Raw genomic sequence first — 106,991 nt, forward strand, 5'->3', positions numbered from 1 at the left:
ATGTACACAGTTTGCCTTTGGGCAAAACAGATCAGGTTCCTTATTAACAATGGCTTGTTCATAAAGTTTGAAGGTCCTCAATGTGAGGTCATACTTCACATGCAGACTTTATTTCTACCTCACAGACACAGCTTATTTGGATGGATTAGGAGTTCAGAGGGAGCTGGGTCATTGCTCTAAGGAGCCAGCTGCTCAGGGTCTAGCAGGCAACCACCAGTTCTTATATTTTCATATAAAGAGCTATAGACATGTTTCTCTGTCAAAATAGTGAAACTGGCTTGCATCCAAGGTAAGAGTTCAGCCCTTAGGCCATTCTCCAACTTTAAAGAAACCTTCGCAGTGATGTTATGTTCTGTTGCCAACTCTTTAAACTTTATGAAATGCTTTTAATTGAACTATATTGTGTAATATGGAGATAAGTTTCTGCTTCATAATGTGTAAAACTACTGACCTTAAATATATTGTCAGTCATGGTCCTTGGTCTTTAATCCAAAACCTTTCTTTGGAGAGAACCCTGTCTCCTGAATCGCAGTTTAGATTTGGGAGACAGACATCCTCTCTACTTTTAATATCAGCTTAAAACTTTTCTTTTTGATAGAGTAGTTAGGGTTGGATCAGGTGACCCTGAACCCTCCTTTAGTTATGCTACAATAGGCCTAGGCTGCTGGGGGCCTATCATGATGCATGATGCATTAATACACCACTCTGTATTGCCACAGTCATTGCACCTCCCTGGTTCTGCCAAAGGTTTGTTCCTGTTAAAAGGAGAGTTTTTCCTTCCCACTGCCAAGCAGTTGCCCATAGTGGGTCATTTGATTGTTAGAGCTCTCTCGACAATATATAGCACATTGAGGTAACGTATGGCATTGTAAACATAAAATTGAATTGTACATACCTCATTTACCTCACTCATTAAGTGTGCCAGGAACCTCATGTTGATGTCTTCTGAGTCCTGCAGTGCCCATTTTCTCAAAACCTTCCCTGAAAAGGACTCTTACACTCCACATGATTACTTGTCTGCCTGCTCTCTACGGCTTCAGTGAGCTGGTGTTCACTCGGTTTATTTACAATTATAAAATATATCAACAGAGAAGTATATTCTGACCTGGCACTAAACTTAAAACTTATAGTAAGGGAGGGTCTGTGGAAAGGGTGAGGCATAGTTTATGTGGAGCTGTGAAGCTGAAACTAATTATTGTGGGTTGTGAGTTTAGAAGCATTGCTTGAGATCTGGGGAGGTATTTCCTAAGTAGGGTTTGTAAGAGGACAGGCAGGAAGCCAAGACAGACAGACGGCAGAGAAGGAGAGAAGGGTGTTCTACAAACCACGAGAGGTGGGTTTCACATTTGAGTGAACAGAATACTTTAGCAGGGAGAGAAAGATACATGAAAGGGAAATTACGATGCACACCAAACCGCACATTAGACAAACTATTTATGAGCCGTTTTTTTCAGTTCAATTCAATTGAATTTTATATAGCACCAAATGACAACAATAGTTGCCTGAAGGTGGTTTTTTTTATATTACAAGGTCAAGACCCTACAATAATACACAGTAAACAGAGAAAACCCCACTAATCATATGAACCCCTATGAGCAAGCAGAACCAGGCTCAGGGAGGAGCGGCCATCTGCTGCGACCAGTTGGGCTGCTAACATCTCACTCGGTGCTGAGAGATGCTGTGCTATTTCATGGGCATCCTGCCTGGTGTGGCAGACCCCAACCTCTACTAAACTTCCAGTTATAGATATAATAAGTAGCTGATCACATGGGGCCATCATCTTGGATATCCTGATGGGTCTTTACATCATGGATAGTAGCTCCAACAGCTCACTTTTTACTTTCTCTTTCACATGAGGGGTAAACTCTGTTTCTAGCTTGTGAAAAGAGAGGACTCAAGTTAGATGGATCAGGTTTGTGCAGGTTTTAAACATCACCCTGGGTCAACACACCTGAATCAAATGATTAGTTCATTACCAGCCTCTGGAGAACTTCAAGACATGTTGAGGAGGTCATTTAGCCATTTAAATCAGCTGTGTTGGATCAAGGACACATCTAAAACCTGCAGGACACCGGCCCTTTAGGCCTGGAGTTCCCACACCCCTGTCTTAAGGAGAAACGTGCAGACAGTTCACTCATTAAGTTACATAATGGTATTTTATTCACATGAGCCACACATTTGGCCAGTGTGCTAACTTATCCACACTGTGGTTAAATTTAGCTCTCGCCTTATTTAGTACCCCTATTATAACAAATAATAACACAAACAGGAAATATAATGCCAGTTTCGTAGTAGTTTATACAATCTGAGCCTGTCACCTTTCTGTCTGTCCTGCACCTTTCCCTTCTCTTTTTCTTTCTCTCTGATTGTAAAATAAAAGTATGAACATGTATTTATAACCTAAATCCTGCAATTTATCAATTGAGCAGGCGTCTCAAACTCACAGTCCGAGAAGCCACCTGTAGCCCACGTCACCCCTACTTGCAGCCCGTATATTGACGTGAAGAAATATGATGTAATTTAGCCTTTGAAGTTCCTTTTTTTGTTAGGGAGGGTTTGTTTGTTGTTGAGTGAAATGTTAAATTAAGGTCTTTAAAAACAATTTTCACTATCAGTCAAAAACTGTGTACACTTATGTCAGCGTTTTTATTTTGTTAAATACAAACAAAATTATAGCAGAAGTGCCGCCATGTGTCTGGCCAGAAAGAGAGTATCAGTGTCACGGTTTGCCAGTGCAAGCCGTAGGGATGTGGGGAAGGTGGACCCAAAATGCAGGACTCTGTGCACAACAATGTGTCTATTTACAGTGAGGTAAAGAATAATCCAACAATAAATCCCTGCGCGCTCCCCTGGCTCCCGTGCCATGTCTTCTGCTTGGGCTGCTGCCCCCACGACCCGGCCCTGGATTGAGGACATCAACCCTGTCCTCATAATTCAAACTGTCCAGAAAGTGCTGCGTGTGTCCTTACCAAATGTAAAAAACCCCAAGAAGAATCACTGGCGCACACACACAACCAATTAGAGAGGCCAAGATCAGTGGCATACCAACTGTTCACACACACACACACACACACACACACACACACACACACACACACACACACACACACACACACACACACACACACACACACACTTCAGGTCTTTGAATTTTCATGAATAATTTTACTATTAACGACAACAACAGCGAGACCTGGAGGGGCGTGATTGGGAGGAATGGCCTCCAGGATCTGAACCCGAGCGGTGTTTTGTTATTGGACTTCATTGCAAACCACAGTTTGGCCATAACGAACACCATAATTGAACATAAGAGTGTCCATAAGTGCACGTGGCACCAGGATGCTCTAGGCCGCAGGTCGATGATCGATTTTTGGGCTGCTGCACTGAGCTGCACTGAGCTGCACTGAGCTGCACTGAGCTGCGGCCGCAAGGTAGTTGGTGCCTGCCATGGTGGTAACCCCCGAACCAAATGATGGACACCAGAGGTGAGGGGAGCCATCAAGCTGAAGAAGGAGTCCTTTTGGGTTTGGTTAGCCTGTGGGACTTTGGAGGCAGCTGATAGGTACCGACAGGCCGAGCAGCACGCAGCAGTGGCTGAAGCAAAACTCGGGTGTGGGAGGAGTTCGGAGAGACCATGGAAAAAGACTTCCGGACTGCCTCGAAGAGATTCTGGCAAACTGTCAGAAGTAGGGTGAGAAGTTCCGCCATCCAGGAGGGGCTCAGAGTGGAGCCGCTGCTCCTCCACAACGAAAGGAGCCAGTTGAGGCGGTTCGGGCATCTGACAAGGACGCCTCCTGGGCGCCTCCTAGGTGAGGTGTTCCGAGCATGTCCCACCAGGAGGAGGCCCTGGAGCAGACCCAGGACACGCTGGAGAGATTATATCTCTCGGCTGGCCTGAGAACGCCTTGGTGTCAAGCTGGAGGAGGTGGCTAAGGAGAAGGACGGCTGCTGCCTCAGCGACCCAGCCCCGGATAAGCGGAAGAAGATGGATGTATGGAATTTTACTATTAACAATAACACAGCAGAAATAAGCATATAAATGGAAATCAATCAACTATAACAAAATAATAAAGTAAAGTGAGAAGAACAGATTGACAGACATTGACTGATGTTGATATCCATGTGTTTTTACTGGAACTATGCAAATGAAGGCGTTAGTGTGACACTGCAATGTACACAGTTTGCCTTTGGGCAAAACAGATCAGGTTCCTTATTAACAATGGCTTGTTCATGAAGTTTGAATTCCTCAATGTGAGGTCATACTTCACATGCAGACTTTATTTCTACCTCACAGACACAGCTTATTTGGATGGATTAGGAGTTCAGAGGGAGCTGGGTCATTGCTCTAAGGAGCCAGCTGCTCAGGGTCTAGCAGGCAACCACCAGTTCTTATATTTTCATATAAAGCTATAGACATGTTTCTCTGTCAAAATAGTGAAACTGGCTTGCATCCAAGGTAAGAGTTCAGCCCTTAGGCCATTCTCCAACTTTAAAGAAACCTTCGCAGTGATGTTATGTACCTCACCTCTGGCGTCGTTGCCCACCTCTCAATTTTAAATACACGTAGACATTGAGGGCTAACAGGAGGGACCATGCGCTTACCTGCTGCTCTCTGGCAGGTAGCTCCAAGCCCTCCTGGGTTTTAAATGCACCTTAGAACACACATGCATCAACACTACAATGAGCGGGTGGGGGGAGGTTTGGAGTCTTCTCTCACCCCCATTCTCTGCGGCCTGCTGGAGCCGGGGGGCTAGGAGGAGGAGTTGGCCGTCCGACTGCGGTCTGGAGTGTGGGGCCTCCCTGCTGCTGCGGAGTCGGGGCGGTCTGCCTCCCCCCACCGCAGGGAAAAGGGTAACACCACCTGGGTCTGGGTGCAGTTCTCCCCTCCAGGGGCAAGGGTACCTAGACCCGGTTCGTAGAGTACGCTTGGGGAGTGTGATCGTGTGTACAGCGTGTCTTTATGTCTGTCTCCACGTTGGTTGAGTGTGGAGTAGGTTCAAGGTTCAAGGTTCTTTATTTGTCACATGCATAGTTATACAAGTATAACACACAGTGAAATGTAGCCTGACACGCTCCTCGACATGTGCAAAAAAATTGGGGGGGGGGGGTGTAGAGGAAGAACATATATATATATATAGATATATCGTATTTCCCGGACTACAAAGCGCACCTGAATATTAGCCGCACAAGCTAAAATCAGGGGAAAATCCTGTTTTGTACATACATTAGCCGCACCTGACCAAAAGCCGCAGGTGTTTCAATGTTGACTCATCATATGTAAGAGAATATGCACAAAGGGAATTGTCAGGAAAGAGATGGCTGTTTGGAGACACACCCCTTTTATTAATATTTTGAAAAACAAGTTATGGGTACATATTTGCATAACTTTTTAGGTATATGTACAAGTAGCGGTAATTACAAGTACGAAACATGTACTGTGCTTCATAAATGAGTAACAAATGTAGTACATAACAATAACCTACAGCACACCAGAAAAATAGATTCGGACTACCTTTTAGGCTCAGGTGCAGTGACACGGCTTTAACAAGAAGAAAAGTCAGTCATTCACCACCATCTTCCTCTTCTTCCTGCACACTAAAAACCACCAAAGTCCTCTTCTCCAGTGTCGGATACGAACAGGCTCAGGATGGCTTCGTCATCCACTCTCCGCTTCTCTCCTTCGTTGTCACTTACAAAACCAAAGAAATCCTCGTTGTCAGTGTCAGAGTCAAACACCCTCAGAAGGGCCGTGGCGGTGTCCTCCTCTCCATCATGCAGCAGTCCAGCCCTTCGAAATCCGTTGGTGATCGTGGATGTTTTCACACTTTTCCACGCTGTCAGATTCCACCGGTGGAGTTGAGCATAACTTGCTTTTCGCAAGTTTATCGCCGCTCGTCATCCACGACTCCCGCTGAACGCGTAGCGTTAATTTGAAGTTTGTTTTTCGCGCTACTTGTACGGCACTATGTTGCCTGGCGGATGGATACGTGACCAACATACCACTCTTGAACCCAGATACTGTGTGTCTGATCACATGCCCTTCCGCCAGGCAACGTAGTGCCGTACAACAGCGGAACAAACAAAACAAATCGTCTTACGATATAACAAAAATCACGGACAATCCATAGAAAAGCTGCACCTGACTAAAAGCCGCAGGGTTCAAAGCTTGTGCAAAAAGTAGCGGCTTATAGCAACAATACGTATATATAGGGGTCGATATTCTTCTATTGCCGTTCATACAGGCTGGTTGACGATAATCCTCAAATTTGTAATTTATTGTTTCAGCTCTGCTCGATGCGCTGTGAGAGCGCAGTGCATGCGCTCGACTACACGCATCGTCAGAAGGAAGAGCGCAGGGCAAGCTAGCGAGACAAGAAGTTAAGCTCTCCTTGCAACATGGACCTCCCCCACCTCATTCAGATCTGGCGTTTGGAATTATTTTGGTTTCATGTGACGTATGACCCTGAAGGTAAGCGAGTCGTGGACAAAGTAAAACAGTATGTTGGATGTGCCATGCAATGCTCAATTACATTGGTGTGAACTAGTGTGTTAGCGCAGTTAGCTCGTTAACGTGTTGGCCGTCTAGCCCCATGCACGGGGCGATCGGCGGTAGCTCATTAACGGAGATTTGCCGTGTTGTGGCTTTAAGGTCATTTCAACGAGATTAACCTGAAAGCACTAGTGGGAACACAACGAATATGACTGCACATTTACGCCGACATCATCTTAGTGCAAAGACAAGTGGAAACAGAAAAAAAACAAGCAAGCATGCTACTAACTTTAGCCGAGTCATTTAGACAGCTGTTAGCACATGATTCTCCTTATGGGGACCTGATATGTTTAATATGCTGCTGAGAATATAGCCCAGAAGAAGCGTATAGTATAGCTTTTATTTTGGAAAGAGCCATTTCTCTGTAATAAACTCTCTTTTCCAAAGATGAGTGATTCCTCAATCAGATACAGGGCTCGCAATATCGCTAGCCCGACGTCCCGGGGCTAGCGATTTTTTCAGTCGGGCTACCAAAATCTATCTCTGCCCTGCCCGTCAGGCTATTGTAGGAAGGAAAAATATATGTCAATGCTTTTGCATTCTTTCAGAAATGTAGCTGGGTAGTTATGTCATTGGCATCGGTGAGCCACTGTCAATATGTGACATAGGGCTGGGCGATATGACCCAAAATTCATATCTCGATATTTTTTAGCTGGATGGCGATATAAGATATATATCTCGATATTTTTTTTTAAGCCATAAAGTAAGAACAAAAAGAGAGTTCTTAGTCAAAGCTGTGTCCCAGATGTCACACAGGCACTTTTATTAACATACAGCACAGATGTACATGAAAAATTACTCAAAATTAAATTATGAGCATTCATTAAATAATAATGCTCCATAAATAAAAGAAAACAAGGTTGTTTTTGTGCTAAACAAAGAGCTCACAATTGTGCAGTCAAAATGTAAACTAAAAGACGCTGAGCGTAATAACAAAGACAGACAGATTTCACAGCAGCTCTATTTCCAAGTTTTACTGCGTGACTGACAGCCTGGAGTTTGAAATCCGCTTCATAACCACGTCTCTTACAGGTGCCATTTATGGTCCTTATACACACACACAATATGGTAATATTACGTTGATGCACAGTACGTATCACTCCGCGAAGCTCCTCGGTAGCCGTAATGCGCCGACAATCTATCAAGCGGTGCAGCTCCGTAAGCTTCCCAAAGTCGTACTCAAACATTTTTGACAGATTGCTGAGTGCCGTGTACCACATAAAATCGGTTCGCGGCCATCAAGCACAACCAGAATTCATACATAAGGCGCGCTATCAACTTTTGAGAGAATGAAAGGATTTTAGGGTTAGCGCGGTTAGCTCGTTAGCGCGGTTAGCTCGTTAGCATGTTTAGCTCGTTAACACGTTGACGCCATCCAGCCCCACGCATGGGGCGATGCGCAGTAACTCGTTAACGGAGATTTGCCGTGTCCGTCTTGTCGCTGCCTGCACGTGAAGCGATGGGGGAGGAGGGGGAGTTGTCTTCAGTGAAGGCGAGGCGGAGTAACGTTGTGTAGAGACAAAAGTGGACGAAAGAGAGGCAAACTTGCGGCTCCACAACTATAATTATAACGTAACATAGACTATATCGATATAAAGGATATTGTCACATCTTATATCTCGTATAAAAATATATCGATATGTTTTAAAAACTCGATATATCGCCCAGCTCTAATGTGACATATTGAAATCGCGTTTGAATTTGCGCTTGTTTTTTGCTTTCACTTTGCAATCGCGCGAACTGTGTATAGAGAGCGACAGCACTGATCTGTGAGTGATGATAATTTGTGCACCAATTCCTCTGACATCGTCTTATTAATCGTTAGCTTACTATGCAAACATTACAAGTGAAATCTCCCGCAGCAAGCTTAAACATGTGAGAGGTTGATCGCGCAGAGAATCGCTGAGCTTATGTGAGTGCGTGTGTAAAAGCAGCAGGATATATATTTCAGTTCTGCTGAGCCAAATAAGACAGGTCAGGGTGAAGAAGTGACAGCCAAAGAAAAGCTTACCACAAAACGGAGAAGTTATGACAAATCAGACTATAAGGCAAAAAGAAAGTGCAGCTTTATGGTTTCATGGACAAAAGAATTTCTGTGGCTGCAATATGACGAGCTATATAACCAGGGCTGCACATAAGTGGTCCGCAGGTGCGCATTCGCTGTCAAAATAAAAAACACGCACAAGGGTTAGGGTTAAATTTAAAAACTGTACTTTTGAGTTAAAATATATATTTATAATTTTAATAAATGACAAATTAAAAAGGCATGAACATTTTTTTTGTATCGAAAAAATATCGAACCGTGACACCAAAGTATCGAACCGAACCGAACCGTGAATTTTGTGTATCGTTGCACATACTATATACTATATATATATATATAGTATATACATTGGGTGAATGTGCAGTAGTAGCAGCAAGCAGGTGAATTTTGTACATTAATATGAATAGACATCTGACTATTTTACAGGATAGACAATATAAACATATTTAAAATTAAAGGAATTGAAATGTACATTGTGCCTTGGTTTAGTGTCTGGAAGAGTCCTGTCTCAGTCAATTATAGATGATGTGAGAGGGCGGGTGTGTGTGTTTAGGGCACGGATGGCTTGGGGATAGAAGCTCCTCTTGAGTCTCTCTGTCCTTGCCCGGAAGATGCAGAACCTTCTACCAGATTGCAGAAGTTGGAACAGTTTGTTGCCAGGATGGGACGGGTCCTTCAGTATCTGCGCTGCTCTAGTCCGGCATCTCCTGGTGTAGGTGTCCTGAAGCGGGGGGAGAGCAATCCTGCAGCAGCGTTCTGCTGTACGGATCACTCTCTGGAGAGCTTTTTGGTCCTTCACACAGCTGTTCCCAAACCACGATGTCATGTTCTGTGTGAGGATGCTCTCCACAGCGCCTGTATAGAAAATCCTGAGGATCTTTGGAGAGACCCTGAACTTCCTCAGTTGTCGTAGGTGATACAGGCGCTGCCTAGCCTTTTTGGTCTGGACCTGAATGTGGGCAGCCCATGTCAGGTCTGAGGAGATGTGGACACCAAGATACTTGAAGGACTGCACCCTCTCCACTGGAGCTCCATTGATGATAATGGGCTTGTAGTCTCTGTGCTGACTCCTTCTGAAGTCCACCACCAGCTCCTTGGTCTTGCTGACGTTCAGCTGGAGGTGATTGTCCTGGCACCACGATGCCAGATTCTTCACTTCGTCCATGTAGGCTGCCTCATCGTTGTTGGAGATGGCACCCAACACCACTGTGTCGTCAGCAAACTTCACAATGGTGTTGGAGCCATGGGTGGCCACACAGTCTGAAGTGTAGAGGGAGTAGAGCAGTGGCGAGAGGACACATCCCTGAGGTGCTCCTGTGTTGATGGTGATGCTGTTGGAGAAGCACCTGCCCACCCTCACCACCTGAGTTCTGCCAGTGAGGAAGTCCAACACCCATGCACACAGACGGCTGTTAAGTCCCAGATCCCTCAGCTTTGTGAACAGTCTGCAGGGCACTATTGTGTTAAACGCTGAACTGTAATCAACAAACAGCATTCGCACATAGTTACCCTGTTTCTTGTCCACATGGCTGAGAGTGGTGTGTAGGACGTGGGCGATGGCATCCTCTGTGGATCTATTGGATCTGTAGGCGAACTGCAGCGGATCTGTGGTGTCTGGGATGGAGGAGGAGATGATGTTCTTCAGCAGCCTCTCAAACACCTTCATTACTACCGAGGTCAGTGCAACTGGCCGTTAATCGTTCAGGGATGAGGGTTTGCTGTTCTTGGGCACAGGGATGATGGTGGATCTTTTGAAGCATGTGGGGACCACAGACTTCGCCAGGGACTCGTTGAAGATGTAAGTGAACACACCTGCTAGCTGGTCAGCACAGCAGCGCAGCAGACGGCCGGTGATGCCGTCTGGCCCCGCCGCTTTCCTTGTGTTCACTCTCCTCAGTGCCGCTCGGACGTCATGCTCCGCGATGCTGGTCACCGGTCTCTCGCTGATGACGTCACTGTCCTCGGTAGCCAGGCGGTAGATAGCATTAGCCGCCTGGCTAACCTCGAAACGGGCGTAGAACTGATTCAGCTCGTTGGTGAATGCAGAGTCAGCGTTGATCAGCGCAGTGTCCCTGGCTTTGTAGTCCGTAATGGTGCGTAGTCCGTGCCACAAACTCCGTGTGTCGCCCTGGTGGAAGTGGGACTCCACACGTTCCCGGTACCGGCGTTTGGCATCTCTCACCGCGCGCTGCACGCCGTATGAGGCCGCTTTGTAGGCGCTCATATTGCCAGTGCCCCCCCCCCCCAACACCCTCTAGCAGATCATTACATGAAGGAACCTTTTTAAAAAAAAAACAAGCGCGTCCATGCTCACAGGTGTACACACGGGTGATCACACCCACAAACTACACCCTTTTTGGCTCCTACCTCAAAGCACACTGTGTTCTGTTGATCTTATGTGCTGCACAATAATGTTTAATATTTAGTATTTACTGTCATATTCCCATATATCATTGTGATGTTGTTTATTCTATTACTCTTGTTCTCTTCTGCTTGTTTTCTTTTTTCTTTCAGCAGGTGATCCAGGTGATTGATATATGCATTTTTTTTCTTTTCTTTTTTTTCTTTTTTTTTTTTGCTCATTCTGTTGGTGTTTGTTTTTTGCCCTTCCCCCCCGTCCCTCTTCTCAGCTGTTTCTCTTTCCCTCTTTCTTTCTCCCCTTCTTTACCCCAGTCAAGTCTGTCCCGTATTCAGTAAGTGAAAATAAAATAAACAATAAAAAAAAAGAAAAAAAAAAAGAAACCTTCGCAGTGATGTTATGTTCTGTTGCCAACTCTTTAAACTTTATGAAATGCTTTTAATTGAACTATATTGTGTAATATGGAGATAAGTTTCTGCTTCATAATGTGTAAAACTATTGACCTTAAATATATTGACAGTCATGGTCCTTGGTCTTTAATCCAGAGTTTTGAGTTTTCTGTCTTTTTGGTTTCTTTTGGACTTCAAGTGCTATTACATTCTAGTTCCCGTTTGGTTTTGGTCTTTAGTTTATTTTATTTCCCACTGCTTTTGAGTTTTGTTTCCTTTGCTTCTAGTTCTTACTTCTTTTTCAGACGATCTCACTCACCTTTCGTGTCTTTCCATCCTAGTTTCATCTCAGTGTTTTGTCCTCGTGTGTCAACTCTGTCTTGTTTACCTTTCTGTTACGACTGTGATCGTAATCATGTGTAAATTTGAGTGTCCAGGTGCTCCTCCGGGATTGGTGCATCCAAGGTGGATGGCTCACACCGATTGGCTGAGGACTGGGAGGCAGCGGATAAGAAGAGACCACCAGGGACTGCCAATTCATTCATCCACGGCCCAACCCAACCGGCAGACCGTTCACTGTGTCAAAAATATTATGTTAATGTAAGAGCATGTAGGGGTGGACCGCCTTTTTGGTTGATCAGTTTTCTCCTGTTTTTGTTAGGCAGGGAGGAAAGTGATTGTCGTTTGGTTTAGTTCTTTTGAGTAGGTAAGTTGTGTTTATTCCTAAGATAGGTTACTTTCTGTTTGTTGTTTTGGCCTTGGGTTCACCCTGAAGTTATGATATGCTCCCTTCCTTTGTTTAACTGCACTTATTGTAAATAAATCACTGTCACAAAATATTAAGTGTGTGACGTGCTGCTTGGGGTTGGACGGGGATGGATCACCCTTTATGTTGTGGTCTGGCCGCGCCTAGACGGGCCATAACATTTCTGAATTTGTGTCAAGTTTGCATGTTTGATTCTATGTTTCAGGGTTACTTCTGGTTTTTTAAAAACTATTTGTTATTTTGGATGTTTGAGCTGATAAATGGTAGGTCTGAGATCTCTAGATTATTGCAGAGTGCTTGTTCTACATCTAGCCAAGGTTCATCTAAGAGGGTGTGTTTTAGCCATCCTGAGATAAACTGAAGCCTGTTGGCTAAGAAGTAGTGCTGAAAGTTAGGCAGTTCTAGTCCTCCTTTATCCTTGGTCTTTTGTAGTGTTTTTAAGCTTATACGTGGGGGTTTATTTTTCCAAAGGAATTTGGACATACATGAATCTAGAGATCTGAACCAATCTTGTGGCGGTTTAGTTGGGATCATTGAGAATAAATAATTTATTTTTGCCTTAACTGGGGGCCAGGAAGGGAGAATGAAAGGTAGGGAAAGAAAACCAGAGGTAGAGAGGCACAGTGAGAGAAGACACACAAATCAGCTGGATGACCTGTTAGAAGAAAAAATAGAGAAAACAAGCAAAAGGAGAGCAACACAAGAAACACATCACTGCAGCAATAACTTAGATAATTATAAGTAACAGTAAATACTAAATATTGAATGTCATTCTGCAGCACACAATGTGCTTTGAGGTTGGAGCCAAAAAAAATATAGTGTGCACACCTGTGTGTGTTCTCCATGTAACGATCTGCTAGAGGGTGTGGGAACCATAGCCCCGTCCTCCAGGGCATGAAGCAGGCATGGAAGAGATCCAGGCCCCAGACATCATAGATTTGGCCATATGAATATGGAAAAGGGTTGCTCTAAAGAGAAATCAAAAATAATAGCCAAAATAATGAGATGATCTCCAAAATGTAATTTGGCGGACCAAGAATCTGAGGAATACTCACAGTTGGATCAGGACAAAATATGAGAATAAAGCGAGAGGTGCATTTGTTAGATCTAAGAAGAAAGTGCATAAAATATTTATTTAATTTAGAAAAAAGGAACTTTTAAGCCACGGTACACCTATGATTATGCCTGTATTACTGACCCTTGTATTCCAAGAGCACAAACACTGCGAGTGGCCAGCAGTGCTAGTTTCAGTCATTATGCAAATGTACTATTTGTTATGTTGGGGAAACCTGCATTAAGCTAAGACTGAAGACGTCACTTCGGTGAGTGATGAAGCGTTTCGTCCAGATGAACAGAAACTTTTGGGGGCAAACCATTTGTCTTTTTTCAAATTTACACTATCCATACCTAAATGAACAAAAATAAATAAACATTTTTAGTTTCCTGCCTCTTCCTGTACCACTTTTTCCTCAAACTGCTCATAAGCTTCCTCAAACAACCATTAATTAAATTAAAATTTATTAATATAACATCAAATCACAACAACAGTTGCCTCAAAGCTCTTTATCTTGTAAGGTAAAGACCCTACAATAACACAGAAAAAAAAACACAACAATCATATGACCCCCTGTCTGCAATGGGAAGGAAAAAGTCCCCTTTAACAGGAAGAAATCAGGCAGTATGTACAAACACTTTATGGTGTCTGTACATACTGCTGGTTCAGGGTAGAGCAGTTCATCTACTAACTGGAAGGTTGATGACTTGATCCCTGACTATTGCGGTCTGCATGCCAAATATCCTTTGTCAAATGAGATTTATTTCTTCTCGAAAACCACATAATATCTTAAATCACATATACCACATAGGTCAAAAACAAAAAATAAACATGTAGGTCACAAAAGCTACAGCAGAAGCACAACACTTAAATTCATTTGTTTGTAGCTGCAGATTATTGCCATTAAACAAACATGGGTTTGTGTTAATGAACAACTTGTGTAATGTACAAAATGTGGATATGCTACATAATGATTACCAAAAAAAGTATTCCTTGGTTCATAGAGAAAAGAGTTGTGCTTCAGTGAATCTGCAATATTAAACTCTCATCAAACTCTGCTAGCAGAGAAGCGTCTTTAAGTTTCTTTACAGCTTGAGTGTTCCTGATCCCTAAAGTGCAGCTAAAACTCTAAAGAAACTATAATCAAAGAGGTTTTAATATTACTCCAAGAAAGCAACTGAGGGATTAGTAGAATTTTATTGTACATTTAAGACAAACATAAAAAATAAAATCCAGAGACAGAAGAAAATCTTCCAGTAAAATTGGGGACAAAGATTTAAGCTCATAACTAAAATCCGTGGACGAGGGTTCACTGTCATCTGTCATTGTTCAGTTTGTGTGAAAGACTCCCCCCTTCAGTCAGCTTTCAAGGCATAAAAGATGTCATCCTGGCTGACGTTGAGTCGGATGTGCTGCAGGACTCCCAGGTGACTCGGTTCCAGCAGCAGCAGCCTGCAGGCTCCCAGACGCTGACAAACAGCCAGACCCTCCGAGACACCGATGGGCCGAAGACCTTCAATCCGACAGAGAGCTTGGTGCTGCACGAACACCTGGCATACAAAACACAAGGGGGCCTGATGTTGCATTTCAAGTTGAGACACAGCACTCCAATTCCACAGTGCAATGTGAAAGTGGACTGTGTTAAAATGACACAATCAGCTACAATTGTTATCTTTATGTGTAGCCTTTTAAGCTTATAACTGTAGAAAATTTGGGCTGCAATTATTGTAGTAACCGAGTTAACTATTGATGTTTGTTGTGTTATCTGTCAATCATCACACATTTTGTTTGAGGGAAAAAAGGTTTATAAGTTGAAACATTCATGGAATTGGCAAACAGGCAAAGAGAGCTAAAGCTGCCTATTACAAGTTTTAAATCCCCATTTTAAAAAAGGTCCTACTTTTAACGATTTCTGTGCTAATATAACCCTAATTAAGAGGATATCAGGTTAGTTCAGTAGCTGAGAGGATTAATTCATTTCAGCAGGTTTAAATTAAATTAACAAGTGCACTAGAAGGGTAACAATGAGAAACCCCAACACAGGGATGGTTTTGCAGGAAGCGGAAACTGAAATTTTTCCCTCCTCATCTTTTCTGACCAGCGTACTACTGGTTGCATGACACCCTCTAGTGGTCCCTATGCTCACTGCCATGGAGCAAGACTGGCCTTTGCCATAGAGAACCAGAACTGGCAGGTACATTGATGCTTTTTACAGAATACAGCAGGCTCATTCTAAACACATGTGACAAACATAAAAAGACTGGAGAATCTGTACAGAAAATTATGCTGCCTGTTACATCGTTCAGCATGACTGATGGGTCATGCTGAGGTGGACCAGTGATGGTCTGGTAAAACACAGGCATGGAGGGATGCACAGACCGCTACAGGATAGGCAACAGCCCTGAGGGCCACTAGGATTTGGGATAAAATCATTGGACCCATTGTCAGACTCTAAAATGAGGCAGTACCAAGGCTTATTTAGAGAGAATATTCAGGAAGTTCCTGGATGATGAAGGAAGTTATTCCAATGCAACATCCTCTGGATATTATGCAAGCATCACTGCCATTGTCACTGAAATCGACACGCATTTCATTCTTTAGGACACTGAAGAGATCTCTCTCATTCACCTCCAGTTAACGACGACTGGAGCTGGGTAAACTGAAAGCCCAGTGATTTATCATCATAACAGATGAGTTTTGTACATGTGTGATGTACTGTGATAGACTGCACAGAGATAGACAGTACAGACTGTAATCTAAATAAAGATGTAGGCCTGTGTTTCTGAGCTCATCTAATTCCTCACAGAACATCCAGCCAAACATGATTTCTAGATTATGAATGAATATCTGTATTCATGTTAGATTTAAGGTCTGTGTTTTATTCTTTAAATGTGTATTTATTGAAGCCTTTAAAAAAGTAAATCAACTTATGGATTCGTTTCATATACAGTCTATAGAGGCTTGTTGGTTTTGTTTTAGTAACTTTAGTTGTTTTATATTTCTCACCTGTTGGAAAGTCGCCTCTTCCAATCCCAGCCGCCTAAACTCTGCAATAGCAGCTCTGAGGAAGAGCTGCTCCTGTGTTGACGCACACCTGAAAAAAAACAAACCACATCAGTCACTTCTCCTCACAGCTGCCAATGCACATCTCTACAGCGTGCATTACTAAAGTGACCAAAGGTTTGGTCTCACCTGATGGCAGTGATGTAGGCAGAGGAAAACATCTCATTCAGTGCTTCCATCACGTGACTCATTCCCACCAATCCTGTGGAGGAAGGGTCAGCAGCTGAGTGCTCACAGATCTCCGTTGCCCGCCGACAGATGTCCAAACATCGGCGAGCATCACCGGACAGAGCGGCCACCTGCCAGATATGAGGGACACGGACGTGACTTGACGGTGGGCAGGTGAGTACACAACAGAGCGGGTGAGACTGCATTAAAGACAATCTGGTTGCCAACCTTCCTGGACACCAACTGCAGAGCGTCCTCCTCAAAGGCCTTCAACTTGTTCAGCCTGGACATGATGATCTCCTGCAACTGCTTGAAGCTGTACGGCTGGAATGACATCCTGGTCAAACCCTGGAAGCAGCAATGCAAATGATCAGTGGCTTTTAGTTTATGTTTTTTTCTTACAAGTCATCTGAATGAGATATTTAGTTGTTGTATTAATATTCAGATATTCAAAGGGCTGAAAAGCAAAATAAGTAGGAGAAGAAATGATCTCGAAAAGACAGGAAGTAAAGTGATGTCAAATTGTTTAACACAGTCTTGAATGAGAATTACACAAGTGCATTTCTGTTGCTACTACTTTGTCACAGCTTCAGCTTGTGTCCATGTGAGGGCAGGAACATAAATCAGCCGGTAAATTGCGGCTTTGGCTTCATGCTCAAATCTTTTTACCACACAGCAGTGACCTTTAAACCATCATTCATAGTATTGCTGTCAGGGAATGTAAAGAATAGCAGTGTTTAATCAGTCTCACCAGTCTACTGGCCACTCTGTTGATCATGATTCTCTCGGGCAGATCCATTGTGTTGGCGATGGTCAGCACCACCAGGCGAGCATGACGCCGTGTGGGCCAATCGAACAGGTTGTACATCACGTTCTGCTTCCTCGTCCACAGCAGGTCTAACTAAAGCGGGCCGAAACAAAAAATATAGTACAGGATGGTTATTCTGCTATCACAATTCTTAGTTAAAAGTGACAGACAAGCACACAGGCTCTATACATGGTGTGAGCAGGCACCATTTCCTGAGAAACCTGGGGTTCTGCAACATGTTTAGCAAAAATTATCCATCCATCCTCTTCCCGCTCATCCTTACAGGGGAAAGGGTTACGGGTGGGAGGGGGCTGAAGCCTATCCCAGCTATCATAGGGTGAGAGGCGGGGAACACCCTGGATAGGTCACCAACCTAACACAGGGCTAACACAGAGACAGAACAAACGGTTATCCAGTATGATTTATATTACTAATTAGAGTAATATCGGCCTCTGTGATGAACATATCCCAACCAGACATGAACTTGTTAAAACTAAATAGACTATATTTCCAAATATGGGTCAGACATTGTGGTTGGACGACAAAGTCCGGTTTATAGACTCGGGTCTGTTTTATCCCAAAGATGTTCTATATAGCTGAGTGGAGACTCTGTGTAGGCCAGTCCAGTTCTACCGCACCAAACCTGCTCATGCAGGTCTTTATAGATCTTGCTTTGTGCAGTGGTGTGCAGGAAAGAGCCACCCCCAAACTGTTCCAACGTAGTTGGGAGCATGAAATCGTTCAAAATGTCTCGTTCTGCTGAAGCATTAAGAGTTCCTTTCTCTGGAACTACAAACATGCATGATTTGTTCCTCCAGGAAACACGTCTTCTCTGCTCTACAGTCCAGTGCTGACATGCTTTACACCTCTGCGTTCATTGCTTTGCAGTGTGCTTCATGATTTAACGATTGTATGCAGCTGCATGGGTTTCAATGGAAAGCTGTCTACACACAGTTCTCGAGCTAATCTGAGTTTAGAGGTCTATAGCGACTGACTCTACAGAGCGTTGCTGACCTCTGGACACCACGCAACTCAGCCTTCGCTGACCCTACTTAGTGATTTTATGTGGCTTTCCACTTTGTGCCTGAGTTGTCATAACACCACAAACAGCTGATTGTGGAATATTTAATATCAAGGAAACTTCACGACTGTACTTGATGTGCAGATGGCATCGTATCACAGTATGAAATTCATAGCTCCTGAGAGCAACCTACATTTCTTGGACTATTAGGCAGAATACCAGTTACCTTGTGATAAATGGTGAACAAGGGAATGTGAAGTCAGGGGCTTTGCTCACAGAATATAATTTAAGAATGCTGAACTTGTTCTCACGCCGCACGGTGGCATGGTGGTTAGCACTGTTAGCACCTCACAGGGAGAAGGTCCTGAGTCGACTTTCTGTGTGGAGTTTGCATGTTCCTCATGTGTCTCTGTGGGTTCTCTCCGGGTACTCCGGCTTCCTCCACAGTCCACAGACATGCGGTTACTAGGGTTGGGTTAATTGGTGACTCTAAATTGCCCATATTTGTCAATGTACGTGCACATAGTTATCTCTGTGTTAGCACTGTGGCACACTGTTGATATACTGAGGGTGTCCCCTGCCTTTTGCTCTATTGTAGCTGGGATAAGCTCCGGGCCCCCATGACTATGATAAGGATAAGCGGAAAAAATTTCCTCTTTAAAAGAAAAAAAAATAAAAAAATTGTTCTTACTTCATCCACGAGCATCACAATAGTCTCCTTCCTGGGCGCTAGGTTGCTGAATCTCTTTTCCAGCAGAACTGCTGCATGGTCAGGTGTGGCTTTCTGACCAGTCAGTTTCTGCAGGGATAAGATAAATAAATGAGACGTTACTACGGCAGGTCAGCAGATAGCCCATGTGTCATTGGCCAGCACAATGAACCCCGAGCTGCCCCCATGCATTAATCACAAGTCTGTGAATGTTGGATAAAAGCACATAGGGATAGATAGCACTGTACACACACACACACACACACACACACACACACACACACACACACACACACACACACACACACACACTGAAGAGTAAGTTGGTGAAGTGATAAAGCAAAATGATTATTACTTGACTAAAGCCTGCAGCGGCTGTGAAAAAGCTTCATTCCCACCTGTAGGATTTGGACGTAGGCCTGGTGTGGGTCTGTCATTTTCATCCCATTGATCTCGATGAAGTGGAATGAAGGGATTTCGTCCATGTCAGCTGCGTGCTGCAGACAGCGAATCACCTCATGAACTGTCGCTGTCTTTCCAGTTCCTGGCACACCAGAGATGTACATGCACCTGTAATAAAACAAAATCCCACAGTTTTTCAAAAAAAGACAAAACAAACAAACAAAAAAAAAAAACAACAGCCTCGAGACACGTAGACCCTGAAGTGTGCAGATGCGACTCCAGTAAGACTGCTAAAAGCTTTCTCTCACCCTCCTGTGTTGTCAATGATCTTGCTTTCCACAAAGCTGTAGATGTCCTGAAACTCCTGCTCCCTGCAGGGCAGAGACTCTGGCACCGATGACACATGCAGCCTGATAAAAGAGGAAGAACTCATTATAATACAACAGTTTCAATTTCAGTCGATCCGCAAGGAAACGTTTACTGCACCAACTCTCCATCTTCTACTTCGTGACTGCAACGTGCTTTACTACAGCCCTCTTTCACACATATGTGACTAAAAGGTCAGCTGCAGACACAATAACACAGTTGTTCCTGTTTGACTTTCAAGGACACTCAAAGTCCACCTGACGGGTGCATGCATTGTTGCTGCACTGTGGTTGCGGTTCAAAGAAAAGAAGAAAAGAAAAAAGGTCCACAGCTGTATCTTTATCATACAACATGGATACGCATGAAGCGTCATGCTCACCATCCGATGTGTCTGCACCGCAACAAAGAAAGTTTAGTTTTCTGAGTCCTTTCACTTGTGTCTACCGTGAGCTCACCTGGCTCTGGCTTCCTCCAGGATGTTAGCCGGCTGTTGGGTCTGCAGGGACCTGATGGGGATGCTGGGCGTGGCGTGACGGGGGGTTTTGGGCGTTCCCGGCGAGATCTGTAGAAATAGGAGAGAGACGGTGAGAAAGTGGTGATCTCATGTCTGAATATCAGTGTGCGTCTGGTCTTCATCACCTTCTTTGCGGGAGTTCTTCGTTGTGTTCTCGCTGAGGAGTAAGATTTCCTTTTTGAACGAGAATTGCCAGAACCCGTTGCAACATATCGGAACTTCTTCGCTGACACTTGATCATCAATATTCGGCCCATCCTCATCTTGACCCTCCTCTTCGCTGCTGCTCAGCAAGTCATTCTTAGATGGAACAAACTCATCCTCTTCCTCTCCGGATGAGTTTAGGTCCTGATCGTTTTCCAGAAGATTCCTGATGGAACACATAAAAGACACCCTTAAGATTTACGAGTCCTTTTTCACTTTGTTAATGTTTGATTCTGGTGGTGCTACGAAGCCAAAACACAGACTACATAAGACTGACACAAGTTAAAAAAATAAAACAACAGAAAGGGTGTGAACGATAAAATGATCATTTGAAACAAATCGTGTTAATTCAAGCTTCAAGCAGCAGTAATGGTGCCCTCACACCTTTAATCCAGGTATTTCTTATTGCTTGAAATGTTTTAAGGCCTGGAAGCTTACTGGCCCTTATAAATAAATTATGCACACTGTGTGGTTTCAAACAACGCTCACTAATTATACTTAATTTTGCTCCACATATTCATGCGTGACTTTATGATGTAGCAATCACTGGACAAGAGGTGGGGTACACCCTGCACAGGTCGGCAGCCTGATGCACAAAGACAATCCTTCACTTTCACATTCACATTTATGCATAATTTAGATGTAATTAACTTCAGAGGAAGCCGGTGTACCTGGAGAGAACATGCAAACTCCACACAGAAAGGCCTCGACTAGTTGGTTGAGTCAAACTCAGAACGTTCAACTTTCCATTCAATTCAGGTTGATTTATACGCATGATCTGATATCGTCGTGTTGGTGTTGTTCCCAGATCAACATAGCAAGTGACCAATCAGAACGTTGTGACGTCATACTTTTGCGACTTCGGGAAAAACCGCCGTAAAACAAAAAACTGTACTGCGAGAAACCGCCTCTGTCCGCCGATCAACGGATCCTGACCCTGACCCTTTAATAAACGCTAAGCAGAATTGATATTGTCCTTGGAACATTGGAATTTCTTAAATGCACGAATGGCTTGGCGCGCCGAAGAATAACGCCACAACAATGTGATTGGTCACTTGCAATGTTGTTCCAGGAACAACACCCACACGACGATATCAGATCATCCTTATTTATACAGCCTAATGCTCTTCTACCTTTAAATATCCTAGGAACCCCAAGTAAGCCTGAAGTCCAAGAGAGAAGTGCTCTAATGGGCTGATATGGTACTTTAAGGTCATTAAGATAAGATGGGGCCTGACTATTCAAGGCCTTGCATGTGAGGAGAAACAGTGCTAACCATCACGCTGCACACACACGGACACAAACAAATTCGCCATCAGAAAGTCAATGGCAAACTATAAGCCAGTTGCACAAGTTGCCATTAAGTGTGGGATTTACCAGTGAGATGCTCTGTCATTGCTGCCGTTTCGCAAAGACCTGAACCGCCTCAGCCGAATCAAGACTAGCTAAGGATACCGACTACGAAATGGAGCAATCGTCAGCACCTCCGCCACATGGATGACACTGAGCTGTATGCCAAGAGTGAATGACACATCAGTTAACCGATCCACACCAGTGGATACTACACCAACAACACTGGAGTGTAGTCACATGGTAACAAGGATAGGGAAGGCAGTCAGAACTACCAGAAGGCAACATTGCAGACAGCTAAAAGTACCTTGGAATACCACAGGCAAATGGGAAGCACAAAAGGGCCGCTAGGAAAGCTGCAACCAAGAACAAGATCCGGGCAATTAACATCTATGCCCTGCCAGTCACAAGATATCCTGCTGAGATAATAAGCTGGCAAAAGAAGGAGACAGAAGCCACTGACAACAAGACAAGAAAGCTCCTTGTCATCCATGGAGGGTTTCACCCAAACTCCAGCATCCTGAGAATGTGTGCTAAGTGAAAGGAACGAGGGTGAGTACTAGTGGGTGTCAGAACCAACAACCAGGATGAAACAAACATCCGTGATCATCAAGAAGATGATGTGTGCATTATGAATACCTCAGGCAGCAGAAACTTGAGAAAGAACAGGACCCTGCACGGTATGTACCACTGGCAAATAGAGGAGGTGGCTGACATCCAGAAATCCTACCAGTGGCTGGACAAAGCTGGACTGAAAGACAGCACAGAGGCACTAATCATGGCAGCACAAGAACAAGCTCTGAGCACAAGATCCATAGAGGCTGGGGTCTATCACACCAGGCAAGACCCCAGGTGCAGGCTGTGTAAAGATGCCCCAGAGACAATCCAGCACATAACAGCAGGGTGCAAGATGCTAGCAGGCAAGGCATACATGGAACGCCATAACAAGTCGCCGGCATAGCGTACAGAAACATCTGTGCCGTGCAGAGTGTGGCCTGGAATATATGCCCCTAGGGTGGCTGAGAATGACCGAGCTAAGATCCTGTGGGTCTTGTAGACACAGATGGACAAACTGGTGATGGCTAACCAACCGATCATACTAGTGCTGAATAAGTAGAGGAAGAAGGCTGTGGTGATAGATCCAACTGTGCCAAGCAACATCAGAAAGAAGGAACAGGAGAAGCTGGAGAAATACCTAGAGCTAACAGGGGAGCTAAAGAAGATATGGAAGAAAGCAACTATGGTCCCCGTGGTAAGTGGTGCACTTGGGACAATGAAGCTTCCCCCAAACCAGCCAAGTGGCTCCAGCAGATTCCAGGAATGACATCCAAGATCTTTGTCCAGAAGAGCGTGATCCTAGGAATAGCAAAGGTTTTGCACAGGATCTCAAGCTCTTAGGCCTCTGGCAGAGGACAATAATAATAATAATAATAATAATAATAATAATAATAATAATAATAATAATGGATTGCATTTATATAGCGCTTTTCGAGACCCTCAAAGCACTTTACAATGCCACTATTCATTCACTCTCACATTCATACACTGGTGGAGGCAGCTACAGTTGTAGCCACAGCTGCCCTGGGGCGCACTGACAGAAGCGAGGCTGCCATATCGCGCCATTGGCCCCTCTGGCCACCACCAGTAGGCGGTAGGTGAAGTGTCTTGCCCAAGGACACAACGACCGAGACTGTCCGAGCCGGGGCTCGAACCGGCAACCTTCCGATTACAAGACGAACTGCCAACTCTTGAGCCACGATCCAAGTTTCAAGACTGCCTGCAGGGTCGTTTTGCATAACTGCACATACAAACAGGCACATGCATGCACTCTTTCACACCACTGTATGTAAAAATAAGAGAGATCCCATGGATCCACTTTTGCACTCACAGCTGTTTCTTGATGCGTGATGACACCACCATGGCCGACTTCCTCTTAGAGCTCCTCGGTGTTTCAGTGACCATTGGAGACTTTTCATTCTCCACCTCCGCTCTACACACACAACACATGGACGGGTATAAGAGGAACAGCCTGTAGTTTTTGGTTTAGTCTACATAAGGAAAACCACATCTTAAATTCAACGCATATATCAAATGCACAGTGTGTGTGACTTGTATGTGAATATGAATGTTAGTCAGGTGAACCTGGTTGATACTTCTCAGAGGAAAGTAGAACTGGATACAAACTGTAGCAAACCAAACATGTTGAAACAACAAGGATAAACAGGTCATGTTAGCATCACGCGGTGCTGTCTGTGTGCAGAGTGAAAGATTATGAAGGGTAAATGTATGGATGAGTGTACTCACAGAACACTGAGGACTGGCTCTTTAATGGTTTTCAGCTCTTTCTTTTGTGACACAGTTGTAGCTCTGTTTGAAAACACACAGGACTTGTTACAACATTTGAAAATCTCTCTAGACACTGAAAGGCTAATCACTTTAATATAGCTATCCAAACCTACATGGCTAATAACTGGTTGGGCCCCCCTTAGCAGCAACAACTGCAATTAAGCATTTGTGATAACTGGTAGTGAAGCACTGTGGAGGATTCTGACCCACTCATCTTTGCAAAATTGTTATAATTCAGCCACATTGGAGGGTTTTCCAGCATGAAACACCCTTTTAAGGTCATGCCATTCAAAGGTGGACTTTGGATCATTGTCCTGCTGCAGACCTGAGGTGTGCTTCAGCTTGAGGTCACAAACAGATGGCTGGACTTTGTCCTTCAGGGTGTTTTGGCAGACAGCAGCATTCATGGTTCATTTACCACAGCAAGTCTTCCAGGTCCTGACCTGCCCCAGACCATCACACTACCACCATCACATCCAGCTGTTAGTATGATCTTCCTTTTCTGAAATGCTGTTACTATCATGAGATGTAATGTGAAACACACCTTCCAAAAAGTTCAACTTTTGTCTCTTCATCCACACAATATTTCGCACCAACTTTTAGGATATTCTTGCCATGCCGGCCATTTCTTGCCTAGTCTCTTTCTTATGGTAGAGTCACCATAAGAAGGGGAGGGGGTCACTTTTCCCCACACAGGGCTATGTAGGTTTGGATCCCCCCCTTTTAATAATAAACACCTTTATTTAGTAAGTGCATGTTTGTTGTCTTTGTCAAATGTTTCAGAGCATCAAACAACAACAAATACTAAAGTGTGACAAACATAAAAAAGAGGATATCAGTAAGTAGGGATGGGGATCGTTTAGGTTTTATCTGATACCGGTGCCAAATCGGTACTTTTGAAACGGTGCTCGAACCGGTGCTTAAAGAATGGAGAACACAAAATTGGTCCAAAAACCTCTCATATTCAGCTGGTTTTTTGTAAAAAGATAACAATGTTAGCCTTTTCTGCAGCTATAGGGCATATATGGTATCACTCTTGGCTGGAAGCAGTGCTTAAACAATGGAAAAAACACAAACTTTGTCCTAAACCTCTCATGTTTAACTGTTTTCCCTCTTTTTCTTTGGTCATTTTAGCCTTTTTGGCCAGGGTGAAGGGAGTATCTGCCATCAAACAAGAAGACAGCCGCATGTAGCTATGATGATGTTTGCTAGTTCACCTTACATGCATTAATGTAATAACGTGGTTAGCCTACTCAACGTAAATTACACACGAACAACATTAAGCTACTCACGCAGAGAAGAACGGCTGCTGCTGCCATCAAATACGGCGCATTTCCTCGGCTTTTAAAAAAAAAAACGCTATGCGTCGCCAGGTGTTTCATCAGATTCTTGGTGTTACCTCCTTTGACAGTATCAGCTTAAAGCACTTGTTGCAGGCTGCTGAGTTTGCATATTTTGCTGTGAAGTACAGCCAGACTTTTGACCGCTTCGCCTTGGACATTTTTAATCTGTAGCTCTGCTCTAACAGAACGTACGTACCTGGCCCCGCCTACTATCCTCGGAAACATAAAATGATTGGCTAGAAGTGTATCACAGCTCAGGAAAAAAAAGCACCGAAATAAAGCACCGAAATGTGCGCTGCTTTTCGGTCTGGTTACTACCGTTTATGTCAGAACCGGTGCCATCATGGCACCGGACACCGGTACCCATCCCTATCAGTAAGGGGGCAAACGCTTTTTCACACCACTGTATACTCTCCTTGGAGTGGCATCGCTTATCCTCTGTGTCCTAACCAAGATCTTTGTTGAACCAGTCACCATTTCATCTCCTCCCAAGGACTGAAAGTGGCACCAGTGTGCTTGGTTTTATACCAGTTATCTCAGGTTTTAAACCAATAACCTAATTATGCTCACATTCCTTTGAACTGTTGTACCTGTTTTGACCTGTATAAAAATCAGGCTCCACCTCCTGAGCTACAACAACCCCTTCCACTACAAGTGTGTATGTTTACATCGAGTTTAAGTCATTTAAAAAAACTAAATATAGAAGCTTTCTTGTTTCAGCCGGTTTATCTTTGCGTTTGAAAAGTTTAAAACAAGCAAAATCTAAACGGACCTTAAGCTGAAAGTAGGAAGCTGTGAGTGTCAATGAAAATCTCTTAATTTTTCAATCTTAACTTGAAAATCCCTAAACCTAACTTAGAGTTTCTACTGCATATTGTAAACTGTGTGACGGTTGAATTTACATAATTAAATGACTGGCTTTCAGTGTGTTGTGTGCGAGACGGCGCTGACCTTGTGGAGTCATCCTTGGCTGGTGACAGAGGGCTATCCGAATCAGAGAGTTTGTTGAGGAAGACAGATGAGGGGACACCACACCGAGCACCGGTGGGTCTGTGGGCCTTCCTCAGGGGTGTGAGGCTGTGGGTGACGGGCAGAGGATGAGCGGCAGAGGGAGGAAGCCTGCGAGTCAGTGTCACCTTTGATTCCAACTCTTCATTTAGCAGCTGACTCAGGACTTCTTCACCTGTCACTGACTTGTCTGGACCTGACAGGACAAAGATGGACAACAGAGTTTTATTCACTTAATGCAGTTTTATTTATATAGTGCCAAATCACAACAGCCGCTTCAAGGCGCTTCATATTGTAAGGTATTGGCCCCAAAACTTGGGATTCTGTTTACAATGTCAATAAATAAGAAAATGCAATGAATTGCAAATCTCTAACCCATATTTTATTCACAATTGAACAAATCAAAGGGCTAAAAAAGTGCTTTTAAATACATCTAAAATGAACATCGGCTGCAGCAGGATTGGATTAAAAAGCTCAGAGACGTAAAGATGGGCATTGTCACTAAATCTGCAAATACGTCTACAAATTGTGGAAGAAATTCAGAAAAATGTTTCTCAACATAAAAGCCAAGACTTTGAATATCTTATCATCAAGGACACGGCCGAAAATCAGTCTTGGATTCCTGTAATCTGTGGGCTTTCAAACTTCACAGGACTCAGATCTGTCATGGAAATCATTGCGTGGGCTAGGAAGCTTCTAGAAAGCTTCTTCGTGAACATGATCCAGAAACACTTCGTCTTCTTTGGGTCGTAGGTGATTTAAAATGGACTGAGACAAAGTTGAAAACTGTTGCTTGGTCAAATAAATTGAAACTAGAAATTTGGGAGACAAGAATGCTGCATCGTCGGGACAAAAAGGAAGAGGGGCCATCAGTGAGTCTAAATCTCTGATAATATGGAGGTACATTAGTATTTATGGAACTGACTTGCACACCTGGAAAGGCACCGAAAATGCTGAAAGGCATCTACGGGGTTTAGAGAAATTTGCTCCTGTCAAACACATATTGGTTTTGTAGAAGGGTCCAGGGGCTGAACTGGCCTGGTCCAGGCCATTGGCCAATTGAAAACATTTACTGGATCATGAAACTATAAATATGACAATGATCCAGTTCTGCTGAGGAGCTAGAATCCTATATAAGATAAGAAGCGAGAAAATTCCTTTCTGGAAAAAGAAAAGAAGAAAAGAAGAAGAAGGTGGTATGCTACACAGTGACAAATATGGTCCAGGTGCTGGTGCCATCCAGAAATAACCTTTCTTCTTAATTTGACTTTTTTTGTTCTTAAAATCGTACATTTTCTCAGGTATTCTATGCTCGATTGTGAATAACAAATGGATTTATGCAGACTTGCAAATTCTTGCATTCTGGTTTTAATCAAACTTCACGACTTTTGGTATTAGAGATATATAAAAAGCCCTGTTGTTCTCTGGTACGACAAAGTGGTTGCATTTTAAAATCCTTGTGCGAACACTCACTGCTAAGCTCCAGTCTCTTTCGGACACCAGGCGTCCTGGCCGTGGCATTCCTCCTCTTGGCACTGAGGCATTTTGACGCTGACAGTTTAGTGGCCGAGTGAAGTGACTCAGCCTCGACATTGGCAGGTGTACCTACACTGCTGCAGCCAACTTCCCCTAATGACGCCTTCTGCATTATGGCGTGGTCCGGTGTGGGTAGGACACGCCGAGAGGGTCCTCTGGGGGTGGCTGCAGACTGGGAGCAAGAAGGTGATATCGGGAGGGAGGGTTTAAGACAGGAAGGAGGTGAAGAAGCAGGTGCTGGCTCAGCGGGAGACTCCATCACGGTCGAGTTCACCACCCCGAAGACCTTGGAGTCCCAGGACAACTTCACGTACAGGGTATCTTTGTCAGAGGAGTCAGGGAACGGGTCATTGCTGTCGAGGTGCTTCACCTTGGAGATAAAGGAAGGAAATTAAACATTTTCGCATTTGACTTTAAAGCATTTGTGATTTAAATGAAGCTCACCTTCACAGGCCTGAGGATGGACTCGACGTTGACCTCATTATCACAATTACGACATTCATAGTAGAAGATCTCCTGCGGATGAGGCTCTCTGCCAAGCAATTTCAGTTTGTTGACAGGCAATTCAGACACACGCATGAACCACTGAACTACTGCCTTCATCTGTTGCCCATTCTCTGGAAGAGACAGGCACAAGACAAAGAAAGTCAGTGTCTCAAAGTGGAACAGAGTAAATATCAAGTTAGGCCATTTGAGATTAGTCTCGAGTTGTTTTAGTCCAACTGAAGTCCAAGAAAGTCAAGTCGCGTTCTAAATTATTCTAAATCCATTACTATTTGAAACAAGACCATTTCAAGTGTCCACTAATATGATCTCAGACTTAAGATAGCCAAGAGACATTCAATGATTGATAGTGTTGGAGTTGATTGCTCAGGGCTCGCAAAATTGCTAGCCCGACGTCCCGGAGCTAGCGATATCTCCGGTCGGACGACCAAAATCTATCTCAGCCCCGCCCGTCGGGTTATCATGTAGCATGTAGCCCGATGGGCGGGCTACATAATCAGCAAGATCACATTCAGGCACAAAGACATTTAAAAACACATAAAACTATAAAACAGTACTTAAACAATTTACAGAGCTTTTTATTAATAACAATTTTACAAAATAGCAGAAACATATTTTCCTTACCTAATCATTATCAATAAAGTATTCAACAAATACACAGCCATGTGACAGCAGCAAAGTAAACCGAGGAAAATAGGTTTCACTCATACAAATTAACTGAAAAAATGTACAAATATCTCAGCCCCGCTATCATATAGCCCGACGGGCGGGGCTGAGATAGATTTTGGTCGTCCGACCGGAGATATCACTAGCTCCGGGATGTCGGGCTAGTGATTTTGCGAGCCCTGATTGCTCCTTGGGTTATTCAAGTCTAAAATAATGTATCATCGTTTAAGGCAAGTCCAGCTCAGGACTCAAGTTGCCAAAGTCGATGTCAATTCATAAAAACAATTAATTTTAAAAAGCTGTTTGTCAAACTTGAGACACGTCCATGTCAGCTTGAGGGTCAGAACCAAATCTGTCTTGAGTTAAGTCCCAAATCAGAGCCTAAGTTATTTGTCATCAGTTGAGAAAAGTACACGTCAGGTCCTTGGTTAGCTGAGCCAGCTCCAAGCTTGTGTGAATACGACTCACCATCACCATACAGCCTGGTAACTTTGGCCACATATGGGTTGTCTTCATCATACCCCTCTATGAGGATGTGTTGGCCTGTGTTGATGATGATTTTTGAGAGACCCTCCACACTGATCGCAAAAGAGCTGAAACAAACGGGAGAAAAGAAACAATCAAAAACTACCGATTATGGGAGCAAGAACTGGAATCTCAAAATACAGCCAGATTGATCAATGGTGTCAAAACGCCTTTGTCATCTAGCAGATATTTGATTTCTGGTTTAGGGTTAAAATTTCAAAACGGGTCATTTCAAACGTCTTGATGCATTCTCAGTCATCCAGGAAAGTAAATCTCCAAAAGTTGATTCTGTTCATCTGGACGTAGCGTTTTGTTGGAGAAACGTTTCGTCACTCATCCAAGTGACTTCTTCCGTCTCAGCTGACTGCAGGTTTCCCCAATCTTATAAAGATTGCGCCAAAAATTGGTCCACCCCAAGGATCGGGTCCCCGACACAAACAGAGTAACATAGTGTACGCTGTTAAGTGCCAGGAGGATTGCCAGGATTTATACATCAGGGAAACCAAACAACCTCTGGCGAAGTGGATGGCACAACACAGAAGAGCTACCTCGTCAGGCCAGGACTCTGCAGTCTATTTACACCTACAGGCTAGTGGACACTCTTTCAATGATGAGGATGTACACATCCTGGACAGGGAGGAACACTGGTGTGAGCAGGGAGTCAAGGAGGCCATTTACGTGAAAAGGGAAAGACCATCTCTGAATCGAGGAGGGGGCCTAAGGTTACATCTTTCACCATCTTACAATGCTGTGATCGCAGCCATTCCCCAACTCTCTGTGAATGGTACTCATAGCCATTGATCAGTGGTCTTTGACCAGTGGGTTTTGGTCAGTGGTTGTTGATCAATGGTAATGAGAATTTGCATAATTATGATTAAGGAACTGACCTCCCAATCCATTGTTCCTTCAATGGGCTGGTTTCAGTCATTATGCAAATGTACTGTTTATAAGATTGGGGAAACCTGCAGTCAGCTGAGACGGAAGAAGTCACTTGGATGAGTGACGAAACGTTTCTCCAACAAAACGCTACGTCCAGATGAACAGAATCAACTTTTGGAGGGTCATTTCAAAGCACCAAAACATAACTAACAAACTTCTGAAAATACACTTTAACAGTTCTTCTAGATTTCTATGGAAAGAAGGGTAGAGTACTTCCATCTGGTCACAACACCGGTGTGGATTTAAAGTCCACAAACAGTAAAAAACACACAGTACCGTAAAGCCAATGTGGCACACATTCCACGAGGCGTCATCAACCCATCACTAAAACTGTGCCCCCCTCCAGGCAAACAGTAACATGGTAGACTGCATTAAAACTGACTCCACCCATGAGCCCAGATTAGAGCTGTGATGTCCACAACACAGTTACCATCTTTGTACCTGGGAGAGTTCAATGCTGTGGACAAACTGCTAGCAACAAGTCAATAAAACAAACTATGGCAGTAAATTATATGTTAACTTTGTATGAGTGTCGACTTTGGTAACTTTTTGTAACCACATCAAAGGCAAAGGCCGACAACATAAAGTGAAGAATAAGATCAAGGAGCGCTAGACTTTCCCTTCTTTAAAATAAACAGACAATTGTTGCCCCCAGCCCCAGGGATCGAGGGCTAGGGACAACAAAAGAGCACAATCACGCGGCCCACCACTGCCTTAAATGATTATCACATAGTTGTTGCTTGATAGTTTGTCATTCTACTTAATTCATCCGCAGGACTCTTATCTCCCTTAATTATTCTAACAGAAACATTTTTAACCATCACACTGAAAAGACGGAGCATAAAAAGCCATTTTTTAAGGTGGAAAAATAATTACTCACTCATAGTCGTGGGTTTTTAGCCTCCTGTTGAAGCTTCGTGCCCTTCCACTCCACTCATATACTCGTCTGATTTTCATTCGAGTGAAATATTTCATCCTGTTTCGTCTCTTTCAGCTCACACAGAGGACAAAATCACAACAACAAAAAACAAAGTAACCTTCTCCCCACCGCGAAGCCGATCTGCCCGATTCTCTGATTTAATCTACTGAAAATACAATACAGGACAGCAACGAGATTTCGCGCGAAAAATGCGTAGTTTCCGGTTTTCTTTTTCGTGTCTTGAGGATCCAACACTGGCGTCATGCTGCCCCCTGCTGATTACTCCAGCCCTTCGGGGTTGCGTCAGGACACCAGGCATGAACTTTCTGTAACTTTCTGCTTTGCTCTTCATTTGCTCTTCAAATGTCCTGGTAAATTCATGCCTGAACATTTTCTGGGTTTTTTTGTTTTGTTTTTTTACGGAAGTTCACTAAATGGCAAAACGGACAATTGTGTAGATTTGCAGTATACTTTGTCCTAAATGAACACTTTACAGTATAAAGTGACTTAAGACAAGATTTGTTGACTGTTAAGTAGTGCCATATGAATAAAACTGAACAGATCTAAAGAAGGTGTTTATTAGAACAGGACAGATGGGTGACTGCAGTCCTCTGAGCACAAGGCTGACAGGACTTCCCCCCATATAATGAATAAATAAAACATAAAAATAAAAATGTAATTAAGACAGATTACTATACCAAACCTACAGATAAAAATGTGTTTACTGGGTTTGTTTTGTCAGCTCTAGCTTTTCAAAGACAATGAGGACCAAAGTACAATTAGAAGTGCTTGTTCTGATGAACACTTCATGGTTCAGAATCATCTTCAATGCACAACTTTTTCTATGCTGTGCTCAAGGTGCTCTCAGCTGTTTAACCCGACATATTTATAATTTAATCACATTAGGTCAACAGTGTCACAAAACAAGCCGCATACTTGAAATAACCTGGTCCGCATTACATAAATCACATTTTCAACAAAAGTTAGAAACGTTTAGTTAATATTTTGAGACAGACGCTTCACTCTATGTGCTATAACATAGACATAATAGTAAATGTGTGAGTCTTTACATTGTAGATTCTCACTGAAGGTATTAAAACCGTGAATGAATACGTATCGAATTATGTAGTAAACAAAAAGTGTGAAATAACTCAAAACATGTTTTATATTTTATATTTGTTATATTTAGATTCTTCAAAATAGCTACCCTTTGCTTTGATTACTGCTTTACACACTCTTGGAATTGTCTGGATGAGCTTCATGAGGTAGTCACCTGAAATTTTTTTCCAACAGTCTTGGAGGAGTTCACAGAGATGCTGAGCACTTGTTGGCCCCTTTCCCTTCACTCTGCCATCTCATACCAAAACATCTCGATTGGGTTTAGGTCAGGTGACTGAGGAGGTCAGGCCATCTGGCGCAGCACTCCATCACTTTAATTCTTGGTCTAATAGCCCTTACACAGCGTGGAGGTGTGTTTGGGGTCATTGTCCTGTTGAAAAATAAATAATGGTCCAACTAAACGCAAACCGGATGGGATGGCATGTCGCTGCAGGATGCTGCGTTAGCTCTGGTTCAGTGTCTTTTCAGTTTTGAATAAATCCTCAACAGTGTTGCTAGCACCCCCCGCGACCCTGAAAAGGACAAGCGGAAGCGAATGGATGGATGAAATTGAGTGTCGTTTTTTCTTTGTGTGTGTGTCATTTTTGTCCACACGCCATACCAGCTGGCGGCGGTAATGCACCGTTTCGCTGTTTGCCAACAAGAAGAAGCGGAAGTAAGAAGAAGAAGAAGAAGTCGAACCGGAAATAATATTTACTCTTTCCGGTTTGGCGTCTAAGGTTTTCTTTTTTTGGTTCATTTTCTCCATGCCAGAATAGTAGTATCATGGCAAACAGAACCGTTAAAGACGCTAACAGTATACACGGGACTAACCCGCAGTATCTGGTGGAGAAAATCATCCGCACACGAATCTACGAGTCTAAGTACTGGAAGGAGGAATGCTTCGGTCTCACCGGTTAGTAGTGTCACCAGTGAGCTAACGTTAGCTTCATGAGGGCTCATTTTAGCAAGCGGGTTACTATCGACATTAAGCGGGCTCAGTTATATTCTTGGGGAGATAGATAGAGAGATATTTTTAGGCAACAGAAATTATTTTATTTTAGGCTAAAAATTCAAGACACAGTCATACAAGTACAACACACATTAAGATGTGTCCTGAACTGCTCCTTGACTGTGCAAAATATTATAAACAATAAGTAACTTTAAATTAGAAATCGGAAATTTTAAATTAAAAAACTGAATATGTACATTTTGCAAATGGAATATTAAAGTGTTTGTACCATATTAGCACGGCAATGTCTGACCGTGCAATGGAAGTAGAATAAACAAAATTAAGTAACGTAAACACAGTAATTGAACTTAGTGACTATAGTTATTTAGTGTAATGTAAACAGTGACTGGAGTACAACAGTGACCAGAGTAATATAAGCAGTAGGTAAGCAGCATGATCAGTGTAGCAGCGTGTGCCGTAATAATAAATCAGATACGATATGAAATATGACAAGAATATAAAATAAGGTCCTGTTCTAGACCCTTATGGTGATGCTATGAGGGGAGTGGGGGCATGTTCTGATTTAAGCCTTGGATGGTCTGAGGATAGAAGCTCCTCTTGAGTATCTCTGTTTTTGTCCTGATAGTGCGAAACCTGCCTGATTGCAGAAGTTGAAACAGTTTGTTACTGAAGAAAGGCTATAGAAAAAATAAACAAATTTAACACATGGTTCTGTAACATGCCGTTGTGTTAAACGATGTAAATGCAAATGTTTCACCCACATTTGTGACTAAAAACAGACCTGCAAACATATTTAGTTTGACAACATTAAGTCCACGTGGCTCCCAGTTTTATACAGAAGCACTGATAACACAATAGCAGCAGTGATGATAACACTGGCATAGTTTAACATGGAGCTGAACTCTGTTTACACTTACACATGCACCGGGAAGAGCAAATAGACTTAGCTGTTACAGAGAAGCTGAGGAAAGAAAACGTGTTTCTAGAGCCCAAAAACAGCAGTTGTTCCTGTAACCACCAATAAAACCTATACTGGGAAAAAGGTGGCAGGAGCCCTTCATCAAAGCGCCTGATCAACAAACACCAAAATTTGTTTTACACAGAGAAAAATCTGCAGTAAGCCTCCAAGAGTAGTATTAAAACATGCTGTTAACTTGGTTTCATACCATGTTTATATTACACAGCTTGCTAAAGGCTGATGGCAGCCTTTACAGCCTTACCTGCAGCAAACGGGGGTCTAAAGGGAGACATGGACTGTTCTTGGCCATATTTATTTAAAGGCTTTCGTAACACTTTTCAGATTGCAATTGAAATGGTGTAAAATTTTGTGTTTATGAAATTGCATTAATATTGAAAAAGTGATGTCACTCCCAATTTGGTGCATTCCAGCAAAAGGAATAAATGTTAAAAGACCTCATCTACCTCAGAAATTAGAGACTGTTCTGGCCCTTCCTGTACAGTGTTTTTTACCAAGTCAGTGGGAGTCATTGGTTTCCAGGTCCTCCTAAAGTCCACAGTCAATTCCTTGGTCTTTGTCCCGTTGAGCTGCAGATGTTTCTGCTTGCATCACATGAGGACGGTCCCTTCTGGTGCCTCAGTTGTGCTGATGATCTTGTCAAACACACAATGTTAAAACGCACATATTGTGGTCTTTCTGTCAGGCAATCAACAATCCAGGACACAGCTTGTTGTACTACTTAGGCATTCCTTTCTTCATCTTTCTTCATCTCCTTCTCTGATAGTTGGATACCACAGTAATTGACTCAGAGTGCTAATATGCTAATATGTGAGGGACATCACTCCCCAGTTCTGAAATGGTACTGGTAGTAAAATAGTAGTAGAACTGTAAACTTCTAATCTGTACAAGTCTGTATACCTCTGTTCATTGTCTAATTGGAAACATGTATGCAGGTGCATTTGCAGGCAACAATTGTATACAATGCAATTTGTATTTATAGTTTTTTGTTAACAATGCTTTTGTATGTTGTTTCATCCTCAGCTGAGCTGGTTGTCGACAAAGCCATGGAACTTAAGTATGTTGGTGGAGTTTTTGGTGGAAATATCAAACCCACTCCTTTCCTTTGTCTCACGCTGAAGATGTTGCAGATTCAACCTGAAAAAGACATCATTGTCGAATTCATAAAAAACGAGGATTTCAAGTGAGTTTTCTGCAGAGAGAAAAGGAGTAAACACTGATGTTGTGTTAATTTTCTCAACCAAGTTCATAGTGTATAGAATTCACTCAAACTCGTGACACTTTTAGGCACATTCCCACTATTTTGCTTAGCTAAGGTTGTAGCATAGTTGTAAAGATAACAGACCTTTATGAACATTTGACCTTAAGAAAAAGTTGCATGATATTTAGAATACCCATATATGATTTCTTATATGGCTGTATGTTATCAGTGCAAACAGTGGCATTGAGAATGGCATTTTAAATTGCTCTTTATAGCAGTATTATCACTCGAAACTTCAGATCAGTCAATTGACCTTGAAGGAGAGGTCAGAGGTCAAATGTGACAAGATTTTTAACCTTTATATGGTACTTTTTTAATGTTCAAAATACACACTTGTAAGAATCATAACTTAACTTTTTGTTCAGTTGATCTTGGTGGATGTAAGCCAAATTGTAATAGATTATTATGACCCTTGAGTTTTATCTGAATTTCTTCAAAACTTTTTAAGCTTTTGTGTTTACAAATCGAATGATGAACTCAAACACAAATGTGATGAATCACCAGGGCTCTCAAAATATCTCCGGTCGGGCGACCAAAATCTATCTCAGCCCCGCCCGTCGGGCTATATGATAGCGGGGCTGAGATATTTGTACATTTTTTCAGTTAATTTGTATGAGTGAAACCTATTTTCCTCGGTTTACTTTGCTGCTGTCACATGGCTGTGTATTTGTTGAATACTTTATTGATAATGATTAGGTAAGGAAAATATGTTTCTGCTATTTTGTAAAATTGTTATTAATAAAAAGCTTTGTAAATTGTTTAAGTACTGTTTTATAGTTTTATGTGTTTTTAAATGTCTTTGTGCCTGAATGTGATCTTGCTGATTATAATGTTGCACAGCAGTTTGGTAAACTGTTGTCGGCAGTCAGCAGCGTGTGTAGCACATTTCGTGCTGGATTGATTAAGAATATATTTTTATGTGTGTAACACATAGATGAGGTATGACATGTTCGTGCTCATTTTTTTCCCTTTTCTTTTAGATATGTGCGTTTACTTGGAGCGATGTACATGAGGTTAACTGGAACTGCAGTGGATTGCTACAAATACTTGGAGCCTTTGTACAATGACTACAGAAAGATTAAGAGCCAGAACAGAAATGGAGGTGAGTTTGACAAGTTAATCTATAAATGACTGGACTCTAACTGGTGTTGGAGGGAGGTGAATGATATCGCAATATTTCAAGAAAATTTGCAATAATGAGATTTCTGACATATAAAAGAAAAATACTAAACATTTTATTATTTGCTCGCCGCTTGCAATCAGCAGTACTTGCAATGTACAATGTAAGTGCATGAAATGCATTCTCCATCTTTTCACATGAGCTAATGTCACTAATAAACTTCCTAATTTGAAGTGTGAATCTTATTGAAACAAGGCCCCAGCACTAGGAGCATTACAGTGTAGCAGTACTGACAGCATGAGGCAAAGGTGAGCACAAAAGTGGCATAGGTGTTTAAGTATGAAACTACTGGTTAACATTTTAGATTAACAATAATTAAAGTAATTTAACCTTGTAACTTGTCAAGAGCTTGTACAGAATTGTAATATAATAAACCTGAATTATGTTTTTCTAAGTCAATTTTTATATGTTTTATACATTTATTCAATTTATGTTATTTTATACCGAAACTTGAGACAGCACAGTCCAGAGAAGTGAGGAATTCATCAAGCATAACTTTCACCCACTAAAGAATATAAATAAATAAATTACAGTAAAATGTAATTTGACATCTTAATAAAAAAATATCTGTTTTACTTGACTATTGTTCTTCTCTTCTTTTTGTTAAAACAGTATTTTTTTTAAATTCATTGACAGTATTGATTCTGTTTTACGATTGCAAATAAAGAATTTTGACTTTTTTCTCAGAATTCTGAGAAAAAAGTCAAAATTCTGAGAAAAAAGTCAAAATTCTGACTTTTTTCTCAAAATTCTGGAAAAGAAGAAGAAAAAAAAAGGACATGCCCACTTTTTTTTCCCAGTGGCCCTAATCCTCTTCCATACAAAGCACTTGCACATACTAGTGGATTAAACTTTGCAATTTAGGACAACGTTGGCAAAAACCTTACATTGGGTGGTTGTTTATATTTGTAGGCGTTGTGCATGTATATGTACACCAATCAGGCACCGATCATTCAATGAGACACTGATTTTTTTCGTCATTGTGACACTTGTTAGTGGGTGGGATACGTGAGGTAGCAAGTAAACATTTTGTCTTCAAAGTGGATGTGTTCGAACCAGGACAAATGTGTAATTTTTTTTATTTTATTTGTAAATTATTACAGAGTTTGAGGTGATGCATGTGGACGAGTTCATCGACGGGCTTCTTCACGCAGAGAGAATGTGTGACGTCATCCTTCCTCGGCTTCAGGTGTGTTAGTGTCATTTTTGTATATCTGACCTGTTTGACGTGCCAATGTCATTGACTTTTCTTTTTTTTATGCGTGTATTACAGAAGAGGCAAGTGCTGGAGGAGGCTGAGATGCTGGACCCAAGGATTAGCGCTTTGGAGGAGGACTTGGATGAAGTAGAAAGCAGTGAAGAAGAAGATGAGGAAGAAGATAAGGTTAAAAATAAAATTATCAGTAAAAATCTACCATATAAAACTGATGCAATAAATTGGTGGTTTCTGATTGACATGTTCATTTTCCAAATATATTTCTAATGTTTAAAGAGCCCTCACTATAACAAAACACAATATGTTCAACTATCAGCTTTTGTTTAACTGCACAGTTAGCTTATGTTCAGCTTCACTGAAACATGAAAATCCATCTGTAATAGCAGTAACGTTCTGTACTGCCACAAGATGGCACCATCCATCCATCTTCATCTGCTTTATCGCGGGGGCAGCAGCCTAAGCAAAGAGGCCCAGACCTCCCTCTCCCCAGCCACCTCCTCCAGCTTATCCGGGGGAACACCAAGGCGTTCCCAGGCCAGCCGAGAGATATAATCTCTCCAGCGTGTCCTGGGTCTGCCCCGGGGCCTCCTCCCGGTGGGACATGCCTGGAACACCTCACCCAGGAGGCGCCCAGGGGGCATCCTTGTCAGATGCCCGAACCACCTCAGCTGGCTCCTTTCGATGTGGAGCAGCAGCGGCTCTACTCTGAGCCCCTCCTGGATAGCCGAACTTCTCACCCTATCTCTAAGGGAGAGGCCAGCCACCCTTCGGAGGAAGCTCATTTCTGCCGCTTGTATCCGCGATCTGGCACAGAATATGTAAAAACTGCAAACACAAGTAATACAGATAGTATTACATAGTGTAAATTAGTTCCTTTGCAATACAATGACTGGTTTAGGTTGCTCAGCTCAGTTATATAGAGGCGTCTGCATAAAATAGCTTCTATGTCCACTGAAAATGTTGTCTGTTAGTGGATTAACTGAAAAATAAAAACATGAATGAATTTGGTTGCAGATGGAGAGAATTCAGACTCCTGAGCCACATAGACGTGGTTACCGTGACAATGACAGACCTCGCCGCTCCCCATCACCACGTTACAGACGCAGCCGTTCTCCCAGACGGTACTCATTGTGCTCATCCTTACATTTTCTTGAGTCTTCATATGTTTGTGAATAAGACAAGTAGACTTGCAGAGCAACCTTTTCCCACATTGAGTTTATACAGTTGCTTTCATTATGGTAAGCTCCATTATTTCTTCTTCAGGAGGAGCAGGTCTCCAAAGAGGAGAAGGTATGACTGCGTTTTGCATTCACTTTAATCTTGTTAAAACTGCACTGCTAGTATGTGTGTCTTACAGGAATATCTGTGTTTTTTATTGTACATAAACAGCCCCTCACCACGGAGAGATCGCCATCGCAGCAAGAGCCCCCGGCGCCACCGCAGCAGGTCCAGAGAGAGACGCCACCGCTCCAAATCACCAGGTAATTAAAGGGGAGATCAGTGTTCTGTGGCCATATGGTGTAACCACAATAACAGACAGCTGAGAATGGGGGAAAATATGGGTTATTAAAGAGTCTGCAGACATTTAAGTTAAAGAAGCAACCAAATATATCATTCATATGATTTAGAACATGTATGTTCTCCATCAACTTGGAGTTCCAAAGCATTTTAGCCATTATATCTTTAACTGCTCACTTACTAATGAACAAAGCACTTTGTTTACAGTTAATCAACCAAAATTAATCGATTGGCTTGTTACTGTTATTTTTGTTATATGTATATATATGTACAGTGGTGACTCGTTTATCGTGGTAGTTACATTCTAATAATAACCCACAATAGGTGAAATCCTAAAATAAAAATAATATATGGTTGAATATATATCGGACATTCTTACCTCCAACAGGGTTTTTAAAAAAATGCATGCAAACCATAAAATAACCTGAGCCAGACATTTTTGTGGGACACTCAGGATCAGGGCCAGTGGTCCACAGGATGACTTGGATTCAAATTTGTTTTCATCTGTTTATTTTTTGCAAAGATTTGTGCCACAATATCAGTGGGTTTTAAACCACTGAAATGAAGCCAGCAATCATAGAAATTCATGTTGTTCTTCTGCCATCCTTTTGGCAACTGTGTTTTAAGTTTTTAGCACTGGAAATGTTCAAGTTATTTCCATAGTTACATAAGTTTGGAAAACTTTTGTCTATAACTAAAAATGACTTGGTGTCATTGTTGTGATCCAGGTCACCACAGAAGCCACAGACATCGCAGCCATTCCAAGTCCCCAGAGAGGTGAGTATTATTATTATTAATGTATATCTGGGTAACGTTATTTGATTAGTGGGCGCTGTGCTTCCTGGTCTTGATGTCAGTGACTTCGATCTCCTCCTGTGACCAGCTTATTATCCCAGCAGGGTACCTGATCACAGGCATAGGTGTTGATAGCCCAGATCTTGTTCTTACCATTCAGTTGACTCCTTGCGTACTGCTCCTTGGGGCTGTTCATCTTGTAGCCAAACATCTCATGATCACTGCTGCCATAGATCAGCTGGTTAGTCTCGGTAATGTTTGCAGTACGTATTGTCCGTAGTGCTGCATTCACATCATCTAGAAGACCTTCAGAGGGTAATTTATGTAATCTTGGTAACCGGCTACAGAGGGTCCAGGATCCTGTCTTTCAGGTCAATTCCTCTCTCACTTAACGATACTTTCTTGATACCCGGGGCTTCATTCTCACCCAAACTTGGGTATCTACCCCTGACTTGTCGTCTTGGCTCCCCCTTGTGTTGCATTTGTGTTGTTCCTTGCCAGTCTCTAGCTGTGAGAGCAGTTTCTCCATTATACTTTCATGATTTTAATTGTCTATAAACAAGTAACTAAATTAAGTAACTAACAAGAAATAGCACAAGCACACTATACTGTGCCGTAATTTGATATGGGCTAAAGACAGAAAAGAAGGAGGAAGAAAGAGAAATGTGTATTTTTAAGCTCCAGGTTAAAAATAACAAGACAGAGAGGGAGAAGAAAGAGTTTCCCTCTGTGTGCATATTTGTATTCACCAACTCCAGTGTAGTGGTATTAGAATATTCATTGTTTATTTAACTTGGTTTTGTTTTGTTTCACGTTACAGGAGTTCAAAAAAGAGTCACAAGAAGAGTCGAAGAGGAAACGAGTGATTTTTTTCTTTCTTTTTGTTTTTATACCAAACTTTCAGAAATCTGCTTTCTAATTCCTGTGTATTTGTTTTCTTTTCCCTTGTTGTTTTTTTATGGGAGGGGGGGGGAGTATAAATATATAAAATATTTCATGTAAACATGTTCATTGTGCTTAGAATGTGTTTCATAATCTGATTTGATCTGACATTTCAAAAATAAAGGCCCCTAAATTGTGACTCTTCGGATGTTTTAAGGTTGTTGTTGTTGTTGTTGTAATAGAATTAGTGGTAGTAGTAATAGTTGTTATTATTATTATTATTATTATTATTATTATTAACTGATAGGCAAATGAGGGAAGTTTGAAATTTGTAAATGAGATGAGGGCTGAGGGAACTGAAAGTGTTTTACCACTCCCTGATTTCCACATTTTCTTTGCATGTTTGTAACATATTGAAACACAAGTAAATATGAATTGTAGTTTCTAGAAGCGGTTAGTAGTAAGGGGTTGGGGAAACTTTGACTGTGTGAAGAGGAGTGTGCCCCTGGACTTCCCCTCGATTCACCCGGAGGCCTGCGTTTGAGTCCAGCCTGTCCGGCCTTGACTATAATAATGACTGTAGAAGCTACCGGAGCACAGAGGAGAAGAGCTGGTGAAGCCTGGACACTGGGTGTTTGTCAAGGTCATAAAAGAAAAACATGGTCAACAACCCAGGTAGGAGGTATGATATCAGACACTGCTGTCCACACCTACTGCTGTAAGAATAGCTGAGCAAAATACCTGGTTACATCGAACTCACTGTAACACACAACGAATCCCACACCTACACAGGAGTAGTTGTAACGGATAATTGGATGTTTTAGACTGCCTCTGAAACTAATATTTCTTGTTGTGTAGCTTGTGCACCTGCTATGCCAACACTGGCCACATCACCATTTCGACTACCATCAGGTAATTGTCCAGCCAGCCTAGCATGCATGCTGCAGATGTTTAGAAGTCCTTCGCTGTCCCCAAGTGTAACCTGTATTTCTTTCTGCATTATTGCATACAGCAGGGCATGCAGGATGTTCGGAACGTGCTGTTGAACGTTTATCCCTAACAACACTGCACCTAATGGCACTAAACCAAGCATTAGAAGGGCTCACTGGCCTGAAATGAGTCAACACTTTTCCATGCATGGTATCAGTCAGCATTTGCGGAAATGAACAGGATATTGAAATCCAACTCGAAGTACCAATCCAGACGCCGCTTTCTCGTGGAAGACCCTTCCCCTGATCAGTCTTGTCAAGGAGATCTACAGATAATTCCTTTGACTTCAGTTTGGTTTGTGCTCTGACTTGCACTGTTAACTTTGGGATTTTAAATAGACAGGTGTGTGCTTTTTCAAATCATGTCCAGTCAAGAGAATTTACCACAGATGGACTCCAACCAAACTGTAGAAACATCTGATAGATGATTACTGGAAACAGGATGTATCAAAGCTCGTTTTTTAGTGTAATGTTAAAGGCTGTGAATACTGTAAATATTATATTTTTGTTTTCAATAAATTTACAAGAATTTAAAGCGAATTTTTTTCCACTTTGCAATTATGGAGCATTATGTACAGAATCTTTGAGGTGAAAAACAACATGACTCTATTTTGCAATAAGGCTGTAACATGAGAAAATGTGCAACAAGTGCAGTGCTGTAAATGCTTTCCAGATGCAATGTATTTTTGTCAGTAAATGACAGTGACAAAGTTTTCTCATGATAGTCTGTCCTGGTTTAGCAAAACTGTGCACCTACCCTTGTCTGCCGGAAGGATGATGATGATATTACTAAGCGGTATGAGTGCCGCCTTCTCCTTGATACTGATATGCTTACTTATATATTATATATACTTATATGCTTGGGTCTTTGCATTGCTAAGACAGGCCAAAACTTTAATCCACAATAACAGTCTGAATAGGGGAAGAAGCTGTTTGTGGAAGTGTGGGACCTGATTGACCTGAGGAGTCAGCCAGTGTGTAGCGGGTCAAACAGGTGGTGGGATGCAAGACAGGAGGAGCTGGCGATGGCCTGCAGGGGTGGCAGAGCGCAGCCAGTGATTTTTTGGGTAGTGTTAATTACGCTCTGCGCAGCCTTCCTGTTCTCAGTAGTGACCCTAATGCAAAAGCAATGTATAAGTCATTGCAGTCATTGTGTAAAAGCTTACATTCTTTGTGGAGTAATTACATGCTTATCACATGTTTGCTTAGGAAAATTAGGAATTGTCTCAAAACTGGTTTGCCATATGAATGGGTGGTTCATTCCTTTAGCCATTACATTAATCATTTCATTTTTTAACAGTCAGTTTAATAATAAAATTCCATGACAAAATATTGCAACAAAAACGGAAAACCTGTTTGGAGACATTATCTTATAATTAGGTATGTCATAATTACAAATATTCTGATCTTGTAATTCTTTTTGTCAACATCATTGAAATGAACCAGTAAGAGTTCTTCTTCACTTTCTATAGGCTACTTGCATAATTTGACACTGAAGGTATCTGGTTATCCTCAGCACGTTGTCAGGTATTCTGAGTGTGGTATTATTTTATTTGCAACAGTAACTCATTTTAGATTATAAAATGTGTATTAATCACGCTTCTGTCGTGAATGCGATGCGCTTCCGTAAAATGTCAAATTGCGTTTAAAACAACGCGCCCTACGTAAAGAACGTAGAATAGAACATTTCCTGTGTGTGCTGCTGTAGTTCGTAATGGCGGAGCTTAAAGAGGCGGACGCTGCTCAGCTACACCAGGAGGACGTCGATAACAAACGTGGGTAAACTGTAGCGCCTGCATGTTTGGTCGCTAAATTTGCAAACATACAATGCAGCATAAATCATACTACAGGCATTATTAATGCTACGCAGCCTATTTAACGGGAGTTTGAGTTTATAACTGCGGAACTAAACGAGGGCCTCAGCATGGAGCTCCGCCATAGGACCTAATAGTCAACAACATCAACGACAAAAAGGGAGGCGGTAATAGTACTCCGCTATCGCTTCCTGTCGCATGAGATAGCGCAGCTGGCTTTGAACATCTGCTGATTTTAATGTGGTTTGAGTTGCGTTTTCAGTTAACCTGGTCTCATCACGGAGCTGCACTACAGGACCGCAGAGCCGCTCACTTCATACCGCTTAAACTGTTCATTTATTTTAACCGGTGTTCCAGCTTAACTGGTTTTGGTTTTCATTGGTGATGTTTGTGAACATTTCATCTGTGGACCCAAATTCAGGGGGCCCTATTCTAGGAAGCATGTCCAGCAAACCTTAGCTTAAAAATAAAATATGAGTTGGTCAACTTTATGATCGGCAACTCCGGGTTGCTCCAGAACAGCTGATCAGAGTAAGTTCAGTCAACTAACTCTGAGTAAGTTCATCCTGAGTTAGATCCAAAATGTATCATTTTAATTTAATATCCATACTCATCATTTAGCCAGCTTGAACTTTCATTAGATGAATTTGAATCCTAATTCTACGTTTGATTTTAGATCTAATGATTCAGCTGAAACCTGAAAGGTCAAAATGCAAGAGAGAGAAAGTGAAGATGAAATGCAGAGAGACTGATCAGACACAGTTTACTGATGGACCCAGATAGCAAAGAGTCCAGATGCATTCATCCACAGTTTAGTTTAACCTTCAATAAAAACAGTTTCTGCTATAACTCCAGTAACGATAAAGAATTCCATTATTTCTACCTTTTATTGGATAAAAATGCTTAAAGACAGAAAAACTTTGCTTTAATGTTGCCAGTGTAAGCATTCGTCATTTGGTCAAATATTAACCTGATAGATGTTGGCTTCCTGAGATTCACTGTTTCACATTTAACAAAAAAAAAGCAGGGCAGCATTTTACGAAGGAGTGTTAGGGTCATATTAAGAAAAAAATATTATTTCAGACTATTTTCAGACTTGTAATTCTATTTTGAGATAAAAGTCAAAATTTTGTTTTTTTTGGAAAACATCAAAAAGATGATTAGATTACAGCTGCTTTACCCTCGACCCTCAGAGGGTATCGCAATTGTGGCAGTTTGTCCTGAAACAACAAGAGTAATCTCCACATTTCGACTGTAACTCTTTTCAAGGAAAGGAAAGGTGGCTGGGAGAATTGCTAAGAACTTGGGTAAAGACAAGAGCCTTGTGTTGTTAATTATAATGACCTTACACTATTGTCCTTAAAAATGTAATGCTGCGTGTCACATTGTTAAGGACAGATGGATTAAAACTACAATGGGCAGAAGATGGACTACAAGATGCACATTTGCCAACACGTGTTCTCATATCAGTGATTTATGGAAGTCATATAAATGAGGTCAGCCTGTGGACAAATATCCCTTTGTTCCAAAGGTTGGAATTTTAAAGATAGAGGAACTTTTAGGGCCATATTTACAAATGTCTAAGCTGCCTTTTGAAGTTGAAAAGCTCATGGCTTTAAAGAGTCCCAGTGTTAGTTTTGTGATTGAAAGTTGTGAACAGGAGGAGTTTTGTGGCTGAAATATGGAGTTTCACTTTCAGGAGGAGAATATTTAAACCAGTTACGTTATCAGGCGAGTGAGTCATCTGCACTTCAAGTGGATGGCTCAAGTTGTTATTGCAGTGCCAAAACATCGGCTCTGTCCTGAAATTTCGCTCAGTCCTCACACTGAGCCCCACAATAACACTGTCTTTGTTGTGCTGTGAGCACATAGTGAGTGACTTGTTTTTGCTGACTCTGTAACAAATTAAGTTTTACTATATAACTGCCTACAAGATGCCAAAGATCAGTAAACACAAAATGTTCTTACCCTTAATGAAAACAAGGCTTCAGAATAATACCCCTATGGATGAGTTCACTTTGCCCACTTCCTTCTTATTGTTCTTCTACTGTTAGAAATCTTTAATGTTTCTAAATATTTATTTTAAATTATACAAGCAGTTGACTAGTTTTCGCCATTACATGAAATTACCAAAGCAAAATCCTGTCGTCCCCCAAAACACATTGAAAAACGTATTCATGCCGTCATCACCTCTAGATTGCATTATTGCAGTTCTCTGTATTTGGGTCTTGACAAGTCTCTACATAGTGGTTTGGATCCACCCATTTATGGCTACAAGAAGTGCAAGAAGACTTAATTGTGGACCACATGGCATTAAACCATGAAACAAAAATGGAAATGACTAAAATGATAAGCTTGGCAGTGGATGGAACAACAACACTTGAAGGACAAACTGTATACCTACATTTATACCTGGAAAAAGGATAACATTGGAGAAGGGTCTCAAGATTCACAAAGGCCTAACCCAAGTGTCTGAGAGGATTAGCGAGGGCCTCGTGTTGATCACTTGTTCCTTAAACGTGCATCAGAACCACAGATAAAGCCAGATGAAGCACAAATGGGTAAAACATAAAGAAACTCTGTCTGGAAACATGATGTGATGTTATTCTTGTTCTTGTTAATGTTGTTTTTAAGTTAAGCTTTTCTTTCTCTTCAAAGAAGTCTGTTAGTAACTTTTTTAAAAAGTGTATTCTGCTGACATTTATCTGAAATGCTTATGCCTGACATACTTAACAGTTGTGTGTGGTAGAGAAAAATCCAAATGTTCTTTTAATGAGCTGTTTTTTTTTTTCTTTAAGTGCATTCAAATTTAAGTGGGGAGTAAACTTCAGTGGCAACTCCTTAACTTTATTGTTCTCAGGTTTTGTGAAACGATGTCAAATATTTTTTATTTTTATTGAAATAAAATCATAAAATCGAATTTCCATCATTTTCCTCTGACCTGTAGTGATTAATTTGGTATTAGTTGTCTAGTTTTGGAGAAGTTGGTCATAGAGGTAAATATAATAATACTACTACTACTACCAATGATGATGATGATAATAATAATAATAATAATAATAATAATTAAAACTTTGAGCCATTGAACTCCTTTAAAATAGTTAAGGAAGTATTTTTCTTTTCTCTCTCTTCATTTCTGAAGGTGGGGATGGGGGCGATGGACCATTTGTTGCTGAGGAGACACTGAAGAGTGAAAGTGCCACAGATGATGATGCCAAACCCTCCATCACAACCGCTGGTAATTAAATACAACTCGATTTTTGTTAGGATTTGCATAACAGCTGCATTCCTGTACTCATCAGAATTGAATCAGGTAGCAATAATGACTAAACTTTAACTGGTCTTTGTAATAATATAACAAGTGTTCTGTTTTTCTCCAAATAGAGAGACACCTCTCCATTCAAACTAAACTGGAGGGCCTTGAGATGCTGGTTGACCTCAGTGGTGGTAAATTCATTTCTTTAGTTTTTATTAGACAGTCAGTGACAGACGGGCAGATTTAAAGACTTGTTGATTTGTTATTGAACAATTACATATTAGAACAAAATTGATACCCCCCCCCCCCCCCGTGAGATTTTCAACATAGCATTTCTAAACATAGTAGTTTTCCTTACAAAACTTCCTTAGAAAGTTTTCCTTAGAATTAATTATTATTATAGTACACAGTAAATACTTTAAGAAAAAACAATAATAAAAAACGATGGATATACAAAGTTATCACAGATATTCCAAGTGTCAAGAACTGGAGGGAAAAGTAATGAAGAAATTCAAAGAGAGGCACACAGTAAAGAACAGGCAAGTGAAAAATAAAAAAATGAATAGTGACAGATGTGTATAAAGACTCCAGTAAAACTACCAAGACACTAGTGAATAACCAATAATAGCCAAGCCGGGAACTATAGTGAGGAGACTCACAACAACTATGCACAGGAAGGGACCATTATGTTGCAGGTCGGGAAAAACTTTACTTCTGCAGAAGAGATGCCTTCAAGCCAGCCTGAAGTATGTTAAGGATAACCTAGAGACAGATTATACGGATATGTCCTTTGGTCAGATGAGATGAAAGAGCTCTAGACTCTTTGGTTATAGAGAATGCTGACACTCAGAGAATACTGTCGTCAAATAGAAACACTGTGGTGGGAGTATTATGAAATATTATCGTTTTAAAAAAGAACAGCTTTTCATTGTCCTATGTTAGCTTATTGATTATGTAATTATTTAGCTAATACCAATAAAGTAGCTAAATGACACAATAACAATCCCTCACCTTCAGTGTGTATTTGACAATCATTTCTTAAGGAATCCATTTCATACTTGTTAATCACTCTTTGTTTTTATAGTGCAGGGTGATACATTTTAGTGAACTTTAAGGGACAACGATAGGCATTTAAATTGACAGATATTGAACTGAAAATACAAACAGCTGTACAAATGTGCAACAATTCTTGTTAAGTTTAAAAAGGCAAAAACACTTCTGTAGAGTGCACCTCAATGATCTCATGATCCCTTGTAAACAAGTACCTGGGGAAAGTGGGAAGGAAACATTCTCTTATAACAGGAAGAGACCTCTCGCAGAACCAGGCTCAGGCACATCCTGGTCAGAGGGTAAAATGAAAAAAATAAGAATATAGGGAGACCAGTAAAGATGGGACAAAACACAAACTACAGGAGAGACAAACAAAACAGCAAGTAACAAATACCATTACTTCTAGATCCCGACCGATAGAGGATTTTTAGAGTTATACTGATATTTGGTCATTTCAAAAATCCAATATTGTGATATGTTAGCTGTGTTTCTTTTTCTTTCAGACACATGATATACAAACAGATTTCCCTAACATTAGTTATGTGGAGCTATTTATTTAATCATTTACACTTTGCTCAATTCTGCTGGTGTTAGCTCATCGTGTGCCAACTGGGAATATACAGAGTGGCATTTCCTGGGAAAAACAGCAACACATGGTTGAAGGGTGTTTAATTTTAAAATGTTCATTTATTGGCCATATTAAATATTGATACTAATAGGGCTTGCAAATAGTTAATATCAGCCGATAGTATTGGTTTGAGGTTAAATTACACATCAAAGCACACTGATAGTAAATGCACAAGGTTGAAATTAGTATGTGTTTAAGAGGTTAGTTGACAATGAATCAGTAATTATTGATACTCTAATAATTACTTCAGTAATTTTTTTGAGTCCTGTCAAATGTGATCAGATGTGTCAGATTTTACATGATTGAAAATTTTCACAGTTTCAGACGTTGTATCAGGATGTATCAGCTTTTACCATTCAGACATTTATGGACAAAGCAAATATTGATTCAGTCCTGTATTTTATTTTATTTTTTACATTTGAAATACAGTTATGTAATAGGTCACACACCAACCAATTTATTTTAATCAATAAAGCAGTTGATTAGTGTTGTGCTGATTTTTGCCTTTTTCGCTCAAAAGCTGGGCGGAAATCGTGTCCTCTGTGTCCTGAGGAGAAATTTAAGGCCTGTTACAGCCACAAACTCCGCCGACACCTGCAGAACCTCCATTGGAAAGTGTATGCAGAGTTTGAAGGTAGGAACAATACAAATCGACACACATACAACAATAACCAGCAGTCATCTGGTTTCAACTCAAATCTGCAGCAGCAAGGAGTTGTTTCTTCTGTGTGACTGATGCTGGATCATATTTTGTGTTTAAATTTGTCCTGGATAAGGGTGTGGTCACTGTTTGTACTCCAGGGATCTTCTTCTGTATCAAAATGTGAAAACTGTTTCTTTGAACAGGCTACAGGATGTGCATCTGTCACCTGCCCTGCAGAAATGTTAAGCCCAGCCTCAGCGGAGATCATGTGAGACACAAAACACATACACACATCATTTAGGTTTTTGTAAACAATAAAATGCTAATAAGATAAACATAAATACAGGTAACAATTAACAAGTTTTAAGACTTCCTGAGTGTGCAGGGCTAAAGTGCTGAAATGAAAAAAATAAATGGATCTTTAACGTTACAGTGTGTAAGAGTAGATTGCACATTGCCGTCTGCCTCTGTGCTGTGTGTCAGCAAAGCTTTGTCCAGGCGTTGGTAGGATTTTTGTTCTATGAGACACATTTTCTATCTGCTGGTGATGCATGCGATGCAGGGGACTCCTGTTCTTGCTGCTCTTTCTGCTGCCTGAGGTCCTCATTAAGCACATGAGCAATTGTGGGCATCTTCTTGTTGTACTTACAGATTTTTGCTGTTTCATCTTCAATAGTGGTTCTGACGCTCACTAGTCCTCGGCCTCCTTCCTTATGCTTAACGTATTTAGTTCAATGAAATTTTATTCATACAGTGGTTGTTGAAAACCCCAACAATCAAATGACCACCAAACTCTTGGTGATAGTGAGAAGGAAAAACTTTTAAACTTTTTTAAAAGGAAAAGTTTTAACAGCAAGAAACCTCCAGCAGACCTGGACTCAGGGAGGGGCGGCCAGCTGCTGCTACCGGTTGGCGCTAATGGGAGAGGGGACAGGACAAAAGACACTCTGTGGAAGAGAGCCAGAGATGAATAATAATTAAATGCAGAGTGGTGTATAACCACACAGTGAGCAAAAAAGGTGAGTGAAAGAAGAAATACTCATCATGGGGATCCCCCAGCAGCCTTCGCCTGTTGCAGCACAGCTAAGGGAAGATTCGGGGTCACCTGATCCAGCCCTAACTATATGCTTTATCAAAAAGGAAAGTTTGAAGCCTAATCGTAAAAGTAGAGAGGATGTCTGGCTTCCAAATCCAAACTAGGAGCTGAGAGCAAACTGCTCTGTTGGGATGATATGATACTATAACAAACAGTAATTTTGGGTTATGTACCCTATTTTTCAGACCATAAGGCGGGTTTATATTTGTATCTGTTTTTGATTCATCGACACTGTTGATGAATGGGTCTGTTTTCATACATAAGGCGCATTAAGCGAAACAAAACAGTCAGATAAATCAAACTTTATTAAACTCATTCTTCTTGCTTCCTCCATTTCTGTACCATTGATTCATTAATGCTGAATTCTCTGGCAGCTGTTCTATTCCCATGTTGTTGCAGTATATTAATGACTAACCTCGTATTGTGGATGGATTATCTCATTTGTTCTCCTGACTGAACTTTGGTCCGTTTACAGCATCCTGCCATGCGATTGCATTTGTCCCTGACCATCAGGAACCCTCACGTTAACTTTTATTGAGTGGAAAAAAGTTAGCGATCATCCTCCAGCTTCACTGTTTATGTTATGCTAACATAGATGTGTCGCTAGCGATCATGTAGCAAATCAATATATACCAGCTAGCCCAACTTCAGTAACCCTACAAACGTCACTGCTGTTTAGTTTTCTGTCTTCATTTATGTTGGAAGTGATGGCAGAGCTGTACCTTTTAATACTTTCAGAAATCTCTCAGTCAGAACATGGCTATATCATGTTTAGGTGGAAGCTAGCGAGTGGGTGAAAAATCCACTTCAAACCATATGGGGTCATTTTTGACCCCTGAGGACCACAGGTGTGATTATGTGCTGCCATTTAAAAATTTTAATGATTCAAAAAAACATTCTCACTAAAGTTTAACATACAGCACTCTGTGGTTAGTCAGATAGTCAAAATAATCTAAACATTTAAATATTTTATTGTTTCGTTTTATTTTCGCTCAAAAACAGATACAAATATAAATAAATACAAATAGTTTATGTAAACAAGGTCTGGTGGCCCTAAATTGCAAAATGAAAGGTAAATTTTGTGTTAATATGTTAATCTTAAGTAAAACTAAGGTGTAACCCTGAATTGATTGACAATTTTCCTTGTACTTGAAAAAACACTCAAATGACATCGGGTCATTTTTGACCCCTGAGGACCACAGGTGTATGGAAATCGGGAGGACAAGGGTTAAGTGCGCCTCATGGTGCGGAAAATACGGAATGTGGCAATACAGGACACTACAGCAACATTAAATTCATATTATCAGCATATTGCATATTCCTTTTTCTTGTGAGAGAATGATCTGGGCTTATATTTTGTCACTTTGTTGTTTGTATTCTTTCCCTGTAGGCATCTGGGAGACACGTCGCTCACTACCACTGCATAGTGTGCTCTGTTACCATTGCCAGGAAGACGGACATGATTAGCCACTTGAAACGCCACGTAAACAAAGGGGAGACTGAGGCTAGCTACTCCGGGACCTCAGATGTCCTGTTTGAAGAGCCAAGTAAGAAACACTGAGCTAAGCTGACGTTTACAGTTGCAGTATTGATAAAAATCATAAAAGTTCCCTCAGAGGTGAAGTGAAGTTTATATTATGACTTCCAGAAAATCTCCCAAATGAAAGGTGTTTTATGGCAGGTCTGGACCCAGGGCCACTTGAAGAAGTTGACCATGAGCTGTCATGTTTACTTGTAGTAGTAATAATAATAATAATAATAATAATAACTTTATTTATAAAGCGCTTTCAGACAAAGTGCTGTACAGCTATTTGAAAATAAAGAGATAAATTAAATAAGAGTATAATAATAATAAATAAGAGAACAAAGCAGAATGCACTTTGGGAAGACGGTGATCTATCAGAGGCAGGCCCTGCATCATAACCATGTTCTCTGGTGACTGTGGCCTCTCTCAGCAAAACCATGTCTCCTGCCATATCACAAAAAATGCTTCAATAAAGATCTCAGCAACATGAAGATTGTGTCTTGGCCTTGAGATTTCCAAGATCTCCATCCAATCAAACATCTGGGGGGAGGTGTTGGAAAAAAATGGCTGTTCGTTGTAGTATGAGTGAAATGGACACAATTTTAACATTTTAGAAACAATCAGAGATGGACCAGGAGTACCATTCAAAAATAAACACAACTAATGTCTCAGATTATGATTGTTTGTGATTTGTGACACAAATATAATTCTATATTGGCACAATCATCTCGATGCTGCAGAGAGCTTACTTCGGTCTAGATAGTAAAAGTTTCATCTTTGATTTCTCCAGTGCAATCCTGCTCCCACTCCAAGAAAGAAAATCTCAGTAAACATGTCCACCGTCTCATGGATTGCTGACTACTTGAGCATTACTCTTTGAACACATCAGACTTTGTCCAACTCGCAGTGTGAATAAGATCAGAGAAGCAGCGATTGCTACACAGCTTTTGTCTGTCTTGGCGTAGAATGTTGATGTGGTAGAGGAATATGAGTTCCTAGGTATCCACACTCTGAGCATTGCTGGAGATTTTCTATCAGTTGTGGTGAGCACCGTGTACTTTGCTGTGGTCTGCTGGGGAAGCAGCATCACAACTGCCAACTGAATAGACTGTTTAAGACAGCTGGGCCTATGATTGGCTACAAAACTGGACAAACTGTGGTGGGGACTGTGATGGACCGAGTTGAAAAGAAGCAGGAGTCGTCACAGGAATTATTAGAAAAATAGGGTTTTCATTTATTTAACCCCCAAAAATTATATTTACAAAAGTCATAAATGTTGAGCTCATAAAAAATGTCAAAGAAACACAAATGAACTCAGGTTTTGGATCATAGCAAGTAAGAAGTAAAGAAACAAATGGTTAGTCAAAAATCAAAATGAACTGGTATGAATGCATAAGTAAACTAAATGTGTGCGCTTACAAATAGAACAAATGTATCCAAACCAATCAACAAACTTATTGGAAACCAACGCGTGTTATTGTGTTTAAATAAAGAAATGAAAATACACAAGAGTTACCGACTTTGGCCATGGGTTTGGCCATCACAGGGACCAATGGCTTATAAAGTTATTTATTGAGTCAATTTTCCAAATTGTTTTTGAATGTAAATTGTCTGTTATTTATTTTAGCTGTCTGCAGCTTAATTTCAGGGTTTTAAATGCAACACAGCTGTTAAAGGTCCTGTTTTTGTTCTGCAAAATCACAAGGTATTAGTGATAAAGAACTGATCTCTCCGTCTGCTTTATTGTGCAAACAGGTCCGTCAGGTCAAGCCTACGAAATCATGAAAGAACTCGGAACAAATGTTCAGCTCCTCCCAAACCACACCACTCCGCAGAAGAGTGACACCTACTTCAATCGCAAGATGAAGCCCAACAGGTGGAGATGAGCTCTTGTTAAAATATGTCCAGTATGTCTCTGATGTTGAGAAATTAAAGTGGAATTTGTGGGGTTTTGTTTCAGGCAGCTGGTGTTTTGTTCGCTGGCTGTTTTGGCCGAGGAGAGAAACCCTGTTGAGTGTCTGGATGCTTTTGGAGCCACAGGTGAGTATGAAATGTACAGAACTCCACGGAAGAGTTTCATTTTAGTCAGGAGTTCAAACCAAAACCTTAAAAAACAAACAAACTATAAAATAACAGAAGTTTTAGCATAATCCTGTTTATTTTTCCTATAAAAATTCTATTCATTAAGCTTAGTTTAGTTCAAATCAGTTATTAAGAGGCTGGAAGGCTGTTTGTTCTTTGCAGTGACACAGAAAGTAAATTTACATCATGTCTCAGCAGTATTAGCTAATCAGCAATGAAATTCCACAACATTTCTTCTTTGCCACCTTTCAGGCATCATGGGCCTCCAGTGGGCGAAGCATCTTCTTAATGCTGTGAGAGTTACTATAACAGATATCAGTGAGACATGTGTCAAAATGATCAAAGAGAACTGCAAGCTAAACAACATCCGAGTGGACGGAGGCATGCGAGTTCCCCGGGGGTCTGACGGGCCCAGCGATGAGGTCGAAGGAGTGCCCATTGCTACTGTTGAGGTCGTCAAAATGGATGCTAATGTCATCATGCACCTGCGACCTTTTGACTACATGTAAGTGTGCAGGGTATCTTTTACATGGCAAGTTAGTAACGCTGAGTCATAAAAGTTAACCTCAGTTACTCAGTTACTGTAACTGAAGTGTTTATAGACTCAATCCCTAGTTTCAAGTTTCATTTAACATGACATTTATTTTGATCCAGTTAGTCAAAATGCGATCGTTCAGGTTGAGTCTAACTTGTGATGAACAACTACATAAGTTTTAAGTGTCTCTTAGTTTCTTAGTTGAATTGGAAACATTTATTTCTCATCTTGTCCAGTTTCAAAACAACAGGTTCCCTTTCAAAGTGGTTATGACCCTATTTCAATATAATCTTTGACTATAGCTTCATCTTTGTAGGGTTTTCATGTTATGAATCTAAATACAGTCTGTGTTATGGGTTTATGGGAGGTCCCAATTCTGTCAGAATGTCATTAAAAAATTTCTACTTTCTATTTCATGAATGTTTCAGTCACCTAGATCCATTCGGTACGGCAGTGAACTACTTGGATGCTGCCTTCAGAAACGTCCGAAACCTGGGCATCATCTCTGTGACATCCACAGACACGAGCTCCCTTTATGCCAAGTCACCCAACGTCACCCTGCGTCACTATGGCTGCCACATTGTACGTACCGAATACTACAAGGAGTTGGCAGCACGAATGGTCGTGGCGACTGTCGCCCGGTAGGCTGTTTTTATTTTAATGTGGGATGTGATGCAGAATTAAATCAGCTTTTTATACTGATTAACTTCCATCTGCTGCAGAGCGGCAGCACGCTGCAACAAGGGCATTGAGGTGCTGCTAGCGGTGGCATTAGAGCATTTTGTGCTGGTGGTCGTGAGAGTCCTCAGAGGTCCTGTGCAAGCTGATGAGTCAGCCAAGAAGTTACGAAAACTGATGCACTGCCAGTGGTGTGAGGAGAGAGTGTTCCTCAAACAGGGAAACATGGTGGATGGTGAGTGGCTGAAAATCATATACTGTAGAGGATTATTTACAAGCTTTTAAATCAGAATCAGAATCAGAATCAGAATGGGGTTTATTGCCAAATGTTGAGCAGGTTTACAACATTAGGAAATTGCTGCGGTGCTTCAGTGCAAACATGCTGTCATAAATAGCACTTAAATAGACATGGAAAAAAATAAAAGTAGGGATAAGAATTAAAAGTGCTACGTGGAAAGATATGTGCATGAGATATACATGAGATATATACATGAGAATAAGAATTAAGAGTGCTACGTTGAAAGATATATACATGAGTGCAGGTGGTGATCAGTGCCAAACATAGAATGATGCAGTGACACAGTGTAGGGTCATGTGTTAGTGGCGGGTACAGTCATATGGTTATTGTTCATGTGTCCAACAGCAGAGGGGAAGAAACTGTTCTTATGGCGGGAGGTTCTGGTGCGAATGGACCGGAGCCTCGTCATGAAGCATTAAAGCATTGAAGCATTAAAGCAATTTAAGAATCTGTCACATATTTGGTGAGCTGTAGCAAATAATTGTAATTTTAATAAGATGCTGAAGTTACCTCATCATCGTGTTCTAATGCCTGTTTGTTTCAGACACATTACCCTGCAACTGTCATGGAAGTCTGCCTGGAAAAACAGCAGTGCAGCTGGGACCTCTATGGTAAACTGCACATAGCAACACCAGTCACAGACTGCTGCGTTCTCATGTAGCTGTAATAGTTTGGTGTTAACATCCATTCTCCTCCACTTATCCTTGTGCTAACATTTAATTTAAAACATTTTTGTGGCAATTAAATTATTTAATGGCCAGTGAAAGAAATGCTTTACCAAAATCCTGATACTTTAAACCATTTTTGTTATTGAAGGATGCATCTAACACCCACAAAAACTGGGTGCATAATTTAATGATAAAAACAAGCTTGTAAAGAGTCCAGAAAGAGATAAAAGCATGATATCACCACAAGAACCAACAATCAAGAACTATTTTAAAACTGTGTGGCTCATCCTGGCCCTAGTTCTCTATTCCTCTAATGCCTTCCTTAATTAGACTAAATAACCCATCTAAAGTCTAAATATGCAAGGTATTCCCTGAAAAAGATATCATCTGGATGGAAGAATGTGCTGCTCGAAAACCTGTATGTTTTTCCAAACTGCGCTTGCACGTCTTTTCAGATGTGCGAGCTGCCAATTCCGTCTTCCTCTCTTCTTTAGTTTGAAGGATGCTTTGTTTACATTTTACATTCCTTATATTTAAAACTTTGTTTGTCAGTCCAATTACGTTTGAGCCTCTGAAAGTGGGGGGCTGTTTATGAAAAATCGCTGATATCACAACAACAGCTCCCTCAAAGTGTTTATTTGTAAGGTAGATCCTACAATAATACACACAGATGGTAATACAAAATGTAAATGGTGCTACAAAGTTAATACTTTTGTTAAAGACTTTCATTTAAAATCCTATGAAGTTGTGTACACAAGCAAAGAGTTAAAGTGTCATTGTCCAAATACTTACCAAGCTGTTTGTGTATGTGTGCATGTGCAGGTCTGGTCCTCTATTTAACACAGGCTTTCTGAGAAGGATGCTTTCTGCAGCTGTGAAGCACAGCATGGATGATATCCAGCCGCTTGTCAAAACCCTGATCTATGAGTCTGAGTGCAACACCCTCAAGTCTTTAGTCCACGGACCGTCTGCTCTCACCAACCAAGGTACCAATCTATCATCTGTAACATGGGTCTGATGTTGACATGGTTGAATCTTAAAAGGATCTTCTGTTCTTCTGCAGTGGAGTGCGGCGTTGTCATTAAGACCTTAAACACTGGAGAGGAGTCGGGTGCTGCTGATCAGTCTGGTGAGTCAAAGTTTTCTAAGCCTCCATTATTCACTCAGGCCTCCTACTTGGTGTGAAATATTTTCACACACATGGACAACTGAGTGAAAACCTGCAGCAGACAAGGGAAAGGAGTAAAGACTGTGTACACAGACGGCCATACTCTAAGCATGCATGTGTCCTCTAGAGGGCAGTGCAAGCCTTTCCTGCATTAAAGAGATTCATGATGAATAAATTAACTACTTGGTCTTAATTTTAACACTTTTTACAGGCATCATCTATTAAAAAAACTATTGTAGTTTTGTCCTAAAAATTTCCTTTACTGCATTATTTCAGACATATTCAGTATTCAGTATAACATATATGACGTTACATAAAAATGATTTTTGACTTCTTCATTTCCAGTTTTCTGTTGAGGTATAATTTTGAATTTTCCCATAGGAAAGAGGAAGATTGCAGATGAATCTGGGAACTTTGTGAAAAAGCTCAAGTCTGATGCCGCTCTGGATCACCCACCATTCTACTACAGCATCCATCGCCACAGCATTCGTGGCATGAATATGCCCAAGTGAGTGACCTTTACCAAACTCTCTCAAGAATTCAGGTATTTTCACATTTTGGTGACTTTGCAACAAATAGGAAACTAATGACCAAAGTACAAAAACAGGCCAAACACTAGTCAGGATCAGAGTGCACCTCGCTGTAAATACTTTGTTCTGTGCACAGGTTGAACAAGTTCCTTCAGTACCTGACAGAAGCTGGCTTCAGAGTGAGTCGGACTCACTTTGATCCAACGGGGGTTCGAACCGACGCCACGCTGCTGCAGTTTAAATCTGTCCTCGCCAAGTACAGCGTTCCTACATGCACCAACGCTAGCGCCACTCAGACCAGCGTGAGCATGGAGAAAACAGTGTGAGCAAATAAAAGGCTTCACTACTCCACACCTGAAGTGAAACTTTATTTCTTTGCTTCTTTACGCCTGAACTAAATTCTCAGTCAGTTTCAGTCAAAACATGTGGTTTTTCTGAATAAACCTTAATCAAACATAAACCAAGGAAAGATATTTTTCTATTTGTACACAAATTCAAGTGTTACAGATGGCTCATTTTATCTCTATTTATTTCTGCTGAAAATCTCTTTATTACCTTTTTGTTTCCCTTGTTTTATAAAAGCATCATAAAAATCTCGTCTCTTGCTGTCTTAGTAATTCTTTACTGGGCTCTAATTTCATTCTTTAAACTGTTCTGGGTTTTTTTTGTCCAGTGTGGAACAGGCGCACATGTTACCCAAAATGTACAATGAAGGGTCAGAGTCAATACTAAGCAGTGACATATGCAGAGAGACACCTAAGAACTACTATATTTAAAATGTAACCTGTAATAGGCACGAGATATACATTAGATATTTGTGTGGTCTGTAGCTCAGAAGGTAGACCAGGTCACATACTAATCAGAAGGTTGGTGGTTTGATGCCCGTCTGCTCAAGTCTGCATGACAAATTCTTGGGCAATATACTAACCCAGGTAGTGTGTGAATGTTAGACAGAAAACACTTCCATAGAAAGAGCATAGGAAAAAAGTGCTTGTGTGAATGAGGCACGTTGTATAAAGTGCTTTGAGTGCTCAGAGTAAAAAGTCGCTGAATAAGAACCAGCCCGTTTAGCCATAGAACAGTGACACTGAAAATATTATCAGCCTAAAAAGTGATGAAAACAACCTTAGTGCATTCAGGGAAAAGAAAAACACATTAAAAGACTTCGTTTTCCAAATCTGTTGCTCTGTGGATAAGTTTGTTTGCGTTGGCTCTTTCCACTGGACATGCTAATATTGGGCTTGTCTGTTAGTCACCAGCAAAACGGTAACCGCAAACTCGAGAGCCATGGAAGTACTAAGAAACTGCAATTCCTCCCATGCATGGCTCCAAAAGTAACTACCGTAAGTCGCTGCAGATTTCAGCGTTAAAATGTCAACCTTTTCAACATTTAAAATCCGGTTTACAGTGTCATACAGAAAAGGGTTTCGGTCTCTGTGGGTAGTTTCTTCCTAGCTACTGTGTGTGAAAAGTATCTTGGATGAGAAGTCAAATGTCAAGTTCAATTGCCTGCTTTTCAATCACTCGAGACTAGCATTGCTTATGTGAGTGATTTATTTGTTTCTTTGATCAACCAAGATGGTTGTGCTTCCACCGAAGCTTATTCAATTCAATTTTATTTGTACAGCGCCAAATCACAACAACAGTCGCCTCAAGGCACTTTATATTATAAGGTAGACCCTACAATAATACATACAGAGGAAAAACCCAACAATCATATGACCCCCTATGAGCAAGCACTTTGGCGACAGTGGGAGGGAAAAACTCCCTTTTAACAGGAAGAAACCTCCAGCAGAACCAGGCTCAGGGAAAGGCGGCCATCTGCTGCGATCGGTTAGGGTGAGAGAAGGAATACAGGATAAAAGACACGCTGTGGAAGAGAGCCTGAGATTAATAGCACATGTAATAACTGAAATAGAAAATCCATAAATAAATAAAAAACAAAAAGATGTTATATAGCTGTTCTTGCAAAAGCAATACGTGTTCGGCACCACATTGCATTCACATCACAATTCTGTTTGCGCAAGCTCCGGGACAGCACAGTTTGGGTTGGTAAAATTCTAGTATTTTTATAAATCTATCACAAGATTGTCCCTTTCTAAGTTTGATGTTTGAAGTAAATATTTTACATTCTACCCTCTTGTCTCCTTGTCTAGATAGAGCACTCCTGAATCCAAAGGGTCAGTTACATTAATATTATTTGTTTATTCATTATTAGTCGTTTGATGAACCGAACTGAATAGAGCTTTTTACAGCTGTGATTCAACAAGTCACGGTGGATGATTAGGGAGACCACAGGCGCTATTGGGGCTGGCCTAAGTGGCGGAGCGTCACTGAATGACACACTGGCAGGAGGAGGAGGAGAGCACGCCCTGCTAGCTGATGTGACGGTGTAAGTACCTGAGTGCAGAACACTACCTGCGGATCGTCTCCTGTCAGAAGCATCATGGGGGGTTCCGCGTCCAGCCTGTTGGATGAAAACAAATCCAAGTACATTAAAGGTAAAAAAAAATTAAATAACCGAGAAAGTTTGAGGTTGAAATTTTGGTATGCGTTGGGTGAGCGACGCAACGAGGGCGCAGCGCACTCCTCAGCGCGTTTCATTGAGCACCGATGAAGAGAGTGGGCTGTTTCTGTCGGGTTTAGAGCGACGTTTCACATCACTGTGTTTTGGAGTCGAGGCGCTTGAAGCTGTTAGTTTGCGCATAAATATAAGAAGCGCGATTTTAATTTGAATTGTAATGCCAGTTTGAGCTTTTTTTACGTGAAAATGTGAGTTAGAGTGGGAAACAGTTCCCGTCGAGAGCCGAGTATCAGGCTACTCGCAAAGCTGTCCGTCTGGTTATGCCTGGTTATCTTTAACCAGGCATTTTGTCCCTCTCCCAATAAGCTCTCTGGAGGGGGGGCGGGGGACACTTTACATGTATTTTTCATGGCAAAAACATTAGTTCATGCATTTATCACTTCCGCCTGGTTAGTCTGGGGGGCTCATGGAGGTCACTCCAGTATTTCCAGTACTGCTAGGAAAAAGGAAAATCAGAGAGATCGAACTTTCTTTCTTTTTTCTCTCTTTCTTTTGGGCGTGTCCAGGGGTGTGGACTAATGTTACCTGTCTTTTATTGTGTGTATGCGTGCACAGCAGACAGGTGCACATGTGGTGATGTGTGTTGCGTAAATAGTGAAATCTGATTTGAAGGCAATCCTTCATGCAGCATCTTCCCTCATGCTTTCTTCATCATACAGGCTGCTCTGAGCTTCATAATTCAAGTTTTTTTTAACCACAAATATGGTTTATTTCAGAGGGACTGGTACTTATAGTGCTTTTCAAAGCCAACTGAGCAGTTTCAGAGTGCTTTTTAGAATAGCTTTGTTCGCTTAGTCACACACACACATTCATACAGCCCTTTATTCCATGAGTAAGTGCCTTGTCTCACACACACTTAAATGAATACACTCAGGGCAAGTTGGACTTTTCTTTCCCACTTCAACATGCAATGTGGGGAGTCGGCTATTAAATCAGCCCCACTCTATTTCCTGATTAACAGGCATACCAGAAGACACCATGCTGTGACAAAATTTGGACTGATTTTGGACCTGATACCAGTTTGCAGTACTCAGCTGTAAAATGGGTTCAACTGGGGCAGTCTGTGTTTATTTTTGTTGCCGTTCTTAATAATATCAGAGTGGAAATGCTCTGTATGTTAGGAAGCCAGTGTTCAGACCTTCATTTAATGACATCCCCTGGGAACTTTCTATCTTCTGGAGTTTATGCTTATGGTCTGTACAAGCTGTTTGTACACTCAGTCTCGGGGTGAAGCGTGTGCTTTCACGTTTGCCTTGTCAGATTTTCCTGGCTGCTACTGAGGGGAGGCTTAAAACAGTCAAGATCAGTGACACTCTAGATCTATTTCTCATGGCCAGAGCATTCTTGTCTATCGTTATGTAGCTGTGAAATGTGTGTACAGGGTGGAGCGTGGCAATTTGGTGAGTAGTTTCCAAGGTTGGGTTAGATGAAGTGATCCTACTGCAGTACATAGTGTATGATTCATAAGCTGACAAAGGTCCAGTTTTGATGGAGCTCCGTCCCTTGACACTCACTAGCAGTTTTTCTGACTGATGTAATTTGACCTTTTTCTGACTGTGTCTGAACATATTTCTAACTCTGACTATATCATTCTCCAAAGCGATGTCTTCTTGTTGTTAAACTGTTAGCAGAGGGCTGTGTTGCTTGGTGCTGCATGTTAACACATTGGAGTTATAAAAAGGGGAGTAGAGAAGGAATATGGGATACCACCCCCCACCCGCCCCTCAGAAAAACCCCAGACCTTACATCCCACATACCCCAGATTCACACAGGATAAAGGGGGCTTGAATGTTTGATTCATGGTGTGTTGTCATTCAGTTCCAGTTTGGTTTGGTGTCATTATTCTCCAGGTTATTAAGCTTAAATTATTACAGTGGCCTTAGAAATATCAAATGTTTAGCATTGAAATGAATTCAGTTTTATGTTTATTTTTGGGGGGGGGGGCGAAGCAATCTTTCGTTATTTATTTTTTTTGTAGTGTTAATCAGACTTGAAAATATGAGTTGATCAGCTGCAGATGAATCTGTTTTGAAGAAAAGTTGTGCCACGTTCCACACTCTTGCAACCTGTTATTTTTAACGATATGCTGCTTTTCCTAGTCTTGTGTTTACAAAATTGATTCTCTTTGAATTTGTGTTTTCTGACAGTTGACCAAGATACAACCTCTAAAGCTGAAAAAACAAGCAAATGCAGAGGCAAAAATTATAGGTCATCTAGGCCCTGCATTGATTCACAGTTGTCCCAGGAGTCTGCTAGGCTTCATCCAATACTTTGAGCCATTATACTATAAGGCAGAGACAAATCTCTTGAAAAATCCTGAATACAAATGTATAGGAAAATTCCATTACATCAAATATCTCGCCTACTTATGTTCATGTACAAGCATAGTCTGCAGCTCTCTGATGCAATCACATTGGTGCGTAAATTTGTGCATAGTAATTGTAACCAGCATGGAAGAAAATCTCTCCAGACCTCATTTTGGGGAAAAGTCATTGAACTTAAGCCTTTATTTAATTAGGGACCTACTAAAAACTGAAAACTGCATCTACTAGGAGTCTGAGGGGTAGTTTTGTGGACTTCATAATACACTGCAAGTGTTAATATTTCCAAGCATTACAGTGCTTAGATGTAAATTTACCTGTAATTCTCTCTATAGTAAAAGATTTCAGGGTTAACATTGTCATAGGCTACCATATGCTTCACTTGAGCTTAGGGCAGAGGGTCTGCAAGAAACTTGGAGCATCAGAAACTTTGCTTCCTGCATTCTGATTGCTGGCATTGCTTTCAAAAAATGATCAACTTTTCACATCTAACATTACTGCTGCTGTGTCAGGAGACATGCAGGTAGGGGTGGGCGATATAAACGATAGAAACGATATAAATTTGGCCAACGATAGAGATTTTGACTATACCGCTCTATCGCGATAGCGCATGTTGATGATGTCATCAAGCTGTGCCTGTTTTGGTCGAAAGCATTGCAGCGGCTACAACCATTATCATCTGCAAATTATGCCGGGCGTCAGTCACAGCAAGAGAGATGAAGCACTTTTGAAATATGGGGAAAGCCAAAAACTGAGCTTATATATCGTGATATATATCGTTACCGCACGTTCTTCAAATTATATCGCGATATGGATTTTAGGCCATATCGCCCAGCCCTACATGCAGGGATATTTACTTGACAGTTCTGTCTGATATCAGGCTGCTTTTGTGTCTTTTCATTATGACAGTTATCAGCTTTTTCAGTTTTTCATGCTGATTATAAATATAGTTGAATTTATCAATCTTTGCACTTTAACAGATGAGATATATTTCAGTGAAATAGCTGCTAATTTTCAAGGCTCTCTGCACATTCTGACACATAAACTATATGGACAAAAGTAGTGGGTTGCACCTGTTAATCTTTGAATTCAGGTGTTTTCAGACCCATTGCCACAAATGTATACAATCGAGCACGTAGACATGCAGCCTGCCTAGCGTTTCTGAAAGAGTGGATCATTCTGAAGAGCTCACTAAATTAGAGCACGGTACTGTAATACCCAACCAGACATTTCACGGGCCACTGTAAGTGGTATTACTGCCTAATGGAAGCAATTAGGAACCACAGCAACTCTTTCACGAAGTCGCTGACCACGTAATGTTACAGAGCAGGACTGTCGAGTGCTGAGGCACATGCACCGGTAGGTTCATGGTGTGGGTTTTTATTGCCAAGCAGCTCCTGGAGGTGTAATGTGTAGGTGGCCCAATATTTTTGTCCATATACTGTAGCTGTGTATGTGTGTGTGTGTGTGTTGTTGTTGTTCCTTCCTCAGCAACAAACCTAAACTTGAAAAACGTAGTCCTCAGTGATGATCAAACTGCCTGTATATGAACTACACCAGAGGAGAGGCTGTGTTGCTGTGTCTGAGAGCACAAAAGCTGATATGTCTGTATGTGTGTTTGAATGAACTCATAAATCTGAGAGAGAAAATGAGCCATTGTTAAAGAAAACAAACTCTCCCCTCTTAATTCCTAAGTAAACTTTAAAAGATGTTTTTAGATATTTCATTTACACACTCTCCCTCTTTTTAGTTGGTGATTATATGCATGTGGTCTAAATGTCAAAGATTTCCCTTTATCCTCTTAAATCTACTTCTTTTGGCTTGAACACGTGTTGCTGGTGTGAAGGTTACAGACTAAGGTAACTGCAACATTTTGTATTCACTTGTAAGTAATGGTCAAGCAGTTTTCAGCAGTTCCCCACACTTACTTAGGAGGTTATTAAGATATGCTTTAATTTGTGTTTTCTGAAGTGTCGGTATTTACTTAATCAGCAAAATATGTCATTTGGCCAAATGTTGGCGAATACTCATATATGTAACAAATAATTCGGGACTTTATATTAGCTGTAATAAAAGTTTATTGTGGCAGTTAAGGGGGCTTTCATTGCTGTAGTGTTGTGGAGAGTCTGTTTTTGCTGTAAGCCTGCCATCCTTCATGCTGTGTCACTCTGCCTCCAGCTGCCATTACACAATCCCTCAGATATTCAGAGAGCTGAGAGAAACTGTGGGACTTTTCCACCCTTTGGATCTGAATGCACTGCTCTGTACAAAGAGAGGAAACTGCTGCTGCTCAGGCTCTCAGCTGGAAACCCACCTGTTGTTTACTCCGAACAACTGACCAACAACTAACTACTGTTTTCATAGTTTGGATTGTTTCCACCAAATGACCTTGGAACACTATATATGATTTGACATTATATGCTGGTTGATACACAGCCTCTGATCATCAAGTGAATAAAAACTAAAAGCACAAAGTCTAAGGAGCTTGGAAAGAAAAAAGCATCTGGGCTTCCTTAAGTTCCTTGAAGACATTTCACGTCTCATCCAAGAAGCTTCTTCAGTTCTAGAGTCAAATGGTGGAGAGTCCCAGATTTAAGCCCTGTGGGAGTTTCCCTCCAAGAGCGACAATGGTCCTCCTATTGATCCTCTACTTAATCACACGAGCCAAGGCGTGGAAACGGGTGTAGGTCGAAGCCTTCTTTGGGTTGTACTCTTTAGATTTCGAGGGTGGGACGTCTTTCACTGTAAAAACTGTCTCTTGGTTACTTACTCAACATTAGTCATGAGTGAGGATCCTCAACATGAATCCACCCTGCATCTACTGATGAAGATGTGTATAGAGTTTGCATTGGTGCTGCTTCTGCTCATTTAAATCTCAAATGAGCACTGTGGCCTGTACATGAAAGATGGCGATGGCACAGGTGATTCTGAGCTCCACATTCTGACGTCTCAACTTTAGCAGATGCTGTGGTTTTGGAGCTGGAGGTCAACACAAGCTTGTTAGCTGATGGTTATCTGATAACACCAACAAGCTTGTTAAATGACCTTCATTCATAAACTACTTGTTTATTCTTTCCACAAGTTTATGTGTGATACTTAATAATAGTAATAATAAACAGCGACAGTGTATATTTATATATTACTTTTCAATCAGGGAAGTTGAAGCACAGACAGAAGTTAATATTTTGTCGATGAAGTTGCAAGGGAAGTCTGTTTAAGGCTGTTGTGAGTGTAAACATAAGGACTGTGGACAAAAGACCTTTATTTTTTACTTATGTAATCAAGTCACGATGGCATGCAACTGTTAAACTGGCTCTACAAGCCATGAAACTTGCTGAAATGCAGTTGTTCAAGAAGAGCTTATGATGAGTGTCAGCCATCTGTAGCAATTTCTCAGGTTATGTAAGCCTGATAGAGAGAACATCTCTAATGAGAGTGGCATTTCTTAGTGCAGCAAAACCTTTCAGCTATGGGTGGAATGGTTGGCACTAACTGTTGCTGCCATGTTTAATTTTATTGGTAACTTTATTTGACAGCACCTGAACGACTACGTTTCTCAAATAATTCTTAAACCACAGGGATTCCAAAGCTTCTCTGCTGCACATTAAAATATTATTAATGTGGCTCCCAAGGAGACTATTATTTCTTACAAATGACCAATGAAGTATTTTCTGTCATTAATTTATTTAAGTTAATTAGCTTTTGTAAACATGCAAATGCTTTTATATTTTCCATTGTTCTACAAAAACAGGCAATGAGCAAATCAGTTATGCTCATGAATTATATTCATACAGTTGTACATTTCAGCCATTATAGCCTGATACTTCTGACAGCTCTACATGCAGCGGTGAAATGTACAGTACAAGTTGACGTACTGCACTGTGTTGCTGTGGCGTATTTTCATTTCTCTGTGTGTGTTCTCACAATACTTGTATTTCTGTCAAAGACACCCACACGCATGCGCTCGTGCCGTCTTCCTCTCCACTCACTCTGCCTTTGTCTCTATGGGCCATTGTTTTTTTTCTGCCTTTCAGCGAGTTACTGTTTCAGGTATTTCCTGACTTGCCAAACCTTCAGTGCAGACACTGGACTTCAATTTAGTGTTATTCCTCTTAGCACAATGCTCCCAGTATTTACTATTAACTATACTTGTTTCTTAAACCTGTTTACTGAAGTCTGACTTGGTAAAAGCCATGTGCTGTAACTACAAACTTGATGCTTGTCCATTTGCTCATGTGGGTTTACATGTTTACATGAATGCATGTAAAAGCATGCATGACATGAGCCGACATGTTAATGTTTCAACATTTGTTGTCCTGGAAGAACTTTGGGATTTTTCCACTAGACGGTAAACCGTAAACCTGGTATCTAAATGAACCTCTCTCCAACTTTACCTCTGAAAGACCTTCTTTCTGGCATTCTCCTCTTATACACTGTCATGTCATCATAATAACAATCCCAGTAATCGTCTCAGAGGTCATGTTCAAGGTTCTAAAACCCATTTTAAAAACATGTAAAAAATCATACATCTAGGGATGCACCATTCAGTTTTTTTCCACTTAGGACGCCATACAGATATCCTGGCTGTGAGTGTATACTGAGTACAAATCTAGAGATGACCAGTAGATTTCCCTGATTGCTCATCAGATACCATGTTTTTAAAAAAAAGACAAGTTTTCACTGAATCTTTTGAGGATGGAATGCTTTATGTGCCAAACAGAATAAAGCACATCTGTAAAGTTACAGCATGTGTTGCATTGTCATTGGAATTTACATGTATTCAGTCGCTGGTACAGAAACTGTATAAATGTTTTTATGCCTCGTCCTATCGATGCCTCACAAAATAACAAGTGGAAGGCCTAAAACATATCTATAGCAGTTGAATAGTATCTTAACCCACATCTTTAAGTAACAGGAAAAGTCATAAGACCTTAAAGATGTATTTGGCCCTTCAGTCGATACATCTTCTGTTTGCCGAAATGTCATCAAAAATGATCTTAATCAAAGGGTTGCTTTCAAAAAGGCATTCCTAAAGAAGGAAAATAGAGAAAACTTGGATTCCCAACAGGAACGGAAGTGTACAAGTATATCAAAATAGTACTTTTTCTTTGATGCTGTATTTGCAATATTACTGAAAAATATATACATCATGATTGTTAAAACATATATTTTGTAAAATACTTTTTTTTTTTTTTTATATAAAACTGCTCACTACCAAACACTTGCTTCTGTGCAGTCAGACTATGGACAGCTTTCTGGTCTGGTAATGTGAAGTTTGTACCATACAGGGGCCCTTCAGTTTATTTTGGCGAGCCACAAAACTATTTTCATGTTGCCTCACTTATAAAACAGACTTTTGCCATAAAAGACTGCAGGAAAAGTTTTTACTCTGGCTCAGGATGTCTAATTTTTAGTCTTTTTCTTTTGAGTTTACTTGTTGCTGCAGAAACAGACTCAGAAAATATTCAAAGAATTTCAAGAGAGGACATTTCTGAACAGTTGCATTAACTTGGAAGCATCTGCATGAAACTGAATGAATAATCTAGTCCATGATTATCCTGTGACATGAAGTGGAAGTGGAAGAGCAGGTCTCTCCTGTGAAACTAGGACTTGCAGTTGAAATCCTGCAACACTCCCCTGCACATACTCATAGTTCACATACCAAGATATTGTTCAGGTAAGAAACTGGGCACCTGCCTATACTGCATTGCAGTGACTGTTGTCTACATTCCTTTTGGGTTGTAGTGTTCCCTGATGTTTGTTTGTTTGTTGTTGTTTTTTTTGAGCTAGTAAGTGAATTCCTTTGCACACAATTAAAGATTATTCCGTTCATAATGGTTGTTTTACTTATAGGATAATCCAGATTATAGACTTAGGTGAGATCCTTTGGGTTTCATATTCTTGTTAACATGCAACAAGTGTAAGTGGTGTAACGCACAACACCTACTGCACTGCACCTGTTCACATATTTCATTGCAGTGTCATCAGTTTCTACCGAGTCTGACAACAGAAACACATTTGTGCTTTTGTGTGTCACCTTTAATAAACACACAAATCAAAAATGGCCTGAGCTTGTCTTTCCATCAGCAAACAGAAGAGTCATTAGTAAAAGAAATGGCTTCATTAAGAAGACGGTTGGATTTGCTGGAGTCATGAACCTTTTAAGTATATTTCAATGTCTGCAAGAAATCTCACAGAAAGCTGTAACGGGTACCTGAAACCAGCATAGGCTTGCAGACATGGAATAATTCCTGAGATGGATGGATTACTACTGAATACAAAGATACTGATACAGGCTGAATCTATAATACAGTAGATTTGAGTTTTGACTTATGACTTATGTGACCAAATGTAGGTGCATTTGGTTTTTAATTGTGATTCGACAGCCTGTTCTCACTCCCGAGGTGTAATATAATGATGATTTGTCAAGTCCCGAGGGGATCCTGAGGAACGCGAAAGGTGACCTTCCACATTCTTATGCTATGCGCCATCTTATGTTATGGAAGGAATCCAGTAGAATGACGCTCCTGGGGTAATACACTTTCCGGACATGTATTTCAGCTTTAACCCTAAGCTTATCCCTAAGCTTAACCAGCACTTTAATGACGTTAGTGTTTTCCAAAGCAATTTAAGTAAAACGAACGTACATGTGTAGATTCATTCCAAACGGTTCTCATGTTTCCTAATTCTTCCGATCTCGTATATAGGGACGTGTTGGGTGCCCGGAAGCATAATATACAGGTGATTTGTCACCTAGCGTAAAATGTTGCGCTGTGGGAGTGAGAACATGTTGTTTGAACATGCATTTGTATTATATTGCATTAGGATGGCATTGAGAGGAGGAACTGCTGCTATTTTCCTTTTCTCACCGATGCAGAAACTGTTCATTTTGATTCTTTATAGTAATTCTTATACTGTAGATGGAGTTTTTTTGTTTGTTTTTCTACTTCAGAGAGTTTTCTGGGTGTTGGATGAGGCCTGGACCCCTCCTCTACATATAGGTACTCTAACCTAAAGGGTCACTATACCCAAAAGTAATTTTGTTAACATTTGATTGCCTGTAAAAGGGAAGAAAAAAAAACTAGTCATGGGAGTTAGTAGTGAACATAAGTTAAACGAGCTCACACTAATAAATTAGATCTGTTAACCCTACACAGAAAAGACCGGTATTAAAAGAAATGCATTCTGAATGTATTCTGACAACAAGCATGGGATGACAGAGGACTAAAATACACGGCGGAGTAATCAGGAAACGGGAAACGGAAGGGAAACACAGCTGGGACTAATCAGGCAGGACGAGACAAGGGAAGCAAAACTGAATGCATTGACTTAAGACACGGACCTTCAAAGTAAAACAGGAAACACACCGACTTAACTTACAGACCCAGACTCAGAGACACAAGCTGACACGATACTGAGGGAACATAAAGACGGGGATGACTAGACAGGAAACGTGGAACCAGGACGGGCACAGAGAAAACATGAGGACAGAGACTGAACGCAGAACAGGGAATGTCAAAACAAAACAAGCACATGACAGACACAGACATGGAGAACAGAGGAAGCACGGGAACCAAAGCCTAAGAACTAGAAATTCTCCAGAAACATAACAAGAATTAATCCGACACATAAGATGATATTAATCAAAACATATACCCTTTATACCAGTGTTTGGCCTTCTTGAAGCCCCTATTCAAGTTAGCTCTCGATAGGTCTCACGTATAATACAATGCAAAAATGCTCATTTTAGCTCTGGGTACATTTTAGTAATGTTATCTTGCATCTGGTTTAAAAGTCCAACATTTTCCCTGTCAGCTGTAGACAGCCCATGGCTATAACATTTTTAGCCCCAGTATCTCCAGGTATGCAGTTACCTCTGTTTGTCACTCACTATCATTGTCTCTTCTATTTATCACATGGCTTGTTAGCTCCTCCCTTTCTTTATCAGGGCTGGATCAGGTGACCCTGAATCCTGCATTGAATCATTAGTTATTATAAATCTTTGGCTCTGTGCTACAAAGCAAGTACAGCATACATGCCTATGGTATGTTGTTGTTGTCAGGATTCACTTACCCTAACATTGTCCACATAAAGATGGTTATCAGCTTGTTAAGGTAAACCCAGGTTTTCCCTTACATGTTCACATAAAAAGGATTGTGTCGTCAGAATCTAGCCAATCTAAAAGGGGCATTTCGTGGATCACGTGACTCTTCTTTAAGGCAGATGGATTCCTCTGAGTGCCACGTACTCCAAACAGAGACATTATCAGATGATAATAAAATAGTGAATAAAAAGCAGATCTGTAGGTAGATTGTGGTTAAATTAATTAAATGGTTGAACAAGTATTCTTGGTGTGTGTTCTTTGTTCTAGTAGCTATAATTCCAGCAGTGTAAAAGGCTTAACAGTAGACTGAAATAAAGTAGAACAATTTTCTAATCATTTTCTAAATCACTTAATTACCGTGGCAATGTGATAAGTGCATTTCCTTCAGTAAGGGACAGCTTAACAATAACAGACTCTATGAACTTAAAACACGACATTCAGTAAGCTAAAGGAATCGCTCTCTCTGTCAGTCAGTTTCCTTGTCCCGCTAATCAGTCTTTCTCAAAGTCCTTGTATCTCTCTCTCTGACTCTTCTGCTATCTGTTATCCAAAGCATCGTTAGCATCATGTAGCACACCATGTGGCTGAATTGTTTCTCTGTAAGAGCGACACACACATATCTGTTCCCAGGATAACGTTGGGAGAAATGTATAAAAAGGCCCAACAGGATTGCTCTGACAAGCACTCACATAGACGTTCACCGAGAGTGAAAATAAATGCATTAGAACTCGCTCCTCTGTGTGTCTCACTTCATAAGGGAATTTTTGTGACAGCTAACCACACTGTGTCAATAATTTTTTTTGTTTTGTATTTTAGAGCAATAAGTTGAAAGTTGATTGAAAGGAAGCCCAGCTAAGCTACATGCTAACACTAGCAAACTTGCTAGCAGCAGTCGTAAATTGTACAGGCGTAACACATGGACACACGTCTGAATCAGAATTTTCCTAAACAAAAAGATACATCCTGTCTTGGAAAGGATGTATCATACAGCAAGCCATGACCTTAGTTGTTATCATGTATTTATTTATTTATTTAAATCAGTGATTTATGAAAAGGTGCTAAAGGCACCTTTCTGTGTTTGCATGATCACTTAACCTGAAAAAGAGGATACATTAACCAAATAGTGGCTGCAGACATTTTGCATAAACAGCAGCAGATTTGAGCTGAAGGTTCACAGACACTTAGCTCAGTCTCGTCAGAGACGATTTGAGATAACCTTGTGAAGAGGCTCCACTGAGACTACGAAAATAACTTTTTATTTTTTATTGTTAAATGTATTCTAACAGAAAGCTTAGAGAGCTGGCAGCCAGAATAAGTGTGCCTGTAAGTGTGTATATATAAGTTAGTAGGGGTATTTCCTGGAGGTGGGAATCACCATACATCCCACGATACGATATTATCACAATACTTAATGCACAATACGATATTATTGCAATTTTAAAAAATATTTTGCGATATTCAGATTCTGTACATAAAGGTAAACTTTATCAATATTCATTTTATCTAATATCAAAGTCTCGCACTCAGTCTTTCTCTCATTTCAGTCAGTTTTATTGTTGACAAACTGAACGGTTTGTATTACAGTCTAGTCCAACTTAACTGAATGCAACCATCTGGTACAATTATAGCTATTCTGAACTATGCAATTTATGAAAACTATGCAGCCCCTTCAGCAACTGAAGAATTTGAAAGTAAATTAAAACAAAATATAATTTTGCGTTAAATAAAAAAGTTTTAAACTTAATTAAAATAAAACATGTCTTAAATTAAAATAAGTAAACTGTCATGTTTATTGCTGCCAAAAAAAAAGTTAAACACATTTGGACAGTGAAGGAATGTCAGGATTCTTGCTCAGAAAAAGGATCAACATGCTCTGAAGTCAGAGCACAAAAACCTTTTTGTAACAAAATATCGATTTCTGCTGTCCCTGTATCGATACATCATTAGCAAACAAAATATCGCGATACTACACAGTATTGATTTTTTCCACCACCCCTAGTATTTCCTTGTTTGTAGCTGCAGTGCAGAGGATCCCCGCCCACACACATCTGCATCAATAAGGTGAAACCAGCTACTAAATGATTCACAGCTTATGTTTTAGTACTTAGTGACACAATAATCCATTAAAACACCATTCACCTTTGTTTTATTCACTACATACATGAACTTCTCTGAGGTTTTCCATCTTCAACATTTTGTCCAGTATATCCACTATCCCTTGTATGCACATGTCCAAATCATCTCACCTTTTCCTCTATGTTCTCTTGAAGCAGAACAGCCAGCAGTTTACATCATTACATCATCATCTGTCTTTGCCGTGATGGAAAGTGTCTGGCCATGTAAACTGTTTTACAGAAAGGAATTTTACTCAACTTTAGATCAAGGGTATTTAAATGTTTCATAGTTGTTGTCTTCATCTTTCGGCTGCTCCTTTTAGGCATTGCCACAGTGGATGATTTTCCTCAATCTCACCATATTGCTAGCATCCTGTTCTGTCACACCAACCGTTTTCCATGTCCTTCCTCCACTACATCCTCCTTATCAGTACCTAGTGACACAATAGTCCATTAAAACACACTCCATTATCCTTTATTTTATGCACAACATACGTGAACTTCTCTGAAGTCTTCATTCTCGATGTATTCTTCTGTCATAAATGACCGTGACATTCATTTCCACCCACTCCTCACCTTGCTTGTACTCTTTTCTGCACGTCTCTTGCGGACTGTCTGTTGCTTTGAATGGTTGACCACACGTTTACCTTACACTTGCCTTCCTGTCATGCACACATATATTGTGCTCCATACTCTCACTACAAATCACAGTGTGTACTGCAAGTCGTCCATATAGACCTGTCCATCACCACTGCAAGCAAGAATGGGCTCAGAGCCTGATACTTGATGTTATCCCAACCCACCTGTCACTCCTAGTGCACACTGGGTGGAATTTTGTCCCACTCTTCCTTCAGGCTTCCTTAGAACTCACTAGCCTTCACCTTTGCCACCTTTCTCTTTCACTTTCTCCTAGCTTCCGAGTACTTCTGACTATGACTATGACAAACTACTACTACTACTACGCCACTTTTTCTTTGTTCTTTTCCTTCCTCAATCCACAATTAGGTCTTGTGAGTGCTGCTGATTGTGAGTCAGTATCAAGTAGATAATTTGACATGGGTTGAATTGAAATGTTCCATAAACCATTATGAAATTACAGCCATTAGTTCATATGCTGTAGCCAGTACATGAAGGCCATTAAGGCTGCTATACTATATTATTTCCCATTATGATTCCAATAAGAGTCTGTGAAAAATGCATAAATTAATAGCTACATTAGTAAATGCTTTTGCCTTGGACAATGCTACACAAACACATACTTCACTTCCCAACTCTGCTCCGTGAGTGCTCTGTTCTTCAGTGCATTAATACAGTGTAACAGAGCTCCAGTTCCATACTAGTCTGAAGGCAGAATGCAGGCATAATGGCAGAGGCATTAACCCCAGCATTAGCATACCTATACTGGGAGACACAACAAGCAGCAGCCAAATATTTGTCGCTGCTCGTCCAGTAAGTGAATGATGTATCACTGGGAATTGGGGACACTGAACATTTGGGGGAGCATAAATACACATTTAACGCATCCCTACCCCTCCTCATCTCTCTGGTGGTGTGATTTGGTTTGCAAAGGCAAGCAACAGTGGAAAGAATTGGTGAGCTCAATTTTATTCCCCCCCCCAGGAATCAGGATCCCTTCACACAAGGCGTCTGACCTGATTTAATAAGAATGGAGAGAAATCTGAGAGGTTTTCTTTTCTCTCTGTGTTGGCAACTGTACGGCTGACAACAGGAAGGACTAAGAAAAGCAGAAAGAGAAAGGGGTTCTGGTTGACGATTATTGGTGACAGGTCTTGGAGTCTGATGTGCCAATTGTAATCTGGATAGAGATGACTCATATAGTCTCGAGAGCTACTAACAACAACCTCAGTCACCTAATTATAGGAGAATTATACGGGTCACATCAGGTACAGCGAGATACCATCTGGTATGTATTAAGACTGGAATACTATGTTAGAGGACACTGAAAGACACTGAAAATAAGCAGAAAGAAGAGCCATTTTTCTTCAATATTTCCTAAAAGGCATCTGGAAAAGTTTGAATCAGATATGGCAATTTCAACTCGGACTTCATGTGTTTGTTTTGTTAGTCAAGCACGGCCCATTTTATACAAATTTTTTTTTTTTTTTTTGAAGTGGTTGAACTGTTTCACCAGTTAAGACGTTTTTAATTTGGCTTGTAGTAGTGAAGCAGGGATAAATGTGTCTGCAGTTTATCGATCAAGTGTCATTAGCGTTAGAATTTAACCTTTTCCTTGACTTCTTGTAAGCCGTCATCATTCTCTTTACTTGTTTTAATGTTTTTTCAAGACCAGCAGACACTAAAGTGGGCCTTGAATAATAGAAAATTCATGATAATTTAGCTAAACATTCTAACCTCATATTCACAGCTATTGCAGTGATGTATTCATTATTTATAGGTTATCTATTACCAGTAATGTAGTTTTACATATTAACCTACTTCTGTTGCTGTTAATTTTTTCCTGCTCCAGAAGGCCAAGTCATGATTTTAAATCTTTTTAGTCTAATAAAATAAAGTCATAACATTAGCCTGTTTTCTGTATGTACATTAACTTTAAAACTGTTTATGAACACACACACATATTTTATAGTTTATAAAATGCAGGAGAGGGAAAGGTGATCTTTAACTTTAAAGATCTTTAAAACACCGGGTTATGGGTCCATATGGGTTTTACAGTATTTTGTTTCACACTGACAAATTGTGGCTCTCTTATCTCATTTCCTTTGGTCTTCAAAATTGGTCTTCACGCTGCTGTAAACTAATTTTTGTATTTTTGGTATTGCAAAATAACTCAATTCACACTAAGTGCAGCTCTACAGCTTTCCCCTTGGTCTAAACTTGCTGGTTTGCATTTCAGTCTCTTTGTTAGTCTGTCTGTAATCTGACCACCATCCATTCACAGCTTCAGTGTTCAGTTTTCACCACCCATCCCCAACAATAATATGTGCTTTTCTAAGCTTCAAAAGCAATGTATTAAAAACGCGGCCTTTCTTCTGTATTGTTGCAGGCCAGGCCGAGGCTGTGCTGGAAGAGTTCAGCCCGTACTACAGGAAACAGTTCTCTGTGGCTCAGTTCTCTCAGGTAGAAGATGATGTGGAACAGCACAAACAGAAGATCACACAGCTGCTCAAACAGAGGGTATGTCTTTTAAAATGTACTGGAGAAATGTAACATCCATGATGCATGTGCTTCATACAAACCTTATCTTAGCAACTTTTCACCCGAGCTGAATCAATAATAAACACACAGGGGTTTCCCCATGAAAGGGGTGGTGCTTGCAGCATCTGGCCAATCACAAACACAAATACCGGGAAGTGTAGGCTGCTGGGAACAGAGCAGCTGATTTTACAAAAGAAGATAACCCTATACTGAGGGGAAAATGAAGATGTTAAACACACAATAGAGACTGAAGTAACACTGCAATATGTGTGAGAGGTAAAAGCACTCTTTATATAGAGCACTAAACGTGAGTGCTTTAAGCTCTTCTGTCAATAAGACTGGAAAAGAGGATTGTCAAGGTAAATCTATATTTGACCATCTACTAATAAATAGAGAATACAACACGATAACCTCTAAACAATTTAATAATTGTAGAATAGCTGCATTTTGGAAAAGCTATACTAAAATAAGGAAGGTATAAAAAACAGAGCATTCACTGTGAAAGACCTGATCACGTCCTGCATTTTAAAATTGACCTGGCAGCTGGCAGTAAGAAACTCATTTTAATGAATTATTTTAAAAGCAGAAACAGTTAAAGTTCATCATGCAGTCCACAATAGCTTGGAGGCTCAACTCTGATATGTTCTGATATGCAAACTGAGTTTATAGTCAACTCAAAGACGAGCAGGCACAAATTTTCATGCACGTGTTCGTGTTCACCAGGCGGCTCCAGAGGAGGGTGAAGTGCTATATGAGGAAAGTGTCTTTTACTTTGATGACACCAGGAAGTGGCGGGAGAGGTATGTGGTGGTGAGAGCCAACTACTGCCTGGAGTGTCACGAAAGCGTTGAGGTGAGTCTGTGAAAGTGATGTCAGCAAATCAAAGGCATCTACATAAGGGGCCCCTCTTATTCATTCTGTGTCTTCTTTCTTCAGACCTTTGTTAAAGGAGCTCCTCCATGCCACAAGCTCCTGCCTACAGGGGGCAAGGTTCTGACGGCAGAAGAGGCGTACATGGCTGTAGTGGATAAATGTTTTCCTGATGAAAGCTGTGAGTAAAACACCTAAAACAACTATTTTTCTTTCTTTTTTTGTCACAATAACGTGGCGCACAGCGTGACGTGAAAAAGGGCACATACCTTTGACGTTGCGTGACGAACTCTGTATTCCTCGTCCACACGTAAGCGCAAAAAAGGGGTCTCTATTGTCGGTGATTCGAAACACCGTTTACGTGTGACCGAAAGGCCCAAACGCATAGAAACAGCTGCATTTTCAAAAATACCCGTGTAGGTGTGGATGTAGCGTAAAAGAATTAGTAGTGTATTTTATTACTGCCTGTGATTTATTGCAGTTTACTTGTTTTTGTTTAATTGTTTATGAAATGTTAGAGTTTGGAAACAAAATATGGTTGTGTGAGGATGTGTTTGTAAAACAAAGGGAGGCCTAGCAGAAAAAAATTGGGAACCACTGGATTAACATATGGTTTAAGAGTCATTAGATTCACTTACACTTTTATGACATCGCCTTATGGTACTGGGTTCTTAATAAAGCTTTGCAAATTTCCTCTATCACACAACAAAGCAATCATCAGACAGTAATTTTAGAAGATATTGAATTCCAGTAGAGAACATTTTCAATTTAATATTGTCTAAACTATATGTAGGCATTGCACGATACGTTTATATGTGCTATAAAGGGGACTATGGTCGTGTCTGTCTCCTGTCTTCAAATCTCTTCTTCTAAATTAACTCCCGATAACTGGCAGTTCAAAATAACGCTTACCTTAAACTTCCATTAGTATTAGCTACTCTCTCTTTAAAGCCACCTTGTTAGGAGATTCTGTAATATCAGTGTTAGTAACGTCAGCTGAATTTTTATTAAAAATCTTTGACAAATTTGGAAAAACCAATTGTAGAATATTAGATAATACCCTTTCTTCCACTGCTAATATTAATGTTATAGCAATTAGTTAGTATATTTAAAAAGCCAGCTGAATGATGAAAGTTTATATTACGCTTTATATTTTAGTAAGAATAATGTGTAACTGTGTGATGGGTTCATTTTCCACATTGCTCTACTCACAGCCAATGCTTTTATCTACCTTTCGCCGTCATTTCTGTAATAAAACCATAGTTTTGGCTCGTGATGACATCATAGGCTTTATCTTAGACCTTTCTTTAACTGGAAAAAGTCAGTTGCTTTTGGTTTAATAGTAGAACAGCCTCTAACACCGTACTATTACGTATGAAAAGCTCAAATTTTCAAACTGGTAACAGTTAGAGATGGGAAAAGGGTACATAAAGCATCAAGCCTCTTAAGAAGCACAGCTAAAGACGAAATCATGAGAATTTAAATGTCCAAAAAGAAATGGTTATTTTATCAATTATTATTTTATAATAATAATCAACAATAATCTTAGCGTATATATGTTCGTATGTACCGTAGCTCCTCAGAGGGTGGGCCAATCTGAACTAAACCTTCTACACACATTGTGTCACACACAGTTATTATTAAAATCTATATGCTTTTCAAAAAGGATTCATTATAAATCCTAATATTTTTGATTTTCCTATATATTATGTTCATTTCATTGTCCCCCTGTAAATGTGATGTTCTCTGTTTGCATGTGTTTCATTTGTATTTTTCAATGGATGTTGCCTGTACACTACTTCATGACCAACAACATATTTCTAGAGTCACGCATTTCTGTCTGGTAATCCATGGGATGAATCTGGGTTTGGAGGGTGCCCAACTTTGTGGAAGGGGGGACGGACCTTTCCTGTTCCAATACAACTATTTTCCAGTGTACAAAACAAGGTTCATAAAGAACTTTAACACTTGTGGGATGAATAGAAACGGAGACCTAGACCTTCTTGTCCAACACCAGTGTCTGATCTCACAAATGTGCCTCTAGAAGAATCATCAAAAATTAAATAAACGCACTCCTAAACTTTGTGGAAGGCGCTTCCCAGAAGAGTTGAAGCTGTTATAGCTGCAAAGGGTGTGTCGACATCACATTAAACCCTCTGGATTAACAATTCTCAAGTTCATATGTATGAGAAGGCAAACAGGCAAATGCTTTTGGCAATATTGTCTGTAGGCATGTAGGGAATGATAAGAAAATTATGAATATCATATTAAGAAGAGATCAAAGGTTCAATGTTTAAGACTGTCAAACCCTCATAAAATGTTTGTCTTTAAAATTATGCTTAAAATGATACTGCCTTTGTAATGGCAACATCTAAGATATGATAAAATCACATTAAAGATTGCTTTCTAATATCGTTCACATTTGACCTCTGATCTCACTTTTACATTTCATATCTGCCTTTCTTTCAAGTTGATCCCAAAATGCATGGTATTTGTTAAGGAAAGTATTGTCAAGCGAAATGGAAAGAGCTGCTTAGTTAGAAATATACTGCAGTATCATACTGTTTACAGTAATAAGCCTAAGTTATTCATCTCCAAGTCAATACCTATTTTCCATTACCTTCTCCTACATCATAATCAAAGTAATCTTGTCTAGCCTGCTACTGTCATCTAATTTTTAGTGCACTACAAAGTTAAAGAATAAATGGTTCTGGCCATTTGACAGCTGCTCACTAGCAGCACATGTAGACTTTCATCTACTCTTTTCTGTTTCAGGTGCAAAAGAGGACTTTGCTCCACCTATGGCAGGGATGCCGGGACAGTTTCCAGTCTACCTGCGTCTGCCCTACAGAAGGGACTCCTATTTCTGCTTCAAACAACAGGCCACACAGGCTACCTTCATTTCCATCCTATCAGACTGCATCAGACACCAGAACCAAGGTAAGATGCTACAGAAAAGGATGTTCTTACCTCCTCAGGCACACAGTTCCTCCTCTTACTAATAGTGTGAGTAATTAATGTTCATAACACCGAACAACCCTTTACTGATCTCTCTGAAAGTCTTCATAAAGTTCCTGTTTCAACAAGACTGAAGTGTTAATTACATATTTTAAATGTTAACTTGGCCAGTACACATGTTAACATTATCCATTAAACTAGCAGTTCTCTGGTAGTCACATGAGCCATCTGTTAACATTAACCCAGCAGTTTGTGGACTGTAGTCAGAGAAAAGATGAATAATAATGGCAGGCTGAATGGGTTGTGGATGGAGCATTGAGTGCTGACAGAGTGGCCACAGTATACCCGCCACAATGGTCGCTTCGCTCGGCCCCACAACCTCGTCTCACAGTCGCTTGTATTTACACCTGCAGTTAAGCTGCAGGAAGCTGCTGCATTCACACCTATGGGTAATTTAGAGTTTCCAGTTAACCTATCCCAGCTAACTGCATGTCTTTGGACTGTGGAAGGAAGCCGAAGTACCCAGAGAGAACCCACGCAAGATCATTAAAATGGTGGTAAAAACCAACATGATCATACAGTCGTGTCTTCTACCCAGCTGTGGCCGGATTACAAAAAACTGAGAGGATTATGACTGGCCGTTGTGCCACAAAGACTGTCGTGTGACGATTTTGTCATCTGAGCATCAAGATGAAAGATAAATATCTGCTGTGTGCGATCAGTGAAGTACTGTTAAAATCAGCTGATGAATAAATGATAAAGATAAAACAAGCGAGCGCAATGGCCCAATGTTTTGACAGTGAATTCATTTTCTCAAAGCTCCCTGCATGTCTGACTTTTTTCTCTTCCCTCTGTCAGACTTCCTGAAGAAAAAGACTTGTGAAGTTCAGGCCTTCCTTAAAGCTATTCAGCTCTACAGACAGGACAAAGGCAAATACGAAGCCTGGGACATGCTGATAGGAAGTGATGCAAGGGTATGTCTCTTTTCTTTATTTTTCTTAGCAACAGTTATTTCTCCCAACATAGTAATACTGAGGATGAATATTTACTTAAGTATAAATAGTGAAATGGCTACATAATTAATACATGTAAATACATTTACAAAATGAAAATTAAACGGATAAAGGATGGTACAGGAAAGCTAGGTTGACTTATTAGCTGTGTAACGCACCCCTGGACATGTACATGTGTATAGTGGCAACAAAAGGCATTCTGTCTATTCTACCTTATAGATGTAGATCAAACAGGCTTCTTATAAAACACACACATTGGCTTATGTTAGGAATCTCATTGACCAGATGCAAAATTCCTCTGAAGAATTAATAGTTTTAAGCCTTGAAACTTAAAAGGGCTTTGATTCAGTTTTTTTGGGGATACTGTTTTGGCTTTGATGTCTGTATAATCAGAGGTGTGAAATCATTTGTCTCACCATGTGGACCTTGATCCTTTGTCCCCGTACTTTTCCCATTATATAAGCCACTAGCACAGACTATTAGAAAGAGATATAATAATTTGGGGCAGTGAACATAAACTATGCCTTTACCCACATGACATTTTCATAACAGTCTCCAATCCTTCCTCTTAGCATTATAGAAGGAATTTGTCCTCTGATATAACAACAAACTAAACATGCGTAAAACACAAACACTTGCTGGAGCCACTGGAGTATATTCAAGAACAGTGTAAATTTAAATGTTGTCAAACAGTATTTTACAAGGCACAGAGTCTGAAATTCACAGAAAATTTATATTTTTTTCCACTGAAAATCAGCTAAATCAGTCTGAGTGGGTCTGCACACAAAGACATCGGCTATCAGGCCTTCATACAGTTTATATACAGTTTATCTTCAAGAAATTAAAGTACCAATGGGGTAAATGATGACCAAAGGAAAATAAATAAATATTTTAAGCTAATTAAAATGTCCACACTCCCATGCATCAGTATCCCTCAGATTATAATGGAGGCTTTGCTCTTTATTTACCTGTTGCCACAGAGCAACGTGTGTTATTGGAGCTCAATTCACGATGGCTTCCTTTCTCTACTCATGTACGTGCTGAACTCTTTGAATATACTCAGAGTTGATTGAAGTAACTAGCTAATATTCTCAGAGTTAATCAGCTCAGAGTTAATTTCTAAACTCGGGGTTTGTTGGACATTTTTCCTGACATAGGTTTGCGAAATATTCCAGAGAACACTCTTTTTATGTGTGTATATATCGCTATATAAATGGTGTGTTTTTGTTGCTTTGTTTGCTTTTGTTTTGTTTTTTTCGTTTTTTAAAAAATATTGAAATCCTGTCTTACTAGTAAAACCTGAGAGTTTATAAAAGTTTATTCTGGCCTCGTTTGGATGATGATGAGACAAACCTGAGATATTTTCTGTGTCTGTTAACTCTAGGTGATGGCCAACATGGTGATGGAGCAGCTGCTGCCGTCTCTGGAGAAAGACATGCTGCCTGGCCTCAAAGCCAAAAAGACTGAGAGGAAGAGAGTTTGGTTTGCTGTGAGTCATTTATGTTTGCAACTGATGCAGTTTCTAAGAAATATAGGATTTCATTTCCCAGCTGTTGAAAGGAAAAATGAATGGAAGTCTGTTTTTCAGGGTTATATCTGAAAAAGTCGTGCACTAATACATTATTCATGAAGTCTCCGGGCTCTTTTCTGCACTCTTGGAAGTCATTTTTATTTTTTAAAAAAGAGCTGAAATTCATTTAAAAAGAGGAAAAACAAGAAAAAAAACCCCATCTTTTTCATGAATTTGCTACCTTCAGATGGTGGAGGCAGTATATATCCTGGTCCAGGAGGACATGTTTGAGGGGCTATCAGCATTGAAGGAGGAATGTCGGGTGTCTGTTCGGCAGCAAGAGGTGCTGATTCACTCCGACATGGACCAGATCCTCAACTCAAGAAGGCAGCTCGAGGAAAAAATCCGAGGTATTCTCATCTATCTGATAGCCTTGTTACTTAGAACATTCAGAAACAGAATGATGTGTTGCATTCCTCTCCATGTAATGATCTAATGAAGTGCAGCTTCGTATAGGGAATAAGGGTGACGGAATTGGGCTGTTTTCTCAAATGTAATTTTTTTTTCTCCAGCCAAAGTGTCAGAGCCAGCTGAGAAGCTGTGTTCCGACTCTGTCCAGCCGTACCTAGGCTCAGTCCTGGAGGAGCTGATGGAGCCAATCAGCGCTGGGTTCCAGGAAGGACGGCGACTAAGTGAAAACACGATGGACCAAGTGTATCAGGACATCAAGCAGGGATGTGGTAACGAACAGCTGAAACAGGTTGGTTGGAATTTCACTTGTTTGGTTTTTTTCTGATATAACGGAACAAACCTCCAGAGAATTACTTTTGGTTGGGCTGATTCATCTCATTTTAAACCTTCAACTTTATAACATTCACAGGAAAGAGTTAACTAAGGTTAGGAGTAGCGTTTTTCTTTAATACAGGGGATTTTTTCAGAAACTAGATGTTTCCTCAAGCCCAAATTTACCTCTACATAAGTTGTTGGTGACCTATTAGATATTAAGCTGGATACATGCTGGACAGGTCACCAGTCTGTTGCACGGCTGACACAAAGTGTCCATTTGCATTCACTTTCATACCTTGTGAAAGTGAACAGACAAACCTTGGCTATTAATCTCATTAATTTCTACTCTGTCTTCTTCTCTCTTTGTCTCTCAGTCTCTCGACGCCATGGCAAAACCGAACCTGCTGAACTGCTATGAGAAGATCGGCTCCCTGCAGGTTAAACTGCAGCACTTGGAGGCGAGGTTTGGATTCTCCGACACCGCAGGAGTGATGCACAGTGCTCAGATCGATTTGCAGCAGGTACAGCTTCATGCTGTCATTCACATGGCGATTTATTTGAATTCCCTTTCCCTCCTTCTGAGAGGGTATTTCTACTGAGATGGAGTGAGTGTAAGGATTTCACAACTCGTTTGTGAATCAGCATTTTATGAAACACTGGCGATAGTTTATTTACTTAGTGTAGTTTATGATTGCTGGTGATTCGTAATATGAGCTTCACTTTTCTTATTAGAAAAAAAACTGTTGATTTTGTCAAATCAACTGGATAATTAGCTAAATGTGAGTTCACTCCTGTTGAGTGGCAGTAAACAAAGTAGAAACAAAAAGCAGAAAGGTTGTTTCTTAAATTGCTTTAACTTTGCTACTTACCCTTGATTAAACCAGAAGATGCCAGAAAACTAGCTCCAGAAATATGTCTGTGAAGGTTCTCAGTCATCCAGGTCATCATAATCTAAGGAGCTTGGAAAGAAAAGCGTCTGGACTTCTTTAAGTTGCTTGAAGACGTTTCACCTCTCATCCGAGAAGCTTCTTCAGTTCTAAGGTCAAATGGTGGACACAAAGGGACCCCCTGATGATCCTCTACCTAATCACATGAGCCAAGGTGTGAAAACGGGTGTGGGTCACAATGGAGTTTCGGGTGAGCTCATTGTGAAACCTGGCCCCTCGGATGAGAGGTGAAACGTCTTCAAGCAACTTTTCTTTCCAAGCTCCTTAGATTAGCTCCAGAAAATTTGGATTAAGTTTTTATAGTGTACAGTGATAGCAAAAAAAAAAATCATAACATATTGGGAGTGTTAAGTCCAATTTAATTCTCTGCTTCTTCATTTTAGCTGATTGAGAATGCAGCTTTTACCTTCGAGCAGCTGCTCTACAAAGCCATCCAGGACAACCCAGACAACACCAGCTCTGCCACTGAGAAGGTCAAACACATAGTGCTCAAGGTCAGTTTGTCATCTAAAACAAAACTTCCCAAGTTTCTAGTTAAGACATGAGAAAATTGTAACCAGGTGCAGGTGAGGTTCACATCTACCCCCTAATATGAAATGTTCACTTGTATACAGAAATGTCATCAGAACTGTAGGCCAAATGCTTGTAAGAGATAACAATCAGAATAGGTCCTGTTTATCTAAAACTAATAAACTCTCCTCCAGATGCACTGACTGGTTTCATTCCATCTTCTTGCAGAAATACGACTATGACAGCAGCACGGTGAGGAAGAGAATCTTCCAGGAAGCTCTGGTTTCCATCACTCTGCCCTTCATCAAGAAGAGCCTGGTGTCTACCTGCAAACCTGTGAGGGCTCTGTCTTTCACACACACACAGCATGATGTCTTTCTATGGACATTAAATTCCAGCACATCTGTTCCTACCATAACTCTACAATTAATAGTAGTTGCTTTATCAACCCTAGCTTATTTGAACCCTAACCATACCCCTAACCCCGGGGACATCTAATTGACAAAATGCTTACCCTAACCCTAAACATCAAAAATTAATGCCTAACTCTAATCCTTAGGCTAAACCTAACAATAACTTAATTGTAACCCTGACACTAAAACCACATTTTGAGTCTCAAAAATGCCTTCAAACTCATGGGGACGGGAATTTGTCCCCATAATGGCTGTTGGTCCATACAGGTATAGCAAACTGCCAATTTTGGAGGTGGTCAGTTTGTGATATTACTCATAACTCTGACCTAAATTTACTGCTCTTATATTGACATTTGTGTCCCATTGGCAGGTGGGACATACATTGGCTTAACAGTTAGCATATGACTGAGCAGCATTAGCAATTTATAGGGAATAGCCTGTATAGTTTATGTGTCTTTCAAATAAAATTTTCAAGGAAATTTATCACGTTCTCTTGTATTTTGATTTGATGAAAATTTAAAGACCCGAACTCTTCCATGGCATGCATTTTAAATTTCTGTTTGCTATTTGGGCTGATTGGGACCTGATGAATGTAAAAACAAAGAATTATGTGATATTTTTTATTTTTTTTGTACCTGATTTTTGTTTCTGAGAAAAATGACCTTCGCTTTAAATTTTGATAGAATAAAGGCAGTATAATGTCCTCGTAAGTGGAAAGTGGATATCAGGCCCTTGTAAAGCAAAATGTGATGTCCACATATGTGGACGCCAGGTCTATGGGATTTTATATTTGTATACACTATGTAACACACATATCCCTCAACAAAGCCTGACACTTTTGTCTTTGTCCCTCTATACAGGAGCTTCAGGGTCTTGAACAGATCATCTATAGTGACCATTCAAGCTTCGTTCATGTTGACAATGTTTATGAAAACATCCTTCTGCAAATTCTGGACAAGGAAGTCACTAAAGGTACAAAAAGACTAATAATGGCAACTTAGCAACACACAGCCTTTCCCCAGACACAGGTGTAGAGTTACGTCTAATCGATCCTCCTGTTTGTTCTGTCATTCTGCAGTGGTGAAGGAGGCAGCCAACCTAAAGAAGTACAACTTGTTCACAGACAAGCGAGACCTGACCAGTCAGTCTAGCCTCTCTTCCTTGCCAGCATCTATTCCTGGCAGCCCAGCCATGACACTGGCTTCCCTCAATAAACCTTCTTTAGAGCCGCAGCCTTCTCCACTTGCTTCTAATGATGTCTTCGCCAGCTCCCAGAAGCAAGAACAGCAGGAGGAAGGGAAAGACCAGCTTCAGAGTGAGGCCTTAAAGGACATGATAGTGGGTGAGACACCTCTGGGGAAGGTTGAAACAGGGGTTGGTACTAGTTCCTCTGGCAGTCAGGAATCAGACCTACCAGCACTTAAAGCAGAGGATGTCATCCAAACTGCTGCGGAAGAAGCAGGAAGCAATAGTAACCTCAACAGCCCTGATTTAATAGAGAACATGCCAGAGAGCTGCACAAATGATACAGCAGCAGCAGTTCCAGCGATTGTGATGCATGAAGATGTGATTTCTGTCAAAACAGAAGAAACTAAGACAGCTGCTGAGCCTGAAACGAACAGCGCAGATGCTCCACAAGAACCTCCCACTGCTGTAGGAAGTATAACAACAACAGAAGCACCAAAGCAGGCAGAATCTCTTAATGCTTCTAACCTTTCAGCAGAAGGAACTGAATCCTTGCCTGCCAATACTGAAGCAAAGACACAGTGTGAGAACCCAGAAATCATGGTCGAGGCTCCACCTAGTGGTGAAGCACTAGGAGGAATAGTCCTCAGTGAGAACGTAGGGGACGCAGAACCAGTTGCTTTCTCAGAGACGAGCTCTCTGGCTGTGTCAGTGGGAAGCGAGTCTCATCCCTCAGATGTTGAGTCCACAGATGACGTGTCAACATCCTCAGACATTTTGGAGGGCGAAGCTAACATCAGGAAGTCACCAGTGGGTTCAGGAGATGCTACTGAGGACATAACAGCAAGTGACAAGGTGCCAGTCCAGACAGAGGTGAAGAGTGGGACTGTCATTGGAACTGGAGCCATTGTAGAGGTGGAAGCAGAGGAGGTGGAGAAAATGAAAGCATCTCTGTCTAGTGAACCCGTTCAAGAGGAGACACCTTCCAGTCCTGCCCAAGCACGGCCTCTGGACTGCGTCAAGGAGATCCGTGACCTGGTGGTGGAGGTGATTGAGGTGGAGGAACCTGTGCAGCATTACCCCAGCGGGATCTCCAAAGAAGATTAAATATTCCAGTAGTTGTCACTTCTATATAGAACGGCTTCCACTTCTGATACCAGTCTGTATCCATTATATTTAAACGCGACCATGTGACAGATGGGAAGCCTCCTCAGCTTCCTTCCTATAAATATGCATGATAGCATGATTATTTATATGAATAAATTAGTCTTGATTTCAGCTGAAAAGTGGCTAAACCAAAATGTCTTCTCCACTCAGTGACTTGGACAGGGCTTTTTTTAAACACTACAACTCTTAAATTATTAAAAAAAAGAATTTAGAACAATTTTATAAGTGAAGAAATTTCTGTAAATTTATCTGATATGAAGGATCAATGCATTTAGGATGGGGTTCATATGAGTGTTATGTTTGATTATAAGGGCCATAAAGAACACATTTCCTCATTTCTGCTCTTCTTTCCAAGAAGAAAATGGATGAAGTGTTTGAGTGCAACTGATTCAAATATACTTTTGCAGAATACAGGTTCAGTGCTAATGGTGTTACTTTTTTTGTTAAACCTTTAGTTAGCAGCTTGTCATTTATACCAAAGATAAACACCAAATGTAGCGTGTTTTTTCTGAAGTAGTGTGACTGCAGGGAAGATTTTCCTGCTGTCTACTGAAAGTGTGACTTGGCCAGATGTTGTTTCTGAGGGACGATGCTCCACTTAGAAAAGTTGTATTTAAGGTGTCCGCAAGTATGTGAGGGTCCCCTTAGATCAGAGTGATGTAACCGGCTCCTCAAAGTATGAGCACTGGGGGTGAAAAATATGCACTATGAAAAATGTCTGAATCTTTTTGTGTTGATTGTCACATATATTTTATTTATATCCTGTAGCACATTTACACAATAGAAGTTGACTCAAAGTACTTTACGTACGTTCCAGGTCTCAAGAAAAAGAAAAAACAAGATGGGAAGCAAAAATCACACTGATCTCCCCGACATAAGCTTAAAATACTGGCCCTGTATTTATTTGGTATTTTCAAGTTTCAGGGTGTTTGGAAATCACTTTAACAGATAATTTAACATACACATACAATATTTACATTATTTCTCCTTATTGTGATTTTTTTAAAAATTTAAATATCCACCTAAATACTACTATGGATCAGCCTAAAGTGCCTCTGTAGTACATCCACGTTGCCTTAGATTTCACCAGATATACAACTGGATGCAGTTGCTATAGAGACTGGTCTGTAAATCCATCCATTCATTCATTTACTTCCTCTTATCAGGGGACATGCAGAGGAGTATGTGTGTGTGCGTGCGTGCATGTGTCCATGCATGCATGTATTCCTAACAGTGCCTGTTTATAGCATATTGACCGTAAACTGTCCACCAGCTGAATATGTCTCATTAGTAAAAGCCTGTAAATACATATATTAAACAAACTTTCCCTGAAAGCTTTTCGTGTGAAAACTTTGTGTTTTGGAAACAATTGATAAATACTTTTATCAGCCAGTAAATCAAATGCAGCAGAATGATTTAATCATTTATTATCCTCAGCATTTTTAATGAACCACAGAAAAAATTTGACTGTAATATTATTTTCTGATTTGATATATTGTCATATTTCAGCAGTACTCCAGGTGCATCAAGGACAAGCAAAATAAGAAAACATCAATATACTATTTTTCAAATGTTCATATTTAAAACGGATTGTTCACAATAAAACGATAAAAGGCAGTTAACAACAGCATAACATTAATATAAGTAAAATATCTTCCAGTGCTCAGGTGAGAGATCAAGTTTGTTTCAAGGCTAATTTAATTAATTGTGCAGTATTATAGGTTTGTAGTAGACGTGTTTATCAGGATGGAAGCTCTCGGAGTGATTGATCTCCTGGGATTTGAGCTGAAGAAACAAAATAGTCACTGAAGGACAAAAGGACATGAGGAAAAAGAGTTACACTCTTTGATACAGGTAGAAAGTATTACCTGACTGAAAGCTATGTTGAAGAAACAAGTGCAAGGTAGTATGTCTTGAAATATATGTGCTGTGTTTTATAAACCTCATTGTATACAAAAACTGACTCCATCTCTATTTTCCTATGCAAATGTCCAATGGACTTTTTACGCTACTTATCATAGCAGGGCAGGCGCAAAGTTTGAAAACATTCAGGTAAGCTTGTGTTCAGCGGTGAATCAATCGAATCAGAGCAGTGAACAGAAGAGAGGGAAATCGGCAAGCCGGTGCTTTAACAGACTAACATTAGTCACAGCTGCCTCACAGCCAGTGTGTCAATGCAGTGACGTCCAGAAGTCTGAGGCTGCATCAAATGTGTGTCATGTTTTAACGTGAAGCTGGAAATAATGAAAATATTTGAAAAAGCTTGGGGGGGAAAAATCCCAGACAAACAATGAGGTCTGACATGTAGAACGAAGAAGAAATAGTTTAGATTCGACTTTATTTTAGGTCAGTAATCAAAAGGAGGAGATTAGCGTTCCCAGAGTCATATCTTGTTCAGGTTAAGCAGCACTGAGAGTGAAAAATGGGAGAGAAACACATGATTTTTTTCCTCTTGACTTTTTGTTTTTAAAACATCCTTAGACTGCATTTATTTAACAAAATAAACATATAAAAAAGGCTTGCAGTCTGGTTTTGCTGTCTTCCTGCTTTCTTCCTGTTAAAAGTGAATTATTCAGATTAATCAGAATTTCAGATTGTTGTAACTTACTCTCTAATATTTTAGAGTATTTATCTTAGAACATGAAGTGCTTTGAGGAACTTCAGCTTGTATAAAGCAGAAATTCAATTAAATGAAATACAGCTACTGCTGTTTTCTCCCACAAGAAGAGTAAACGCAACTGGATAGAGAGTGAGACAGACTGTGAGCTGCATCTTATCAATCAGCATCAGCGTTGATGCCATAAATGAATGACAGTTAAATACTGTTAAACGCACACCACTAGATGGCGCTATGACACCAAACATCTCATAAAGAAGCCCCTCCATCAGCCCTACCCGTCCACTCACTCAGTCATGGTATTGGACTTTAAAAAAGCCTCATAAAAAGTAAATGCAATATTCATCTACAATGACGCATACATTGGACATCACAGTGACTCTATGAATTACACTTCGCTAATAGCTGGAGGGGTAAACATCAGAGTGGCCAAGCCATAAAAACCAAAGATATGCCAAAAAAACAAAAGCCCCACCATGATGAGAGCGAGGACTGACAGCCAAGCCTAGAGGACCTGGCTGCCCTCCTCAATAGGGGCCTGTTGAGGAGCAATGATAAAGGGCTTGTATCTACACCATATAAATCAGTTACTATGGGGCGTGGATTTGAAGGTTGGGGGCTTTTTTCATGCTCCATCTTCTGACCAGCTGCTTGGAGTTTGAGCCTGGTGAAGGGGTCAATGGGTTGGGCCCGGTTGCCTTGTCAGGACAGAGCAGCTGATGGATAAAGCAGGCTGTGATGGATGACGCCACATCTCGCAAATTCCTTCGTTCTTCAGTGGAAGTGGGAGAATTCTGCTACCCAGCCGTTGTCCTCTCCTGGCCTTCTAAAAATACGAGCTGTTTACTTTGCCCCTGCAAGCTCCTATAATGACATGTTGTTTTTAGCCAAATCACTTCCAGCGATCAGTTGCTCAGCTTGCAGCAACACCCACCCAACCCCCACTGGGTTCATCTCCTTGCTTGATGTTTTGCTTTTGCCCCCTGCCACTTCACCTCCTCCACAATCTTCCTCTCTCTCCTCTTAGGGTAGAAATATGTCTTTTTATTTTCTGCACGCTACGGTTGTCAGGGGGGGATTTGAGAGCCAGGCTAAAGGTGGCTGGAGAACCACTGGAGCTCTGAGTCACACCATCCGCATGCCTGTCTACCCTTTTTGTGGCTTTACTGGTTACACTTACCGGACCTCGAGGCTCTGTATAGGACCTGTATGAGTCCTCCTGGTTTACTTTAGTCATTTACTTATGATATAAAAGTTCTAAAACTGCAGGTTTGAGTGAAGACCTAAGCTTTGGTATTGATTGAGGTTCGTGATATCGACTGAGAACAATGATCTTTTTCATGCTGTAATCTGTTGCCGTGATGGAAAAATGCCCCATTTACTGACATCATGTTGGAGATGATGTGAAGTTCATGTCTTATGAACTTCAAGCTAACTTTTGTTTCAATTCATATTTACTACAAAACTCATTCACACACAGTTATATAGAGCCTAAGCTCTTTGTCTAATACACACTCACACCTCACTTCCTAATGGATATGATATCAAAACTCCATAATTAAACTAATTCGCAGTTGCCATTACTGGCATTTGTCCCTGTTAGTTAATGAAACATCCTCGACCTCATTAAGATGCACCTGATTAAAACGTAGCCTCATCTCTTTATTTATTGTGTTAGTAAAATTAAGTATTTGATGTCTACCGATTTGTTAAACTTGCTTTCTGAAACATCAGTATAATGAAATACATTTATAAGTTAGGCCTTTTTTTGTCCAGGTAAACTTCTTATCTATACTGAAATTTATATTAAGGTGCATAAAGTGTGTGGCTCAGGTGGTCGAGGAGATCAGCTACTGATCGGAAGGTTGGCTTCTCCAGTCTGCATTCCAAATATCTTTGGGCAAAATACTAACATCGGAGTGTGAATGTTGGTTAGATTGCACTTAAGTTTAGAAGTGCTTGTATGAGTGGGTGTGAAGGGGGTGAATGAGGCATGTTGTATACAACGCTTTGAGTACTCCAGGAGAGTAGAAAAGCACTATATAAGAATCAGACCATTCACTCTAAATGTATGGACGACTTGATTTAATTCATGTCAATGTAGTAAGACCTAAATAGGAGTTGGTACCAGCTAAGTTGTAGCTTTTAGTACCAAAACAATCTCCCATGTTAAAATGCCAACGTTACCAACAGAAATAACATGGTGGTAGTGACACAGGCAGCTGTAGCTGCTGGGCCTCATCAACACTACTTCAGCTCATTAAAACCTTTTGATATGTTTGTGAAATTGGTGGCTTATGGAGCATTTTTATGTAATTATGTGACAAATAACACGACTGCTGTGTGGTAAAGAAACCTCCAAGACGTTCATGCTTCAGTTTTGGTGAGTGAAATTGTTGTATTTTATTAGTTGGTTTATTAACAAATACATGTGTTTGTGTGTAGATGACAACTTCAGCATTACACCCTGTGATTGTTTGTGGCTCTCTAAAAAAGCGTGGTAGAAGCCAAAATGCTAAATGTGAAGTGTAAAGCCAATTGGTGAGAGTCATGGTTGTTATGATGGTTATCTTTTATAGTGCAACAGCTTAAAAAGCAGGCTAAACTGAGAATCGAAATATGTTTTGTTCTGTTTTTTAAAATCCGAAGTTAACCCATCCGAGTGATTTTACAATATAAGTCACATTCATTTACTCAGACACACATTTACGCTGCGTTTTGCTCAATGCGCAAACAGCTTGAGGGAAATTTGTTGTGATTTGTCGCCATAAAACTAAAATTGAACTGAATTGAACTTTGTTGCTGAAACATGCTGACAAAACGTACGTTTTGGTATTGTGACAATGGGATCAAACCACAAACCTTCCAGGCAGTGGATAATGATCACTTTGAAAACACTACAGTTGAAGAACCTGATTTATCCAACAGGTCAACTGATGCTTTTCCTATTTCTGTCAGTGTAGCGCCTCAGAATATCTACTACATTTTTTTTAGGATGTAACTGAGATATTCTATAAGCCCAGCAGGACTGAACACCAGAAATGACACATGACATGGCTGCTGTAAGCTCTGATATTTGTGATGATGAAATATGGAAATCAGCCTGTCTGCTACATTATATACATCATGTGTGTTGTGAGAAGCTGACAAAATGAGGGCAACAAAATGAGGAGGGTGGCAACTGGGATAATGGGGCCCAGTGTTCTCATAGATGTCTGTTTGGCCTCAGAGGAGAAGCCCGAGCAGAATATATCATACTGGGAAAATTCTCCTGGAATGAACAGGAAAGGGAATATGGCCCTTTTCCTCCTTTGGCGTGTTCTCCTTCACATATGTCTGACTCTTCCAGGGTTTCGCTTTGAACTTTGCCTGCTGTCATTGCTCAGGTCACGTCTCCTGACAGCCCCTCACTGTTAGACGGCCCCAAGCAGTTAGACCTATTTTTTTGTATTTGCATATACTTTACTCTTGCATTCTTGTACTACATGTATTAGTCCTGATTTTTTTGCACCTGACCAATTTCAGTGGGCAGGTTTTTTGTTTGTTAAGTTACTCAACACTGATGTATGAATCATTCAAGTAGGAAATAATGCACAAACTTCAGGGATGAACCAGCGTTAGGTCAGATAACAGATAACTTGGCAAAAAAACTATTTCAAACTCTGTCTTCATACATTTTCTTTATAGTGTTTAACACATAGTTTGTTGTTTCTTTAGCATTAAAAATGATTTTTCATTACGAAAAATGCCAAAGTTAAAACAGTTTGACAGGCATTTATGGGGCGATCGTGGCTCAAGAGTTGGGAGTTCGCCTTGTAATTGGAAGATGGCCGGTTCGAGCCCCGGCTTGGACAGTCTTGGTCGTTGTGTCCTTGGGCAAGACACTTCACCCGTTACCTACTGGTGGTGGTCAGAGGGCCTGGTGGCGCCAGTGTCAGGCAGCCTCGCCTCTGTCAGTGCGCCCCAGGGTGGCTGTGGCTACAATGTAGCTTTCCATCACCAGCGTGTGGATGACTGGATGTGTAAAGCGCTTTGGGGTCCTTAGGAACTAGTAAAGCGCTTTACAAATACAGGCCATTTACCATTAAATATTACCAGTGATCCTCAAAGTGCTGTTAGCCAAAATTGTGCACTGTGTTCTTGCAATTTTAAGGAACAAGTTGAGGATAAAGGAACAAAAGAAAGAAGTGGCATGCCTAAAAGGTTCGACAGCAGATGAGCAGTATCTGAAAGTCTTCCCCTTAAGAAATAGGAATAAAGACCTGACACGGGACCTGCAATTCATCTAGCCCATGAACAGATCCATACAGTGTGTGTAGAGGCCTCATCAGAAATGGTCACAGTGTAAAGGTGGCTGTCAAGAAGACATTCTTAAGGGAAACAAGGAGAAAAAGATGAGGCAAGCCAAATTATACAAGAACTGGACTGAAAACATGTGGCAAGAGGTCTTGGTTCAAATTGTTGTCAGTATGTACAGAGAAGGTCAGGAAGAGGTACAATAGTGCGTCTACAGTCACCCTTAAAAACACACTGGAGATTCTGTTATAAACCATTTCAGCTATTGGTCTTGGGAACTAAATTGATGGAATTATAAATGTAGAAAAGTATCATGAGATTTAAAAAGCATGCAATAAAATGTCTGATTGGCAATGGCTTCATTTTTCAGCATGACAGTGATCCCCAAGACCCTGCCAATGCTGCAAAAACATACATGGATTTTGCAAAACAATAAAAAAATACAGGATAAAGATGGTCATACCAAATATGGTAAATCGACTGGTTCTTATTTAGCACTTTTTGACTCTACCCGAGCACTCGAAGTGCTTTGTACAACACGCCTCATTGATCGCTTCACACCCATTCATACAAGCACTATATGGACGTGCTTTCTATCTAACATTCACACAGATTAAACACATGGATGCACTGGAGAGCAACTTGGGGTTAGTTTCTTTTGCTGAAGGATATTTGGCATGCACACCAGGGATCAAACCACCACTTTCTGATTAGTAGGTGACCTGATCTATCTCCTGAAATACAGTTACCCCAATATTATTGACCTTTAAACTTGTTTGAATTGTATAAACTATATTCTTGCCTTGGATACCACATTTCCATGATTAAATTAAGATTTATTTTCATGGTTCATATGAAATCATCAATAACATTATATCAGCCTCATTACTACTCTGCTAATAGTACAAACAGCTCATTATAATACAGGTGACTGAACAAGAATGTGTCCATTTTCAAAGGCCTCATTCACACTCTGTTTCACACATAGTTTAGAGCAGGCAGCAGATCTGGTTTTGATTATTATGTTAACCTGGATTCCTTAGAGTACAGGGGCCAAATTAAAACAGCCTCACAGATGCCAATTCCCCTGGTGCTCACAGTATATTTAAAAGGTATCAGTAACAAACCTGGGAGAGAGACAAGCGACAGAGGGAGGAAGGAGAAAGAGCAAAAACAGACAGCAGAGCAATGAGCGAAGGGAGCACTGATTGGGATTTCACTCTGGTTCTTTCCAAGTTCCAGTCCTTTCAGACTGACTCTGCAGTGGATTCAGCTAGTCACAGTCAGCTTCTCAATGTCAGCCAAACTAAACAATCCTTGCTGGTAGAAGCAAAAATAAATAAATAAATAAATAAAATAATTGGCAAAAAGTACTGGTTCGCTAAATAAGACAAATTACTATGAATAAACTCTCTGTTTCCCTGACTATTCATCATCTCAGCAGCATATCGAATTAACTGGTGCTTAATACTGGGACTACAAAACTGAAACTTGAATTTACTGATAACAGGATTCCCTGGCTCTAGTTTCATAGTTTCACAGAGGAATGAGAGAAACCTGGAGAGTACAACAAGAACATGGTGACACAGAGACAGCCGGAGAATGTTTGTTCTCAAAGCTGGAGCAATGCTATTGAGTGATGTCTTCTGGGATTGGCGAGGGGGGCTGTTGATTTAGGCCCGGGCTGGTTCAATAACACAGATCAGTGAATGGTGATTCGAAATAACAGTATGAAAGTACTGCTGCTGGACGAGCTGACGGAGTCACTGAGAGCTGAAGGTAAACACCTGCAATTCAGTGCTTTCACACAGCCAGTGTTTATGGACAAGGCAACCTGCCCTGCTTACAGCTGTTGTCATACACTCGCATTCACAACAACGCTGCATACATTGCTGTGTGTTTTAGTGAGCTGGGTCTCTTTAGGAAAGGTGTTATAAAAAGGATTTTTGGTACTGTTGGCATGGAAACAAGGACAAATAAGGGTTAAAGAAGTTAGATTTTTAAATAACATTTTTAAGACTATTATCATTTCACATCCAAACAAACCATACAAAAATCTCAACAATAATCAGCTAATATCAATGTAATTAAAATATTAGTGTTGTCCAAAACAGATTGTGATCATTAGTAACATCCCTCTTAAGATAATTTTGATTTGTCAGTAAAGGAAACATAATAGCAAAGTTTTATGCCTGAATTTTTGTTGTTTCTAACTTGAGCTACTAATAGTACTCATCTGTGGTGCAGGACTAGAAGAAGGTATACTTGCCAACCTTGAGACCTCAGAATTAGGGAGACATTCAAAAGGGCTGTTGGGGGGTGAGGATATACATATACATACAAATACTTCTTATATTGACTAACTACTCCTTGAATTGTTGAGATGTTAGCTCTTTATACTGGGAGTTATAGTGGGTAATAATATCAGGATGGTCGCCATTGTTGGAAACTGAAATTGGCTGGGCCTCGCTATGAATTCTGAGATATGGTGGGCCGTGAAGGATACACTCGAGCCATCCTTCAAATTCGGGGAAAAGGAGGACGCATGGCCTGTCTCAATCCGGTCTTTAAGTGAAGATCCTTCTGGGCCCAAAGTACTCTGCATTTAATAAGGCTGTTGTGTTTTTGACATGTTTTAATGCTTTGTATCTTGTTCTATTTAATTTCAACAAGCCCCTAAAAACAGTCAGTAATCACTGTCGGCTTCTCTCAGTTTTTATTACCACTAATCATTTTAAAGCTCGGTTTTTAAAGTCTTACGATGTAACGATAGCCCAGCCTATGCAGCAGTATATTAATGACTAACCTTGTATTGTGGATGGATTACCTCGGTTGTTCTCCTGACTGAAGTTTGGTCCGTTTACAGCATTTACAGTGTTTATTTAGGTGGAAGCTAGCGAGCTAACTCCCTGCTAACTTCTAACTCCACTGAATTTCATAAATTCTGTTTTCATGGATGCCTGGATGTTTAACTTGGTAGAGCAGCCACAATGATCATTTTATTACAGACGAAAGGATTTAGGCATTTTTTCAACTCTCAGTAATGTTGCAGTGATTGTGTGACTTAGAGACCTGTAGAGGAGTTTAGGACCCAGACATGGGTAATGACGGCAGACTTAAAGACCGGATATGCGTACTTGTGCATACTTGCATTCTCGTGTACTCGCGATATGTCATCAGTCAGAAACCAAGTACTGTTCCAACTCAAAGTACACATCAAGCCAAGAACGCAAAAAATTCCGGATGTGTTCTCGCTCTGCCCGTTTTATCGAGCATGCATCGGTGGTGACTTGTGTGTACTTGGTACAGCTAGATTCTGATTCTGATATCCCAGAATTCATTTCGTCCAAATCTCAAACCCAGAGGAGCGCAGCTAAAAACTTTTAAATATTACTCTCTCTGGGTCACAAATGGGGCGTCGTGGCTCAAGAGTTGGCAGTTTGTCTTGTAATCGTCTTGAAGGTTGCCGGTTCGAGCCCCGGCTCCAACAGTCATTGTGCACTTGGGCAAGACACTTCGCCCATTTCCTACTAGTGGTGGTCAGAGGGCCTGGTGTCAGGCAGCCTCGCCTCTGTCAGTGCGCCCCAGGGCAGCTGTGGCTACAATGTAGCTTGCCATCACCAGTGTGTGAATGGGTGGATGACTGGATGTAGTGTAAAGCGCTTTGGGGTCCTTAGGGACTAAGTAAAGTGCTATACAAATACAGGCCATTTTGCAAAATAAACTTTTAAGATATTTTCATGCGAGACTGTAGTTGTGTGAACTTCAAATATCTGCTTGATTTATCAAGATATCACATATTTCCAAAAGTGCTCCGATGCTTTCGGAGACATCTGTTACCCGCCAGCTCGATAACAGACCGGGAGGTCAAGGATCACTAGAGCCCGGACTCTAGTGAACAGCGGCCTCCCGCACATCGTTTTCAAATCCCCCGCGGTCTTTCGCTACTCAAGTTAAACATGATGCACAAGTCTCTTAGATAACTTCTTCATGTTAATGTTTGGTTTATTTCAGTGTTTTATTTGTTCCTGAGTAAATCGATTTGGCTGAGATTAGCTGACTCTGAATTAAACCTAACCTTAAAAATATTTTAATTCAGGAGGAAACATTTTCACCGGGAAGAAAAACAGCATGTTAATACGTGGAGATTCTGAAGGCTGCTTCAAAAATGATCAGATTATGTTTTAAATATTTGTTCAGTTCTCTTTCAAACTCCTGCAACTGCAGCCCATGAATTTGGACACCCCCTAAGTGAGCCGGGCCCTCCGAAAGCCGGGTAGGCCGGAAGTGAGCGACTGTGAAACTGGACGGTCTAGCCCTCAGATTTACATCAAGAGCTCTCTCGATGTAGTTAAACTCTGCCGTCTGCTCCTTACTATCTAAAATATAACCGGACGCTGGCATAAATTCTCAACCATCTCACACTTCTATTTAATCAGTTTTCTGTTTGACGTTTATTCAGCTGTGTGAAAACCTCGGAGGAACCCACCCGAGGGATTAATAGTTTTATTTAATCTAAATTAATCACTTTAATCTCAGCCAAACCAATTTACTCACGAACAAATAAAACACTGAAAAAAGCCAAAGAATAACATTTATCTAAGTGACTTATATATCATGTTTTCCCTGAGTAGCGAAAGACCGCAGCAGTTTGAAAACGATGTGCCGGGAGTTTGCTGTTCTCATCGGTGTTCTGAGAAACTGTCCTACTTTGACAAATCGTCCTGCCCATATTATAATTTGACAGTGACTTGTGACTAAACCTAACCCCAACCCTAATTGGGCAACACGGGATAATTGGAAACCACAAGGTGATTTTGGCATATAGACGTAACAAAAACCTCAGGGATTACTTAATGAGGGCGAGACTTAGCCCGGCACAACCAAAGAAAACCAGAAATTCATCTATACCATTTGTCAAATTAGCATATGTTAAGAACAGGACAAGAAACAGGTTGTACAAACTCTCACAAAATTTTAGTCCTAGGACCTCCAATTGCGTTTACATGATTGTCTGTACAAGATGCCACATCCAGTACATTGGGGAAACCAAAAGCTCAATTTCCACTCACATGTGGCAACATAAATATAACATTACACATAACAAAGAAGGCCATACTCCTCTTGTCAGACATTTTATTCATTCATGGATTATCCAGTTAACCTATCCCCACAAGCTGCATGTCTTTGGACTGTGGGAGGAAGCCGGAGTACCCGGAGGGAACCCACGCAAACACAGGGAGAACATGCAAACTCCACACAGAAAGACCCTGGCCTGATGGTGGAATTGAACTCAGGACCTTCTTGCTGTGCAGCAACAGTGCTAACCACCGTGCTGCCTATCACGGTTTACAGTGACTTAAAATTGCGGGTATTGAAGGAAACTTCTTCTGGACGAATGGTGAAAGAAGGAGATGTGAAAAGAAGTGGATCTGATTACTTAACACCTTGGTTCCTGGAGGTCTGAATATTAGATGGGGCTAAGACACCATATGGAGTCTCGCTCATAGAAATTACAAATAATTGGCGATGATAAAATAGATCTAAATTGGATATTACTCGCATTGTGAATCCTATAGGAGTCTTAAAACCCCCTTTGGAATTTGATTTGGCACACACATCCAATCTAAAATCCAAATCACGTCCGATTCTAGCCCCAACCCGGGAAATTGGCCCTAACCACAACCATCCATCACACCTTGCCACCCACAGAAATACCCCCCCAATCCTATCCCCAACCCTGAGGATTGCCCCTAACCACAACCATTCAACACCCCGAACCACCCAAACAGGAGCCCCCAGGCCCTAACCTTCATCAGGTTTGGTAAGGACCTTAAAACACCGAACCAGAGGCCCTACCCTATTTAAAAAACCTTTACTAATCCCCCGCTAAGATTAAAACATTTTACAATTCTGGAAAACCTTTCTCATAAATACAAAACACTTCGTATAATTTTAAAATCATTATATTCAACAAAAGGCTGAAAACCTAAGGGATTGGACACTGACCCAATACAGAGGATGAGTGACACAGGACATCACTAGACAGGTAGTTAGCACACGATGGTCTGCTGTTTTGATCACAAACAGTCATTTTATTTTGTAGTGACTTACTGTTGAATGTCAAAAAAAGAAAAAAATATAGGTCCAATAGTTAGTGTCATGTTACAGCTGTGTGCAGGCAGGAAAAGAACCCAAATGCAGACTCAACTGAGGCGGGAGTGAAAGTCAAAAAGCAACTTTATTGCTGAACAGAAAAACCATACAAAACCTAAACTGGGCAAAATCTAAGAAAACACACACACAGGACTCAATACTGATACAGAACCAAAACCTAAGAACTAACAAGACATCAAGAAATCAAAGATTAATAATATAAAACGGAACACACTGGGTCACCGACACAGGACCGTTACAGTTAGTGGTTCTCCATCATTTCTAACCACTTACTGTTGTGCAAGCAGAATTTTTCCATCTGGATCTTTGCAGAGGGCCCCAATCCTCATCATGCTTCTGAGGACAGAAAAAGATGAGATAGGAGGGGTAAGAAAGAAGATTATGCAACCACCCAAATCCCTGGACTATTACAGTGTTACTCAGACCTCCCCTCCCCTCCTTCACCCTCCACCTTGCACTAGTCCTGACATGTTTTGTCACCAAGAGGGTGACACAACATCATGACACAGAATTTGATTGAGCACTTAAAGGTCCTTCAGCATTTCTTACATGGCTAATTTCATATAAATAAGCTGACAGCAGGGCTAAGGAAGCACATAACAGGTTTTGGGAGCTTTTGAACATATTCCTAAGGAAATACACCCAGGCTAAGAATATCATTGTGAATTGGGCCTGTGTCCCACTTGGAGCATCTATAAAGTTTCACATGAAACCATCACTATGTTAATGTGTATTTGTACATGAGCAGAGCTGCAATGATCAAAGGCAAGCATTTCAGGACTGCGCAGTTATGGCGTGTGCTGCCAAAAGGATCCCACATTGCCAAGCAATAATGATGTGTGTTTGTGTCCACAGTTCTGCTTTCTCTCTCACCTCTGCTGTCCAGCTGCTGACACACTCCAGAGCCCCAATGGCTACCTTTCATGTGGTTCACAACTTAATAGGTCTCACTGATAATTTCAATGAAACACTTCCTTTGCCCTGTTGCACTGCCTGTCTCTAATCTACAGCTAATTATGTTGATCTGAGGTCTGGTAGTGATCACACACTGACTGGGAGCTGACCACACGTGTCAGTCACAAGAAATTCATCAGTTAGTTAATCACTGATGTGAAATTTGAGAGAAGCTCTGACTTAAAGAGAGGATCAACAGAGAAAATCACTTTTGAATAGAAATCATAAATGTTCTTATATAGTGCTTTTCTACTCTGAGCACTCAGAGCATCTGTTGTAGGAATGCTCCACAGAGTGCAGAAATGCTAGCGCATAGATTGAAGTTCAGTGAATTGGTTCTGGAATTTGAATTTAGATTAATTATTACATTTTTGTTGTAAAACAATAAAACATTTCTTTTGTAATTTGGGCTCTGATTCAATTTAATAAATACAACGAAAATACAGAATTCTGTAATATACATCACATTATAACAGTTCTTACTTGGAAGATTCAATTAATTCAAACCTTTAGTCTTCTGATCTTAGCAGTATAAGATCTTTTTGACACTGAAATGATCGACAGATCCACAGAACCCTTTTTATTTTTATGTAATTTGTTGGTTTTATTATTGTATTATATTTATTGTTTTGTCCGAAACTGCTCAGCACAGTTTCAAAGAAACCCATGTCATTTCTCAGAGATCCATAGCAGGAATCATATTTTTGTGCATGCCTCTGTCATGATAAATTACAAACATTCAGATTTGAGTATTAATGTTAGATAGAAAGCACTTCCGTAGAAATAAAGTGCTTCTATGAATGTGTGCTTCAACAGTGTCACAGTACTGTGTCTCTCAGACCAGCAAAAAGATATTGCAGAGATATTGGCGGGTCCATCATGCTGAGACAGATTCCTGATCATCTTCATCACCCATACATCCTTCAGCTTTAACGCCCGCTTCATCGGGATCTTCAGGCCATACTTCAGATGGAGACTTTAGCTGAGAAAATTAATCGTTGAGGAGATTTTTCTTGACCGAACCCGCCATCAGTACTCCTACCGTTACTGGCGGGCCCGCCCTTTTGCTTGCGATGGGCAGGTGGCAACAACATGTCCTTTGCAACTGCAGTGTGGGCACTCACCAGCGGAGATTTGCCGTTGCCGTTCCGCAGCAGAGAGATGAGAGCCGCCTAGCTGCATGCCCCGTGCCCGGGAGAAGCTGGATTCAGGCGCGACTCCCGCTCCTAATTGCCCCAGTACCTCATGGGAGTTTCTATTAGTTTCGTTGCGACCGGCGGGCCAGCAGCCGCTCATCCACCTTGATGCATAAAGACATTAGTTCATTGAATGAAGTTGGCAGGTCATGCATAATTAGTTCATCCTTTAAATCCTCACGAATGTTATTCAGAAGCACGCTTCTCAGCGCTTCCTGACCCCAGCCCGTTCCTTCAGCCAAAATTCAAAAGTCAATTGCATAATCAGACATGCTCCGCTTACCTTGTTTGAAGTTTAATAGGCGGAGTGCAGCCGTTTTTGCACCGGAACCTTTGGTAAACACATTCTTAAATTTAGACAGAAAGTCTGTATAGGAAATCCCAGGGTCAGAGTTCAACACAACCTGGGCCCATTTCAGTGCATGATCCCTCCGCAGTTGTACAAAAATGTCATTTTCACTCCGTCATTATTATGACAACGTCGCTGCTCTCGAAAGATCAACGACCACTGAGCTAGAAAACTGACACATTTGTCTGACTCACCCGAGAATGGCTCTGGAGTGGGCAGGGGTCCCTCCGGAGATGGTGTGGCTACTGAGGTGGGCTAGCCGCCGGGGACGCCTGAGGGGCTGCGTTCCCTGGCTGTGCGTTGCTTTCCAGAGGTGTTATGTGGGCGACAGCCTGTGTTAACGGAGCAATCTCATTCCTCTGTTGCATAAGCATTTGTTTGTGGCGAGCTAGGCAGCCAGCGCCTGAGCCACGGGATCCTGACCTGACCTCCATGATGGCTGGATCGTTTTGTCACAGAGTTTGAAATGGACTCAGGCGCAGACCAGAAATCCTTGGCAAAGAAGACAGTGCGTTTATTTACAGTGAAACACCAGGTGACGATATATACACAGAGCTCCTCTCCTCAGCAGTTTCTTTACACACACACGCTCCCTCAGCTTTACGGGGAACAGGTCCAGGGCTGTCTCTCTCACACACACACACACACACACACACACACACACACACACACACACACACACACACACACACACACACACACACACGAAGAATAACACAGGTCCACCATCATAAATAGTGCTTCAATCTAGGGCTGGGTATCGTCACTGATTTCTAGAATCGATTCAATTCCGATTCACAAGGTCCCAAATCGATTCGATCCTCGATTCGATTCGATTCGATTCGAATTGGGGAGATTTTGCCACAGACAGTCAGAAATATTATAGTTCTGATCACTTATCAGTACATATCGGTATTTTTATATCTATAAAAAGAAAGCTGACACTTGTGAGACTTTATCAAAGGTGTGAGCATCACAGCAGATTCCTTTGTGTCAAAGTAACTGAGGGTAAAACACAGAAAAACATGAAGGTGGTTTTCCTGGTCTGGGTTTTTATAGAAGATGACCTTAAAAATACTGTGCAGTCAAAAGCGAAGTGAAGCAAAGTTACAGAGGTTCGATTAGAGACACAGCTAAGGATTTTGCAATTTTGCATAATTTTAAAAAGTTTACATTTGTTCAGTATTGAACAGCAGAAATGAGGCTTTCTTGTCGGAAGTAAGTAAAAAAACAAAAAACAGCAGCCGACACCGTAGACTGGTTATTAATAAGTAAGTGAATAATGCAAAAAACAGAGATTTTTAGATGGGAAACTATTCCTGAGAGAGAGAGAGCTCTACATGAAGTGTGATTTTATCGTGGTAGAAGCAAAACAGCAAAAGTAAGAGGAAATTCGTGACAATGTTTATGTGAAGCGAAATGTGAAGCGTAGTTTGGATCGTCTTTGGCTGCTGGTTCAGTCAATATTGTTTGGAGAGAGATAAAACCTGCAGCTTCAGAATCTAGCGCAAAAAGGTAAACACAAAGCGCCCGCCGACGCTTCAAAATCAGTGAAGCTGTCGGCTTTCAGCCCCGACGGTGTGTCGTCTCACCGATTCTGATGCGTCGGCAGGTTTGTGTTTAGCTCTTTGTGCAGAATCCGTGTACCTGCTCTCATTTACTGTTTTACCTGTTTGGCGGTTGTAGAAATTTTGTGAGGTTTAAATAAAATAAATTTATATTTTAAAAACGATTCAGGATTTTAATGAATCTATATCACGTTATTCAAGCTAGAATCAATTCTAATCGATAAATCGATCATCAAAACCCACCCCTACTTCATTTCGCTGGGATCAGCTGCAGGTGTGACGGTGAGCACAGGTGCTTGGGCCAGGGGCGGGAGCCTGTAATGAGCACCGCTCATTACGAAAGAGAGAGGTCAAAGAACAAACAAAACGTGTTGCCTACCACAGAGTCAGCCAGCGAGGCACGGGGACCATGACACAATGTCCATCATCTCTACCCCACAGTCATACACCATTCTTCATCAGCTGTCAAACACATGATCCAACCAAATCAGTCAAGCAGTTCGATTAGAAGTATAAATCAAACAAAATGAATCCAGAATGCATCATGTCTGAATTGTACTGTACACTGATCAGACATAACATTATGACCACCTGCCAAATATTGTGTTAGCCTAAAGAGCCCTCACCCATTGAGACATGGACTCCACTAGAGAGAGCCCTGAATATGTGCTTTGGTATCTGGCACCAAGATTTTAGCAACAGATCCTTTAAACCCTGTGAAGTCAGGCTTCCATGGATCAGACTTGTTTGTCTAGCACATCCCACAGATGATCGATCGTATTGAGATCTGTGAAATTTGGAGGCCAAGTCAAATTCATTGTTGTGCTCATCAAAGTATTCCTGAACCATTTTTGCTTTATGGCAGGGCACATTATCCTGCTGATAGAGTCCACAGTCATCAGGGAACACCGCTTCCATGAAATGGTGTGCACATAGTCAGCAAATGTTTAGACGGTGATATCTGTGGTGCCCATTGTTGATGCTTTTGAGGGTGGACAGGGGTCAGCACGAACACCCTGACTAGTCTGCGACTACGCAGTTTCAATACGTAACAATTCATTCAGCCTTCGTTTCCACATGCATCAGTGTGTCTTGGCTGCCAGTTCAACACTGTTCCTTCTTTGGACCACTTTTGATAGATACTGACCAGTGCAGCCTGGGAACATCCCACAAGAACTGCAGATTTGGAGATGCTCTGTCCTGCCCTGGTGATATGCTCCGCTCTGTGTGCTTGTGTGATATAAAGCAACTAGATGTAGAAAAAAGTGCTTGTATGGATGTCTGTATAAAAGGATTAGTGAATGCAGCACGGTGGCACGGTGGTTAGCACTGTTGCCTTACAGCAAGAAGGTCCTGAGTTCAATTCCACCATCAGTCTAGGGTCTTTCTGTTTGCATGTTCTGGATGGATGAATAAAACATGTTGTATAATGCACTTTAGGTGCTCAAGGACAGTAAAAGAAAATGCTATATAGGAGCCAGGCTTCTTGCATAATTCTAACCCTTGCTAGATGAAAACTCCATACACTTTTATATATTTAAATTCTTTTCATATTCAGATTTGTAGACATTGAGTGTGAGAGTGAAAAGGGGTGAGGACAAAATAGAGTGACAAGAAAATAATTTAAAAAGAAAGAAATTTGCAAATGCAAATTCTAGCTCTTACTCTCCGACTCGTTGGACTACTTGCTGTGTCAATTTCCAGCTTTCATTATCAACATTTAATGTCTCTTCCAGCTGATGACTATAAAAATAAAGGCAATAA

General features: G+C 40.8%; 4 protein-coding genes across 4 annotated transcripts; 3 read left to right on the forward strand and 1 right to left on the reverse strand.

Annotated features, from left to right (window-relative positions):
• Nucleotides 1-14,340: 14,340 nt before the first annotated feature.
• orc1 (origin recognition complex, subunit 1) lies at nt 14,341-31,831 on the reverse strand. The gene is made up of 17 exons (XM_026147998.1): nt 31,514-31,831; nt 29,638-29,762; nt 28,444-28,616; nt 27,937-28,369; nt 26,407-26,659; nt 24,071-24,133; nt 23,655-23,756; nt 20,339-20,582; nt 20,155-20,261; nt 19,642-19,743; nt 19,330-19,501; nt 18,914-19,021; nt 17,145-17,294; nt 16,622-16,741; nt 16,355-16,524; nt 16,169-16,256; nt 14,341-14,712 (listed from the first exon to the last, which is right to left on the reverse strand). The coding sequence occupies exons 1-17, from the start codon at nt 31,606-31,608 to the stop codon at nt 14,518-14,520; spliced, it is 2,700 nt and encodes an 899-aa protein (XP_026003783.1). The 5' UTR covers nt 31,609-31,831; the 3' UTR covers nt 14,341-14,517.
• Nucleotides 31,832-33,331: 1,500 nt separating this feature from the next.
• prpf38a (pre-mRNA processing factor 38A) lies at nt 33,332-41,650 on the forward strand. Its single transcript, XM_026147403.1, has 10 exons — nt 33,332-33,566; nt 35,623-35,782; nt 36,841-36,962; nt 38,144-38,229; nt 38,314-38,424; nt 39,271-39,377; nt 39,520-39,546; nt 39,646-39,737; nt 40,503-40,551; nt 41,390-41,650. The coding sequence occupies exons 1-10, from the start codon at nt 33,437-33,439 to the stop codon at nt 41,433-41,435; spliced, it is 930 nt and encodes a 309-aa protein (XP_026003188.1). The 5' UTR covers nt 33,332-33,436; the 3' UTR covers nt 41,436-41,650.
• A 2,481-nt stretch (nt 41,651-44,131) lies between these two features.
• On the forward strand, nt 44,132-58,770 carry trmt1l (tRNA methyltransferase 1-like). Its single transcript, XM_026147402.1, has 16 exons — nt 44,132-44,215; nt 47,397-47,492; nt 47,639-47,701; nt 49,709-49,822; nt 50,035-50,099; nt 52,318-52,474; nt 54,208-54,328; nt 54,413-54,492; nt 54,787-55,039; nt 55,498-55,710; nt 55,792-55,982; nt 56,590-56,656; nt 57,536-57,699; nt 57,777-57,842; nt 58,263-58,389; nt 58,548-58,770. The coding sequence occupies exons 1-16, from the start codon at nt 44,155-44,157 to the stop codon at nt 58,735-58,737; spliced, it is 2,028 nt and encodes a 675-aa protein (XP_026003187.1). The 5' UTR covers nt 44,132-44,154; the 3' UTR covers nt 58,738-58,770.
• Nucleotides 58,771-60,678: 1,908 nt separating this feature from the next.
• Nucleotides 60,679-89,404, forward strand: niban1a (niban apoptosis regulator 1a). Its single transcript, XM_026147540.1, has 14 exons — nt 60,679-60,912; nt 76,560-76,690; nt 77,435-77,563; nt 77,648-77,762; nt 80,357-80,521; nt 81,398-81,513; nt 82,937-83,041; nt 83,310-83,472; nt 83,635-83,822; nt 84,223-84,369; nt 85,179-85,289; nt 85,534-85,641; nt 86,579-86,690; nt 86,797-89,404. Exons 1-14 carry the CDS (start codon nt 60,858-60,860, stop codon nt 88,008-88,010), a joined length of 2,859 nt encoding a protein of 952 aa, XP_026003325.1. The 5' UTR covers nt 60,679-60,857; the 3' UTR covers nt 88,011-89,404.
• The last annotated feature ends 17,587 nt before the right edge of the window (nt 89,405-106,991 follow it).

Source organism: Astatotilapia calliptera, chromosome 17 (genome assembly GCF_900246225.1).
Source record: "Astatotilapia calliptera chromosome 17, fAstCal1.2, whole genome shotgun sequence".
NCBI classification, from domain to species: Eukaryota; Metazoa; Chordata; class Actinopteri; order Cichliformes; family Cichlidae; genus Astatotilapia; species Astatotilapia calliptera.

Coding starts and splice junctions, on each gene's coding strand:
- trmt1l (XM_026147402.1), top strand. CDS start 44,155: ATGGCGGAGCTTAAAGAGGCGGACGCTGCTCAGCTACACCAGGAGGAC. Junction 47,702..49,708: donor GCTGGTTGACCTCAGTGGTG/GTAAATTCATTT, acceptor TTCGCTCAAAAG/CTGGGCGGAAATCGTGTCCT. Junction 58,390..58,547: donor CGTGGCATGAATATGCCCAA/GTGAGTGACCTT, acceptor TTCTGTGCACAG/GTTGAACAAGTTCCTTCAGT.
- prpf38a (XM_026147403.1), top strand. CDS start 33,437: ATGGCAAACAGAACCGTTAAAGACGCTAACAGTATACACGGGACTAAC. Junction 35,783..36,840: donor ATAAAAAACGAGGATTTCAA/GTGAGTTTTCTG, acceptor CTTTTCTTTTAG/ATATGTGCGTTTACTTGGAG. Junction 40,552..41,389: donor CATTCCAAGTCCCCAGAGAG/GTGAGTATTATT, acceptor TTCACGTTACAG/GAGTTCAAAAAAGAGTCACA.
- niban1a (XM_026147540.1), top strand. CDS start 60,858: ATGGGGGGTTCCGCGTCCAGCCTGTTGGATGAAAACAAATCCAAGTAC. Junction 77,564..77,647: donor AGTGTCACGAAAGCGTTGAG/GTGAGTCTGTGA, acceptor TTCTTTCTTCAG/ACCTTTGTTAAAGGAGCTCC. Junction 83,042..83,309: donor GGAAGAGAGTTTGGTTTGCT/GTGAGTCATTTA, acceptor TGCTACCTTCAG/ATGGTGGAGGCAGTATATAT.
- orc1 (XM_026147998.1), bottom strand. CDS start 31,608: ATGAAATATTTCACTCGAATGAAAATCAGACGAGTATATGAGTGGAGT. Junction 23,757..24,070: donor GAGCCAGTCCTCAGTGTTCT/GTGAGTACACTC, acceptor TTGTGTGTGTAG/AGCGGAGGTGGAGAATGAAA. Junction 19,744..20,154: donor CTGGAGGAAGCCAGAGCCAG/GTGAGCTCACGG, acceptor CTCTTTTATCAG/GCTGCATGTGTCATCGGTGC.